The following is a 144,179-nucleotide window of genomic DNA, read 5'->3' as shown; positions in this document are numbered from 1 at the left end:
CTCATTCTTCACTTTGCTTTAGGAAAATTAAATAATGTCACAGTTTTTCCTTTGAGAGGTTAGCAAGCTATTACACAGCCTCCATGGTGTTCTATTGGAATTAATTGTGCTTAGATGTTATGAAAATGGAGTTGTGTATCCTTAAGTCAGGTGTTTGTGTTATGTTTGCAGTAATATACAGAAATTATGTATATACTATACAGTATATATTTGATATTGTGAATTTACTCAAGTAATTTAATTTTTGTTCTGAGGGGTCATCTCCGTTTGCCAAAATACGCAAATTACGTTTTCAAAGATATTTATAATATTTTTTTAAAAATATTTGGGTAACTAGCTGCAGCCAAGTTAATCTCAGGATCAATTTATTAATTTATAGAAGAAAACACATAGACATTCAATTTACTAATTTTTTTATCTGCCAGAGAGTTCTTGACATTAAATAAAAATCTAATATTTTCTGTTTGCGTCTGAACATAAAATTACCTATAATTACATGCAAACCTTAACATATATGAAAATTAAGTGGAAGAATTCGGTGCTCATTGCTTAAGTTTTCCATCTGTGACATCATGCATGTGTATCATGATAATCCTTAAATATACAATCACTTTTTTAGTGCAAGATCCTTCACTTGGAGATGGAAACTTCTCACTGAATTAAAAAAATAGAAAAGTTATTTCTCTGTATCTGATGTTAAGTGTTTATCTGCATACCCTTTTTTTTTTTTTTTTTGCTTTTCCTGCAGGCTTTTCTAGAGTAATCATTAGGAGAGTATCTGAATGCTCATACTAATGAGTACCCAAAATTCTGAACTAGTAGCATTATCATCACTATATTGCTAAGAAAGCTAAGGCATAGAGGGATTCAATAAAAGAATGGCTGCTAAATTGGGTTGGTTTTCATTTAATCAAAGCACAGTTTCACTGAATATAATGTACAGGTTATTTGAGGGTAGAGGTTGTTCAGCAGTAGGAGTGCTAGCCATAATTTTAGAGCTGTGTTAAATTCAGCGATAGGCTTTTTGTTGAATTTGTGGGTACATGCTGTGGTCCTATCTGCATTATTGGGGCTTTTCCTGGTGCAGCATTATTGGGATGCTCTGTTCCTCAGAGCATTTGCAGTGCTGAGAAAGCTGTATGCCTACGGTAGATTCTCCTTGATATTTCTGCATTTATTTTCCAGCGACTTGAATATAGAGCTCAGAAAACGAGAAGCACTTCGTTAGAGGCCTCCAGTTCGATACAAGAAACTCGCTGCTCTGTAAATCCCTGATAAAGCCAGAAATAGAAGTGGTGTGTACCCAACAGGATGCATTTGCAGTAGCTTCCCAACATCCCCTATCCCTCCCTCCCTCCCCCCGAGGCAGCTGCTGGCTTTTGGTGGGGCCTGGGTGCCAGAAGAGGGAGCACGGAACACAGCAGAGCCCCAGCCTGAATGTCCCTGCTACTGCCTTAGGTAGGAGGAACTCTGAAAGGACCAACCTGCAGCATTACTGATACCACAGGTTTTTCAGAAAACCCAGCTTCTAGCTTTTAATATATTTTTCATTATTACTATTTTTACTGTACATGTACAGCTTGAGATTTAAGAGCTTTTAGCTTTATCACATTGTTCAATAGGAAAACTGCCCAAAAGGCATATTTCTGATTCAAAGGCTACCCTCCCACTAAATTTCAAATTCTCTCTTAAAAGTAAAGGCCTTTTCAGGTACATTATGAGGTTTTTTTTATGTACTTGAGTAAAAATGGGAGTTTTTTTCCTTCCTCAGTTTTACACCTGGATTTTGTTAAAACGTTCTTTTGAAAACATCAGCTTGAGGCAGACACGTGACCTGGAAAATTTAAACTCAGGTAGTATTAAAGTCAAAAAAACAGCATATTTTCAATTGTTTCTTCTAATAATGTGTCTTAAAACCTGAAGCTCTATTGAATTTCAACCCCAAAAACATATCCTAGTAGCTGTTTGGCTGTGTTTGCATTTATAGTCATATACAATGTCGTTGCAAAATACCTGTACTGAGCTCAAATATAGAAAGCCAGCTATCCTTTAATATACTTAGCTTATTCCAGTATAATGCATATGACTCAGAATAACACTGTCCTCCAGTACAGAGACATTACATGAGAGGAAGGTAGCAAGTCCTGTACTTCTAATCTAAGTAGTAAAAAATACTCTTTGCAGTGGTAATTCTTGGTTCTGGCTTCCTCCAATGAGTTTAGGTCTCTGGGTAGCTGAAGCAGTTATATTAGGTACACAGACTGAGTCTTCAGGAGTTTTCAGACTGTATCCCTTTACTGTGCAGAGCTGTGATTGCCACATCCAGTTCTAACTTGTTACAGGACCACAGTCAAAGAATGGAACAGTTTTATTAACTAGCCAAATGGCATGGGAGAATTCCCAGAAGGTTACTTAGTTTGCTAATCTCTGCTTAAGAGGTTCTGGTGGCTCCATTGCTAGCAAAGGCTTAGCCTTGTAAGTACTGTCTGCCTTTTTAATTTCTATTTATTTGTTTAAGTTTTAAGGAAGGACTGACTGATGAATGGCTAGCGTTTGTTTTGTTCTCACTTTGCTACTACTGGCTTCAGTTAAGTCTGAGAATGATAGATGAGCTTTACACAGCTGTTTGCTTTATTTCTCCTTACCCCCTCCACATCTCATTGTCACAAAATGTTCGAGACGTGTCTTGTGATTAGAACACCAAAGGCTACTCCATGGTCACATACCTCTTTCTTGAGGAGTGGCAACACAAAAAAAGCCCCGAAAAACCCCAGCCAAACAAGAAACCAACCAAACCCAAAAAGCACAAAAAAATCCCAAAACAAAAAAAAAAAAAACAAAAAACAAAACACCCCAAACCTATAGTTGTGGAAAGGGAAGAGTTTCCAATTCCAGTATACGATCTTCATATGCACAATTACTGTAGAATAAAGAGGTTTATGGCTTGAATTCAATAATACTGTTATGTAAAAAATCTTTTCATTGAATACTCCACTGGGTATTTGGATGGTATTCTCAACATCTGGTTCCAGGGAAGAGGCAGAAAGAAGGACTTGCTTTTTGTTTTTTCTTCCTGGTTTCAATGACCGGTTGTGGTTCCTAAGTATAGAGGTCAGTGAAGCTGACTTCTATATGCCTGCAACTGGTTCAGCACTGGCTGGAGGGAATCAGGCACTTCTCAAACAAATCGTTGAAGCAGCTTCAATATTCTTCACCATCTTTTCATGGAAAGTGTGGGGATGCGATGTTAGCAAATTTCTGAAGGAAAAATTGGCAGACAGGATTCTAAATGGCCTTTTGGTAGCTCAGCACATCTCCCCCTGCCTTAGTATGACCAAACTCCACCACAAAACATATGCTGTGCAGTTGCCAGCATTTTATAAAGCTGTCATGCACATTGAAACACCACAGCTTTCTAGGTGTTTTGAAAGTGGTGTCCTGTTTGATGGAGTTTTGTCCATTGCCACACCATAGTACTGTGCACTGGATGTTATGAACAAATTTTAAAATAGCTAAAACAAAGCCACTGATCACCTAATTGGTTTGTTACTACCTTCGTAAAGCTTGCTGATCTTTAATATGGAGTAGCTGTAAATATTAACACCCACAGCTTTGTAAATGCAAATAAAGTTAGGGGAAGTTTAACATTTGGAAAGGAAGTTGTAAATAGGCATGTGCAGGAGCCTGGGTGTGTCAGCGGTAGAGGCCACTGCAGGCTAGCTATCTTGGGTGGCACATTTGGAGCACAAACTATCAAACGCAGCACTGTACCAGCCTGCTTGTGCACTGTTCTTCATGCTGGTGCCCCCACCTATCAGCCAGAGAACAGGAGCTCTTTAAGTCACAGCTCCCAGCATTACTTCCAAGACATGAACTCACTTACCTAAAAGAGGTTTGTATATACATGTATATCTGTTGGAACTGGAGTCCAGGAGTTGAGCATCGTTTCTCAAAAAACGCTGGATCATCTCTTAAAACTGGAGTACTAGTGTTCTGTGTAATGTCTTATGGATGTTTAAAAGTAGTGAGGATTTAAGTACTGATTAAGCAGTTCACTTTATCATCCTTCATTCATGTCAAAATTAATTGGACAGAACTGCTGCCAATTCACTACTCAAAGATGGTAAGTAAAGATACTTGCAAAGAAGCTCACTAGTTGAGCTCATGTTCTGCAGCAATGTTGCCAATTAACTTTTACTAAGAGTTTACAACTTTAAAGTACTTCATATATATCTTGATCTCTAAAAAATGAGTTTTAAGCATTTTTGTAAAGATGGAAGAGAAAAATAGATTGTTAACATTTTTGGTCTGAATATAAGATAGAAGCGCAGTTTGAATGTATATACATTTGTAGTGTTTGATCCCAGAGTTTTGCCATACTAAGGTCCTTCTCATATACTCCATGATGAACCACTTGGACAAGAAATAAGAGTGCGTGAAGAGGAGATGGCAGTACTGCAAGCAAACAGTTGTTATGTTACTCCTTTGCACGTCAGTCACTTCTGAAAGTACAATGTAATTTCAGTAGAACTTACCAGTGTTTTGCACATTGTTATATTGGTTTAAAAACATTTTATACTTTTCAGTTGTTATTTAACTTACAGACACGAGCAATAAAGTTTTGTTGTTTGAACTTCTGCCTAATTGTAATGAAAGAAGAAGTACAAACTCTGCAAACAGATTTTATAGAAGTATGAAAACAGTGCCAGCAGTTTACACAATCTACAGAAATGACATGTCATTACCACAAACTAGCTAGTACAGGAAGTAACTCTTGAGTTATGTGCCAGATTATGTATTAACTTGAGACTCTGCATACATAAAATTATTTGGGAACAAATATTCCATGCTCTTTAAGAGACCCTTAAACCTCTGGGGAAGAAAAATCTTAGCAGACAACTCCTAACTCTTTTATTGGACAATTTTTGATACAAAAGATCACATCTGCTCAAAATATGGAATGTAATGTAACTAAGGAGGCAGTTGTTTAATGGGATCACCTCTGAGACATGAAAATATGTGTGCACAGTATCCACAGGTCCTCTTGACCAACACGGGTCTCTCATGGTGCTGTTTCCTTATAGGAACAACTGAGATTTGGGGTAAATCCCTGATGCTGAAAACCTGCAGATAAATAATTTAGATAATGATGTTGCTAACCTAATGCAGCAGTTGACTTGCCAAACTAGTAGTTTATGAATTTGTAGCCTTTGTAGTCTTGGTAGCTAGCTTCTGAATATTAGTGATAGCTTTGCCCTCCAGCAAAATGGCTTTCTACAGTTATGCACTAAATACTCAAAACTGATGGCAAGATCTTAGTAGTTAGGTAACAACAAGTTGTTCCACAATTTCTTAATAGCCTAAACTAAGTGCTGCCTCCAAAAAGAAGCACATCATGCATCTTTGTCCTCCGTTCCTTCCTCCTGGCATTAGCATTTCACACACCTGTACTGCAACATAGATAAAGATTAATTCAGCTGAAAATTTACAGGAAAAAAATGTCTTTTAAATGGACTTGCTACCACTGTGTAAAGGGCAGCATCAGTGCAAGAGAATGTAGAAATAAGAATCAGAGAAAGACAGGACTCCTTCTTCCTCTAGTCCTCCTTCAAAGGCTCCAGCATCCACACTAATAAGATAACAACAGGACAGAATGCTGTCTCCCTTGTTAATACTGGTGAAAGAGTAGAAGAAATCTGAAGTCAAGGCACTTAGGTGCTGCTAGCACTTCCTTGTTGCTCTTTAAAAGGATGATAGAGTGATTACTCTTTTGGTAAATATTTCCTCTAGTTTGCTTAGCCCAGTTGTCACAGGCATTTTGAAAGGAGTGCACCTGGCTGAATTGTTAACTGTGCTCTTATTTCTTTTTCAGGGGGGTTGGGGTACAACTGTCATCTTGTGGTGTTTTTAAGAAAACAGAAATAGAAAACTAACTTTCATTTTATATGTAGCATGTCCGTGTGGGATGGACACAGATGATACAACAATGAGTTAGGAAAGGCTTTTTGGCTGATAACAACAGTGTTATATTTTCCTTCTGTTGCCAGCTTTGAGTCTGTTTGCCCCCAAACTTTGTGCTGCATCCAAAGACCTAAAATTTGGAGTCTGCAGGCCTTGGAGATGGAGAGAAGTTGAGCATAAAGAGAGCCTGATGAGCATTTTCAAGACTGAGATTTGGAAAGAAGTTTCTCTCCTCCACTTATGAAGAATCTAATATAGGACCTTTTGGAACATGGCTCATCTATATTTAGATTTTCCTTACCTATATCCTTTTTTCCCCCCTTTATTTTTATATGGACAAGTTTTAAAATAAATGCATATATGAAATAAATTCCACATCTAAAGTCTTGCAAATAAGGGATGTTGTAGGAGTGGTTTGCTTTCTACATGTTTTCATATAAATGGGAGGGACAGAGGACATGATATCACAGGCTTTATTTTGGTAAGATTAGTGTTTTCAGTCAATATTAAACTTGAATAATGAAGTACCAAAACACTGCCTTGTCTACTGCTGCCCTCCCATGGACCCCTCAGTTTTAACTCTTGGTAATTCTCATCCATTTTAGACTTCTTTCCATCTTCCACTTCCTTGGCCTCTTCTCAGTAGCACTTTGCCACTGGAGCTACAGAATATCTGTCTGGAGATTCATGACACCCCCGTAAGTGTGGAGGGGAGAATGAAATTGCAGTTTATCCCAGATTTAATTTTATGTTGCAAACAGTAAAGTTAAGCAACTGAAAAAGAAGTACAGACTTTTAACTGTTGATTTTAAATTCCCCATGCAATTATATCAAATCCATGCTGTGCTTTAGGAAAATGGGGAGAGGTAGCTCTTCTAACAGCTCACAGTGGAATTTTTACCATTCCAGTGATGCAGAAGGGTTTGTCTGGAGCCCAGAATAGTGCAGCATCATCATCCTCACACCTCCTCTGTCCTTCACAGCTAATGGCTAAGTTTCTGCAGAATAGTGCAATGGCTAATCCTGTGTAAGAGTCCCAGTACATGCATGACTTTAAATTTCTTGAAAGCCTTGGAAGGCTCCAGAAGGACAAGTCACATGCTTCTGCATATGAATGAAAAGATGTGTGCAGTGTAGACCTTGAGACAAGCTCAGAGTAGTCACTTAATATTATTCAGTGAAAAATCATAAGACATTATAAAAAAGAATCTGCATCTATTATGCGAGTAAAGCAGAGGATATGGGAAGTCAGGAATGGAAATGAAGAAACAGGATAACTTATATTTCCCTCTTTTTAAAAGCAGAAATGTCATATTTTAGGTAAAAGTCCATACTTTTCTAGCCCAGCTGTTGTGCTTCACATGAAACTGAGAAATACTATATAAAGCACTTGCTGTTATGATAGAATTTCTCTCTTGCTTTACTGTAGTTCCCTTCTAAACCAGGCCCTAGTTCTGCAATTCATCTATAATAAAAGGAGCCAGGTGCTTCAGAACTGCCAAGACTGAATTGGGAGGGCAGCATCACAATTTTTCTTTAACTGTAGTCATTGGTGTTTCACATACAGTTAACAGCCACTAAAGTTTTTAATTTCACTGAAGATCCTTCAAATAATTTTTATCTTTTTTTTTTCCAAATAGCAATTTGAAGTTTTATTTGTCTTAAGTGGTAGAAGAAAAATCAAGACCTGCTAATTACTAAAAATGGAGATACTAAACATGACTCTTCAACTGATACCAAACTCAGTTTTCACACAGCGTATTTTCCTATTTCAAGAGAACTTTCCTGTAATCTAAAAAAATAACTGCATATTTGTGAAATCTTCAATAACATTATGGGATTTTTAATGTATAAAGTTGTGCATGGACGTAACTGAAAGAGCTTGGCTTAAGAATGTAAATGCTTCCTGGCAGAGACTCTGTTAGCTTCAGGACCAACAATTTCCCATTACTCAAGCTCAGAGACTTTTCCCTTTTTTGTGTAGGATATGATTTAAGGAGCGCCCCACACAAGTTTCTCTTGGTGACAGTCCTGAGGTGAATATCAGACAGGGAGAGAGTTGTTTTCTGTTTATTAGACATTCAAGATACGGATGTGCCTCTACAAGTTTTCTCCAAAGGCAACTTTTCACTCAACCCGGCTAAAAAAGACTGGGTCCTGCCATCTCCTGTGCAAACCAAGAGCCTTAACTGCTCAGAAGGTCATGTATTTATGATAAATGTTTAGTTCATCATCATTTTAGAACAAGAAGAGTTCAGGAGCTTGAACAGCAGAAGTACAGACTTGGAAAGTTATGTAGACATCATTAAATTCAGAATTCTATGGTCACATTAAATAGCAGGAGCTGTGAACTAACAAAACTCTTTATTGCAGCATCAATATAGGGCCATTCTCCCAAGGTGTCTTCCCTCAAGGAAGCAGCTCTAATTTTCACTATGTCAAGACTTCTTGGGCACGTGAAATTGTAAAGGAAGCTCATTGGCAAGTGAAATATGCCAACAGGGAGTCATGTCCAGTGCTGCTGCATCTGGTCAAAGCCAACGTGAAGTGACTGCAAACATGCCAGCCTTGGCACTGGTGAGTCTTGGTGTGCTGTGTGTTCCACTTCCATGCTGGTGAGTGGATAGGACTCAGTATGAGTAAGGCTGCTATGCTCATCTCCAGAGCTAGCACCAACAAGCTGAGAATGTCCCCTTAGTCTCCTTGTCCACTCCTAGCCTCAGTAGAGGTGATGAAGGTAGCACCTGTCACAAGAGGCCTTGGCACCATGTTTCTAACCTCCTTATCACATTTATCCTTGGGATATGTTACTAGCCCTTTGCATCAGAGCCACACTATTCCTCAGCACTACAGCTGTGGGAAAGTAGCCTTCTCCCCAAGATTCCCTGTGGCAGGTGATAAGGATATTCAGTTTTTGGAGGTGAAGTGAGATCTCTGCTGTCAAAACAGTGAAAGTACAACTCCTTATTCTATGGAACACCAGGTTCCAAAGATGTCAGCACTTGAAACATGGTTTAAATGCAGAAAATTCAATGACAATTTCCTGACATAGGTGATTTGTGAAGTAAGTAGAGGAGATGCCCTGGCTGGAATTACTTATTACTCATGAACAATCTGTCTGAGAGTGTAGAGGTTGAAGGCAGCTTTGGCTGCAACTCTGAGTTTTTATAGTTTAAAATCCTGAGATAAACAAGAAAACTAATAAAATTGCCAGTCTTGACTTCCAAAGGGCAAATTTCAGCTTGTTTGGGAATCTGTTGGACAGGGTCACATGAGAAGTAATCAGGTGCCCTGGCACGGCTAGTTGAACTTCAAGAACAACCTTCTCAAAACACAGAACCGGTCCTTTCCAAGTCAAGAAAGGTAAGCAAAGGTGGTGCAAGGCTGGTATGGATGAACAGAGCACTCTAGACTGACTACAAATACTAAATCTCGCCAATGGCAGCGTGAGTGTGCTACCCATCTACTTCACTGTGGTGAGTGGAGAGGTCCATGATGGTCAGAAGAGGCAAATGTCATACCCATCTTCAATAAGGCCGAGAAAGAGGATCCAGGGAACTACAGGCTAAGAACTCTAACCTCAGTCTCCTGGAAGATATTTCCTCCTGGAAACCATTTCTGAGCTCATGAACTGCAAGAAGGTGATTAAAAATAGGCAGCATGAATTTACCATGGGCAAATTGCCACTGATGAACCTGATTGATTGATGATTGTGAAGTGGACTGATTCCATGGATGAGGGAAGAGTCATGAATGTTGTTTACCTTGTCTTTTGCAGAGCTTTTCCCAAGGTCTTTGATAGTATCCTCCCAGTCAAAATATGGACAGGATAAGCAGATTATAAAGTGGATGGAAAACTGGTTGAAATTCCAGGCCAGACAGGTTGTGAGTGGCAGTATAAAGTCCATCCCACAGCTGGTTGCTAGTGGCAGTCCTCCTCAGAGACAGATTCTGGGGTAAATGCAGTTCGGTGTCTTCACTGCTAATGATCTGATCTAATGGGAGAGCTTGCACTATCAGCAGATTCATGGATCATACCAGCCTTCAGGGAGGGAGTTGATATGCCAGAGGGCAGGGCTGTTGCTTAGAGGGACCAAGACAAGCTGGAGGAATGCATTTCCAGGAGTCTCACCAAGCTCAGCAAAGACAGGTGAGAAGTCTTCCACATGCTGGAGATGAACTGACTGAAGAGCAGCTTTGTAGAAAGGGAACTGTGGTACTGGTGGACACGATGAGCACAAGTTGGCAGTCGGGGCAAACAAGGTCAGCCTCATCCCACATTGTATTAGCAAGCTGTAACCAGCAGGTTTAGGGAAGTAATTGTTCCCTCTCTCTGGTGCTTGTGAGTCTGCTTCTGGAATACTGTTTTTGCTGCCCAGCACAAGAGACTGACGCATGGTTTTGAATGCAGCAGAGTCACTAGGATCACACAGGCTGAAGCACATGCATATGAGCCGGGTGTGGTAGGGTGAATAGAGGAAAGAGATCCAAACTTATCTTGGAGGTGTATAGTGACAGGAGAAGAGCTCATGGACACAAGTTGCAATACAGGAAATTCTGCCTGTAAGGAAAAACATTTTCACTGTTAATATAATCAAATGCTGGAATGGACTTTAAGTCAATATAGTGGAATCTCAGACCTTGAAGAAATTCAAAACCTGACTGAGCAAGTTGCTTTAGTAGGAGATGCTTTGAATGGGAAGTTGAACTAGCAGACCTCCAGGGATCACTTTCAACTTGTCCATCAGAGAAGAGGAGCAAAAACCAGAAAATGGCAGTAATTTACCACTGCAGACCTGCTCCAACCCTTATTGTCAGAGAGCTCTAGTGCCAAAGATGAGGCACCTACACATTTCAACACTTAAACATGGCAGCTGAGTTTTCCTTTGAGAACTGCAAGTTTCAATGAAGAGCCCTAAGGTCTGAATATCTTTTTGAATCTGGTTCTTAATAGTCAACTTAAAAAAGAATGGATCTGTTTTCAAAGAGTGCAGGCTTCTCTCCTGAAGACATGAAAGACATAAGAGGATGATTGATCAGGATTGCTTTGAGGGATGTTTTCTTTCCTGTTGTCCTAAGATGAGATTGGAGGTTGTAGGAAGTGGCAGATGTTTTGGAGAGGCCCTATTGTTTTCAGGACTTTAAATTGTTGTTTTCCTTTGTGAGTTTCCTATCTGATAATAGCGAATGCATACTTGTAGCTAGTGTACATGGTTACATTTGGCCCCTTTTTGGAGTTAGGTGATAGTTGTTTTCTAATTGGTGCTAATTTCCATTTTCAGACACTCTGCTTAACTTCAGCATTAGCAAAACTATATGAGAAGGTGATGTTGCTATACTCTGTGCTGTGCAGGGCAGTAAATATAGGTATGCATTGCAAGAATAATTGTATAGGCTGAAAGGCTAATATATTTTAGTACTTTGTTAAAAAGTATGCACATTCAAAAGTATACACTTTTTTTCACAAGCACACATAGTGCTTGGGAAAAAAAGTCATTATCTCTTCATGACTGATCAAATTCTATACATTTTATGAGAAAACTTTTTGTCACTAAAAATTAATAAACATGATACATATTTAATGGAATATATTTTTCCTTCTTCTAGTGTAATGATTCACAGTTTTGTAGCGGCTTCCACAGGTGTAGGTAACAGGATAAGTGAGTGGATAATCGTAATCCTTATATTTAAGAAAAAAATCCTCCTTATTTTTAATGTTTGGTACTTGAAGATATTTCTTGTATTTTGTCTTAAATACAGCATTTCATCATTAGTTTGATGCCTCTTTCTCTATGATAAAACAGTTAGAATATAGACCTTCTTCCTTTCCTCAGTGGTTTGTTAACAAATCAACATGCTGGCTTATATTTTATTAGAATTGTGGGGAAGGGGAAATGAGATTTGCCAAATGGGGAAGGAAAAATATTTATCAGATTTCAACCCTTGGATTAAATTAGATCATGGTCTGTAAGAAAAATTGTGTGGCTCTTCAGTTTTGTTTTAGCCGAGGATCTATGATCCAAAAACCATGCTATATTCAGTGCATATACTAAAAGCATCACTCACATGCTGGTCGCAAGAATATGCTTCTATTAAAAAAGTTGTCACTTATAAGTCTTTTTCCCTGTAGTTCAGAAAATAATTTCTATTTGAATAGCTTTGAAATTTCAAGATCAGAATATTTTTATAAGCAATAGTTTAAAGCCTGTGATATAATCTGAAAACTATCAAACATATGATCTTCCTAATGTGCCAGCACTTTGATTACATTAAAATACTTTGTTGATTCTTAGTGAATATTCATGAATGGTGTATATATGGTTGGTATGCATATGCACAGTATAAAACAACATTGTAAAAACCACATCTTTATACTTATGGAAAATTTTAAAAATAAATCATTCATTTCTACCTCATTTTTCCCCCTCATTTTTAATTAATGCCTACTTAATGACTATCTATATTATCTCAGTATAATTTCTGCTCTGGTGATGTCTCTGTAGAATCATTGATATTTCCTCTAAAACGAGACTGGAAAACAGTCTATATTAGCTGCTAGTTTACTTGATCATGTCCTGGAATATCCCTAGCCTTCAGGAAAACTCATTGAATTTCTCTCCTGTTTTAGAGTGTGTAGAGGCAGCTGATAGGCTTGAAGTCATGGTCAATGGGGATATAGTCAAAACAGTCAATATTATCCATAAAGTGAGTCAACTCATTTTAAAACAGGCATCTACTTTTAGTCAGTTGAATCACTCTCTAAACTTCATTGATGTAGATATGTCAAGGTGGATGAGATGGATCCCACCCTCACATTCCCTTGATATTTCTCCTCACTTGTTTGAGAGTGAATTGAAGCACTTAAAAAGAATTTTGCAGTGCAGTTTGCATTGCATTTGCAATTGGGACAACAACTCTCAGCCTTGCTGAGTTAACTGTAAGTTACCAGCTTGGCAATGCCAGCTGTGTATGGGGACTCTACTGCGTATGAACTGGTCATGGTCGATATGTGAGTCAGTGGTGCATTCAGCATTTAAATGCAATAAGTGCCTTTGGTGTTCTTATTGAAAAATGGCTCTAGTGAGAGCCATATTTACACTTTAGCAAGCTTGCTTTCAAATAGCTTCAGAACTTTTAGATTGAGTTGGCTGACAGATTCTAAACAATTTTCCAAGTGTTGTACCAAATCCATATTGGGTACATATTCTGACTGCATGTTATTATATAATGCATGCTAAGTTCCGTCTGTGAATTTGTTTACTGGCATGTGAACGGAGGAACAACCTCATCTTCTTATTCTGGACCTCCTAGCACTATGCTCCTTCTCAGGAACAGAGAGGAACTTGAAAAGATTGGGTTGAAGCTGCAAACATACATTAGATAAAGGAGAGAGAAGAAAGATAGTTCTGATGAATCAAAAGGTACAAGAAAGGGGAGAATGCTCCTGAACTTCTAAGCCGTGTTGTTTTCTCCAAACATTGTGCTATTTTCTCTGTCCCTCATATCAGTTAGGTTGTTTGTAAAATGCCCAATTCCACATTTCCTTTAGCATGTTGTTGGCAGGTAGGTGAAAATGACAAAAGAGTGGATGGCCCAAAGCTGTGGTGAGCAGTTGTAGGTCTTTACAGCAACCACTAGCACCATGTTTTGGCACAGAAGGAATGGCCCTTGAAGGCTTTATCTTGCAGATGAAGATTAGAGAATAAATTAGCAGAGGCATTAAATGTAATTAATTGATATCCTGTTTGGTTGTCTGGTTTTTTTTTTAATCATCTGAAGTAGCATGAATTGGGATGGGAGCTACTCTTTCCTCTGGAGTTGTGTCAACAGGCAGGTCATGATAGGAATGCTTCCACCCCCACTTTATGGCTGAAATGCTGGAGACCGGTTATTTGTTCCTCTGCTCTGCATCACACTGCGTAATTCTGGATGCCCTTTGCCTGGAGGAAGTCACAGCCCAGCTCAAGGTTCAGAGGCTTCCTTAGCAGTGTGGGAGGAGAAGTGGGAGTGGATTCCACAGAAACCTCTGATCAGGAAGCTGCCCAAGCCAGCTAGTGGGGAATGGCTGCATTCCAGGGGAGTTTCCTACTTGCTGTGCCACTGGGGCATGCTGAGGAGCATATCTGGCCTGTGCCAAGTGCTCTTGTCTTCAGCTGCCTTTTTCCAAGCTCTCAATGGAGAGGTTGTGCAGCCTGCAGGTGAGGCAGAGTGGGAGCTTCCTGTAATGGGAATCTCATTTAGGCTTAAGAGGTGAGCTAGCAGATTTGAAGGGCTGTCAAGATAATAAGGCTAAGATTCCTTGCCTTGTGGCAAAAGAAATGCATTCATAGAAATGCAAGTAGCTACCAACAAGTGTCTCCCTTGTTGGAGATGGTGAAGCTCTGCAGTACCTTTGAACCTTCCAAGAACTGGTGCCAAGTAACAAAAATCTCTTGTATCTCTGCTTCCTCCAAATCCGCAGGTTAAAGCAGGTTGTCCACTTGCAGGAATATTTTTTCCGCTGCCTGAATTCAGTAGGCTAGTTTTGCACCTGTAAGAAGCTGGTGTGCTCCTTGCCTTTTCCCTGGTCTTTAACTAATTGCAATTTGAAAAACATTGTTTTATGGTGTCCTTAACATGGGCTTTATAGTAAGTAAACATTACATCCTGTTTACATGGTCACATCCAGTAAAACTCAAATATTGAAATTTCTGCAAATTCATCCCACATTTTATTTAGTTACATTATATGCATTCAATGTATTTAAAGATTAAACAATGTTAAAACAATTTGTTACAGTGGTTTAAGCAAAACTTTATGGGTTCTTTGTCCACAAACTTGTCTACTTTAGAAATTTGCCCCATTCATTCTTAGGAAGAGATGTGAAAGAAGGAAAAAAATGGTAGAAAATGTGATCTTGCTTCTTTATTGTTGGTGTGTAAATATCTTTATGGAATTAATATTATAAAGACAGAAATTTACTTACACCAGATAATTTTATGGGTAGAACAGAACTGTTACATGCATAGGGAAAAAAGTCATACAAAGTGCCAGTGTTTCAAAAGTAAAGTGAAATTCAGATAGGAATGGTGTGGATTTTTTAAATAGTGTAACTACCAATCCTTTATCCATCTTCAAATAAGAACTCAAACATAAATATTGAAGTCATTACTGAAAGAGAGTCTGTAGTGTAGTCTGTTTGTTTAGATGTGAGACCAAAGTAAGTAGCTTAGCAGCTTTATCTACCTCTAGAAACTTTGACTATATGTCCAGTTGAGACCTACTAAAAGGAGAAAATTTTCATAGTGACCAAGTTCTGTTTTGCTATGCTGTATGTGAAGACACCACACATCTGGTAGCTGGATATGATGGAATAGCTCATAAGTAGTCTACTCCTCTCATGTGGCCAGCTTCGGTGGTGATGAAGCTTGCATTTTCTAACAATGAATAAATCTTGAGGCTGAGACACTTTTCTGTCTTTTTCTACTGCTATGTATTTGTCTGCCACTGTCCCCTCAACTTCTGTCACTCTGCTCTAATACCTGTCCTTCAGTCTTACTCCAATTCTCCTAATTTAGTTGATAAGGTTCTTCATCTGGGCTTCTGTTTAACACCTTTTTATTTAGTAAGACCTTGATCTAGGAGCTCGAGGCTCCAGTCATTTTGCCAATCACTTCCAGTTCCTCCAGTCCTTATCTCTGTTCTTTCATAGCCAAGACAAGCTGATTTTGTCTCTCACTATCATATATATCTCTTTCTGCCTGCTCTATTCTTCAGCCTGTTTTAGCAGCTTTGTCTCTGGTCTTGCTCTGATTTATTTGTCAGGTCAGTCACTGCTTGCTCTGTAGAAAATCTTTTCATGAGATTTTACACCTCTCCCATTTGGTCTCCTGGTTCCCATCCTTCACTGATCACATTATGTACTGTATTTTAAGTATCTTAACTCTGGCAAAGAAAAAAAGGGAGGCCATGTTAAGTACCTAATGTTGGATAGTTGGTGGCAGGAATAACCTCCAAAGTTCCTCTATAATCACTAGGAAAGAAGGTAGATGCTTTTGAAGAGGTGGTTCATAATAGCAAGACAGCTTCTTGAAAGTAACAGTGTGTGTAGTCCTTAGTATCAAAGTTACTGGAGTAACTATAAGCAAATGTGACAATTCCTCAATAGGTTGAAGCAGTTTCTTAAGGCTGATGTACTGTTCAAGTTTCATGGCATTGTTCCTGAAATCCCCAGTATTCAATGTAACCTGAAATATCAAACACATTTAAAAATAGTGATTATATAAAATGTTGTCTGCTACAGAAGTTTTTCAAATTAAAGCAAATAGAAATACCACTACCCTCTTACTTATATATGACCAAAATCCCAGAGTCACAATCATAACTCTTTAACAGTGGAATTGATATCATCATTGGTGACACAAGTATTCATTCCTTAGTCCTGCAGGAATGAATAAATAGGCTGACCTTTTGTCTCAGATAATGAATATCTTATGTAATACTTGAGTGGATCCACCTATATACAACAAGATTTATTACTTAAACTACTGCAAAAACAGAATAAAGGACAGCATGTTGAATGCAGGATCCTGCTCTCAAAAGCACGTATATTTTTCTCTTGAGAGAAGAGTAAAGCAATTAAATGAGGGAGGACAGATAAGAAGAAAGAAAGGGAATAGTTGTTCTCACATTCATGTCTCATTTAAAACTTTAAAATGCAACAGGAGATCTAAAATCTCTACACCAAGATAGGGTGTAATAAGGCATTGTTTATAGAGCTCACAACTGTTGCAAGGAAACCATGCAGTCGCTTTGAGAAGAAGGGCTTAGGAAATCATGCTGTTGTTCAGAATAGCTGATGAGGTGGGCTTATGGTAGGGGCTGTTTTGTCAGAGTCAACAGAACTAGTAAAATCACAGCCTAATCCTGAATCAGCCATTAAAACCTGCACCAGCTGTTTATGGTCCAGTTGCTGTCACCTCCTGCTCCTTCTTCCCCCATCTACTCCAGCTGTCATCCCTGAGCCTCATATCTGCGAAGCTTCCCTGTTTGTTTTTTCATGAATCTGGAAATATGCTCTTACAGGCAGATAAACAGCACTGAGGGAAAGACTCCATAGGAGTTTCACTTAGTGAAACCAGAAAGCTCATAGAAATAGTGTGATGCAAACAAACTTGAATCAGAGTTTATGTTTTCTTAGATGTTTGGTCAGTCAGGCTTAAGACACAAATCCAAAAGGAAAACAAGCTTCCTTAGATTGATTTTCAATGAATTGTGCTTTAATTAATCTAACTTTCGACTTTGGTTTCCAGCAGGACAATTACTAGAATGAGAGCTTTGGTATCCTTCTCCTGGCAGATGATTAGCTTCATTATTTAAATAATTAGATGAAATCTGGTACTAACAAATCTTAATTTCATACTGAATTTTAACACCATGTCCAGTTTTAGACACCATACTTAAGGAAAGAAGACAATCAACTGGAAACAGTCCAAAGGAGAATGACAAAAAAGAAGTGTAGAAATTATAACATAAAAGGAAAAAAAAAAGATATAAATTATGTTCGTTTAGTCTGACAGAGAAGATAGAATGAAGACACTATAATACAAGAGGTTGCTCCAAGGAGGAAAAGAACAATCTATTTCCTTTGCCTGTTGGATAGAACAAGAAGTAATAGGCTAAATTACAGCAGAGAAGATTTATTTTTAAAATTACAGAAAACTTTAATGGTGAGGCTAGGGAATAGATTGCTTGGCAAGCCTTTGGAGTTTCCATCTCAATTGGAGATCTGTGAGATCAGAGTATTTGAAAAACTGCTTCCTGCAGGCAGGAGGATGTATTAGGTGTCATCTGGAGGTCCCTTCTAGTTCTTCTGTATATTTTATTCTTGTAGTAAAACTTTAGTTTAAAGGATAGGATTCATGTACACTTCTTACACTATCTTCTTCATGTCTTCAAGCAGTGATAAAATCCTTCTGTAGAAAGGAGAGTAAACAATGCTGTTACTCCAGTGATCTTGTAATAAAAATAGAAATACATCTTGGAACAAAGTACTTTTTGATATACCTTCTTTTAGATAATTGCACAGGAGTACTTGGAAAGGTGGCTGTAATAGGGAAAAAACAGGTAATGTGATAAAATTCATTTGTTTAAAATTACTTTTTTGGCACCTGTTACTGTTGTACTGAATGATATCACCGTAGATCACTCATGTGGGAACTTCAGAAATCAATTGAATGTCCTAATTGCATTCAGAATGCTAAGTATAATTTTAGATTTTTATTTTATCATTCCTTCTATTTTAAAGATTTCATTTAACTGGAAATGTTAGAAGTAGCACTTCAGTTCTCAAAAATTGTACATATCATGTGAAATCCATTAAAAATCTAAAAGGATAAAGTGTAGATACTTCAGAGATAACTTTAAAAGTTCTTTTTACTGTATTAGTTGTATTTGCAGTTGAGTCTTCCAGAATAAAATGGTTGGGCCAGGGCAGCTGACTAACCAGTTGTAAATCACAACTCTCAAACACATACTTTGGACACAAAGTTTAGAATTTATTTATTTGTTTTATTCTGGGCATTCTTTATTTTTCAGATTATAACTTGAATGCAGTTTCTTTACATTGCCTGTAATATGACTGGGACATAGCACTTCTACTGCAGAATGTCACAGAAATTTGACTTGACTATTCTGTTTCTTTCTCCTTCAGCTGCTTAGACCTCAGCAGATCTTGATCCTGAAGAAGGGCACCATCGACCATCAGGGCTAAGCAACAAACAGCACATTGTGCCACTGGAACCATACTCATCTGGATCTTGGGTCCTGGCTCATGGGAAACACTGCCTGCCCTTCCTTGGGTTTTTCAGTTGTACACCCTAGGAGACCACTGTCCCTACAGGTTCCAGATTCATGGATCTGAATGTGGCTGGCTGGACTCTTCACCTCACCCAGGCTTATGTCAAACCTCATTCCTCCCTTCATCTTTCTCATTGGAGACAAGGGGAACAGATACATACAATTGATATTTTTATTTGTCATTGAAATAGCTATGTTTGGGTCCAGTGATATGTGAATTTAGGTGACTTTGCAAGCTGCAACAGTAGAGATTGATGCACTGTAAAGGTATAGGCACTTACTCAATGAGTGGGGAAAAGAGAAAAAATTTTGGAGGCTTCACTGGAGTGTAAATTCTAGACTTGGATACCTATGCTCCTGCATATATACATGCCCTGTAGATTTCAACATAGGGTAGGGATATCTGAAGTTAGCTTTAAATAAAATTGGTCAGTTATTGGAAGGGATCTGGCCTCAGTAACAGGCCACTCTGTCCATAGAAGATAATGGCAAGATGCTCTGCCTTCTCAAAATCATGTAGCTTCTATTTTTTGGAGTCAATTGCTTAAAGCAAGACCAATAGGACTGGTATTTTTCAGACTGTGAATCACAGCAAAGTCCTGGAACATATTACAACACTGAGTTGTAAGCCAAAAACTCATTGTTTTCTGTAAAAAAAGATAAACAGTGGCCCAGCCCACTGAAAACTGCACCATCCAGCAACCTGTTGATGTACCTAAATTTTCCATGGCTGTAGCTCTTTAGAATGTGTTTATATGAAAAACACAGTAAAATTAAAATAGGTTTGGTAAACAATCAATCTTTTTTTTTTTTAACTGAGAAGCTTGAAAGGAAATAGTTGCAAGAAGCAAAAAACTTCACAGATTTTTGTTATAGTTTTAAAATCAGGACCTCTATTCTGGCCATTCATGTTCTCTAATGAAGCTCAGGCACATGTTCAGAGTGGTTTTACAGGTACATTTCCTTACATTCAATAGACACAATAGATTTTAAACAGTTTCATAGCAACAGATGGTTCATTATGACCATTAACCTAGATAAGTGAGTATCAGTTTGGCACAGCCTTAATGGTCTATAGTGGTCTGTGGGTAAAAAATTATTTCTCTTCATCTGAGTACCTTCCTGAGAGGTACTTTTTTCAGTTTTGGTTTTGGCTCTGCTTTTTTTCCCCTTTTTTTTTTTTTTTTTTACAAAGCATGTTCATGTGAATTCTTGCATTCAGGAAAAAAAATTGAACCCAAGAGCTTTGTGGTAAGAACATTTGCCACAAAAAATATTTGTTTCTCTGAAATGTAGTAGCCATAGTATATCCTATCAGGTAATCAGAAGTTTTAAATTTTGAATATGTACCTTGACAGCAGCTAAACAGACATTCCTAAATAGCAGAGATTTTTAAATGATTGTTGCTACACCCACTGGAATTTAGAAAGCCGGTTTCATTTGCTGGTTTTATTATTAAATCCTTCTATGCTGCTGGGACATGTCATAGCTCTTCTGTGGGACAAAATACTATTAATGGCATGGTGGAGGAGGAACCCACTGCAATACCTGAGGATGGAGATGACACAGAGCCTTGGGAAGAGCAGAACCCAAGCATTCTGGGAAGTGCAGAGCTGGGATGTAAGGATCAGAGCTGGTTTGCTGTGTTCCCCAGAGCCACAGATATCTTGGAACCAGACCAGTTGTGTCAGCAGAGGCTGCTGATGGCGGCATGGTGCTGTCTGTTGGAGGAAGACAGCACATCTTGGAGGGAAGGACACCACCTCTCTGAGTAGCATAAGTTTGGCATAAATAGCTCTTAGAGAGCATGGTGTGTAATCTAGGGCTCATGATTTACTTACTCCACACATTTGCCTTCAGTGATGTAGCTATGTAGGAAGACTTGCAGCACACATGTGGGCTTATTTCCATCCCTGAGATTCAGCTAGGGTTTACTATATAGTAACAGAAACCCGTGTTTCAAAAATAGTGTTTTAATATATTGTGGCACCCTACATTATATTTCAGACTGATTCTATGGTGATGCATATTTGCGTGAACCTTAATGAGATCCCCTCTCTGTTGTCTCTTCTTCAAGCTAACCAGGCCCAACTCACTTAGCCTATCCTCATAAGAGGATAGTATCACTCCTGAATAATGCTCCATTTCCCTTGTCACCTTTATTGCCCTCTGCTGGACCCTCTCTAGTAGTTCCTTGTCTTTTTGTTATCCTTGTCTTTCTTGATTTGACATCAATTATCTTCTTTCACATAGGTTTATCTGCTTCTTTGGAGATGCACATGTGTATGTGTGTTTTTGTGTGTGTGTGTGTCCATGTGTGGCTGAGGTTAATTAATTTTTTCTTGTTTCTACTTGGTCACCATCCACACCTATTCATACCACACACCAGGTTTTAAGAGTGGCTGCCATGTAGCTGAAAATGAACTGGGTTTTTAAGGACCCTGCCTGTACTAGACACTGTTGGCTACTAGGGGATAGTGAGGGATTGTCTTGGCCGAGCAAAAGGTATTTGTATTTGTTAGATGGAAAAAAGACAGTAAAACCTTCTAAAAGTTAATGTGTTGGATTTATGTAACTATAGAAGATCATGGGAAAGCTTTGGTCATAAACACAAAGGAACTTTTAATGAGACTTTTTAAAGTTAGTTTGGACTACAATTTTAATATCCTTAGTGAAGCCATCATGTTTTTAAAATAATTAAAAAAGTTTACCATGACCATAACACATTACTAAAATAGCATTATGTAAAAATAAATGAATTTATGTTGGACTGATGAAATAAGATATTTTAGAAGAGCAGTGGAATACACAAGTATATAAGCAAAACTGTTTCAGTATGTTTAAGAAATAATTCTTCAGACTTTTTCCCAAGATGACACCTTTGCTTTCTGTGGATCAACTTGTCCTGTCAGTGTAAAGATGCCGTGTCTTTAAACCATCATTGGTCTTGTGGTCTAGGAATAGCATTTCCCAGTTTAGTGTTCTCACTGAAACACTCTAAACCATGTGCCACTCACTCATTTCCCTGTTTCCCTCTCCCTCCCCTGTTGTGGGATGGAGAGGAGAATTGGAAGAACAAAAGGTAAACATCACAGACTGAGAAAAGAACAATTTACTGGAAACAGCAATGAAATTTAAAAAAAAAACCACCTCTACAATGAACTGTAACAGTAAAATTATCAAACATGAATGCTCACCATGCAGAACCCCAGCAACACCCAACCACTCCCTCCACCATACCAGGTGACCCAGAAGGGACCCCTTTCCCCTGGGAAATCATGTGAGGTGGTACAGAATAACCTCTGGGTCCTGCCCATGTCCCTCTTGGTTACTGCAACAACTAACCCTGTCCTTGCCAGAACCAGGACAAATGGGGGTGAGAAACCTCTTGCAATGCCCTACTTCCAGTCTACTTCTGGAGTTAGTTTTAGTGATCAGGGACAGGTGCAACTAGCAAATATATCAAGTGTCCATTAAACTTCATACAATCTCAGTTGGATCTGGTGATCTAAAGTCCTTAACATCTCTATGACTTCCACTGTTGTTCTAGATTCGGTTCAAATTGTCCAAGAGGTTGAAAAATTACCAGGGAAATTGGGGTAATAGTTGAGTGAATAGATAATGTGCCTGCAGAAGCCTCATTTCCTTAGGACATTATACAACAAAATGAAAAATCTGCTGGATGGGGACATCTTCAGTATTTAGCAGTATAGATGTTTTGTTTCAGTTGGTAATCTTACTGCTAGTTTGTGGAGAGAAGTTAAGTTTTCTTAACAGGAAATATAGCTAATCAGTCTTCATCATGCTTGGCTTTTTCTTTGGAAAACAAATGATTTAAACTGAAAATACTCTGTCTCGACTTATCTGTAGTTAGCATTTCTGATCAGAACATCCAGTTCTTTCTTCTCTCTTTCCTTTTAAAATTATGTTTTTATTTCAACCACTTTCTACCAGCAGGCAAAGCTGCTGTTACACTGTACCCAGCTGTGAAATCAATATGATTTTCATTACAAAGATAACAGAAACTCTCTTAGAAAGACTGTGAATTGCCAAAGGTCAAATAACAGTGGCACAGCTTAGAATTTAGATGCACTAATTAAAAAATTCTGTGGTATAAATATATTAATGAAATGCACCCTGAGAAACGTTTGCATTTAAGATGGCAACAATTTTAAGATATTACATTGTTTCTTTAATTACTGTAGTTCATGTAAGTCACATCAAACTGTGATGGGTTCTTTCTCTGGTTGATGATAATTTCATATAAAAATAGGTATTAGCTCTTGTTTCCTCTCTTAATTCACAAATATTTGAGCTTGATTAGACTAGAAAGTGTAACTGGCACAGAAGACAGAACATATATAGTATGATTTTTGTCATATTGAACTCTAAAAATTACACATACTCCAAATGAATGGGTGCATCAGTTATTTCTGAGATATATGACTTCATTAGGAACAAGAGGAAGTGCACCATCAAACTGAAAGCAGTACTTGAGTCTTTCAGCGGAAGCAGCCTGTTCTATTAAATTAAAATCAGGATTTTAAAATAAATGTTATTACTCTTTCCAAGATCACCCTTGATCTCTTCTTTTAAACCTCAATTTTTTCAGCAGTTAAGTTACATTTGCCTTATTACAAATGAAAATATCAGGAAATAAATTCTTTTACAACTTGAATTTCTTTGCTATTCCTCTCTCACATCTCTCTATTTTTATTTAAATTCTGTCTTTTCCATGCCATGTGCTAAAAGAGCAAACTCAGATTGCTAGTTATTGTGGGTTTTAATAGAAAATTTCCTCACCTTACAGCTGAGGATTTTTTGCGTTACTGTGCTCCCTCTGCTGGATAGTGCCTGTTAATTTTTCGTTCCCTGAGCTGTACTAGTATCCATGTTCTGTAAACAAGCAATCACACTGCCTTAAAGAAAGAGGTATAAAAAGTGGGAATGCGTCATGTTGATCTCAGATAACATGGAAGGTGACATCTGTAGGCCAGGAAAAATCCTATTGTTGGGCAGCTCAAAAAGCCTTCAGCAGACATTTGAGCAATAATAATTTACTGTCTCTTGAGCAAAACCAGATGGACACTGAATAACCTTCTTTCATTTGTATAACTTAGAGAGGGTGACGTTGCTTCTCCTACTTTGGTAAGTACAACAGTATCCTCAAATGTCCCTGTAATGTTATTAGTGTCTCAGTCTTAGTGGCATGGTTCTCATAACTTGCTCCATCCCTTGGCAAATCTTACAGAGTCACTGCTGGGCCAGTGTTTGCTCAGTGGAAAAAGCAAACACGCTCTCATGCTCAGTGCCAACCTCACAGCAAGGTGGTAAGAATACAATCCTTTCCTGTCCCCACTTCAGTGGGGCAAAAAGGAGGAGGAGCAATACTTTAGTTTTGTTTCTAGAGTGATTTTGGTCTTGGAGGCCTTTGACTTCATGAGGTGCTTTGGGCTTGTTCTCATGCTCAACTTTCTCCTGCTGCTGTCACACAGTGACCTGGCTTTGTCTGTCCTTCCTGCTTTCCTTCCTTCCTGCCTGCCTTCCCTCCTTCCTCCCTTCCCAGTGGGATGTAGCTAAATAATAAAAGCTTTTGCTGTTGAATAGGTTTTTTTCCTTAATTTTGCAAGGCCTAAATAAAATCAGCATTACCATTTGCAGGACAACTTGTCCTAAGGTCAACTGATGGCAGTTTTGCTGATGGTGGGGCTCGGCTTAGGAGGCTGGGAAGGACTTCTGCAAAAGGAACCCTTTATGCAGAAGCTCCCAGGATGAGGTTGGAAATCTTTTGCCTCAGATGTCCATTGAGTTATAGCAACTAAAACACTTGACAGTGCTTGTCTCAGCAAGAGCATACACCATATGCTCTGGGACTATTCCCAAACAGAATTATTATCCTCCTAGTGCCACAGCAAGCTCATTAATACCCCAGTTACCCATTCAGTGGGACTAATCCAGAAGCCCATGAAGTCAGTGAGGAGATTCAAGTTATCTTTAGGATACTTGAATAAAACCTTAGACAGAGTTTGCATAATTTAAGTCACACCTCAGGAATTATTTTCCAAAGTTTTAAATGCTTGCTAATTTGTCAGTTTCTTTATTCCAAGCTACTTGATTTCCTCCATTTTATGAGGAGCAGTGATATGAACTGGAAAAAGGAATACATTTGTGTATTTGTACATTTCTGCTATTTTCCTAAGTTTTTCCAAAGAACTACTAGAATGAGCTTGCAATGGAACTGTAACTCAAATGCAAATACATATGTTGAACAAGTTTGGTTATTTTTGCCAAATATGTGACCAGTTCATTGAAGAACTGTGGAAATTTCATAGTTGATGTGGATAAAGAAAGTGCCAGTTTAAGCTGCTGTAGTTCTCAGGCAATTCCAGTCATTCTTTATTGCTCTATGGCCACACAATTATTTAATTGAAAACTAATCTTTTGTATGGTATCTTATTATATGTAAGAGAAGAAGAACTGGTATTTGCCAAAAAGAACCCCCCTTCAGGTCCCAATATGTTTCCAGACTATGTTTCTTCATACGTTGGAAAATTTTCTTTTCAATCCTATGCATTTTAACAGCAGTTTTGAGGATTTTTTGATGGAAAGAAAAGATAATTAGGTATGTGGGAAGTGAGAAAGAATGAACCTACAAGCTATACAGACAAAAGATACTATTTCACGTAAGTATATTTATGGTAGTGGGAGGGAAACTTAGATCAAACTTAGATCAAGAAAAAAAGACTGTAGAGGATCTACTCCAGATTCCACTGATGTGATAACAACTGCTATTACAGTACCCAGCTTTTTGAATTAAATATTGATAGAAATAAGTGAATAAAAGTCTGAGTAAACTGAAATGTGTGTTCTGTCTTTGTAAAGTGCACATTTTTCAGCATCTGGAGTACCAGAATCAACACCCTTTTATCCAATTAATAGTACTAAATAAGGACATCAGCTGACAGGAAATAAGAAAGTTCCTATGGCAACTAAAAATAAGCACAGGAGGAAAAATGCATCAAATGCTGTCAGCAGACAGTGTAAAAAGTGGCTGCGTGTTGATAATACAATACAAGCAGAATTAAACCCTACTTGTAAACATGCACATTTTAATTGCTTTTAGTGGTATATTTTTTTCTTTTGTTTTTTCCCCCCAAATAGGACTGTGATACCTTGGTTACAGAGTCTATTTGCCAATATCTCAGATTGGTTGCTGGCATAGGATCCTGGTTTTAAAGCCTATGAAAAACAGGGACAGAGCCCTGCATCTTCAGGAGAGCAGCTGTATTCCCTCAGATTTGGACACTGATCTAAGAAAGCCTTTCGGTGCTTTAAGTCTCATGCACCTCTGGCAGTTTCTTTCCACATTACTCCTTGGTTCCTACACACAAAATGTTTGAGAAAAAAAATTGGGTAGAAGCAGAATGTCTGGTAGAGCTGTGCCTTGTGGAAGGAATAGAATTGTGTACCTCATGTAGATACTACTCATTCATTTAAAGTTGCACCGAGCCCGAAAAGCTGTAGATGATAAAATCCCTGGTGGAGGGGAAACCTGGGTATGCAGCTGCACAGCTGAGGCCACGTGCAAACTGCTCCTTTCATCTCAGCGGGAGAATTAGTTTTAAGGACAGTTTAACTCTTGAAATTCCTGAGTTATCTGTTTTTCCTTTCTATCTGATCGTCCTACCTTCACCTCTCTCATAAAAAACAAACCCAAACCCCCTTCCACCCCTACCAGACGTGTGCATGGCAGAGAATGCTGCATTGCTTCCTCTTTGCTCTCTGAAGTTGTTGCTGCCCTTGCAGACACATCCAGGCTCCCCCTTCTGATGCGCAGATGTGCTTTTCTTAGTAGAAGTCTTCTGCTGAGCAGCCCAGGACCCTGCCAGAGTGCTTCTGTTCACCACAGTTTCTTGGCTAGCTCAGGAAACTTGGTTTCTGAGACAGAATATTCAGCCTTGCAGGTAGCAATGGGATTGTATTTCTCCCCAGTTATTTCTATCCTGTTAAGCGATAAAAATGTGAGAGGATGCCAAAGCAAGGCCAAAACTAAAAACTGGAAGAAATATGGTCAGACTGTGTTAATGCCAATGAAGATCCTTATATTTACTCAGGACTTCTGTAATTTCTGGTTTTTTATATGTCCATCCTGATTGCTACCCAAATTTCAAATTCAGTACTCAAATTGTAAAAGGAATTCCATTGTTCCAAAGACAACTTCGTTTTCACTTTTAATGTTATACAACTCAGAGGACCTTCTGGGGTGGGAAGCCCACTCCTCATCTATGGTGAGCAGCTATGTCATATAATTGCTTCCATAAAACCATTTTGGGTGTGTTGCTGTATATATACTTAAATATGCTTCCCAATCCTGTTCTGTGCTTATATGATAGTGTTTGTCAGATGTAGCCCATCATTATGTGACTCAGGCTGCAAGTCGACACATGTAACCACAGGCATGTGGAATATGAATAGATACCAGGCACTGATACTATTATAGCTTACTCTGCAGTTTGGGTACGTACAGGCTGCTGTGAACAATACCCAGCCCTCTGTGGACTATACTTGCACTGCCTGCATGTCACCGCATGCACAACTCCAGAGAAATTTAGGAACAGATCATTAGGTAGTCCACAAACAAAACATCACAAACTAGGTGATAGAGTCACTCAAAGGGAATCACTTTCTCAAACTGGCTGACAAGAACAAGCATAAACATGTTGTGTTTTGCTCTGGCACAATTAGCACAGCAAAGAAATTAGCTGTCTTCTGATTGAGTAAAGATGGATACTACACGTAAATACTCCAGCAAACAAAATGCTTCTGAAATTATCTGAACCACGATGTCACTGCAAAGGGAAATTACACATTATATTGTAACAGAAATTCAGGGGATGGCAGCTGGGTGTTGGCAATTACCTCTAGATTCATAACAAACTCATTGTTATTCGTGTCGTGGCTACTGGGGCAGAGCAGCCTATGTCCGTGGGAGCTGCATGCCTTGTGACAGGAAACATTTGGTCTCTGAGCCACCCATTCCTGGTAGCAGTGTCAGGCAGGTACAGCCTAAAGCAGGAGTGCAACCTGTTCTGTCCTTCCCTCCTGTTTGTGAGTACACTGTGCTCTTCAACAGCTAGAGGAACTTATTGACCACTTCCCTGGTGCTGCTACAGAGCTGGGTAATTGCAGTGATTAAAGTGATCAGATTACAGTGCAGTTTTTCCTACTGTGCTTGTGAAATGCTGCAGCTCATCCCACCTTTTATTCATGGCAGATGGTAGATCTGCTGAGTGTATGAATGGGTGCTGCAGGACTAATCCTATTTCCCTCACCCTGCCATAGCTAGGTTATATTGTTCACCTTGTGTGAACTAGCAGGGCAGTAAAACAGACAGCATGTCTACTTTGTGCAAGTCAGACTTGACATTCAGTTTATCCTCTCATGTTCAACAACTCTCTGCTGAGTTGAAATAACAGCAACCAATGACAAGCAAAAAGAGCATCAGCAACCTCATAATTTTTGTTCTTTAGGTGAACAGATACTCTTAATTGGCTGAACCTAAAGACAAGTATTGAGAGAAATAAAAGACAAGTATTGAGAGAAATAGAAGAAACTAAACATGTAGTCTGAATATTTGCATCAAACAAGCTTTAAAGAATACATTGGGACATTGGAATGACAAAGTTTAGGTTGGGTTTTGTTTCCATTTTAGGGTTTTTAAAATACATTTTTGAGGTAGAAAATGCCACTGTATCTCTTACAAAATTAGTTTAGTTGTAACACAGAATGAACCAAGGTATTGTACTTATACCTGTAAGACCTATACTAAAGGCTGCTTCTAGAAGCTCAGAACATGATTGTTGAAATGCTGGCTGCTCAAAAAATGCCAAAATTTATGGAGGTTTAACTCTTAAAAAATCTACAAAACAAAAAACCCATTTTTCATATGAAAAATGTACTTCAAACAATTGAAGGGCTAAAAGAATTTCAGAAGTCTTATTTGTGGAAGGGCTAAGTGAAATGTCTTTTCTCTCTGCTGTGACATTTGTCATCTTTTGCTCTAGCAAAGTCCACCTCCACTGGACCTGGTGAACTTCTTGATAACATAAGTATTTGGCTTACTTAGGCTGATGCAAAAACTTCTCTTCTAGCAACAGCAACAACTCTTTTGACAAGTGCAGTCAGATTAGACTGCCCAGCACTGGCCACTGTGTACACCAGAAGATGAGAGGGAGCCTGCATTGATTATCAGTATTTCAGCAAAGTCCATTGTTGAAAATGTGTCTGGTGTCAGACAGGGAAGGCAGAGGCACTCACAGAGGATCTGAAGTTCAGGTAACTCCCACTGACCAAGAATGCAAGCAAACTCCTAAAAGAAAAACACTTTTCAGCCGGAAAGAAGTGACGATGGGGAAAAAAGGAAGAAAATGGGAATGCCTTTGCAATACTAATGTGTAATGTAATGGATTTTTCTTTATAATTACTCATGTTCTGAGAATTTCATACTAACAAATCTCATTTAGTGGATCACTTGCAGATTATGAATGGCAATTCTCTTTGTTTCGTTGATGAAAATGTCAACAAATTTTTATATAACAAAGTTATGCTAGTTATTTGTGGATATTATACTTGGAATAAAACATTTTATAGTGCCATTGTGAGCACTTGGAACAAAAACTTCTGATATAAAATTGGACAGCATACAAGAAGTCAGTCTGTGTTGTTATGGGAGATTGCCGAGAAACTGAAGGAAATTCTGAAATTGGTGGGTCAAATGTTCTCTTCACGTAGTCATCCTAGTCTGTTGGAATTAACTTTTCTTATTAAAAACAAATGTAAAATTTTGCATGAAACTGTTTTTCAGCTAATTTAGAGAAGGATCTTTCATGTGCTTATTCCTAAGAATGGCAAAACACTCTTGGCTACTACTGAAATGAAAGTCGAATTTGCTTAGTGCCTCACAGGACTGAGCTAGGAGTAATCAGAGGTGATTTCACATTCCTGGGACCTCAGGCAATGAAGTAATGTCATCTACTTAGTGCCTGCTATACTTAATAAATATAACTGTCCCAAAGGAAACTTATTGCATATGTTTAACCACAGAATAATCAGAAATATTTTATATTATTAGTAAATTAAAAACAGGAATTCATTGCATTTTCAAAACTGAGAGTACTTTTCTTTTTGAGTACATAGATTTTTTTCCTTGCTCAACATGTATCTGTTTCTTCAGGAAGTGTAATTTGGAAGAGGAAAAATACATGACTGATGCATTAAAATCAATCATGCTAGAGAATGCAATATTCAAGAAGTTCTCCAGATACTCTGGAAAAAAATCTAAGTGATGACAGAATGTAGTGCAGTGATTAGTACTCATATGCCATATTGAAGGCAGAAATATTTGGTAGTTTAATTATACTCATGATTATAAATGCTTCTTGAATTCACTGGAAAGTCCAGCTATATCACAGCTTTTGAGATAACCAGGTTATCTTGCACATGCAGCTGAAGACACATGTGGCAGAAGGGCATGTGACATGCATAAGTCACTGTCCCGAGCACAGTGGAGCACATATCATTTGCATCTCACAGAACATATTTATCATTTTATGCTAATATATGGTAAGGAAACTTTTCAAAGAATTATAGCAGGAGTGTTTGAAATCTTCTTATTGTAAATCACTGGATTAATTTATTAAGCGTGGGCTCCAAATCCCTGTGCCAAGCTCAGGCTCTACAAGGGTAGGCACACATGGGTGACGAGGGCCTGGGAATCACTTGATTGTCTGATCTTGATCACCACTGATTGATCTGTCTTGATCACCACTCTGTCCCAGGACACAGGACAGAGAGGAAGCTGCCAGAAACCTCAATTTTGTTAAAGGCTGTGATGGTAAGAAGGATGAAAACCTTTGGGGCTTGTATCCATAATCAGCCACTGATGGTTTGAGCTGAGGAATGGGAGCTCTAAGGGTGCTCGCTTCCCCAGTGCGAGGCATGAACTGGCAGAAAGGAGCTAGGAAACCTTTAGCCCCTGTTAGCAGTCTGGTCCCTCAGATGGCACAGGGTCCTTGGACTACCCCTGCACTGCTAAACACAGTGAGACCACAGAAGATGCTCGACCTTTTGACCACTGGGCATAGGCTGCCCATGTCCACCCTACACTTGGCTCTACATCTCTTCCAGCTGCCCCGTGGCTTTCCCATGACCCCAGCTCACAGCTGCTGTCTGAAGTGATGCTGTTGCCTTGCTGTGAAGCAGAACTTTGGCTTCCCAAGGGCCATGGCATGGTACAGGGAGGCTGTCCAACAGTAGCCAGTCTTCTGGGACAGTAGTGGAGGCCATGTTTGGTGGAGGTAGTGCTGGAGGATACTGGAAACATAAAATAGTATGGGTGACCTCCAGCCTGGAACCTAGGACCTCTTATTTACTAGGTAAGAGACTCTAAACCAAAGTCTTAGGTTTAGCCTGACTTTTTTTTGAGCTGTCACCTTGTGTTCATGGAAAGCCTGCTGTTTAAGAGGACTGCTTTGTGAAATTGCATCAAGGAGAGATTTTTACTGTTTGTCATTGGATTGTATTTCAGTACTAAATCACATCAACTCCAGAAAGACCTCAGGAAAAATGGAAAAAGTTGCTGCTGTCATCCCAAATTTTGTTTGCAGTTCTTTACATTAAAGTTCTGATTCTGCAAGAATTTTGAAGTTGATCTTGTTCTTATCTGTTCTAGGTTTCAGGAATATATTGTTAGGTACTAAATCATATCTTGGTTTTGCATGTAGGATGTTTATGTATTGTAAAATTATCTGGTCTAAATGGTGTTCCTAGGGAAGCATATCAGCACTTCAAAAAATAAGATTATAATTTTCACTGTAGCCATTCTGCATTTTGTTGCTATTTGCATGTGTTAACATTATGTATTTAAAAATGTTTAAAGGACACAAAGTTTAGAAAATCAAGTAAAACATAATTTCTTTCTGGCAGTAATCTGTGCAATTTTAACTAGCTTCCTTTGGATTTAGGCACTGTGATCAGTCTTTAATTAAAAGAACACACACATTTTTTGTTCTTGTCAATGAACTTCTTCTACTGGAACTCTTTCAAGTCAGACCCCTGGCATGGAAGCATGTTTCACATAGATGATCCATTAATGAACTCAGTATTTGATGTTACCCTTGTCTTCAAGGAGCATCCAATACTGATTCATTTCACGTTGTGCAGGACTGATGTAATGCAGAATTATTTGTTTCCTTACGACCACTTATTTAATGTTCATCATTAGTGTACTCAGCTGTTTCACAAGGAGTGATGAACTTCTTGCCATACTTGTTTGTTGCAATGAAGAGTATTATTAGTCCCACTTTTCAGATAATAAACTGAAGCAGACAAATATGAATAATAACTTTAGCTACAAATTTTGGTCACTGAGTAAAAAAACAATAGACAAGTATTCTTCAGAGTTTATTAGTTCACAGTACAGCCCTCCCTGATGTCAGGTGTGGGTGTGAAAAACCCACACTTCTGCAAGACCACCAGAGTCTTCTGCTCAAGCTGATGCCCAGCTAAGGGGCTGAGGAAGGATGCTTTGGGGAATGGCTTTGTGAGGTTAGCTAGCCATAAGGTCTAGAAAAGAGACCCATGCCTTTCCTTTACCAACCACAGGGAGTGATCCCATTGATGCAACCACATTGTGTAAAATCTATCTTAGTTTGGTGTCTGTCTTCTGGCACAGCACAGCTGGGAAAGGCAATTGTAGAGACAGTCTGGGCCTAGCATCCTTTATCCTGGGGTCAGAAAGAAAATAGGCTTAGCATGGACAGAATCCTTGGAAATGCTATTTATCAACTGCTACTCAGCATATGCAATCAGATATTTTCTCATTTATTTATAACTTGTCTATATTTGTGCATTATGCCCATCCATACACATAGATGCACAACAAAAGACTTACACATCACACAAAGACTATTCAAGGCTAAATTCATTTCCTTGCCTCAAGACATCATACTGCCAGAAATTATTTACAAAACTGTTGAAGTAATCACTGGTAAATAGCATGATTGGCAAATAATATATTTTCTGCTGATTTTATTATTGAAAACAACTGGACAATTCATGCTAACACTCTTTTGGAAATCAGACTTGGAACATTTCAGCCCTAACAGTTAAATTCTGGAAGAGTTTTTAACAACTGAAATGAAGGGTTTCTACTGGGAAGAGTTTAACAGCATTAACTCCAAAGAGCCTTCACCATTCAGTCTGTGATTGCTTCTCCCAAATTGTGAGTTGCAAATCACCTCCACCCCTAATTCTGGCCAGAGTTACAGTCCCTGGGAAGAAGGGAACCCAGAAGTTTTAATTTTTTTACTTGGATCACGGGGGTAGAGAGGTTGAGTAGCTCTAGCATATAGAATTTGTATGAAGAGGTTGAGTAGCTCTAGTATATAGTATTTGTATGAAGACCCCACTGCAAAAAGCATTTATGGAAGTATTTGAGGACAAATGAGGAAGCAGAAATTATTTGTATGTATAAGGTACACAATGCCTGTAATGAAATTTTTTAGTTTATTAATCTTTCTGGAAAGAGTAGGAATAGTGTTATCTGTTATTTGCATAGCTGATAACTTCCAGCTGTAGAATCAGTGTGTTTACAGTTTTGGTTTGATTTGGTTTTAGGAATATGAATTTAATGTGAGAAAGACACAGACTTATGTTAATCTGAGTCCTGTCACAAATAAAAAAACCCAGTGTGTACTTGTCAGGGCAAATAAGTTATAAAGACTGTATACAAAGGAGTATGTATCATTGTGATACAAATGGTTTCGGGGTTTTTTTTACTTTGCTCATAGAAATACCAGGTGCAACAATGCACTTTTTTAATAATGGCATAACCTTTTAATAAGGTTATCATTCTGGTAGTCTGGGCTTAAAAAGAAAACCAAAGGGCCTCACCTTTGAAAGTGTTTCTTTAGCTTCAGGTAAAGGCAATACTTTGTAGAATCCATGCAGGAACTATTTTAACAGCATGGGGTTAAAATGGGCTTATTTTTTCCATCTTTGGGAATTGTCAGTCATTTTCTACCTGTTTTATTTCACAGTCACATTCCAGTTACAACAGGTCCATAAAAGCTGGAAAATGCAGCATGGAAGACATTATTGAGGTATGTATTAGAATATTTGGTGTGTGTATTTGGGAGGGGGTGAGGAAGAGCATCATCAAGGAAATGTTTTCCTTACACTTGCAGGACATGAGCCAGTGAACTTCTTGTGAATGGGAGGTTTATACCAGTACATTGCAGAGAACAGATTTTCACTATGAGCACAGTCATCCCCCAACTGCAGGTGTCAGGGGACAATAGAAAAGCCAGAGTTTTGTGATTGATTATGCAAAATTGATTGGACATATCATAAGAGTCAACATCCTGAGTCATGTTTTACCAGTGTGGTGGTAAAATTACTGATATTTAAGAGTATTTATAGTTGAGAGTTCTGGCTAAGAAGTTCATCCTAAGTAAAAGAAGAGTCCTTTCAACTAGGAGCTTGCAGTCTGTTTGTTTCCCCTCCCCACTGCTAATTGAAGGCAATACAGGGTATACCTGATGGTATCAGCTCCACGTCCTTACCTTATTTACTGTGTGAGTCCTTCTTGGAGCCATGGCAGCCAGCAAGCTACTGAAGAAGTCTGTCCTTCTGCTGGAGATGGATACCTGAATTTGTTAACACCACAATGACCTTTTTTCTCAACTCTTTTATTTATTTATTTTTGTTATTCCGTGACACAGCCTCTATTAGAATGATTACAGGCTGCAATCACTGAGCAGAGCCTATGGGAACAGTGAGGGTGATACTGTCCACATGTTATCTCACTGTGATCACAGTTAATAAAGCTCCTGTCTGACCTGTTACAAACTGTACTTGTGTTATTACACACTTGGATTGTCCAATCTCCCACTCCAACCTGTAGCCCCAAACTTTGATTGTAAAAATTTTTTTTTTATGATAGAAAAATAAGAAAATCACTTGTATATTAAAAAGAAAAATCTGCTTTGTTTTCCCCTTTTCTTCTCCAGTTTTAAGTCTTTTAGAGGTCTTTGCATGGCATTCCAGTAATCTTTATCTTCAAAAATTCAAGCAGCTTTTTTAGCCCAAAGGAACAACTTTTAAAGGTACTATTTTTCTTAGCAAGACCACATCTGCTCTGAACAGAAACATATTACTTGGAATTTATAATGTCATATTGTTTCTCTGAGTTATCATAATGAATCCACATTCGTTTATTATTACTTACACTCAGCCCCAACACATTATATAAATGGTGTTGGGTAGCTTGTGTATCTGAATACCAAAGTCTACCCCACTGTTTCTGTTGTCCTGTCCCGTGTTGATTAAGATATTAATTGCTGCTGCTCCTGGAGTAGTGCTGTTGTCACTCTATATGTACCTAAAATTGCACAACGTCATCTACTCAGACAGTATGGAACAGGCTACATTTAGATTTGTAGATATTATCACTTATGATTAAAATATTTGTAGTCTCAAGGTACAAGCCATAAACATAAGAGTTTATATTCATGCTTACCAACATAAAAAAGCCATCTTTGTTCTTTAAATCGAAAGGTCTTAGTTTAAAATAAGTACACTTTTCTTTAAAAATGCTATTTATATTCATGGCAAAGACAGACTGTTCTAAGGCCTAATTTTACTCTTACTATTCTCAGATGTTAATGAGTTCAAAAGTGCATTTGGCCTAATAAATCTTCACATTGTATAAGTCTCTCAGAAAAGAGGGTTTGTTTGGTGTGTTGTGGTTTGTTGGTTTTTTTAAACTTTGGAGCTTTTTCAGTTTCTGCTGCATTGGTTGAAGCTTTCCTGAATTACTTCAGTGGAATTTTTAATTGTGAGTTGCAAACACAATATTTTCTTCATTTGTGTTATTTCAGCTAAAGCTGATAGACTGAGTTAAAAAGGCAGAAAAAGGCATTTCTGTGTTACAGTTTACAAACAAACTCCCAAATGGACAAAAAATAATCAGTTGAATCTGAAAATTAAAGAATATAAAGACATATTTGTGACAATATTATTGCATGTATGGCTGCTTTTCAGAAGTGCCTCAGCATCTTAATGGGGCTGATTTTGATGGGGAAAAAGCAGCTGGTCTACTGCAGTAATTCTGAAATCCCACAAGGTAATGTACTGCTTTATTAGGCAGGAAATACCTTTAGAAGTGAGGCCCATTTTGACCAGAAGCAATATGTTATTTCACTAACTGCAATTAATATTTCTTTTGCATAATAATGTAATTTAAAATACAAAACATAGTCTAACAGCTTCATTTTTATGAAACAGCAGTAAGGGGTCATTTATTTTACCTGTAGAAGCAATTTTAACAGGCTCTTTTCATGTATTCTTAAAGTTTTAGTTCTATCTTTGATCTGAATACTGCTTACAAAAATCTTACGACAAAATAATCACCAGGAAGTGTGTCCATCACTATTACCTGACATAAATAGATACATATACATATACACATACATCTATATATGTGTACAACTAATCATCTAAATAAATGTACATGGGACAGATCAAAAATATGTAAACAGGTTAAAAATACTAAGTTCAACATAGCATAACATAATGTAACTATAACAAAAACTGAAAATGAACATGCCAACCAATGAAAATGAAACTTTGTGGTCTGCTCTGACCACAAAGCTGGAGCTGCTGTAGAATGCTGCCCAAGCAGGGCTGGAGCCCAGCTGTGCAGCCAGTGAGCCAGGACACTGCCAGTTGCATCCCCCTGGGCACAGGGAGCACAGCCTGTCATGGGGAAGGGCCTGGGTGGTCTGCATGACACACAGGCCTGTTGAACAACAAACCAATTTTCACCTTTTAGCTTCAAAAGGGACTTTCTTTTTAGTAAATCGCTCAGGGTTATTTTTAATATTTTATTCTTAGTGACATCTTTTGGGGGGCACAGAAAGGTAAAAATCAAGAGACATTTACTATTTGTACAAATACTCCATGCTTATTGCTCATAAGGAGCAATTTAAAATGATACATCATTATTCTATAAATCAGATATAGACAGACAACTTTCTGGACTCCTTCCAATGTACAGTGAGACATGCACCAAAATATCAGAGTGTAATTACTTTCATTATGTATTCCAATTAATCTGAAAACAACTGAGTCTGTAAAGATTGCATCCTGCTAATTTTTTCTCACATAAACCCCAATATTATTTATAGAATTGGTTGTCCTCTGTTTACTTAATTAAAATATGGACTAATCAGGCACTGCTTTTCCAGAAATAGTTCTTGACTATGATAATTTGCTATCTTCTGAAATTTTCTTTATTTAGCCAAAACACAAGTGCATATTTTACTTCATGTCAATACTTTAAACTTATGTCTGCCTTGGAACCAATGATTTAACTAAAAAAACCTAAACAAGAAAGCCATTTTAATATGTATCTGAAGGTATATTCTTTTGTGTGAACCCCTGTTGTGATATTCCACAGATGTTTTCTTGTTTGAGCACAGTTCTTTTCCAATAAGCGTTATCAATTTTTTTTATTTTGAAGATTATTTTATAATGACTTCATCTTCACCTTTGACATTGCTTTAATCAGAAAAAGGATATGTGGCTGTTGCAGGCATATAACTGTTTCTGACCCTGTATTGTCAATGATTTAGACATTCTTCTTTGTCTTTCAAAAGCAATGACTTTTCTGTCTTTATTACTTGTTTCAAAACCTGCTTCCTTCTTCCTTTAAAATGGAGATTCATTTTTGCCTATTTGGAGTTCTCCATAAAGGGGAAAGAAATTACATGAATCTTAAAATGTTGTAAGATATTAAAATGTTAGCTAAGAATATACTATTAATGTAGCATATTTTAATAAAAAGCCTTTAGCTCTCATAAAGGATTGGAAAGTTAAAGGAAGAAGCTCGATTGCACTTCCCTGTATAATATGTTGTAAGTGATGGAAGAGAAGTGTATAGCAAAACCTGAGCTCTGGGATGATCAGATCAGGCCAGGAACTTTCTCCACCCTTGGGGCAGTTGAGAAGGTGAGGTACAGACTTGATGACAGCTGGTGCAGAGTGCAGGCTTGAGCCAGCCCTGCTTTGGTACGTGGGCTCTTCCTGGGCAAGTGGTACCTGCATGGACAAGATCACTGAAAATGTGGATGTACCATTGCCTTGGTAGCCAATGTGCCACAGGCCATAGAGCTCTTCTGTGGAGGGAGGAAGGATACAGCTTTTGCCTACTCCTAACCCCCCAGCTTCCCAAACACTGAATTAATTAATTATGCCTGTAATCCTCTCCTCCTCTGTCAGTTTCAGTCTTTTCTTCTGACCTTGTTCCTCCCTCTTGGCCCCTTCTTCACTGGCACCATGCTTCATTCAGTGCTTAATTATTCCACTGCACTTTATGTTCCCTAGTTTGAAGCCCCTGTTCTTTGTTTTGTCATATTCTGGTAATGCAAATAATCCTCTTCCTTTGAAGGTATTTGTATTCTGTGATCCTGTCTCCCCTGAGCCTTCTCTTTGGCAGACTGCAGAAACAGAGTTTTGTCTGTCTAACCCAAGTCACTTGATACCTTTGAATGATGTTTTTTCTCTATGTGTTTTCTGTACTTTCATGGCACTTCCAAGCTGTGGGGAGCAGAATATACCCAAAAGAAGGTCCCAGCACACTTACCTACATAAAGCATGCAATATCCCGTATTATTTTTACAAAAGAACAGTGTACAATCACTCATCCCTCCTGAACTTTTACTGCAACTCTTCATGTGAAGCAAAGTAAGAAGGAAAAGGGGCATCCATTAACCTATCAGCAATTTGTCAGTTTAAAATCTCTGCCCAGTCTAAAATCTGTAAGTCTGTGATTCACCATGCAAGGTGTTACTGTTTAGAGATCTTTCGGCTGTGCCTTGTCTGAACTGCACTGGCTGAACACATTGATTCTAATGAAGTTATTTGTGGCTTGCATTGACTGATTTAGAGTCTTTGTCTTTCCTAAATCTTTTCTTACAGGTGTAAAGTTGATAGAGAGTTGTGATTCGTGGCAGTAAGGATACGTTGGAGAAGATAGCAACCAGAAGTTGTAAGGCTCCTTCATGTCCTGGATCCTTGTCAGCAAGGCACAGTGTAATAATGTACAGAATGAGTTAATTGAAGAAGCTATGGAAGTACAGTGATCAGAAAATGTGCAATGGTCTCTGATGTACAAAGGTACTGTCTGCAAGCACTGATGCCTCAGCTGGTTTTCCTCCATTATCTTGTCTGCTATTTATTTTTGACCCTGATGATTTAATCAGTGCCACGTGGATTGAATGCTTCAGGTACCTGGAACTTATGGAGGGCTACAACACCAGGTGCAAGAGGCTCATGGTAATGACTGCCATTCAGCTCTGTGCAATCTGGTTTTATTGGAAATTATTTGTTGCAGATAGATATCTCGAATCATTAATCATTTTAAATCCCTTTTGTCCAAGGTATCTTGCATCCACTAGTAACGATTCCAAAAGTTAAGAATAAAACCTATGCCAAAAAATACTTTTTTTTCTGCATGTCTCATTGTTTAGTGATTATTTCTAGAAAAAATAAAAGTAAACTTAGGACAATGCTTTTCTAGAATACTTGTTTATCTCAGTACCTCCTCTTTTTGCTTTAAGGTCATAAGTGATAATTGCACCCCTAGGTTACATCTTGGCTGATATCTAGACCACATCTAAAACTGTTTTAATTTTACTATGAAAAATTGTTTGAAATGAGGCTACGGATGCTTTAATACCAGGGCCACAAAATGAGCTATCAATAAACTTCTATCATTTAAAAAAGCCAAGTGATGCTGAGATTTATTAAATACCAAATATAATTTCACTGCTACTGAATACCATAGCCCCATTCTGTTGCATTAAAAACAAAGGAGAAAATATTAAAAAAAAATTGCTTTATGCATTCAGAAATCTCTGAGCCCAAATAATAACTCTGGTCTTTACTTGGTAGTACACAAAAGATCTACCTTGTGCCACAAGATTTCCCAAAAACTTCCTGCTACTAATAATGTTTAATGGCTTCAGTGGAAAGAAAGTTACTTTCTCCTGCTGTTTTTGCAAAGTCCAAACCAAAGAACTTCATCAAAACTATGTTGTGCTTTCCAGCAAAAATGATGATATTTTGTAGGCTTCTCCATAAGAGGTAATCAGCATGGATGGATCTTTCCAAGTCCTTGCAGGAAAGACAACTTGAGAATCCAACAATGTGCAGTAGGCATAGTACAATAAGTTGTGATTAATCATCTGACAAGGAATGCCAACAGGCAAATACACTGGAAGAGATCATTGGGCTGTAACACAAGTCCTCGGGGGACAGGTAGGGAAAAAATGAAGGGAGTGCAACAGGTAAATTCATATTTGTGAAACGAACCTCTTCCAAGCCTTGGTCTTGTGTCATAAAGCAGTTCAGGATGTCCACAATTGCCTCACAAGCTTTGTGCAGGCTCTGCCCAGGAATGTGCTCAGTGTGAAGAAGATACTCTAAAATATAAATACTAATAATTATTCTCAGTCCCTCTCTTCTAAAATTATAGGTGTTTCTAACTGAATAGAGTTGAAACAGTCTTTACATGCTGGTCTAAATAAATTCAGGTTTACTATGGAAAAATATGAAGTCACTTTTCCTTATGTACAAGACTTCATGGATTCCAAGACAATGGTATGAAATTCCACATTCTGTTCCAAATTCCATTCTTCTAATTTCAACACATTAATTTATTAGAACATGTTGCAATCATTTTTCTTTACTATCCTCCCCCTGGAGGAGGGGGCCAAATAAGAAAACTCATGCAACCAAAGTTTGTGGTTAAAAGTATTTTTTTTTTGACATGACATTTATTAATGATTTTCCCCCAGTCCTTTACTTTGAAGATATTTTTTTCCTTAAGAATTCTGACAAGAGGTAAATGCAAAAGGTGGCTGAGCAGAGTTACTCCCCAGGATCTGGAAGCTGTAGACTGCCTTTCCTGCTAGAGCTGAGCCCAGGGCTAGCACACTGCCAGTCAATTGGGTGCTGTCTGGTACCACACTGCAATCCCAGATCAGGGTGTCCATGGAGAGAAAGCACTTCTGCTTTTTGTGCTTTTTGGGGTTTTCTCTTTTTTTGCTACACGGTCCAAAACCATTACATAAAAAAAAAAATTCCAAAAACACATTTAAAATTTTCTATCTTTAAACATTAGGTTTTGGTGAGCTGAATTACCAGAAATTTTGTGGATTTTTTCAACCCATTTCATATGCAAGAAGATAGAAACTTGCATCTGATGTCAGCCTTTAACAGGTTGCTTGGTGCAACAGGAAAACTTTGAAAATGTCTCTAGTCACAAATCTCAAGAATGCAAAAGACAATCCCATCAACCTGCATCTGTGATGTAACAGTCCACTCTTATTTGCTAAATAATAATATGTTTTATAGAAGCTAATCCAATGCACACAACAATAAGACCATGAAAGGAAAGAAGCAAAAGAAGTATGGTATGAAATGTGTGCTGGGCAGTCTTCTGAGCAGTGGGAAAATGTGAAAAGAAAGTACAATTTTATATTCTGTGCATTCCAGTTCTTAAAAGCAATCTGAGAAAAACGTCTACTATTAGCTGCCCTATAAAGACGAATGGGAAATGGGTGGGTAAAATATGTGAAAGGAACAATAGTCTAAAAGCTAATTGCTCTTATTTCCATATAATTCAAAAATATAAAAAATTGCCTGAGCAAAATTACTGAAGTGATTTATTCCTAGCCCGTGAATAACTTAAGGCTTACTTGTTTCCCTATTCTGAAAATGCTTGGGTAGGAAAGTTGAAACAGGAAGCTCCTGTATGCTTTTCTCTCCAGGGTGAGGTTTGCCATTCAAAGATGGTAGGTAGCTCTCAAGCCTGAGCAGGGACAGGTTATATCTGGAGATGCATCCTTCCTTGCACAGGCCTCAGACCCCCACCACAGCTTAAAAGTCAGCACCCCCTCTTTATACGAGGAAGAACTACTGCTGTCCCCAAAACATCCTGGAGAGGGTCTTTGTGCCAGAATACATGCTGTACTGTCTCGCCCACAGCAGGGGTGTTTGGGGTGACTGAGAAGCCAAAGGTTCATGGTGCCACAGCTTCCCTCAGTGCTGGTCCATCAACCTGATTTGCTGGATCTCTGCTTTGTCTCATCAGAGCAGAGGACAGCATCTCCTGCCTTAGCAGGAGACTCCAGTAGCAAGAAACAGTGCTTTAAGTGAAAGTAGCAATTAAACTCAATAATGGCAGTGCTACATAGCAGGACATCAAGTTTAATAGCTCAAAAGTTAGGACAGTAAGCATCACTCACAAAAAAAGCACGCATCAAATGCATTTCTTGGAAAAACTGAAGCAATTAATCTAAAATTACCAGGATAGAAAAAATTAATTAAATCTATAGTACTGAGTGAAAGGCAGTATTGTCACTACTGTCATAGTATCATAGGCTCATTGCATAATTCAGGGTGAAAAGGATCTCAGAAGGTCACCAGGCCAGCCCCCTGCTCAAAGCAGAGTCACCTTGAGCCCAGACCAGGTTGCTCAGGTATATACCCATTTGGCTCCTGAAGACCTCCAGAGATGGAGACTGTGCAGCCTCTCTCGGCAGCCTCTTCCACAGTGTGCTGGGGAAAACATGATCCCTTCAACTAACCTGAGTGTCTCTTATTTCAAATTATATCCCTTGTCTCTTGCTCTCCTGCCATGTACAACTATGAGGAACCCAGACCTCTCCTCTTGCTAAGAACACCCCCAGAGGTGCTGGGGGGCTGCTCCTGCGTCCTCCCATAGCTTTGTCTCTTCCAGGCTTGAAGCAGTCCAGCTGGAGAAGGATTGTCATTCTCAGAGCTCCTGGCTGGCTATCCAGCACTGCTAGCAGTATGGGGGCACTATCCCAATCTCCGTGGTTCAGGACAGCACCTGAGGCAAACGCTCTGTGCTATGACAGCAGCGTGATCTTGTGGTAGGACGTGGCTTGGCTTGTGGCTACAGTCAGCAGAAAAAGAGAGCGCTCTCCAGCTGTGGTGAATCGAGATTTATTGGGGCCGAAAGGGAAAGCGACAACCAAAGAGTATGAGGGAGGGGTTGCAGCAGCTTATAAGGAGGGAGGGAGACAGGGGAGGAGTCAGTCCTTGGATGAATAGGGTTTCAGAGGGGAGTGGGATACAAAAGATTGACTCAGGGAGAACACTAATGGGGATAACTTGGGGGTGGGGCCCCAGCCCCTGAACCAATCACTCGATGCTCTGGCTGGAAGTTTCCAGAGAGAAGGGTGGGAGCGCCGAGTGACGGACAGGGCACTGGGGAGGGATTTGAGAAAGGGTACATTAGTCTCCAAGGCAACTGGGGAGGAGTTGGGATGACTGGCAGCACAAGGGAGGGAGGGGAGAACCAGGGCAGAACCATTGCATGATAGGGGGAACAGATACAGACACAACACAACACAGGCTGACCAAGCTGGTTCTTTCATTCTGTCATCAAAGGGAAAATGGTCCACCCCCCACCCAGCCTAGGGGCCTCTGCTGAACTCAATCCAGTTTGCCCATGTTCTTCTTTATTCAGTATCTAGAAAATCCCTTCCCTCAACCTACTGATTAATGCAGCCCAGGAGAGTTCACAGTCACCTTCTCCTTCAGAGAAGTGCAGAAGTGCACTCCAAGAGGACTCACTGAATGATTTCCTGAGGAAACAATAGTAGGCTGAGCAGTCTGCAGTTCCCTGGGTAGGTTTTTGTGCCCTTTTGAAGAGGAATGAAACACTTTATGTCAAAGGAAGAGAGTAGAGGGAATAAAATAGAAGATTGGACCATTTTAAGCTCTGTCTTACAGCTTTTCAGCTTACAGATTTTCAGCTAGGTCAGAAAGAATCAGAAAGAACCCTGAAAGATCTATGAATTGTCTTCTGGAATGTGAGAAGGACTAATTAGGTCAAATTATGACTCTGCTACAAAATGCTAAATCTTTAGTGATCAGTGTAGGATGCCTAGGGTTTGGGTATTAGAAAGAATATAAATGAAGGGTTCTCCTGTGTAGAACACCATCTGGTACCCCAGGACACCATCTCATCTTCAGCAGTCATTGAGTTTGGACTGCTGGGCTCTCAATTCCACCTAAACCACTCTGGTAAACAGTCCTGGTAATCCCATTGTTTACAAACTCACTAAATTCCTTTATAGCTCATTATAACTTTGGTAGCAATAAATCGCATCATTAAATTCTCTGTTATGTTGGAAAAAATGTTTCCTTGTGTTTGACTTAAGCATAGAGTTGAGGCTGTCCCCTAGCTCTTGTGTACCAGGAAACAATGGGAAATATACAATTCCCCGTTCACCTTCTTTCCACGGTGTACAGTTCTCTTAGATCCCATCAAAGCTGCTCTTGAGCATTTTCTTTCCTGATGAACTTCCTTTGGGATACATTTCATATGTCCATCTGTCTCTCATCCCCTTCCCATGTGTCTCTCCCACAAACACCAGTTTGAGAACTGTTTACAAAACAGTCCACAGATCTCCTGGCAGACTCTTAAGCAAAACACAGCCTCTAGCCAAAGTCTGTGTTTTGGAAACTGTTTTTCTTAAGTAAGTATAGTTTCATTTTTATTTTATTATCTCCATTTGCTAAATGTGGTTAGCTGGCATTTTACAACAGCTATATTTCATCAGCTGGAAAGAGAGGAGAGACTCTTGTGCTGTATTTGGAAATAGGAGTGAAACATGTCAGGAATGGCCTTCACCAAGGTCTTTCAAGTTTTTTGTATTCAGAGGGCTCCCCACATCCCATGTCAAGGCGACTGCCCCATGGAGGCCATTGCTGCCACTCAGGAATTCAGGTGGGAGGCTTTGGAGGAGAACTTGGAGATTGGAAATGAGAGGCAGGACAAGGATGTTGGGGTGTGAGTGCCTGCACACAGCGCCTGCTGGCATCTGCCCTCTGGGCATCCTGCCAGAGCGGTGCCTGCTCACAGTCCTGGCTGCCTCATTCCCTCAGGAACTGGAATAATGCTTTTCACACCAGCACCTTTACCTTTGCCTGGGGCTGGGTGCAGCACCTTTGCTGTGCCAGCACTGGGTGCAACACTTCCTCTGTATCAGTGCTCCTGCAGAGCACAAGACAGTCTTAAAATATTACTCTTGGTGCAGTCAGTATTGTGGTTTTAGTGACCTTAGAATTAATAGTGATATAAAACAGTGCTGGAAAATTATTTCTTGCTGTGAAGGGAGAGTTTCAGCACACTGAGGTGATGAAGCAGCTTGTCCTGGACTCACTGTACGCACAACTCCATGCACTGTTCTATGAGGCTTTAGTATCCATCACGTGGCAGAGAACCTCCTTTCCATTGTTTTTATCATATGGAACTGTAAAGTTGCATTTTATCCTTTTATTAGCAAGCCAGGTCCACCAATAATTTTAATTCTGCGGGGAGAACTTACTTTAGGGGTAACTTTTCTAGTCATTCAGTTCAGAGTTGCACATGTTGTCCCTACAAAGCAAACTCCTTTCTCTGTGTCTCATCCTGTCTCTGATAAACACAAAACCCACCAACTGGAGACATTATTCTAAACAGAGCTGGGAAAGGCCAATGTATTGTTTTTTCCTTACAGTGACCAATAATGGTTATCAAGTATAAAAAAGAATAACAAGGCAAAGCTACTGATTCTGTCCTGGGTGAAATTTGGTTTTAGTCTAGGCTATGGAAAACGTAGAGCATTTTCTTTAAGTTTACTGTATTTTATGTGTATCTAACTTATTTCTCAGGTTTGAGTTTGAGCAGAAGTGTGGGCCTTCAAGACATGTTTGTAGTTTGTGGGTGGAATATGGGGAACTTCCTCAGATAAAGCCTCTGAATTTTCTGTTTCAGGAGTCTTTAACATTTCCTTATTAGGTAGTTTAGTGCAGTAAGGGTGGGGCTGCTCAGCCTGGAGAAGAGAAGGTTGTGGGGAGACCTCATCTCAACCTCCCAGTATCTGAAGGGGGCCTGCAGGGAAGCTGGAGAAGAGCACATCATCAGGAACTGCAGTGACAGGACAAGGGAGTAAAGGGGACAAATTGAAAGACATTAGGTTTAGATCAGATGTTAGAAAGAAACTCTTTACTGTGAGGGTGGTGAGACACTGGAACAGGTTGTCCAGAGAAGCTGTGGATGTCCCATCCCTGGAAGTGTTCAGGGACATGTTGGATGGGCTTTGAGCAGTCTGGTCTAGTAGGAAGTGCCGGGCCCACTGTGGTGGAGTTCAAACAAGATAATTATTGAGGTCCCTTCCAACTCAAACCATTCCAAGATTCTATGATTCTATATCAATGCTCCAGCCCTTATGTTTTCTCTTCCACAAATAAAGCCTTTTGTTTTCTAGCAGCTCCATTGCCATGACAAGCCACACAGATAGTGTCTGGATCTAGAAAACTGATATTTTTCTATTTTCCTGTCACAGTAAAAAGAGCCAGCTGAAGGTACTGAATAAAGTCGATGTGCATTTTGTTTGGCAGTAGTGTCAATACTTTGAAGATCTTTCACTTTTTTTTTTTAATTCAGCCATTTAGTACATTGTATAAGTTTTCTTTAATAGCATTATGTGCTAGAACTTTTCTTCTTTTCTTATCCAGACTTCTCTTCTAATGGCCGCAAGCCTTAATTGTGTAAAGAGAAGAGAAGGCCATAACGCATTTGTTTAGCCAGTGCAGATAGCATGCAGAAGATAAGAGCATTTACCTATGGCTTACTCCAGTGCAATCTCTTAACAGACTGTGCTGAAAATATGCAGACAGGCAATCTGCATAAGGTTTCTGTGTGTGCTCTGGACAATATTTCTGACTAGATCCTCAGCTAATTTAGATCAGCATGCATATGCTGACTTTAAAATTATTTCAGTTATGTGCAGTGAACATGTTTATCTCAAATTTAAACAAAGTTTAAAGATAGCCAAACATCACAAGCTCTATTAACCAAGAACCCATTTATTCCTACTTGAGTGACAGAAATTTTAAAGCTGGTTAAAACTGTTATGCAGCCAAATGGTTTTCATTGGGCAAACTTAAAAACCTGATTCAGAAAAGCTTCCAGTATATATTCAGTCTCTTTGCTACTCAGTAAAAAGAATTAATGCAGTACAGAAAAGTTCCACAAGTTTTAAGAAAAAAAAATCCATATTAACTCCACAGAATTCATATGGGGGAAAAAGAAAAAAGTAGAATTTGATTTAAAATAAATTTTCATGTGACCCATAAAATTGCAAACCTACCAGTGAAAGAAACAGACAAATATTTAAAATGCGCTTCCTGCAGGCAGTGTTTCAGATTATGATACTTTGTTTCAAAATTTATCAGTTTGAAGTTACAATTCCTATGCACTCTTACTCTTTGAAGTAGTTCTATTTTGATACATTATGATGAACACTAATAGGATTACCATGGGTATTTTGAAAAATGTTCTCTATAGATGTCTGTATTCCATTGTGTGTATTGTTACATCAGGTTAAATTCTGTTAAATCCTATCTCATAACTCTACAGGTGATCTTATTTTCATTTATGATTAAAAATTATTGATGGTTTCTATTTTCAAAATTTTTCAAGAGATAAATTTATAAACCTTAGTTCATATACATATTCATCTCTAGTACTAGGGTTATAATTCATTAACTAGAAATAAATAATATACACATTTATTTTGTATACTGTCTAATTACACTTACTTTATACAATCTAAATTACTTATGCTAATTTTTTTTCTCTGAGATATACATAACATTTATTTTCCAGTTTGGTTAGTTTTATTTAGCAAGTAACTATGACAGATTTTATTTATTCACACCTCTGTTTTTCAGTGAGGGTATTTTCCTCTCAAAACTACACTTAGACATTTTTTCATGTGTAGCTGTAGATGTACTTGTATTGCTGGACAAATCAGAAAAGTTGAGGTATTGTCCTTCATCAATGTTCTTGGTGGGCATACTTTATTTTTAAAGGACTTGTGGAAAATGTGGATATAATTTAAGGAAAGAGTCAGTTTAGGACTTAGACTTTGTTAGACATTGAAAAGAGTTTGAGGAAACTACAGTACTTAATCAAAGTGCTTGAAGATCCTATTTCCTAAAGTATGAGAAAAGAAAGAAATCAATATTTTATTAAATAAGCTGTTAACCACAAAGGTTTACATCATCAAGCATGAGTTTCTGAACAAGGGAAAGGTTAAAAAAAAAAGCAGAAATTCCCCTGCTTTACGTCCCCATGGAGGACCTGGGCGAATTCCTGCCTCCATGGTGAACATTTCAGTGTCCCCTGTGCCATGGTGGGAACTGGAGGAAGCAGAGCCCCCACAGCCAGTGCCACTGACATTGCTGTGCCACTGCCACAGTCCCTCTGCCCTGTCCTCCTGCCCCTGCCTGGCTTTTGCTCTCTCTTCTGCTCTGGGAGCAAGTTAATAGAGGGTCCATAAAGAAAACTGAGCTTGTGCCTCTCTCCAGTAAGGATTATCTCTGTATTTTTCCAGTCTCTGAAAAGGTTGAAGTTGAAACATTGTGTTTAAGCCCACATGAGTACAGGACAGTTGAATATTTAGCTGGCTCTATTTTATTTCAAGAAGGACAGAATAGAATCTGATGCATTTCTAAGTGATTGCAGTATCTGGAAATACATCTTTCTTTCCTGCATGGAGCTGTTGTATACCCATTCTGAAGTACATGGAAGAAGATTTCTGCTTCTTTTTAATTCTTCTTCTGACATTTTTCATAGTCTTACTGTTTCTGGAAAGTCTCCAATATGGAAACTGCTAATTCACAAATTTTTGTTGTGTGTTGTTAAATTTTTAGTTTTTGGCAGTTCTGAAGAATCAATCTTCAATCAACAGCCTAGACATTTTCCCCAATGCCTATATTCAGACTGTTAAAATATTCTATATTTATATATAAATATATATTTATATCACATATGCTATTATCAAACATAATTCAGTTCTGCAGGGTCTTTCTGAGGTCATCTGCTGTGGAAAGTTCACAGTTCTGATCAATCTGTTAGATCTACAAGTCTTTCAGTGTTTTCTACCCTTTGTCATAGTTTTCTGTTTCACAGTGAGTTATTAGGACCTTTTAAGCCTTGCCCCTTAAGCAATGCCCTAGGCTCCCTGTCCTTGTGCTAAAGCTAACTCTGGATGCTTAACCTCAGCAAGGGCACATGCTTCCTTGAGATTCACACACAACAGGCCAGCAAGAATGCTCTCTTTCTACTTTGACACCATGCTGTTAGAGGGTTAAGAAACTATTTATTTGACTTATCTTCCATTACACACAGGGATTCTCCAAGATCCATATATCTCTCAGCTCTCTGTTTGAATCCTTCACTCTGCACAGCCTTCCCGGCAGTTCCCTGCCTCTCCAGTCACATGTTGTATGGTTTTAGCTCCTTTTAGTTTTCTGTTTGTTCTCTCAATCTCTAGTTTCCCCTAAAGGTTGGAACACCTTTATGATGTTCCCACCCACACCCTGCTCCTGGGATCTGGCTGCAGTGTCTCAGTGTTCCATGGTTAAAACTCCCCCAGGTACCCCATGATGCTTTTGTCCACATGCCTGTGACGACAAGCCAGTTCTGACATTGATAGAATTGCAAAAATGAATAACCAGCAACTTCTCCACACCACGCCTCATTTCATTCCCCTTAAATATCTTTTTGCACATAATGAGTTCTGCTGGTTTAATATTTCCCCGTTTGGAAGATATTCCCACTTCTGGACCATCCCCACTGTGTTTCTCCTACACCTGTACCATTTCTGTGATGATTTTTTAAATAGCTGGACCTGAACTGTCACCAGTAAGGGTAATTTCACCTCATCTACATAACACATAATTTCTGGTTTTACTGTTATTCCTTTCTTACATATTGACACAGTCAATAGGCTGGCTCTCTGCAATCACTTGGCAGAGCACAGGGGAGCAGAGAGACCAATGCCGTCCAAATGTTTGTTCCCTGTGTTCATGGTTAATAAAGCTACCCTCTGACCTGTCCTACGTTATACTTATGTTATGAAGCACTTGGTATCCCCAGATATGACACTTGACAAAACTATGTGTCTTTCTGATTGCTATTAACAGTGAACTGAGTGCTTCCTACAGACCTACCAGCAGTGACTCCTATTTCCTTCTTCTGTATGGTGATAGACAGTTTAAAATCCATTAATTTATATATGCCTAGTTAAAAGTGTTTGCCTCCATATTCATTATTTTACATTTATTGCCATTGAATTTTTGTCTGTTATTTTACAGCCTGTATATCCAGAGCCTGTTCATCAGACTAAATGAAGGAAAACATCATCTGAGCCAGGTACCATGTGATCCCATTATAGGCAGCAGAGAGAAAGAGGCATCTCCAGGGCCATGATTCCTCCAAGTCTAATGTATATATCCCAAACAGACCAGGGGAATCCAGCCCGTTTCTCTCCACTGAGTACAAAATGAGCCTCAGGTGGTTCTTTGTTTCTCTAACAGCTATGCTGTGCTTAGGTAAAATAAATCCCACCTGTTGTGAGCTGTCTCTTTCACATTGTAGGCAGCCTTTGTTTATATTGCCCTAAACTATTTTGTATCATCTACAAACACTGCCATGCTGCTATTCGCTTTTCTCAGATGATTTTTGTGTGAATGGGACAGGCACACAGGTCCACAGATGCTGGTGGGACTGCTCTGGAAATGTCCCTTTAAAAAAACCCAAGAAAGCCCCCATGACAATTTGTTCCTACCCTTTCTTTCCAACTGTAAGAGCTTTATCTATTTAACATTCTTTTGGGAAGGATGTTCTCAAAACCGCTTCAGAAACACAAACATGCTTCTTTAACAGCACCACCATAATCTTGCTCTCACTAACTATGTCCAAGGAGCTCAGTGGATTTATGATGTAAGATTTACTCCCTATGGAAGTTCTAGGCTTTATTGTAAGTTTTCCTAAGTCGGTGTTCCTAGGTCAGCATTACACATCTATAGGTGTTTGGACCTTTTCTAATTTTCTTTTCAAAACTGAGTTCACATCTACCTGTTAAGGGGAGGGCTGAGCAGTTTTAGCTGTTCTTTTACAACTCTGGGGAAATACCTTAGGGTTCTGCTGATTCATTACTACCTATTTTATTGTTCTGTCCTAAGTAGTCCCGTACTATATTTGAGCTGCTCCTATTTGCTGTCATTAGGAAAGCCTATGCAGTGGGACTGTCCCTCAGTTCTTCTTTATGGTCACAATCCCACCTAGCTTTCCTCTTTCTGGAAACCCCATTGGCCCTATTGATTCCCTGATTGCCCACAGCAAGTTTGAGAGAGATTTCACTACATCTTTTGGTTCTTTTCACAAATTGTCTTCAAAATGTTTTTCAGACCTGACTCCTTATGACCTTACCTTTTGCTTACCAGAACACAATCTACACCTACTTCCTGGAGATTTTTCTTTGATGTTGTTAATATTGATAAATTTTTTTTGTTCTGTTTTGTAGAGAAAAACAGTATTCCAATAATAGTGGATTAGATTAAGTGAAGCTATGACCTATATTAGGCACATATCTGATTATTATGGTGAAGATGTAGTTTGCCTATTTCTGCTCATGGTTGGTAGTTTTGGTAACAAGAAAGAGAGTACATCCCATTAGTCTGGGATGGCCCAAGGTGGGCAGCAGAGGTATTTGTTCTTTGGTGCCCATCCTTTTCATGGCATTTTTAGAATGCTCTCTGCTTCATTAGAAAAAGAAGAAACACCTTCCATTTTAAAATTAATTGAGTTAATATTGTTTTCACGAGAGAGGAGATTCCTCAGAGGAAGGTCAATAACATAATTAGCAAAATATAATTAAGACGGGGGTGCTGAAGAACAAGAATCAAGTCATTGGCCAGATGCTTCCCTTAGTACAACTGGTAGGTTGCTTCTGTCCTTTGGCTAGGCTTGTGAAAAAGACAGAATTTAACAAGAAAAAAAAAGCTCTTGGGTCTGAATATCTGGCCCTTGAAAGTCAGCATGTACTACGATTTGCAACTCAATTTTTTGCAACTTTGCATCATGAGCAAGAAAAAAGGCATCTTTTATGTTCTTAATTTCAAAAGTTAATTTTATGTCACATATTAATTTGTAATATTCCGTGGTTTCCATTTGCCGTTTCATGTATATTTGCAGACATGTGCCTGACTGAAGCCTAAAACAAGGCCACTAGTATGGCCTACCAATGCAGTCCATACTCTCAATTATGTTATCTTAATGAATACTCTGGGACATTTTATAGAATCTCTGGGACATTTTATAGAAATAAAAACTAATTTTAAATAATAGCCATATTTGAAAGTTTGAACTTTTGTTTGTGACAGTTTGTAAAGAGGAGAATCAAGAATTATCCAGTAAATTACTGGCAATGAGTTATTGTTCTTCCTCCGTTGATAATCATGGGAACAGAAGAATTTCTGTAGTTTAGCAGACGTCTACTGCGATGAGTCTGTTACCAGTTCTTGCACAGAGATCAATTCCTTATGTTTCAAAGGCATATTATGTAGTAACCCACACAAAGGAACAGTTTTTAATCTCTGGAAACTACTGCCTGATTTAGAGCCTGAAACATGGCAGTGAAAGTCCCAAGTGTTTCAACTCATCTTTTCTTAAAATTACTCCTGTGAATACCTGAAATGCCAAGACCTGGTTCTACCTGCACATGGTAGGTTTGGTTCTGTTCTTAGTTTTTAAAGAAGAGTTAATGGGATTTCATGTGTTTACTTGGCATCTTTAGAAAAAAATGCATCTTTATTTATCTCTTTGACAGATCCTGGAAAGGCAGGAGTTTCCCCACACAGCTTTATGGGGGCAAAGTAACCACAGCATTAACAGAGGGAATGAAATCTGTCTTACCTCCTCATTTTTGTTTTTCAAACTCCAGACTTTTTTCCATGAGAGCACAAGGTGCAGCTGGCTTCTCATTGCTGCTAACTGGATTAAGACTAATTTTACATACAGGAATGCAATTTTCCAATTGCTAAGCACTATTATCTTTCAGCAGGTTTGTTTTTATTAACAAGGGGAAATCTATGTGTATTTTTTATTGTTTGTAACCCTTTTTCTTTGTATGATCCAATTCTCACCTGGGTATATAATTCCAGAAAGACTGTAAACTCCAGTAATTCAGTCACCCAGAGTGCATCTTTAGGTGTTTAAATGCTCTAAATATGCTTTCCTGAAGTTCATTGATTAACACAGGGCTCCCGATTTTATTTAGTGGCCAGTGATTGTTTCTATAAATATATTTTTGGTCATGGCTTTAATTCTTTTGGAAACCTTACTTAGGCATAGATGATGGATGGACCATTACAAGTCATTCACTGTGGCGAAGGTTAATCAGACAAATCTTCTCATTAACCTGAATCTGATTCTCTTCTTTATTATTGAAAGAAAATTTACATTTTCACAGTGAGGTTAAGGAATGAGTTATTATGTTATAAAATATGTCTATTTATTTAGCATGTGTGCAGTTTATATGAGAGTTTGTAGAATAAGGAATATATTGTGCAAAAGCATTTTGTAGTGCTATTCAATCAGAAAAAAACCCACAGTACACTTAAATGAATAGAAGACTGTTCTTTTCCAGTGTACAAGTGCATAAAAATGACCTTGATAGCTCTTTTCTTTTTTTTCTATTTCTGTGTTCCTATGTTCCTATATTGTCTTTTTTTTTCATTCTGCCAATACTTTTTTCATTGTTTTATATTGATGTTTCATTTTCATTGGGCTGCTTATTTGCTTAAATGCATGATTTTCCACTCCCTTCAGTGGTGATCTCCATATTACTTTGTCTAGCCTTTTCCCATTCTTGCACATAGCCCTAGGAACCTTATAGGTGGCACAATGTTGTCTCCAAGTAGTATGTTCACATTTTTGAAACAGATCTAAACATCGTGAGCTTTATTTCTCAGACTAATGGGTAAACCCCTATTTATTTATCTTATTTGGCAAACATGCTATGCCAATATGCCATGAGGAGTGGTATGTAGACTGCAGGCCAACTCATTCCTTCTGTCATTCAGAAATGACATACTTATTTATACAATTTTGGATTATGTATGGCAGTGTGCTACATGTGTGCCTCCATCTATATGTGGGAGAGGGAAAGACACTGAGTCCTCTTTTTTTGCAGTCACTGGACTTTCCCTTAAGATTCACATTGAGAAATCTGGAAGCAGTAGGATTTCCTAACACATCCTACACACTTATAGGGATGCTAAACCACAATTAAATACTTAAAATCTTGTTTCTGTTGCTAGCTAACCCTGGCAGAATCATAAGTCTCTAGGCATCTACATTTCTGCCAGAAAAATCCTTAATTTTTTGAATGGTATGTTGGGAACATGACCAACACCATCTCGTTGCTGAGAGTCACTAGGTGTTCTCATATATCAACTAAACATAGTAATTTCTTCTGTTAGATCAATGTTTTGATTTCTTCTCCAATCAATGTTTTATATCAAAAAACTGAAAAATCTTGAGAGCAGAAACTGTAATGACAGAGTCTTCCATGCTTTCTCCAAGTGACTAGATTAGAGTAATTCTCTGACTTGCTAGCTCAACAGACGTGCAATCATTTAAGTAAAACTGGAAAATTAACCTGAAGAAACTGGAGAATGACATACAGTTATATGTTTCTGGCCACAACAAGATTTAGGTTAAAACTGCCTTGGCAGAGGTGAATGGGCAAGGCTCCCACAGACCTGGATGGTTGTCCTCATTGCTCCTAGAAAGCAAGGAAACCAAGAAGGTTGCATCAGCAACTTCCTGGGGCTGAGGGAGAAAAGGTTTTCCCCCACAGCTCAGTGCTAGCTAGATGAGAGAGTTCTGTATTCCTTCTGGTGGCTTTCCCAGATCCTGCTCAGAGACATGTGGATGTCCCCACATACACAACAGGGAGCCTAGGTATATAACTCAGGGCTGGATGTTTCTATGTGGGATAAGATATTGGATTCATCGCATTTAAGAGTCAGCCTGAATTATTGCTCGGAATTCTCCGTTAACTTCAGAGGAGCTCTGTAAGGCCTTTCTTTCTGGCTAAGGTTCCCAAAGTTAGCGGGATGAAGCTGGCTGAAAGTGTCAGAAGTTCAGAATTGCGACACTTGATATTGCAACTTCTAAAGGCTTTTGTGGAATGACCTGGTGGGGAAATTTTTGGTTAGGTAAATGCAGTGATATTTTACGATTGACTTTAATAGCTCTGGAAGTAATTTAAAGAATTTTGTAAAATAGCTAATGCCACTACTCTAGAAGTAGGTATTAACTGCCTTTGGTCCAATAATATTGAGGGATCAAAGCCGTTCCTCCTAGGTCTTGCTGTAATGAAAGATGGGGTTTTAACCATTCTTTAAAAGCATTGAATCGTTTCAATTCTTTCTCTCCTGAAAGCTCTTTCTATCAAATGTATTTTGATAGAGATAGAATCATGTCCCTGTTTTCTTACTAAATGTTCCTATTTATATGTTAAAAAAGCTGGCAGGTTTGCAAGTACTGAAAAAAAACCTCAAGGGGACAGCATTTTTTAAATGGAATGGTATTCAAAGTGAGAATTCATGAATATGCCTTTGGCTGGCTATGACTGCAATTCTTAGAGAGATCTGTGACACTCTCATTCAGCAGAGTCCAGCTGGGAACTGGCATGTTGTGTCTGTGTAGCCCTTTGCTCTCTGCATCCGTAGAGAAGGAGGTCAGTCCCAAGCCCCGCGGAGGGGGAGGACATGGGAGCTCTGGTGCAGCTTGGGGAGGGGCTGTGGTTATAGCTGGAGAGTAGATCTCTGCAGGGGGTCATGAAACCTGGATCCTGGGCTACTGTCAGCCTTTTATTTGGTTCTTGATGAAGAAACTGCGGACTGGGGAAACCTTCCTGAGCTCAGTACTAACACACACATCACTAGAAATCTGTTTTGGCATTTGCTGGTTTCCTCTCTTTGACCACTGACTCTACAGAATAGAAATTACATATTGTGCTGTGCATCCTTAATACAGAAAGCAATTATAGTCACTGCCAAGTCAAAAACATCTGCCTGAGGGAAGATCTTGCTTCCAGGCCATGAAGCTGTTGCTGTGAGGTTATTCCAGCAATAACCATTTATGGTTATTCCAGCACTGTTCTGTTATGTGGCTCAGTTCACTTCTTCTGATGGTGCTTCCATCTCACTCTTTTTCTACATTCCCATAAACTTTGGGATGAAAAAGGCCTTAGGAGCTGAGAGGGTCTGGAAGAACTACTGTCAGCTGCCACAGATAAAGTGCTGTGAGGGCTAGAGGGAGGTAGGAAAGATGGCACCAATCAAGATACTGGTCTAAATTCTTTTGCCTGATTGAAAGTCACTAAAGCCTAACAACATACACAAAGATAAGTCATTATTGTACTTAATGGGCAGTTAGTTGTATTGCATCAGGTTTCCTTTATGTTACAGAGTAGTTGCACAAAGCAGAGTCTTGCCATACCAACAGGCATCGTCTAAAAGCCAGGAAATATTTCTGTATATAGAGATGGAGGGACCACAGCTGCTTGATTCAGAGAACGAATTAAAAAAGTAAATGTATGAATAGAGTCAATATGGAATGGAAGATGCACAAAAAAATAAATGTTTAGAAAATCAAGGTCTCCTATTTATTCTTGAGCATAATGCCAAAACAAGGTAATTTGAAAGGGAAGTGAAAAGCAGCATATCCTGAGTGGTATTTTATTAATTTATGGCATTGATTGGCTCATCAAAATGAAGGATTTAGTAAAAATAAAAGCAAGGAGAAATCTCTGTATGGATAATGAGACAATCTGAAACCTGTTAGACAGCACTGGATGACACAAGCCATGGGAACAAAAGGCAGGGCCTTAATTAATTGGCAGTAGATTTCTTGTCCCTTCATTTTGGCAGCAATCTAAACAGGAGTTTCAGATGGCCAGATCATTTCTCTGGTCACGTGTTGCCATGCTGTACAGTCAAGCTTAGACACGATTTTGCTAAAATGCTCAGAAAGGCTTTTGTGTATCCACATTTCCAGCTAAAAGATGTTTAACATTACTTCAATTGCATGTGCCATGGACAGCCTGGTGTCAGCCACAGTTGCTTTTCACAGCCTAAGCAGCATTAAGAACGTGAATTTGACAAGAAACAGCTGAAGAGGAGTACACTCATTCCTAAGGTAACTCCACTGACCTTGCTAGAGCTGATCCAAAGTTCAGTTTAGCCTTGACCTCTTTTGCTGTAGTTTGCAAGTTGTGTGCCTGGAGAGCTGCATCTACTTCTGCTCTTCTATCCATCTTTGTTCAAGGTGATAACAAAAGAAGTAAAAAAGGTTCAGGGAATGGTGACAAACATAATTGGAGCACAGGAAAACTCTCATATGAAGGGAGGTTAATAAGATTGGAGGGGTTTCTCTTAGAGATAAGACAAATCAAAAGGAGGCCAACAAAAAGAAATCTAGAAGGACTCATCCATGTACCCCTTGTGACCCACTAAAAGCCCTTTAGAGGTCTACAGCTGTGGAATTGAACTAAACTGCTGCTACCTGCTGCTCCCTGCCAGCTGGATGTGAAGTTGGGCTCTCTGCCTTGTGTCTTTTGGGGTATAAAAGCTAAAAATCATCCATACGATATAGGGAAGGAACAGTTGTTGTGCCTGTTTCCCACACAACAGAAAATAGGGGGAGTCACAGAAAATCTGGGAGTATTCCAAATAAAAGGAAAGGAAGATACCTTTCAATGTGGTACATAAATATCCATGGAACCAGGCAATTAATAGTGTTTGAACTTATTGTGGTTTGTAACAAGACTTTTCTGGCTTATAAGTGATCCTGGTGAAGCTGAGTGCAACTGTGCAGCCTAGGGGATGCTGCATGCTCCATGGGTGGAAAGGGGATACACAAAGACTGGCAGCGAGCATGCTTCCCAGGAAAAGGCAAGGCTGAGCTGTCTGAGGCTTCAGCCACCCTGGGGAGTCAGCTGCCTGAGTCCAGTCATTATCCTGCATCATCTGAGCCAAGAGAGTCAGCCCAGCTTGTGAATGTAGCCTGTGGTCAGTGTGGACAGCAGCATTCACAGAGGGATGAAACTGGGTCAGAGCAAGCACAGTTTCTCACGCATTTGCAGTAGACAGGCAGCAGAAACAAGCAATCAGTTACCATGGTTCAGCTGGTGTTTACTAACTCGGGGGTGATGGTGAAATATCACAAGACCAAGTCCTAAAAACATGCCACCTCGTACCTCTGTATTTCACAGGCAGCAACCATTGTAACCATCTCTGAGGAGTCACCAAACAAGTTCCCTAAGCAGCTGATGATAGTGCTGTACTTTCTCAGCAAATTCAATTTCATGGCAGTGTACTTTATTTGATGAGTATTTCTTTTTTTGCTTCAGGGCTTCAGCAGCAGTGTGGATGGAGACTGCCATGCCCTTGCTTCCTACCATGTGGTTCACTCACAGCACACCTGGGTTTGTACACCAGCAAGTCCCAGAAATTGTATAAATGCATCTTTTGTGCCTGGGCTGGGTACTCTGGCATGTTCCTCACTGCCCAACAAAGACCTACAGACTTGGCTGTCATTTGGGAACTGGGAGGGATCAAGGCAGTTCCTGGGACATTGCGGGACCAAGCGCCAGAGATGACAGCGGATCCCTGCTCCCGAGCCTGGTGAGAGATCTGAGTCTCTGGGGCTCTTCTTTCTAACTTCTCCATCTTCCTTAGAGAGTCTTTCAATTCCAGTTTATTCTTCACTTGATATGAAGGGATTTACACTGATCACTCTTGTTAATAACTGTTAATGGGAATTTTATTCTTGAATCTCCTGTGTTTGGAAGTATAATTTTGTTTTCAGAGCAAATTTAAATTTGTAAGTGTTCATGGGAAGAAAAAGTTATCAGACCACCTTCTGCACTTCCTAGCTGATGTTATACAGCCTTGTCTGATTAGCTTTTAAAAACTATTTTTAGCTTAAATATGTAGCATAGAGACCTAGACACAAAGCTTGATGGTGCTTATCACTTCAAATACACTATCAACAACCTCCTCCCAAAAGGAACAGATTGTAGGTGTGTAAGGGACTCCCTTTTTTCCTCCTGCAGAGAGTCTTCACTTTTGATATCAAAAAGCTTGGCTGCAGTGAGTCCCCCAGCTGCTTCAGCCTGACTCCAGAGATGGCTGAGGCTGCAGGTGAGCTCCCTGCAAAAACTGGGGCAACCCCAAGTTCAAAGTGAAGCAGCTGGAGCTGGATGGGATGCATTCCACAGACACTTCTCCAGTTTTAAAAATTCCCTTTGCTCTATTATATTATAATATTTCTCTTTTACTTCTCATTTTTTCTGACCCAATTAATGTCTTTGCACTTGAAATGGTTTATACAATTGTTAGGATTTGAGGAGAGATAGCAGAGTAATGCTGTAAAAGCTGGGAGGTTTTATCCTGTAGCCCTCTGTAAGTGCCCCTCTTTGTACTCTCAGAGGCCTTTGGACATGGTAACTTTACTTAGGGGAGTTTATCTAAGGAACTGAGGTTGTCATACAGATCTTAGTTTGTGGGGATGGTTGGGTGGATTTGGGATGCTTATGTGAAATTGAGTATATATATGAGGGTAAAAATAATAGTAGAATAAAAGAATATGTAAAGTAATAGCATTTCAGTTGCCCAGGCAAAAGTAACAGGTTTGTGTGTCCTAAAGCACATAGGATGAGCTTTCTGGTGACTAGGTGTAGGAATGCTTACTTATGCCTTAAATACCACATTGCATTTTGCTTTTTCTTTCTTTTTTTTTTTTAATGCATGTGAAAATAATTTGAGAAGTCAGCTCTAAAAATAATAGTGCTGTGCAGCAACTGCAGTATTTTTTCAGGTGAGGTTTGAAATCTAGTGTTTGTGTATATAGTTAAGAACATATAAGTTCTTCCATCCCAGTCTCTCACATCTGTTGAGCTGATGTCTTGTATATTTGCTCTTTTCTAGGATAAAATGACTTGCTTTTAGGTTGAGCAAAAGTTTCTCAAGGACCTCAAGTAGAAAATGGTAGGAAATATGGCATAATCATCTTTTTTTCTTGTGAAATTTTCCCAATTTGAGAGGTTCCGAAGCTACTCTTCAGAATATGGATGCAAAGGTTAAATTATAAAGGTTTCTGGCAAATTATTTTTATAATGGATTTAGAAAACTGCCCTGCATTGCTGCAAGTGAGGATGGATAGGTATTTACCATTTCTGCCATAGCAGCCAATCTCTAGAAATGGGTCTGGCCATTTCGTCTTCCTTATTCTGATAGAAGAAGGAAGACAAGTGTAACAATCTGTATTTCATTAACATTCAAAGTTGGTTGAGTTTTCATGGTAATAGGCTTTTAATGATTTTGCATGGGAGAATGTTTAATGAAAGCGGAAACAGCTGTTAAGTTCAAACATAGGAAAAATAATTTAATATAACTCATGTAGCATGGCAGCATATTGAAATTTTTATTGTAACTTGTGCTGCCTCAGTTGTGAAGTGCCCTCATCTTTATTCCATTCCATATACAGTTTAGTACTCAGCTGAAAGACTGTTAGTGACTGTTTATTTTTAAAACCTTCACTAACAGCATTATTTTGCAGCCCATTTTCAAACTAGGATGCATTTTAGGAATAGACCCTTTTTTAGGTCGCATCATATAGGTCTCTATTCCAGAGGGCAAAAATAAGATGCTTAAATGACTTAATTTTTGCCTCAGTGGATGCTTGTACAGGCCACTCTGAGCCATCAGCTGATGGGTGTGGATGCTGTGGTGGGCAGGTGGTTGTGTCTGCTCCCTCTGAGCAGCCTCCATGGAGACTCTGCTGGGGAGGGATTTCTCACACACCCCTGCAGCCACCAGCAACAGCTGCCCCACTGTCCTTAGCTCTGCATCACTGGGGAACACATTGATGGATGACAGCACATTTTCCTCTGATCTAGAGACATTTCTGAACCTTACTAAAGCTGCCTTTTGCTTCAGCCAAGGGACAACTAAATTCACTTAAAAGGAAGAACCTAAAATCAGAAGTGCTATAGATAAATGAGTACAGAAAAAAATAATTCAGTTGCTGCCTTGCTCTTGTTCACCCGGTCTTTTGAAATTGTAGTGAAACTCCACACCACTTTCAGGTGAAGAGCAGAGCTGTCTGTGACTTACAGGCTTTACTTTACACAAGGAGGGATTGCTCTCCTAATCCATCAGCCAGCTGAACTGCATTGCATTTTGCCAGTAAAAGGTGGATATTGGAGGAAAGAGCCAATTAAATTACCATTACCTAGGCCTAGAGAGATATTCCTGAAGAAACAGATCACAAAGGTGTGAAAGAGCAACCAAGTCTCTCCTCAGCTCCTAGTTTTTTGGGTTTGAAAACAGACAGCAGTGGTGCCTATGTCTGGGTGAGTCATGCAGCTTAGAGCAAGGACTTTTAAAATCTTCTTATCCATTGGAGAGAGACACGTGTGCTACACCTGCTGTGTGTTACGTGCGAGCTGTAAATCAGATGCTGTAGAGGCCTTTTCCACAACTGAACCCCCAAAAGGCCTCCTGATAGGCAGGGTCAGACCCAAGGGCAGAGGAGAGGCAGCCTCTGCCCTGGGACAGCCTGCAGCAAGTGGCTCTCCCCTCAGCCACCCCTTCCCCAGACCTGGCAGTAAATGGGCTTGGCCACTCTCCGGTGCTGGTTTTGGTTTTGTGTGATTCCCACGCCGTGCAGGCCGGGTGAGGCAGGGGCTGCTGCACAGCTCAGTGAGGCTCTGGGTGGGAGAGCAGGAGCCAGGCTGGGCATGGGCTGGCAGTGCCTTCCCACCTCACCAAGTTTTGGTCCTGGGATCCCCTGGGATCCCCCTGGTCTGAGCCCTCAGACCTGCTCAGCCTCACCTGGCTCCCCTCAGGGATCCTTTAGCTCATTACCCTAGCAGAAGATGAATAAAGCAGTTGTATTGCCTTCTTTTTTATCTGCAGGAAAAAAAAAAAAGAAAAAAACTAGCCAAAAACTTAATTTGAATTCTGGTTTGGGGACTGGCTTTACAATGAAGAAAATGGGTTTTAATATAAATCCAGCCTTTGCAAAGCAATGCAAACCAGTACTTCATTTCATGCAGTATCTGTACATCTCCTTTTATTTGTAAGCTAAACTATCATTCACAAGTGGAAGCTAAAGATCAGAAAATATTGCATACATTTGTAAATGGTGTAAATAACCAAGTGACTTTTTTTTTTCAAATTACAAGATTCCTTGTGAATTGTCCTTTTCCCTAATTTAAAATCCTGGAAATTTGTTCAGCTAAATTTGGTATGTTCCTAAGATCCAGATCCAAAAATGCTCAGATGTCTTAGCTGAAAATTCCTCTAACACTTAAATTGACAATGATGAATCTTAAAATCCAGCTAGCATCTATGTAGCTTTTTTTACTAATCAATTCAAAAGTGATGGAACTTTACCACCCTTCTACAAGTTACACTACACATACAAGGCACTGCTCAGGTTTTCATCAAGCCTCCCAGCAAGGATAAAACACACTTCTTGACAGCTACAGACCACTGAAAATCAGCCTTAAAGTGAAATGGAAACAATAATAAAATTGACTTTTTTGACAACTAAAATTTTTAGTCCTAGCCAGGATCAGCTTTTGGATTGCAAATGGTCTCAAAACATATATCAGTGTCGCTAAGTGGACAGGGTCACATAAAAACTTGATTCTTTAAAAATTTCCATCAAATTGCATGACAAAACTAGGAAAAGTTAGGTCTCAGCTGTTATCTGCTCTATGTTGTGGACTTAGATGTGTCTTAGCAGCAATATTTATAAAATGTTAATTTTCACACTGTGAGATCTATAGGTTAGTACGGCTTTTTTCACATTGACACACTTTCTAAGGAGTTAATCACTTTAACTTTTTTTTTTCTCTTAAACCTATTATTCTAAATTGAAGCTGTTAAGAAAAAATATTCATTTTCTTATGAACACACAGAAATCCTTACAGAAAGGCTCCTGACTAAAGTGAGGTGTTTCTGGTCCAAGCTAGGAGGAAGAGTGAGGAGAGGAGGAGGGGAAAGAGGAGAGCAGGAGGGAACGTTTCTCTTCTTTCTTTCACTGTTGGGGAATGTCCCAGGCCCCTCCCTGGGATTCTGAAATCTTTGACTGAAGTCAAGCTTCCCTGGTTTCAAACTTGGCAGGAGTGTGCCCAGATGCTGGATGGTAGCTGGAATAAGAATTAACTGGGAAGGACTCACTGAGTTACTTCTAATGAAATAATTTTGTACCATAATTTTAGATAATTAGACATTGGCATAGAACCTCAGTCTACTTTCCCCAAAGCCCTGGTGGAAAAGCTTTACTCCAGCCTTTTCCAGACTTTTAAATATGTTTGTGGAAAGCTTCCCAAGGTCTTGGGTTTTCCTTTGGTTGCAAAATATGTAAGTTTGGACTCTTAGAAACTATCTGGGGAGGAAAAATATTTCCTATTCAGCTCTTGTAACAAAACAAAAGAAAAAAGAAAAAAAGACCTTTTTCTTTTTTACTTAATTATAAAGGTTGCTAAGAGATAGATACTTCATTCCTTAAAATTGCTTTTTCATGGAACAGTACAAATGTTAGCAGACAAAGCAAGCTGGTCTTGCTGTATTGTAAGGTGTTGCAGAGAACAGGCCAATAAATAGATTGAAAAGCAAAAATGGTGGGCAATGCTTGCTATGAAATTAATTAGATATTTAAATAGGAGGAGCTGATTTCTGTAAAAGCAAGAGGATTTCTGTAAAACCAAGAGTGCCTTTTAATCTTTCATAGTGGTTCAGAGATTCAGTCCTTGAGTGAAGAAATCCTAAAGGACAGCTCTAATGTGTTGGCAAGCAAAAAACATGGAGCAGTGAATAAGAAGGCAGTATCTGCTTTATAAATACATAGAGACAGCTTCACCTCTATAATGTATTCATCATGAAGCATTAAAAGCACTTTGGCCCCATGTCTTGAGGAACATTAAAGTGTTACTGTTACTGCAGTACATTGCCTGTCCTGCTTAATGTTACTGCACACTCAGGGTATCTTTTGGGCTTGTAATGGTGGTATGTTGCAGGGTATTTCTTTCTATTTAAATAATCATGGCCCTAATTTTCAGAGAGTGTCAATATGTCTGGCTGAAATGGAATCAATGGTACCAAACTCCTTTATACTACCTAAGGAGCTTGGTCCTGTGTGCTTAAAAATAACCTAATGAGGGAAGGACCTACTTCCCTCATAAAATAACCTACTGAGAGTTTTCGTGACCTACTTCTGCAGCTCTCCTGCTCTTCTGGGAAAGATCTGCTGGGCTTCTGGTTCTTCATCTCCTTGGTCTCCCCCAAATCACTCACAAAAGCAAATTCCACGAGAGAGAGAGAGAAAGAGAGAGAGAGAGAGAGAGAAAGAGAGACAGCTGCTTCTTCATATATGAATAATACAAAGCCCTATAAATGATTAATAAAAGCTAGCAGTGACTTTGAATGATGGTGTAGTAATTCACACTAAGCTGTTTAGATGGTTCCCAGCCTTCATCCTGGCAGTGCACGAGGCACCTGGGATGAATGATTATCCTGTCATGCAGACTGTTGTTTCCAGTTGCTTAAATTGAACTCTGCACATATTGGACAGCATCATGCAGCCGATTATGGCTGGCCCACCACATGGATGGTCATAGTCAGAATTATTAACTTTTTAAATTGCTCAAAGATGCATCTGTGGGAATGGTGTCAGCCACAGACTGTGAGAGCTTCATCCTTTGACATGCTGGAACCTAGAGCTGGACGAAACAAACATCTAAACTTGATCATATTTCATGTAATCACATGTGCAGATAGTCTGGTGAATCCTGTGGAGTGCCTAGTACAGAGCAAAGTCCTGTTGCTCCTCTGGTGGTGGATATGTTCATGTTATCATTCTCCAGCAGTTCACTCCATGGGAAGTCATTGCACTCTCTGCTGTGCCTCTCTGAGCTCTCCATGGTGATTACGTTTGTGTGAGATCTATCCCTAAAAAGGGGATAACAATTTTTTAAAAAGCCTTGCAAAAATGAAATTGTATTTAAAACTAACAAACAAAAAACCCAAAAGTGAGAAGCTGGGTGTTAACTGAGTAGCTGGGAGCTGAGTAAGAGAAGCTGTCCATGGGAGATAGAGAAGAGGAGCAGAAATCCAACCCTGTCACCTGCAGACAACTCAGCTTACATCCACCACATCCCAATGTCAATCAAAATGGATCAGAAAGATGACACGTGAGAGGTGCCAATTTTTCTCTGTTAATTACAAAGGGATCCTGAGGTGGCTTGGTAAAGTATAGATGTCTACCCTCCAGAGCCCTAAAACTCAAGGAGGTGAGGCTTATCTTTTAAATCCCTGTATTCCCTGTTCTCTGCAGTGTTCTGTTAGGCTGCCAGTACACAGAAGAGTAAAAGGCCACAGCTTAACTAACAACCTGTTGATCAAATAAATGTGCTAAAATGCTGTAGTGGAGAAGTGACTGCTGATGCAGAGTTTGTAGGGGTGTAAAATCTCCACAGACACCTTGTCTCTGACTATGGCCTGCAAAGGGGAGGTGGAAAACCTGGTTGGATTATCCCAGATAGAAGGAAAAACACCAAAGTATTTAGATCAACAAGTGAGGCCTCCCTCCTCTTCAGGGGAAAAAACAGGGCCCCAGAAGGAGTTTGGTGCCTTTGTGCTGGTTTCTGAGTGAAGCAAACCTTTGAGGGGAAACAATGCTAATAGAGTCATCGCTTTGGCACATGAGCCCTGCTAGAAAGGAAGCCTGTTAATCCCCTCTATAGCCTCTCTATTTATACCCTCAGGCTGCACATAAACTGGCCAAGTACAGGAACAAAAGCTGACTAGAAAAATCACTCCTGTGATTGTTACTCTCATGAGCTATTATCCCCTTTATTAAGGACCAGGCTCAGAACAACCTCTCTTAAGGACAATATTTGTGTAGAAATGTGATTATTATGCTGATTTAGGTGAAACTTGGCCCTCTAGCAGGCCTCTCCCTCTGCCCCCCCTGCCCATTTTCCTTATTGTGCTCTTAAGTGGTGGTGCCATCCCCAGGCTGGAGGAATGCCCGGACCCCAGCCCTGCCCCTTGCCTCTTCCGGAGATCGGTACCAAACTACAAGGTAAGTTTGTCTTCCCAGCCATTACTTAAAGACATTTGGTTATAGAAGTTTTGCAGTAAAAAGAAAAAAAAAGGATTACGAATTTGTGTGTAATTTTAGAGGTGGGATCTTCTATAGAAGGACAAGGTGTGGAACTGTTCACCAGATTACTGGTGTCCTTTCTGATGTTTTTTTACTTATGATAATATAGAAATCAGTGTTTGTAATATTTAGTTTTTTTCTTTAGTATATCTGAAACTCGTTAATATTTGGGATTATCCTCTCTGCAGTTTTTACTTAAGAATAAAAATCCTCCCCAATTTTTCAGTCACATGTTTCACTGTGACTGAATGGAGATGCATCTTCTCAAAGCTGGGCGGCAATAGAGCGCAGGTTTGTTTGTGTCAGTCAAATTACAAGAAGAAAAAGATGGCTCTTCTGATCTTTCTGCAAAGAACATTTCCAGAGGCTTTTGAAGAAACTCATCCTTCATTGAAATGCACTTGACTGAGAAGATACATTGAAAATATAGAGTGCCAACAACTCCTCCAGTGGTTTTGTTGGAGGAAAGGGAGCAGGAGGGATTCATCATACTTGGCTATACTGAGCATGGAACGTCTTCTTTGGAAAACTGTCTGCATCAAGAATAGCTGTGTTGCAGCTTATATTCCTGCAATGAAAATTGTTAAAAAGATCAGGTTAGACTTATCTGTGAAAATTTTACAAATTTTGACTAAATGTAACATTTCCATTAATGTATTGCCAGCATGATTGAGGATAATTCATTAGGTTAACATGGACTTAAGGGGCCTATGAAGTGAATAATGGAGATTCTTGAAGTAGAGTAGTAAATATATTTTTCAGACTACGTGCTTACAGTTTGCTAGCCCTTCCAGTGTTGGGCAATCAAAAATTTTATCTGCAGGATACCCTGACTTTTGAAGTCACAATCCTATTTAAGGCCAGACAACAGGAATAAATGAAATCAATGTAAAGAGCCATACATTATTTTGTGGGATTGTTTGTACGCTATAAGCTATTTGTGAAATGAAATTAAGTTACTCTAATAATGGTTTAATTAGGTAGTCCAGATGAGACTGTTGGTATTTAAAGACAAGGAATGGGTATATTTAAAGAGATGAAACTCCTGTCACACTGGAAAGATAAAGAAAAAATAAAAGGATGATAAGATAGAGTGGTGTTTAGGCTTATGTCTGAGGCTGACTGGAGCTAGATGTTGGATTTAGATGTGGTGGTTTCTGGATTCTTATGAGCTTTCTGCTGCTGAGGGTGCACCAGAGTGGGGCAGAGAAGTTCCCTCATGTTGTTGTGACCATAAGCTGCAAAGTACAAGTATAGTCAGTCCTCCTTCTTTTGAAGACCAAGTGAAAACCAGAAGCAACAAGAGAAATCAAAGGTTTGGGAAATTTTGCACAAATGTGACTCATTATGGGATATGTAAGTGGTCAAATTGGGTGTCTCTAATTTTTGCAAAAGCCAGACAAATAAGAGGATGTTTATTAGGTCATATGTACAAATCAGTCACTTCTGCAGCTGGAGGGAAGGAAAACCTTTCTGGTTCAGAACTGAGGCTTGGGCACACTTATATCTTATTCCTGGGTGAAGAAGAGGGAACTGGGAGACCTTTTGGCCAGCATGCTGAATACACATGGGCTTGGCTGTCTGAACCTGCAGATCATCTCTTGCACATTTAATCAGGAATAATCTCGGAAGGTGCTGCACAAAGCCCCCAGCACCCATGTAGGACCTCCGGTAGCAAATATGAGAGAACAACCACTGGGAATGTCCTGACTCATTATTCTAAGAATTTCTTTTTCTATTAAAATATCTATTTAAATATTTCATAAGTTTTTATTTTCATGAGAATTCAACTTTAATTGAAGAAGGATATCTGAAAAATGAAGTGGTATTCCTGAGCCAGATGTTTGCCAGCATTATTAGTGACTTTTTGAGAAGCCAGTCATGTGAACAGGGCTTGCTCTGTCACAGGTCCTTCAGTATTCTCCTGGCCAAGCCTTGGTAGATGCTCATCTTCCTCAGAGGGCGTGATTTTGGTCTCCTTCCACTTTCCTTCTGGCCTCGCCAATGCATTTTGAAGATGCATATTCACAAGTTAAGACATCACACATTGCTTTCTCCTGCTCTAGCACAAACAGGATTTAATATTAATATTTTTTACTTAACAGTGTAAGTTGTGTTTAATCTAAGACATGTTAAATTTAATACTGATAAATTGAGCACTTTCTTAATGTATGTTCACATTCATTGAACATTCATACATTCAGTCACATTTATAATCTATTATATATGTGCAGTATAGATGTGATGCATTGGCTTTGTAAACAACAACAAAAAAGACAAGAATAAAAAAAGCATTTTCAAGCTAAGTAACTATTCTGTGAAATAATGGAACTCTGAGAGCTGCAGTTCATTCCATGGGCTCGGCTGATCTAAGATATCATAAACCCTGACAGGGCTTGATCCCCCAGGTTTGACTCTGTGTTCCTTCAGCTCTTGCTCTGATTCTGGTGGTGTTTGGATCTGTAATGAATCAGGTTGACTCACTTATCCAGAATAAAATTGAAGAGATAAAAATGGGGTAATTTTGACTTGGGTTAATGAGTTCAATCATCTTCACAAAGGGCCTGGGGAATGCTGTGCATAGTGAAGGTTGATGGAGAGGGAGAATGATGACTCTTTGGTAGTAGAGATCTGTTAGACCCCCTTAGCTGCCTCTTCCATCTCCCCAGCCAGAACACCAGGATCTACAAGACTTCAAAGCACTCCAAGTGGGTCTTGCTGTCCTACCCTGCTTTGCAGTGACATGGTGCCTTGCTCTTTCTGTGCACCACCAGCTGTGCCCACTGGCCCTGTGATGAGCTGGTAGAAGAATATTCAGTATTTGTATGATTTTAGTTAGGTCTCTCCCAGTTTTGCATCTTGAGCTGATTCTTCAGGATGTCAAGTAAACACAAGTGATAGTTGAAAAATGATCAGGAAAGCATGGGGACACAGGATGTGATTGAGCTCTGACAGGGGTGGTTTAGATTACTTGAAGCTGTAGGCTTCACTGCTACAACAACCTGTTTTCTGCATTTTTGTTTCCCCTTTGCTTGGGTGGATTTGAGAGGCACAGTTAAATTTTCTGAAACTGACTGATTTTTCATCTGCACAAAGCCATATGTATACAAGGGACCTAACTCTGATGTCTGGGTTGCAAAACTCTCTTTGTACCCACAAGATACTGAGAGCAGGCTACAAGAAGTTGAATCTATCTCAAGAACAAAGGTACATTAATAATTTTAATAAGATTGTACGCAGACATGACAATTTAAACCCAAATCGCCAACTCATATTTGCTCATCAAAAATATCTGCAGCTGGTCTAAAGAATTTGATGAGGTACAGAAATCAGCAAATAATTTTTCATAGACTCTGACAAGACAAAATCAGATTGCAAGAAATAGATGGACCTGTATTTCCAGGCTGATCCATGTGTCAAGTACAGTGTTATGGAAAAGTTCCAGCTCTGTTCCCATATGTACCATAGATCTTCCTTTCACTGCTTGCTACTTTGGGCACACCTCATGTAGTCAGGTCTCTGTACTTGACTGAGTTTGTGGTGTGGGTGTGAACTATGCACACCTTCTGTGTGCCTGGGACTGCTAAAGGCCATTGGAGAACTAGAGCAGACATTGTCTGTGATTTAGCAGTAAAACCTGTTTTCATTACTAGGTCTCAGGTACTGAAGACAGCCCAAATCCTCCAGTACTGGAGCTTTCAATAAGACATTGTTTGTTCTGCTGCACTGTCAATAAGATGTCATTACTTCAACTGCAAGATAAGAAAGGATTTGTTAATGGCTCCTCTTGGGGGATGGTGACATTTTTTTCCCCTCATAGATCACTGGGGAAAAAATACAGGAGCAGGCTGACAAGGAAAGAAAATCAGTTTAGCACTTTTTTATTTTCTTTTGTTTTTCAATTAAAAAAAAATTATTTATGCTTCTCAGTAAAAGCTGTAAGTTATGAAAAACACAAATTCAGCCTTTTTCTTTTATTTGTAGTCATGTGCGAAACCAGTGATATAATGTTAAATGTTCACGTGCCTATACTTTTCAAGAGATTAAAAGAAATACTTTAGCATATTTTAAAAAGAAAGCTGCTGTGAGCTGTAACAGGTCTATAACCTTTCATTAATCTGGAGGTACAGTACTCCAGGAGAGGCAGATCAGTTTTTGCCTTTCCCAGGTCCAAGTAAGTAGTTATTAATTAACAGCAGATATGGCAAGAAGTTTTCAGTCCTTGCTTTGGCATAGCTGTCAGTGCTGTAACCCGGGGGCTGCATGGCTGGGCAGGGGGCTGCTGCTGCCCTTGCCCTGAGACCTCTGCCTCTGGCCAAGACCTCCTGCAAGTACCCTTGTCTTGTGTCACCTCTGTCCCAGGCTGCATGGCTGGCTCCTTCACGGTGCTGCATGAAATTCCCACATTGTCCTGGGGCTTTGGGAGTCCAGGTGACATTCTGGCAGTCTCTGATAGAACAATGACATATTTTTTGCAAAACCACATTTAGGACAATGATAAAGGGCCCGATCCTGTGAGTTTTTAGCCATCTGTATAGTCTTCTAAATAGTTAAAGATGCGAGCACACAGACAGCATGTCTGAACTTGGAAAATTCATTTGGCTTCAGGTGAAGCTTGAGCTCAAAGCACAGTAGCTCCACCTGAATAGGGATATTCAGAGGACACAGAGCAGGTGCCAAGACCAGACCTGCTTGTTTGCAGCTGCGCAGGGGATTCTTAAAGGCACAAGCCTGCCCATTCATCTGTGTAACCAGCTCAGGCAGGCAGGCAGGTCCCTCTTTTTTAAACTCATTAAAATAACTATGGGATGAGGAGCCCATTTGGCTGTGCTTTGGTAGAGTTTTTGAGCCAGAGGCTGCCCTGCAACTGGGCTACCTCTCCCACCATCTCATCTCTGCTTCCCACCCTGTGTGACCCCCTGTGGCCACAGCCACGCATGCCAGCACAGCCACCGTGTCAGCACAGCCACTGTGCCAGCACAACCATCCATGCAGCCGCACTCCCCTGCCCAGTGCACAGCTGCACAAACACGGGGCTTGGCAGGAGGCAGCTCCAGGGCAGCAGGGAGAAGGCAGAGCCCCTGCCTCCTTATGCTGGCATGGCTGCCAAAATATTTTCACAGGACAAGTAATCTTAACCCCTGTCAGCCTGGGTACTCTGAGCTCCATAAAACTCAAGAACACAACAAACCCCAAGCACCCTCAGTCCTCAGTGGAGGGGATGGATATTGAGGGCTGAATGCCAGGCTGGGGGTGTCAGTCACAATTTCCATTGGCTTTCCTGGCTCCAGCAAGCGAAGATCTGCAGTGCCCATCCAGAGAGGCTCACAAGTTACTGCTCACTCGGAGCAGCCAGACCGGTTTAGAGCATGACTGCATGACTGAGCACAGTATGGCTGTAACAGGACACCAAGTGGGATCCCAGAGAATGGGAGGTAAGGCAACAGCTGCAGGGGGCTGTGGATCCCAGCACGGCTTACTTAGGCACTTGTGGGCATCATAGTTTCTCAAAAAGCTGAGAAATTATGTGAGAGACTTACACAGATACTATACAAATACCTAACATCCCCTGCCCTGATATTATGTTAATGCTATAAGAGTTGGTTGTAATTTCTCTTGTGTAGCACAATTTAAGATATGATTTTCTCCCCCACCTTGTTCTCCCCCCAGCTCCCTCTTCATATGCTAGAGGTGGCTTTTTGGTGTCCTGGCCTGTGCATGCTGCACTGTGGAATGCAGTGGGATTTTCTCCTTGGTCTGTGTTGTGTACTTTTTCTTCTTTTTCTTTCTCTTCAGCATTTAGGATATTACCATAGCCTACATATTTTTAGAGAAGAGTATATCTTGATACAATTGATACAATTCCTGATTCATTAACTATAAGGTTAATCTCAGCAATTAGCATGGTTTTTACAGGATGTATCAGAGAATGCAGCAGAAATTGTAGAAAGCAATTTTAAAAGACTCTTGTTTTGAGGCACTTCCAGCTTGTAAATAAAACCCACTTTCTTCAACTTTCCTAAAAATAATTTTTTACTATTATCAGGCTATTAAAACACATTATTTTCTTATGAGGAAAATACTGCTCCAAGCTGTGTTGAGATTATTTATTACTAACTACATCCATATCTTTTCAGTGTTTTGCATACCTGCTGCTGATCCATGCTTCAGGTCCACAAAAATGCAAATAAAATAAAACTTGCAGCTGCCATCACTTGCTCCCCTGTATTGGAAAAGCAGCCTTATGTAACAGACTGGAAATGACAGGTAGGCATACCAGAGAGAAATCTAGACTTGGTGTGAATTGCTCATACCTTTGCTGACATCTCTGGTGATGTGCAGGCAGAGCACAATAACAGGGTTGGGTGTTCCAGGTGGGGCAGAACACAGTGTGCTTTCATCTGGTATAGACTGACTATCCAAAATCAGTGCACTTCATCTTTTCTATGACAGAAAGAATTACATTCTAACATTACCAGAAATAAAATCCTATGCTTTGACTATTTATATTAAGTAGAAAAATAAGTAAAGGCTGTTGCTTGAACAATTTAAAATGTGTAAATCAATTCAAAACTGCACAATCCTCACATGGATTTGGGCTATGATGATACTTTATCTTTCTGCTTGTAGGACAATAATCCTTTTATGCTTTATTCTAAAGTTTCTGCTGTTCTTACTCTGACAAAGCCACATTGAAGCAAGAATGGCAGGGCAATGTGGGTACTGGCATGGGTAAGACACATAGCCCTTAGTCAGCAGAAACCAGGTTGGAAGTCGTGGTACTTCTGCTTCTACAACTGTCATAAAGCTGCTGGAAGCAGATCCTGAGAATCTCTGTGTGAAATAAAACCAACACACTGCAGTGCAAAGAAGATATCAATTTAAAATTACCCTCTAACCTTTCTGTTCTCTACATCTTAGGAAAGGATTTCCCAGAAGCAGAGAGCAGGACCCAGAGCAGAAGAGAACTGATGGCTGGATGGCAGGGAGAGAGAGACAGAGTGGGTTGCCTAGAGGTGGGAGCATCTCAGAATTGATCCAGATGAAGAAATAAATGATGACTCTGAAACATAACACAAGGTTTATCATGACAGGAGTGAAAGGTTATAAAACCTAAACTGTTTATTTGTATGAGAACATTATGGTTCTTGTCATTGATATGGTGTTGGAAGGAATGACTTCCATCTAGGGGATGCAGAAAAACCCAGAAGATAAATTTTAGCACTAGTAACACTTTAATGGAATAAGATTGAAAAGGAGGATGAATATGGAAATTAAGACAGGGATGACACTGTAAAAATTTAAGTGTAGCATTTGGCAGCAGCAGTATCATTCAAGGAAAAACAAACAACACTAATCAACATCAGATGTATTGATATTTTAAAATAGACTTTATTTAATGACAATAAATATAAAGAAATCTTAATATTCAGAAACTAATTGCAAACATTCTTAGAAAAAATAAAAAATACACTCTTACATTCTGAATTTTATTGACATACACAGAGTCTAAAACAGTGGTGATAGTCTGTAATTTATGTTGCTCGGTAAGGCAATGAAATGGTCACTGGTTCAAATTCACCCTGACTTCAATAGATCTGTACAAAGTAGGAGTCTGGTCTACGTATCAAGTGTAGAAAAAAGGTAAAATGGATTCAGTTTAAAACAAATGCTGATTTTTCCTTCAAGCAGATCTTTAATTAAAGACAAAGGCTAGGAAAAAAAAATACAAATACTCATATGCTGGCAACTGGCCCCCAGCATTTTTTTCCTTAAGCCTCTGCAGAGCTACCGGCATGCAAGCAGAGCACATTTCAGCAGCTGGAGGTAGAGGCTTCAGAAACTGCATAGCTTAAATCAAACTATTAAAATGCAATTATTAGGCACCTGTGGTTTCCCTCTTCTTTCTCTGATTCAGAACTCTGCTGTGAATAACACTGAGCACATAGCAAACTGAACTGAGCTCCTGATGTAATGTCTTCTGAAATGAAATGTTACAGCTACATTAGCAAGGAGCATGGCATTTCAGAAGCAAATCACTCAAGCAAAAAGTTAATGTTGGCTAGGTGATGCCCATGCAGAGCTCACCACTCTCTTCAGCCCAGCTCTGGTTTCAGCAGACTAAGGGCCTGTCAGTGACCATTAAGTGCATATCTAAAAGCTGCCTTCTGGGTCAGTTTGAACCAAAAGGAACCCAGTCCATGTGTGCCCAGACTAATCTGTGATGCCTCCCAGAAAATGGAGACAAGTGGATGACTGGTTTCCAAAGCACATTTGTCATTTGAACAAAAAAGGTTACATAGAAACACACTCAGGGCTGATTAGGATTTTATTATGGGAGGAGCCCAAGCCACTGGCACATAGGCTTTGCTGATGTAGCAGGTTTTTTAATTGTTATTTTAAAGGCAGGAACATAAACTCTTTATGACACTGAGAGCTAACTCTCCCTTTAGGAAATGATGACAAATGATGTAGGAAGAAACAACTTGGAGACTCCCCAGGTATCAAACAGGGAGCATAAGTCTAGGCACTTCTGAAAATCAGCCTTAAGCTCTGCCACTGCTCAGAGTATGACAATTAGTTTGTTTCCTAGTCTCTTTAACTCTCAAAGAGCTTCCTTAAGACCAAATAATTACCTGAAATGGTCCATTTTGTGCTGCATTTCCCCCCCCTTTATCACAGGATGCCTCCTTACCTGCCCTCTAACACCACATCTGGAAAGGTATTTTAGGCACACTGATACTATGATCACTGATGAGGGAATAAAAATGGCATCTCTCATCTGAACACAACTGCAAATGAGAAAGGTCCAGTTGAAAGCGAAAATCAAAAGCTCCAAGTATGAAAGGAGCTGACTGTCCTTTCTAAACCAACTCATTTTACACAGGGAAATCCTGACTACTTCACTAAAATTGTTCCTTGAATAAAGTTTTCAGACAAAACTTTGTTTTAACTGAAAGTTTGGTATATTATGCAGTGACAGGACAAGAGGCAGAAACTGAAACACTTTTTCACTCTGAGGATGACTGAGCAGTGGAACAGGTGGCCCAGAGAGGTTGTAGAGTCTCCATCCCTGGAAATATTCAAAAGAAGAGAAGACCAGCCTGGCTGAACAGGGAGCTTTGGCTGGAACTCAGGTAAAAAAGGAAGAGTTGATGACCTTTGGAAGAATGGCCAGGCAGCACAGGAAGACTAATGCTATGAGGTTTTGCAGGAAGAAAATTAGAAAGGACAAAGCCCCACTAGAACTTAATCTAGCTACTGCTACAAAAGACAATATAATGTTTCTATAAACATATTAACAACAAAAGGAGGGCTAAGGAGACTCTCAATCCTTTATTGGATGTGGTGGAAAACACACAGACAAAAATGAGGAAAAGGCTGACGTACTCAAGGCCGTTTTTGCCTCAGTCTTTAGTAGTAAGACCAGTTGTTCTCTGAGAGCCCAGCCCCCTGGGATGGGGGGAGACAGGGGCAGGGAACAGAATGAAGCCCTCATGATCCACGGGGGAAACATTCAGTGACCTACTACACCACTTAGACAGACACAAGTCCCTTGTGCTGAATGGGTGCTGATCTGCTCACAGCTTGGGCAGACCTACTGCTGGCTAGATAAAAACCTGGCTGGATGGCTGGGCTCAGAGAGTGGTATTTAAAAGACATGTAGATGTGGCACTCAGGGACATGGTTTGGTTGTGGACATGGCAGTGTCAGGTTAATGGTTAGGCTTGATAATATTAAAGGTCTTTTCCAGTCTGAATGATCTTATGATTCTATAGGGTTTGCTTCAAAAGACAGGCTTGAGTTACATGGCACTGAGTATTTGGAGATTTTGCTGCAAAGTTCATAGGTTTAATTCCTTCTGATTATTGACTGGATAAAATGCATCTTCCAAATGCTATTTAATTTCTGTAAATGGACTTCATACTTAAAAAGTTATATGAATGATCTGCCTGAAAATTCTGCATATCTATTGCATTTAAGAAGAGTACAAAATTACAAACATAATCACCTGGTCTATAGAGCACAGGCATATTTTTCTTTTTTTAAAAGGTTTTGGTTTTCATGATTTATATCAATTTGTTCATTAAAACTGTTAAAAGAGAAAGCAAGTTAATAATCTGCAATATCACTTCTTCAGGCACAAAATAACCTTCCACATATGTGCCTAATCTGTAATTCTCTAATTCCCAGTTTGCAGCTGGAGCCAAAATAAGCGGGGAGATCGGCAGCCTGATTTGAAGATGACTGATGGCTGTAGCACATGCCTCCACACCCCTGACATCCTTCCATATTATTCAAAGCTTCACAGCATGGTTAAGGCCTATAAAATGGTTTATTCCAATCTCCAATTCCAACAGATTCATAGTCTTGTCAGAATTCACTTTATCACGCAATGTTGTATCAAAATGTTCAGCTGCACATTCGTCCTATGTCAAAACCTCAGGGAAGAGCACGTTCTGGCGTGACAGAAATGCAAAAGACAGCCCTCCACAAATATTGATTTAGTATGTGAAAAGACTTTTAACACTTATTGCTTTTACAGGTAGGAGACCTTCAGGGCTATGAGCATTTAGCTCAGAATGGGCGAGTGAACTAATGAAAGTACATTGACTGGGGAAAGATAAAATGCCTGAGTTTTCTACTCACTTGGCGTGCTATAAGGTCAGTTTGTATGCATTGATTTCAAAGGCAATTCTCCTGTTTACACAGAGATTGATGAACAGGATGGGCTTACAGTCCTGTTGCTTCTTGTGATCCAAATCCATGATTAATTGAAATATCTTGTTATCCATTTAAGTCTCAGTATGCATAGCTAATTCAGAGTAGCAAACAACCATGCTTAGTATGTCAACTCCAATGGCTTAACAGTGGGATTTTGACTTGTATTTTCTTTCTTTTTCCTTCATGTTTTGGCTTTTCCTCTTCATTTTATAGCCAAGGTCTGTATTAGCAAGCAATCAAAACTCCTTCATTGGATGCGATGATATTCTTATAGCAAATCATTCTTGTTCTTAAGGTTTATTCAAGTTAGACTAGTTATCTAATAGCTGATGCCTAAGAAAAGTAGAAAGCAGCCTAGGTGTTTGGGAATTAATCTGCATCTTCTTAAGAGGATAAATAATTTTCACTTTTTTCTTTTTTTTTTCTTTTTTTAATATGTTCTAAAAACCTGTTAAAAAATGATAACTCTTATCTGCATTGCAGCGGTTGCATTTGTCCAAGGGAAACTGGTAAATGAGCATGTAAGAGTTGCAAGAAAGAATGTTTAGTAAATCCAAAGTGCTTGATAGCTTTTGGTAATATCTGGACAAATATTAGCTGTCCAAGTACTGTTATTCCATATGAAAAAGTACTTATTCATCTTTAGGTTGGAAAGTGCTGTCTGCTCCTTTGATGATTTTGTCAGCTATTTTGCCCATGGTTTTTTTCACACCTTTGAGATCATTCTCGTGTAATAGTTTCTGTGTGAGGTACTTCTCTCGTTTGACCTTGCTCTTGGTCTTCTCCGATACATCCGGAATTACATATGAAATAATAAACTTCACAAAGTATATGACATGCTGGGAAAGGTGAAAATGAAAAAATGTCAGTCAGGCTGAACAGGACATTATTATCATTCTAAATGAAATGTCACTTTTTGTCTTAAGACACTGAGCCGATTCAGTGCCAGTATCTAACACTGTAGAAAAAGATTTTAAAAAGACATGACTAATAAGGTAGAATAATTATCTGATAAACAAGAATTTCTGATTTTCCAATCCTGATTTGGGCAAGGACTTCTGTGCTTGCTTTGGGGAAACCCTGGTACACAGCGCTTCCCTCCTGCATGGAAGCACTTTTTACCGTTTCCTATAAGATGTTTTATCTTTGTTCAAATGACTCTGGGGCAATTACTTTTCTGTGATACAGGAAATCTGCTCTAACCAGTTTCTGATGACTTCAGTAGTCCCTGTATCAGGACCTAAACACATTTTATAATTAAATAATACTCAATATTTCTCTCTCTTCATCTTGGACTGATTTCCATCTTTCATAAGCCCAGGCTGTAGCTGCAGAGGAAGGAGCAATTGTTTTTTGATGATCATCTAGAGATGATCACTTCTTACAGGGACTGTCTTATAGACTTCACTCTGCCATGTATTGTACCTGCATTATGTACATGCATTACAAACAGGTATCGTGCACATGCATTCAGGACGCCGTGTGCAAACTTCCTCTGAGTACATGTATTCTATTTCTGCCACTAAAAATTATTCTACAGTTCTTGAGAAAAGAAGCTGCAGCTCTGTGGGGCAATCTTCAGCTGATGTCATGATTTCAGAGAATTATTTTTCCAGTGCTGCTACTCTTAATTTACATCTCCCAAGTTCTTGCACAGATCACAGCTCTGATAGCTGTGCCTGGACCGAAAGCCTCTGAAGGATTTTCCACAGGGAGGAAGAGACTAAATAGCAATGCTCAAACCCCCATACACCGACCTCCATGACGATGATGAAAGCCAGCTTGGCTGCAATGACATGCCAGTAGTAGATGTTGTGCTCGTATTGGTGCTGATGACCAGGAGGGTAGCGGAGATCCCGGTATCTGAAAGCAAACAGGAAAGTCAGGAGCTGGTCTCTGGCATCTCTGCAGTACGGCGCTGCGGCCAGAGGATGGAGCACCACATGGCCCTGCTTAATGTGTCCTGGAACAGTCAGCTCGGGGAACTACTGTGATGAGTAAAACCATATCTGCAAGATAAGCTATATTTGGCTGAAACGTCGGGTTTTTTGCCATTTTATTAAGAATTACTGATAAAAATTGTAAGGTGCTTTTTTGGAAAACTATCAGCTAGGAGAAAGCCAAATTAAAAAAAAAGAATTTTCTGAGTAGCACTTATGGGTGAATACTTCCATTCCATTCTGCCATTCAAAATAAGCTGGGTTTTCCTGCGTTTTAATGTTTCTTAAGGGATATTGTTTGCTGAATTAGATGGCTCAGATATAAAACCCACTATTTTTGCAATTGGAAAATGACAAATACTTATTTGACACTTGCCTGCATGTTGTTTGTTTCCCAAGCCAAGGGGAAGAAGGCTTGCTTTCATTCTTGAAGTCTGATATATTGAAGACAGAAAGTGTGCTGTTTATATACCCCTCCATAGTGTGAGTGCTGTGGCTCCCGTAAGGAGGGACCGAAAAGGACCAGTAATAAACCAGACGAGGAATCATGTCAGATGTAAAAGCAATGATCAAAGCCTGCATTTCAGACAGAGAAGACAAAAGAGCAGAGCAGCATTAAAGAAATAAGCTTTAAAATGCATTCCTTTGCCATATACTTATTGTCTCAAAAGTTAGCATAGGAGCTAAAAATAGAAAATATGTTCTTTTCCCGTCAGTGGTTGTTCATTCTGTAAATGAGCATGTAGTCTCTCATGGGCACAAAACAATCCCTTTCTGGCATGTGTACTCTGTACAGTTCCTAAATTCTGCTAGCTCTGCTGAATGTCTTAAAACAGCTATACTATAAAACACTTCTTTCACGTGCATGCAGAGAAGATCAGCAAATGTGCTTCTTATGAGTACTAATGAGATGCTTGAAGAAATTCTGCCTGATGAAACTAATGGAAACAACAGAAGATTTTTTCAGTAATAGAGAATTAAATGTCACCAGGTTCTCCAATGTTTGAGTAAAGGAATTAAATAAATTAGATATATAACTGATCCATCTCTGATCCTAGAAACCTCCCACCCCTTCTGAGGTGCTAGCCAGCCCAAATTCATCTTGGTACTTGTTGCCTCCTACTACAGCGTAGTACGTGTGGAAACTACTCTTGATGCCAAGATAATTTTTTTTAGTAGCAGCTGCACAGTGCTGTTTTACATGACGTGACCATTTGTTTTTATCTTGCTCCCAAGAGAGTCCCTGTCCTACTCAGTCTACTAGTCACAAACTGGGTAGGAAATATGATCTGTGGGTTTGTTGTGGGAAGTCTTTTCTAAACTCATGAGCTTCCCAAAACATCCTATTCTGGAGGACAGGTTAACTATGTTTAATCCAATTTCCTCCCCTGCTACTTCAAGTTCAAAAGGTTTCCCTGTGAGGAAGACTTTCCACTGGCAAGATCTGCAGCTGAGTATTTAGCAAGAGGCTGCCCAGCCAACTCATGACAACAGGCGTCTCTGGTGCCCAGCACCTGGGAAGGAGTGACCAGCTGCACTCCAGCACCCCAAGAGAAGTGTTTTGTCCCATACCAGGATAAAAATACCCACTTGACAACATGGATGGAAAGAACCAGGCCAGAGACATGGAAGAGAAAGATGTGAAGTAGGGATCTGATGAGATCAGGTGGAAGGAGTTTTAGGCACAGATGTATAAAAGAGGCAGAAAAAACTACAGGAAAATCATAGGACAGAGTTAGGAGCAAAGTCAAGCAATAATGGGTAACAGAGGAGCACAAAAACTGGTTCATATCTGTTTCCTATTCCCCTTCATGCCAGTCTGTAATCAATGAGATCTGTATTTCCTTATTTTGACGACATGGGACAAAAAAAAAAATCCATTTTTGTGCAGCATTTCCAGCCAGACAATCCCAGACTGAGGAGGTATTTGTAACAGTTGCAGAAAAAGGGAAGGGGAGAGAGGAGAAAGGGTGAAAAATAAAAGTGGATAACTCTTCTACAGTTCCTCGGACAATGTTTTGGTGGCAGTGCTAGCTAAATCAACATCCTGCATCTGCCTCTTGCAGTTGACTTGTGCTCTGTGCTGGCTTGGGCAGTCCTGGCCCCATTCAGCAGATCAGATGAAGATGCTGATCTGACTGGGAATCACCACTGAATCCTTTCCCTGGTCTGATTCATCATGTGTTTATACAGCACTGGTGCCAGCACAATGCAAGAGGCAGGACCAAGGGGGAAAGACAGCAAAGGGAAAGAGCAGGGAATTGAAAAGGGGGCAAGACCCACCCTATCTCAAGTAACACCACTGCCAAATGATGAATAATATCCCAGTGTCTGACCTTTTGAGTTGGCTTACTTTGAAGAACCTGAGAAGCTAAACTGTAGTTAAGATAAAAGTTGCAGAAACAATCTTTCTGAGACTGTGGCCTAAGATCTGTATTTAGTTCTCCAGAATATTGTTACAAGTGAATTCAGCTGAGAGAAAGTTTGGCTGATAAGAAATAAAATAAGGCATCCTAGGTCTAAAACTCATTGAAAATTTTCAACGATAAGGTGTTTTTCTTGTACTGCACTTTGGCTTAAATCAAATGTAGTTGGCATGCACTTTTAAAAACTGTTTTTAAGCATTACATGCCAGTGTGAAATGAAGTGAAAATTATGTGTTGTTTATATTTACATGCTGAGTAGGAGTTTTTGACTGACAAGAAGTATATATTACTGTGTCTTGCAGCTGCAGGGAGACGACCTCACAGCTAAATTACTCTGTTTTTAACTCTGAAGTAGAGTTAAAAGTAGAGTACAAGTAGAGTATTTGTAGTCTGAATTACAAGCATAGAAAATTTTTGTTAAATAAACTTTGTTTCTGTTCATTAGCTCATCTAGTCAGACCATAAATGAATTAATATCAACTTAACAGTAAGGCAAAAAAATTTCTTCTCCCTTTGGACCAAATGAGTTTGATGCTGCTTCTTTGTATCAGAAAGACGCTGGAATATGGTATTTACAGAGCTTAATATTTGATCTTACTGAATCTTTTTTGCAAGGCCCCAGGTCTCTCATCATCCTAAATCTGAGCCTTGTCTCACTCTCCTCCCTCTCTCAGAATGATCTCCAGATGTGCTCCGGAGAGCTTCAAGGACAGAAATACGAGAACTAATCCTACGGCATCGTCTCAAAGGAAAAACTTTTTTCCTCTTGAATTATGGGCTGCATTTCAGACTATTGCACTGGAGAACTACAAACAAACAGCACATTCTTTGCTTCCCAAGTCTTACTGCACACAGTTTTCCATTTATACCATAACTAATTAAAATCAGTCTTCAAATCAACAACAGATACAATAGCAAGTCCAGTGCCTCACGGCAATTCTCAAAACTGGTAGCTTTGTGCAAAAGCTGATTGCAAGCACTAGCAGTTGCTACAAAGGTAACATGCATGAGGGAGAAGATGCACCAAGGGGAAGATGTTACACTACCCAAGTATAATTAGCTGTAACAAGTCATGTAGAAGAGAAGAAACACGTTCTGCGTACTAAGGTAAAATCAAGGCAGGGTTGTTAAAGACTGGTGACTTGGCTCAGTTCCTGGATGTCAAACAAGGAAAGAAACACACTTAAAGGAGGAAAACAGCTTCTAGCATTTGCTCAAGCACATGGCTTCATGGCCCACACTTCATTAGCAATAAATACCAATCTCTTGAGGTCCTCACAACATGTGCAGCAGGGCTGTTGGAACGTGACAGTCTCTGGAGCTGAGCCCCTCGCACGCGACAGGCCCCGGAGGTGAGCAGCTGATGCCCTGCTTGCACACTGACATCACCTGCAGAAAGCATTCCTGACAGAATTCCTGACACATTCCTGACAGAAGCCTACACATGGCCAAGTCAACATGAGGTCACCAAAGCCACTGTAACTCTGCCCTGAATACCATGAGAACTGTGATAAGGCACAATATTTTAAAGTAATCTTAAGATAGATGTTCAATTTCTGGTTTCATATTGGTATTACAAGATCCAGCTGGATTGACTAGGAAATACAGTTATCCAGTAGCATAACATATTTGGATCTCTCTGAAAACAGAAGAAAACAGCGACCTTGTTGAGAAAGGCTATTCCCCATGGATAGTCTGAGGTGTTAATTGTGCCTGCAGAAGAAACCAGTGGTCATTATTCCTTTAAAAAAGGCCAACAGGAAGAATTTTCTGTAAGTTAATACATGCTAGGTCCTGTTTAGTATCCCACAAATAGTCCACAGTGATAAATAATAATGGCTTATTTTTCTTCCCACAACGCAGCCTACAAATAAAATATTGGTGAATTGGTACAAAAACCATGAAATGTCTAAATTTCATTGTTATAAGTATATTAATCAAAATTTTTTCTTAATAATTTCAAGAAACTCTTGAAAAACTCCCTTAAAATTCAGTTTATTGTGTACTTAAAAAATTAAGTACAACTGAAGAACAGATTAGAGTCCAAATTCTCAGAAAATTCATTCTGATACGCAATTTTGAACACATGTGGTATTTTTAGGCACACAAGAAAGAAGCTGAATTTCTATTTTCAGAAGGTGTGCCTGAAGGATCATTCCAGTTGCACTGCCACACACTGCATTCCCACATTTGGATGTAGCACCTGCAAAGAAGGCATTTTCTCTTTTGCAGCTGCTGGCACTGTACTTACATTGGTGACCACGGCCAGAATGGCTATGCCCTGCAGGATGGGCTGCCAGGCTCCAATGTCCTGTGCCTTCTGTGGCACCATGCGCCTGAACTGCGTTGTCAGCTTCCACGCATCCAGCCGGATTTCCAGCATGTTGTTAATGAGAGCCAGAAGAGGAGCCAGGGGGAACGACGCCACAAACAGGGTGACAAAGCCAAACTGAATAACTGTGAAAGGGAGAGGTTACATGCATTGGTGAGGCTTTCATTTCCTGGAGATAAGCAAGTGCAGGCATGTATAGTTTTTGTACTCCAAATTCAGGTGGAAGAAACAAGAAAGTGTAGCTCGATTCCTCATGACTCTTTTTTGGATGAGAAAATAGTAGCACAACAGTACTGGAGAAACCTGCTAGGTGAAGGTGACAGGAAAATATTACAAATCACAACACTGTATGAGGAACTATTCTGGGTATTAGAATATCCATTTCTTTCTGACATCTTTATCATGAAGACCTGGAAATCTCATGACTATCTGTCCCCATACTGAACTGGAAGGCCCAAATCAACAATCATCATACTGGTGTCTGGGTACTGCCTTAAGCACACTGGCAATGCTGTCACAGAATGGATGATGTCAACAAACCAGCCATGGCCTGCCAGCTCCCAGATTACCATCAATGAGTCCTGGTGACTGCAGAGCTCCAGCAGAGCAGTGTGACACAGGGCTCTGCTGTGCAGCACCAGAACGTGACAGGGGTCTGCCCTCTGAATGCATTTCTCACAGGATTAGGCAAGGAAGCAGCAGTACTCCTCCTTGTACAATCACATGCTGATTCCTAGTTATAAAATGGATTAAGGCTTAGCTGCTTAATAAAAGCTTGTAAAACCATCTGTAATGGCTCAATCAAAACTTGTCTCAGAAAACATTAACGTCTCCTCTGCCCACCATATTCCACATTGCTTGTGTGAAGATTTTCTTTAGAACATGTTTGTATCCAGCAGTGGTAGTGAATCCAGACTAAACTGTTCCTTACCCATTTCAAGATACTCATAAAATAGTCCAAGTTTTCCAATGGGTTGGAGGTGGTAGTCATGCTCCCAACGGGGAACAACTTTTTCTGATCTAGCAGCTGCAGAATATCTTCCAATTAGATTCTTGACCAAACTATCAGACAGGAAGAAAAGGAACACTAACATTGGTAAAAGAACCTAAGAAGTCCAGTAAATGCAAAAAAAATTTGGCATTTCTGCTTTTACATTTCTGCTATAGATTTAAACAACAGATTTATTATTTATTTATGAATTATTCAAAACTTTCTTCCTAAGAAAGGCAACTTTTGTTGCCTTACCCTTCAAGTGGATTTTTACAAGCCATAAATGAGAGTGTAAATATACCAGAATCACAGTGATTTATATCTACTAAATGAGTTTAAATAGTAACTTATACATGACTTTTAAAATCTTGATGTATAACAACAAATCATTCCAATAAATATTAAGCAAGTCTTCAGTTTAATATTGTCATAGCTTTTACTACCTCAGTTTTGAATATTTAACCTTAAACACATCGAGTTTGATGTGCAGAGGAAGGAAGAATTTCTGATTAGAATTAAAATCAGTTAAAACAACAGAGACAGGAGCCCAGACTACCAGACCAAAAAAGACTCTGAAGACAAGTCTTATTCTTTCAGAACACAATATGCAGTTACCAAACTTAGTGACCAAATGCCTGAAGGCATCAAGCAAAACAGTATTTTTCAACTATGAAAGAGCAGATTACTTAATAGTTTGAACTTACGGAACGAGCACTTCCTGAATGTTGTTCCAGATAGCTTTCCCTCCCACTATGATGGCAAGCTGGGTTGTGAGCTCCAGGAGACATCCACCTGGATCACACTGAAGGTTGGGAGAGACAGGAAAATTTTTTTGAGGTTGGGTAACTTTTCAAGCATGCATGAAACATTTAAAATTATGCATCCCTGATTAATTATAACAACATGACTGAAAGCATTCGAAGGAGACTATCTAGGCAAACTTTTGCAGTAAGGTATTCAAAAGCAAAATCCAGGCCACATATGGTAGGTTGACAGAATACCAGTGGAAGAGTGAAATACCAGGTGAAGTCATGCAGTTCTGTGCTATCACCAGGTCAGGGTCACCCAGTAAAACAGGAATGCTTCCACTGATATCCTCTGTTTTCTGTGTGCCCAGTCACAGATTGTAGGACCATGGTAAAATACAGTTTTCTGGGTATGTGCAATACATTTCTAAGCCCAACTGGTCTTGTGCCATACTCTTTCATGCTAGGGGTTAGTAAGGAGGTAATTACCTTGTGAGGCAGTCACTTTTAAACCCTAAGGTTAAATATGTACAACTATGTTTTACTTTATACACTCCAAACTGCAGCACAATACCTGGACTAATTATCCATTCTACATTCTTACCTCTTCATTGCGATACTTTCCCAGCCAATAAACTGGGCTTCCAGGGTGACCCACAAATTTACCCTTAAAGAAGGCTATGTAGAAGCATGAAGAATAGTAGTTGACAAACTGAAACAAGAACATCTTTGTAGTCAGACTGTTTTCATAATCAGTCTGTGTCCTTGGAAGTTCTGCAATGAAAAAAAGTAAATAAATTTAAAAACCCCAACCCAATCTTCAAGTAACCTACAAACTGTTCCAGAGCCTCAGCTGCAAAGTATCTGTAAGCCTCATATTCCTTTATATGACTGAGAGCATTACCATTTAGATTGTACCTAATCCCCATGTATACTGTAACCATTATATAATTCTAAAACTGTATGGGTTGTAAAAAGAAGAGAACTTGTTCCCTGACAATAAAGAAAGAGAAGAAGCAAAAATTCTAATAACTCAGAGGAAGAAAAAGCACCCAAATCCAACGGACTCGACAAAGATGCAAATGTAACACTTTGAACTGATGAAACAGTATTAAGTGAAAACACCAAACTACTTCATGCATCTAAAGTAAAATAGCTACTTTGATGTTGATGGCTGGGATATAGAGAATAATATTTTTGTTACTGTTTATCTGTTTAAGAACATCAGAGTGGTATGCAGCTTTGGAATGGTGATCTTAGTTCAATAATTTACAAGAAAATAGCTATTTTCCCCATAAACAAAAGCTAATATAATTGAACGTGTTATGCCTTACTGATCTGTTTTCATAAAGCTTGGTTGTTGTAGTAATTTTCTTTGTTTTGCATGTTTCACAAGCACAAAACTGTAAACAATCGATCTTTCATGCTGCCTATGTAAGGACTTTTCAGGCAAAGAGCTGAATGTCATATTTCTCTGATATTGAGAAAATCTATATTGGAAAATTTCTAGGTGGTATCGTGTGATTTTGTGGGAAAATTCTGAAAGATGTGGTACAGGTGTTCATCTACTGTAATACCTACTACACACATAAATGCAATTTTTTCTAGCTATTTTACCCCATGTTTCCACCTGAGGTAGAGCAGCAGCATACCAAAGTCAGTGATCAGGATTGCCACTTTTTCGTAGACGATGTTGAGAATCATAATGACAACAAAGCTGATGAGGGAGGCGGTCACTGACGTGGCTGTCTGCGGAGTCAGGTACTTGCGGAGGGCCTCCGTTCCATTGACGTGCTGTGACAACTTTGAGGAGAACGCCAGGAAAACTGAGAGCCTGTAGACAATGATTCCAACAACTGAAGCAATAATCAAAAGGATCTGCCAAGGGAATGCAAGAAAATATGTTCATATTCAACCACTGGCGTTAGGAAAAAGTGAGTTCAAAACGCTTTTTATGATAGGCAAAAGGAAAGCAATTTTGTGCCTGTCATTCCATTGCAAGAGGATGATCAAATAAGATACAAAGCAATAAATAGAGAACCCATGAAAGAAGCATTTTTTCATGTAACATAGTAAATCTGCAGGAAAGAAAAGAGATGGTTTGTTTTATGACTAAGAACAAGGGTTTTTACTGATGTAAGCCAATATAACAAGAAGTGTAATCAAATCTTGCACCTAGAGGCATGTGATGGGAGAAAACTCTTCATATTGGACAACTGGCAGGATGGCAAATGTACTAGTGAGTCTACATTGATTATGAAGTGGGCTGCACCTTCTCTTCCACGTGATACTATTACAGACTAAAGACCCCCTCAAAGGAAAAGAAAAAATTTAAGCCAAGTCATGTAGTCTGCAGGAACTGCAGTAATGATCCAGGCACCCCATCTTGCTTGCCATCCCCTCTTTCTGTGTCTCTTCCTGCTTTTATTTTTTGCTAGTTCTCTAGCTATTGTTCAGTTTAAGGCCCACAGGCTACGTATCTTTTTTTCACTATCTCAGCAAATTGCCATGAACTACCTTCCCTGACCCAGCACACAGTAACTGTGCAGTAACACAAGCGACAAACCCAGAACAAATCTCTTCCCTGCAACACGGAGTCAGCCCTATTTAAATCCAACTGCAAATGGGTATTTCTTCCTTTGTGTTTCAAATGTGTCAATGCTGAGGCTCTCCTGGGCTGCCAGACACCACTCTATCTCCTCTCTGCATCTTTTCACTGAGAATGAGGTCTTTTCCAGCTGCTATTTGTGCTACAGATGAGGAGCATGCTAAAACACAGAGCTTTTCAAGGCGATCTCTCTAGGCCTGCTCATTGTGTTATATATTGTGTCATGGTTGACTGGACTGCTTTCAAGGTTTAGTTTTAATTAAAGTAGCAGCTCTGGAAGATTAAAGAGCTCCCAGCTTTGCTCTGTTAAGTGAAACACAAAACCTGAAAGAGGTCATGGACTGTGAGACACAATATGGAAGAACACAGCTGGAACAAATCAGACAGAAACTAGCAAGGAGTGCATATAAACCAAAGTCTTCCCCTTACTGCCCCCCTAAAAGCAAAGGCATTTATCTTAAAATAATGAAGGAAAAATCAATGGACCACCTTCACAAGCATAACTCACAAGCTACAGCTGCAGGATATTTTGATACTGTATGCTAATGACTACTGGGTGACTACAGCTACCTTCTCCATGTGGGTCCATACCTTATGGGCTTGATTTATGCATGAGATGGAAATCCAGCTGAACCTGCTCCATTCTCATTTTTTGTTCAGTTCAGGAGGACAGTTACTAGAAAAGTGAATTTATGAGGGGAAAGGATAAGAGAAGAACTTTACCCAGAAGAAGATGGCACTTGTACAAAAAGTCATCCGCACACACTTCCCACATGCAGTGTATGGCACATGTTCTTCTTGCTGTAAAAGATTAGGAAACAGATCAAGGAAGCACACAATCCTCTTTCATTTTTTTGTGTGCTCCAATTGAACTCTATTATACTGAGGGAAGAAAAAAAGGAAAAAAGTACCTTTTTTTGTTTCCTGGAAACTCAACATTTATTCACAATTTCAGAAGTCTTGCCTGATTACAGGTGTCTTTTTTGCTGCCCCTTCTAAGACAAAAATGACTTCCATAGAGTTGGAGGGTTCTCAGATCTTATTTACTTCAGCCATTACAGAGTACATACTCCTTTTGAATGGACCCATCCTTCTTGGCTGATCATGGCATCCAAAGTCATTATCTTTCAAACTTCAATGGCTAAATTTAGCAGGCACTAAAAATTTTGGTCCTTGATCTCTGTATTTCTCAGTGTATTCCATACGAACAATGGGATGGCTTCCCCAAGGAAAATGACTACCTCAATGTGGTACTGTGAAAATTCACTGAGTCTTTAATGAATCTCTGAGGATCAAAATAAAATATTTTAGCATATTCTTCACTCTTTGAACTGTCTGGAAGGAACTTTCTAGCTATGACTTTATATATTCAAGGTGGCATAGGTTTATAAGCTTTTTGATAGCACAAGATATAAAAAGAAGATCTGTATAGGATAGTTTCAACTATGGCAGTTAATTTCAAACTTTTCAAGTGCCCTCTAATAAACATTACTATAAGATGGATGGAATGTGAAAGCAGTGCAAATGATTAGACAAAAGACAGAGTAATCTATTGACAGAGAATAATAAAAAGTGAAACTGAACTTGAGTAAGCTGCCAAAGCTAAAGCTACTGAAATGTATAATAAATAGAAATCTAAACTAAGATCCTCATAAATATGAATCCTCTATCATTGAAATGAGGCTTATCCTTGTCTCTGCAAATTTGTTGTTATTAATCATAATTTCATCCATATGCACTTAGCAACAATAGCTATTTATACATGTTTCAAACAGAAACATCTTCAGTTAAAAAATATTCCTGGCATAATGTACAATAATGCATTGTTTCCCTTTATTCACCTTTTTTTTCCTGATGCATTCCTAGGTAAAGATAGCAAATTCTCTGTGATGTTGGCCTCTGGCAGCAACAATTAACAATTTCTTGGGGGATTTAATAAAGTAGACTTAGTCTTCTAAGCTGGGGATGATGCCTACTTCTGTTTATTTAAGACAGAGGAACCTCAGCAGTTCAATGTCCTCAAACAGGCAACTACTTTAAAGTGCTTTCAGTTAGATTTCAATTCCCTCTCCCTGCATCTGTACTTTATCAAGTCACTGTTTTCAGAGCAGCTTATCAATTTGAGGCACTGCTGATTTATAAAGCTCCAGTCCTGAGTCACCATTTTCACAGTGTCTGCTCACAGCATGACTACACCAGTTATCAAAATATTCCTTACCTGTGTGATTTCATTCATCACTACGTGAGTGCAGCGAGCTTCATATTCAGGGCGAACTTGCTCCTCTTGCTCTAAGTACTCAACTGTGTCCCATTCATACTCCAGCTCAGCCTGCCGTCGCTTCCAAAACTCCAAAAAAAAGGTAACTATCCAAAGGATAGACAAAATGAGCAATACCATGTGAGTACTGGATACTGTTTTCCCCCTCTGGGCTATAACACATGGCTCAGTATTCCATACAGCTTTTCACAGACACGGAATAAAACCTTTATTGGCTAATGCAATGGGTGAAAACAACTGGATCTACTCCTATATGCAATTATGATTTTGGATGTATATGTACTTTAATATGAGAAACCTGAGGTAAATGATGGTGTAACCACATGCTAAAGAATGTATATACTTTATCTATGTATTTTCTTTCTGCCTGAGGCCAAAATATGAGTACTTTGGATTTTATATTACAGACTGCTTTGAAAAAGTTCAACATGGGATACTTAAGAAACTAATTTGTTTGGATACGTGAAGACAAAATGCTGGAAAATGCAGACTTCTAGAAAAATTAAACTCAGTATGCGAAAAGTTGTCACAGGGCAGAGCTCATGCTCATTCACACTGCAATTTTTGTGTAGACAAGTTATCAATTTGCAGGCTACAAAACCAATGTTTGTTCAGGTAAAATTACTTAAATACAGCTGTCTTTCCTGCTCTGCAAGCACAAAAGTCTGTAGAGACTGCAGCTCTTTCATATGGCATGGAGCTTAGAAACTCCCTGGGCTGGGCCAGCTGTTTTCCTGGACTGTGCTCCTGCAGCTGGAAGTGCTGAGGGATCAGGTACACAGATGCCTAGTGATAACAGTTAAACATGAATCCAGCCAAACTCATGACCTTGTCCCAGGACATTACACAGGCAGATCTGGCAGCAGAGGCAATGACAAACCCAGATGGGAAGGCTGGGAGGAGCTCAGGATGCTGGGTGTCAGAACCATGCTCCCTGGCACACACCTGGATGCTTCATTCTTGAAGAGGGTGCAGTCTCAGATTAAATGAGTGGTGTGGCTCTGCAGCACTGTTTCCAGGAGGAGTAGTACCCAATCACTCCACTTTCATTACTCTCATTGTCTGTAAGTAATTAATCCTACAATTTGGGGTTTTTTTTACTAGTTTGGCCCCTCATTCTGAATGATGAAACCTCAGCGGCATGCAGTTACAAGTCCAAACATTAAAGGTTATGTCTAAAATCAGGTGTGGCTGAAAAATCCCAAACTGAAACTTTTAAAAGCCAGGAAACTCCATGGGCTGGGCTGTGAGATGACCTTGGCATCTGCAAATGCAAAACTCCAGAAAACCCCGCTCCCCTGATTCCTCAGGGGCCGCTTTCACAAGGACTTCCCCACCCCTTCATGCTTGGAAGCAGCAAGGACACTGCAAGCAGAGGACCAGAGGATCTCATCTGCTTTCTCTTGCAGAGCAAGGACATTAGTCTTCCATAAAACTTTAATTGCTGCCCAGCCCAAATCACAGGAATCTACAGGCTACACTGATTTGTTCCAGCTGCAAATTCAGCTGCTGCTGGAGAGCCCAGAAGTGCAGGGACTCTTCTGTGATGGCAGCCTTATACGTTAACTGGGACAGAAGGGCACATAACACAGGGACAACTCTCACAGCCCCCTATTAGCTGTGTTGTGTCTTTCAGAGCAGGAAAGGAGCTCCTCCTGGATTTGCCATTTTCCTTTTCTTTTTGAAGCAAGACTGTTTCAACAGTGGAAACACATGACATTTCAGAATCAGGAGATCAAAGCAGTCATTTCATGTCATTTTGAATGGTGTCCCCTATTGTGTGTTCCCCAACACTGCCCTTCAGGCTGGCCCAGGTATTCTGCCTCTGAAGCTGTGTCACCAAGGTCTGACAAGAAGTGCCTCCATTAGAGAACATTTCTGGGCTTAACTGACCTTGCTTAGGGAGGGGATCCAGGAATGGCAGCAAGTGAAGTGGAAGCTGCCTCTTGCTCATGACCTCTGCCAATCTAGTCTTACCAGCAAAGGGAGAATTGGCAGAGCATCAATGTATAAAAAGGGCTAACTCCTGAGGCCAAATTCCCTGGTGTTTTATAGTGCTTTAAGATTTTTGAAGGGAATACACACAAGAAAATATGCTCTATTAGAAGTGTATTGATGCTAATGATGCAATAATATATCTAAGAGTCTAGTATTAATTTTAATTGTTTTGGACAAGGAGGTCTAAAAAAGTAATAGAGCAAGATGAAAATTACAGCTGGAATTACACCAGGACCGTGGGTCATTTGGATGCAGTACAATTTTGGCTGAATTTCTGTAATATAATTCACCTCTTTATATAGTGGACTTACAACAAGAATACTAATAGACCTTGCAGCCATCTCTATAACCATGAAGCTTAACTTTGTAATTATTGCTTCTGGAACCATTCTTCAAAACAGGAAGCACAATTTTAATTAAAAACCAAATTGCCAATAAATTAACTCTTGACGTGATGGGAGAAGATTACATTAGTATCAAACTTCTAATAACTTTTAATTTAGTGAATTCCCTGCTGGTATTTTGACTTCAGCACATGTTTAGGAAAAAACTTCCTTTTGAAGTTATACATTTCATCTTACACTTCTTTAAAGGAAGAGTTATTTTGAAGCACTTTAGGTCATCATAGGGAAATAAAAATACAATATGTTTTACGAAGAAAGCAAATTTTGCATTCTTGTCAGCCTATATATGAATTCAAAGTATTATATGAGATACATTCTCCATAGCAACTGATATGCAGACCTAACATGGAACTTAATTTCTACAATTACTGGATAAGACACTGCAATAAAAGCCAATTAATAAAGCTGCTAATATGAACAAAATAATTTTTTTCTAGGGAAATAAACCTTGCCTAATCCCTTGAATATAGCACCAAGTGTTTTCACCTGAGGGAAACATCCTGATTTCATATATATTTTCTCTGCTAAAAGATAAATCTAGTGCTTATTACCTACTACACTTTTTACAATCAGCTTCTTAACTATAGACAGAAGGAAAAAATTCCTAGGAAATATAACAAATGACTATTTTTCAATTGCATTGTGCAGTTACACAGCTGTTAATAGCACAAGCATCTCCATAAGTCTTTGGGAAAAAACCCAGCTCCTCTGACAGATATACTTAAGCATGTGGCTGGCTCCTGCTGGACGAACATGTAGCAGTATTAACCACCTCTCTCAGACTTTTCTTCAAGTCATCAAAACAGAAAAGATACTGATGGCTCATTTTTAAGACTACAATTTTTTGTTTGTTTGTTATGAGTTCCTGTGAATGTGCTTGTTTTCTATGGAACTACCGTCTAGTGAATTCCTAAGTGCTAGCAAATGAAGTCAGTGCAAATTTATCCTTGGCTGATGCTGGAGGCTTGGCCAAAATTAGATAACAAACCACAGTTGTTGAAACTGACTTACCCCATATTCCCATAAATACTGCAAACACCAGTGTTCCATAGCTATCAAATATACAGAGTTTCTGGAAAAGTGGAAAAGAAAAAAAAAAAGTCTTAAAATATAACTGACCATTTTTTATTCTTCTACACCAACCCAGAACAGAACCCAGAAGCTGCTTACTGAAAATGTTGATTTTCAGTTTTTGTGTAGTTTCATAAACAACCCTTGTGGATAGTGTTTCCTCAATTTCTGTCCATGCACACCACTCTCCAGTAAATAAAGGAAATTAAATGCAAAGTTCAGAATTAAAAATAAAAGCCATATATGCATTATGAGTGGTAGTAAAATGGAGTGCTATCAAACTTCCTTCCATCTGGTGCTTACTAAGAGGAAAAACAGTGCTTCTGGTCTGGGAACTCATCATAGAATTATGGATTTTTAGTACAGCCACTAAGGCCATGGGCACATCTGGTTCTCATAAGCAGGATAACAAATAAGTTAGTTAGTAAAACTACACTGATGAAATACCTTTGTGGTCACTATCTCCCTTTTTTTTCCATTATAGCCTTTTCCCTGCAATCTTATTTCTTTTAGTATGTAAGTGTGCTGATGCAACACATTAAAGTTGGGCAAAATATTTTTGATGAATAGCTGAAAAATTGCAGTTTTGGGACTGAATCTACAGAGAGGAATGATGAAAGGCTAACATTAGCTTAGTGAGACAAGGTAATGGGGAAAGAAAGTGAGGTTCCTTTTGACAGGAATAAAGAGCAGACAACAGGACATGGCTGTGTGACAGCTTCTGTCATAGCCAACACCAGCCTCCCCTTGTACCCATCTTCTCCTTGGCAACACGGATCAAATTCAAGGCATAGATCCAGATAACTTCTTCATGCAGGGAGGAGGCAGAAATTAGAAATGTCAAAACAAGCTTTAAATGTTTCCTTAGAAAAATTGATTCAGAGTTACTGGATCAAAGTTTTAACTGAATCTTTCCTTCCCTCAAAAAGAAGTACCCCCAAATGAAAACAATTTTCAATTGAAATAACATTTTATTCTCCTACCAAGTATCGGCAGCAATGTGAAAAAAAAAAGACTAAATTTTTCATCTTAGATCAAGTTGGAGCAATTAATGTTGTTGTTACTTTTCGAAGTTGAGTCAGTGTATCAAAAGGAGCAACTATTTGCACATCTTTAGCAGTTCTGCAGGATGCTGATGGAGGACCAACATTGTTTTATATGTAGTACTAGGGAAAGTGCAACTAAAGACCAAAAGTGTGTCTAGAAGCTGTAAATGGAGTTACCTTGGATGATTCACAAGTGATGGTGAGGTTCCAGTAGGTACATGCTCTATCACACTGAGGGCACATTATGATATTACCTCCTATGTTGGGGTCACATACTTCTTGGCTAAAAACAAAACTAGTCAGTCACTCACCGACACTAAATAATTCTTTAGTCCTTTTTCACACATGAAGACAGTGCAATAATCTCAGGGAATTAGGGAATAATTTACCAGTGATCTCCACTGAAGAATTCCACCCCTTGCCCTGGCAACATATCCCCATTTCCATTCATAGTCCTCATCTCAAAAATGGATGACACATAAAGGAAAATCATTTCCATCCCTTGTACATGGTGATAATTCTCAAAACTGCCCACACTAAAAATAAAACTCTTAAATAAAGCTCTTAAAAGATCTAACTCTCTTCAGTAGGAAACCCACAGTTGCATGCTCAGGCTTGCTATTGTAGCAAGTCTAAAGGGAGAAGGAAGAGCAGCACTGTCTAGCAGAACAAGGAATAGCTGCAGAGCCACAAGGACTTCCTAGTCCCTGTGGTCTCCTAAACAGGATCAGACTGGAAATTGTGCAGAGGGGAGCTGCTGCAAGGATTCATGGGTTTACAGATCCATCCCCTAAGATATGGCAAAAGAGCTGCCATCTCACACACACTAACCCAGCATGGTGGAGACCGAAAGGTAATGTAATTACTTCCTACCTTACATCAGGGGGGTGAACACCAGGGAGGGAGCTGCTGCTTAAATGAATTATAATTCTGGAAAAAAGCTAAATGGGTATAAATTGGGCACAGGAGTGGAGCTGTGGAAAAGCCCTTCAGCATGGAATGTGAACACCCTTCCAGGAGGGATATACAACAGTATGGTCTGTAGGTCCTTTGACACAATGCCATCATTTTCTTTCCCCTGGGTCATTTGGCCGTGATTGAATTTTGTTGTGTTCTGATGAGAGGATCTGTGTCATGGCTATGCCTTGGCATAGATCCAAGGTATCCTAAGCAGCTGAAGGCCCCTGTGCTGTTGCTCTTCCTATATTTTCCCAAATTAAAGGAAAGAAACTTCTAACATCTTTGGGTACTTAGTGTAAGGATTACCACAGTGAAAATTATGTATTATGTCAATTCGTATTGACTTCTGATTGTCACTCTTTTCTTTGTGTTTCTACACCAGCAATGGTGAACCTCATGCAAAATAGAAATAAAATTATGAAATAGCAAACTCCCAGATGTCTATCACTGTAATGGTCCATGGATATACATTATTTATCTAATATTTTATGCCTTTGCCTTCAAATCCACCACGGCAGTTGTTCTCGGGCCCTTTAATTTTTCTTCCTTTATTAAGCAATGTCTTGCAAGCCCTGTACTGTCCCTCTGTGTACAGGACTGACCAAAATTGTATGTGATATTAAACCAGGTACCTCCATGTGCAGTTGTCCTTTGTCAGGTATCCATAGAAAAAACAGCCAACTCCTACAACTGCAGCCACAGTCAGCATATTTGTGTAAAAGCCCAGCCAAGCAAAGTAGATGCCAATTTTCTCTCCATAGTATTTCCTGTGGAGGAGAAAGGTGTTGTTTTTTTTTTTTTTTTTCCTGAAATGCAAGTAAATTTGCATTTCTGTTTCAAATGGCTCTTCATTTCACACATTTTATGCCAACCCATATTGTCATAGTCCTCTGGTTTCAAGTTTGGGATTGCAGTAGTATTGCATGCTTTTGTAAAAGGATAGAAATGGGGGGGGAAGGAAAAAGAGAAAAGATCATGGCTTGCAAAGAAAAATTTTAAGTGGTTGCCTTTTCATAAATCAGCTCATCATAAAACCAATCTCAAATTATGCTCCTGTGCATGAGCTGATCTGGGTGTATGTATCTTCCCTCAGAACTGACCTGTGTCTCTGACTTCCCCAAAACCAGGCCTATGATGTAGATTTCTCTTTCTCCCTGCATTAGTCCAGTGCCAGTTACACCAACCTGATGAAATCCAGGGGTTGCAGTTTGAAAATGTTTTTAGGATGAGCCCATTCTCTGTAGAGGAGATATCGTTCACTTGGGCAGCTGGGGTCAGTCGACAGGTGCCTAAAACTTGACTGCAAAACAGAACGAGCATGAGAAGACAGCACTAAAATCTAACCAGAGCTGCTCATCTCTCATCTCTACAGATGACTTCTATGCCACAAAGCTACAGTCTGGAGTAGCTTTTAGACAGTCTTTCTGCAAGCTAGGAAAAGGAGCAGCAGCTCTGAGAGCACACCAGGATTCAGGATAGAAGATTGCCAGAAAGGCACTGAATGCTAAAGTAAATGCTGTACATATGTGAGCTGAAAATAACAGGGACTCATCATGAACTTAATCTAAGCACATGTCAGCATCTTGGCACTTAGGAATAGAAAATAAAAAAGGATCCATTCTAATTAGAGAACAGGACTGAACTAAAATGGATTTTAAGTAGCTTTAACATCCTACACGTGCTTTGCTTCAATACTGTACTAGAATACAGGCTGGAAAGAGTGAGAGAAAAATCCAGGGCCTCTAGTCTCTGTTTTAAATTTAAAAGAGAGTCCACATGGAGATAATCTTTGTATTTCTTAGTAGGCTATTAAAAAAGCTATTCCAATAAAACCTGTTTTGTTTGAGATATTTTCCATTCTATATCTGTGATGCAACAACATGAGTAATGTTTGTAGAAATTTATCTGCTACTTTTCATTTTCAGCATTGCTGTTATGTATAATTTCAACTGTATAAGACAGTAATTTATTACTCATCATACTGAGTCCAAATTTCCCCTGCTATGATAGAAATATCCTGCAAGGAAGGTTTTAAACCTTTAAAAGGAAACCTTAAAAATGGCTAGTCACAAATTATATGAATTCTATTCTGTAAATCTTTGATTACTTACAAGAAACATGGTTTGTCTTGATTCTGCCTTAAAAATTTCTGTGAAAACCTTGGAGGCCTCCTAAATATTTTAAGCCAAGTCCATGCGGCTGAAGCAGTTATCATTCCTGACCTCCCATGTTCTCAATGTCTCCTCGACAGAACACACCTTGGACACAGAATGGTGGCTCTGAGGGGGACAAGTTGGGATGTTGCAGTTATGCAATAGATAGAATACAGAAAATCAGCCCTCAGTCTTTGCTCACTTTGCATTCACAGACTCACGTGGAGTTTTTTCTTTGTCAAATATTCTGAAATCTGATTTTTTTCTCCTTGATTTTTTTTGGTGCTATTGCTAGCCTCAGTATGCAAAACAATTTTCAGTATAACTTTCTTATTCAAATTATATAATTTGAAAAGCTTCAGAAGGTAGCTGCAAAAACTGGATTTTTTATTATTGCGAGGTGAAATTGAAAGCAGTGAAGCTTTTCTCTGCAAGATTCTGACAACACCTTGGACTGGCTAGGCAGTGTCCTCTATGGAAACCTGAGTCTCATGCATGTGTGCTGCAATGTTTGGGAACCAAGGGACTACTTCTCACTGTGCAAGACTTTCACACATCCTAAAATGAGATTTGTAGTCTCCATCTTTATTAACAATGTTGATAGGAATTTTAATATTGGAAAATTGCATACTAACGAAACATTGATTTAGGACTGATAATGCTGTGTGTCATGGGAACTATCTCTCAGTCCAGGTACTTTACTGAAATACATCTCCCAGAAAATACAAGTCTAAGAACTTTCAAGCGAAATATATTGTTTTTCATTTATAGAAACACATTTTTAACCAAAAGTGCTTTGGAAGAAAATCTCTTTAGCAAAACCACATCCTGTTCTTCTATGTAGCTATAATACCAGTCCAGGAATAAGGCAATGTATAGTGATTCTGTCCTTTGATATACCTAGAGGATATATATATCTAGATATAGTTCAGACCTCTAGATATAGTTCAGACCTCTATTTCAAAGTGTATTTTAGTTACAAGCACCAGACTTACATCATGAAGGGGAAATGCTGCTTTGTAGATTCCAGTGTCCAGTAATTTGTTAATGCCAAACTTTTTCACATTATTTTTTGTTGCATATTCCACACGGGACAGGATAAAATGAACCTGAAATTTAAAAAAAAAGTATTTTGTGTCCTTGCAACCTGAAAAAAATCATATCCAGCTATATCTGTCTCAGTATACAATCAGTATACATGTATACAAGTATACAAGTTAAGAAAGAGTAAGCAGTGTAGAGAAAATTAATTGCACAGGGTGTACAAACCATTTAAATTCAGGTGGAAGAGAAATAGGATAAATGTAACTAAAGTTTTCCTTCTGGATTGCCCAGGCTATTTAATAAATCACACAGGACTGTTGTATCCCAAACATTTTTAGGATGTTCTACTGAGATAATTACACTGATTTGATAAAAGGATTAGTTTCTTTTTCTGGGTAAATGCTAGAAATATTTTATGGACTTACAATTCGGCTTCTGGTTGCAGGATTGAAAAACGTGTCTTTGTCTTGGATGTAGAAGTTGGACAAATGTTCCTTTTGAAAAGGGGCAGTGAAAAACTCTTGCTCAGGTTTGATGATATTTTCGTCCACCCTGAAGAGTCTACTGAACCAGTTGAAAGCTGACTTTCGGGTTTTCAGGTCATTGTGTTGCAGGGGCAATTTGATGTGCATAACCTCGGCGTACGTGCAGAGCACTTCCCAAGGTGCATGCACCTTCACAAAAATAAGTTTCTCATCCAAAACCTGAGATGAAAGAATATTGAAAATAAGTATGCAAGCAAAGAACTTCTCATTTTAATAATTCCTGAGCTATCTAGATGCTATCTAGATGCTATCTAGGTGCAAAGTTGCATTCATTGTCCATCCCAATATATCATTGGCTTTTGTAAAAGCACTGACATGAGGAAACACCCATGCAAATGAAGGTATATAAAGGTATAGAAAAATGTTAAATCTTCCCTTAATGCTTAATGTTTACATCTCTGCCAAGTACTTTACACAGCAAAAGTGTAACACTTTGCCCATACAGGGTCATTAGGACTCTTTTTACTTGTTCTTTGACAGGGCAGGCATGGCTCTGGAGCTGCCAGCAACTCCCCAGCAGCTCAGTTACAACCCAATATGATGGGAGCAGGCTAGGCACCCATGGGTGCTCCTGGGCAGCAAGAATTCCAAGCTTCCTAGAGAGAATGGGAAGAGGGAAAGGGAAATTAGAAACTGCTGAAAAAGACAGCATGGGGCACATTTGCCCCCAGGGGAATGGCCAAACCAGCAGCAATATGCAGTGGGAACCCTGACAGCCACTCCTGCCTCCTGTCCACATGTGGCCTGTAGTCCTACTGCTGCCCTGCATTAGTGAGTGTCAGCCACATGAAATTTCCTTATGTAGCTCATTGGCTCAGGGGCACTGGTCAGCTATCTGATCCAGCCTGGGGAAATGTCCAGTTTCAAATGTTTTTCAGTCCTAATCACAGCAGAACTATTGAAGACTGCAACAAGTAAGTATTGCACCAGGTCTACAGCAGCCTTCCAGACAGCAAGCATTTACTTTTTTATGAATGTGAAGAACCAGGCTGCATTCTTGGACATGCAGCAGGAGCCCTCACAGCAGACAAATAAATACTGTGATGCCATAGATTCTGGGTAATTTGGGAGGAAGGGGCAAAGCGACCATTTCTGGACCTCTATAGACTACCAAACAACAACAAATTTAGACTGGAGTGATTGTCCTGGAGAGGGAGACACAGATGGAGCACTGCAGTCCTGCAGGGTAGGAAAAAAGAGAAGGCATTTGGAGGGGCTATAATCCTCTCTGCCAGAGACAGCAGCTCTGCAGCTGGTGTGCATTACCTCAGTGCTCTTGAACTGCCTGCAGGCGACATCGCGGCATTTCGAGAAGCAGGGTCATGCACTGCTCTTCTGGCAGGGGCATTCTGCCCCAGACACACACTAGCCTCCCACCTGTACTACACAGCCAGAGTATGGGAAGTACCTCTCTGCAGGGTACAGACAGTAATTTTTATCTTGCAAGCTCTGAGCAAACATGACCTATGTAATCTCCCAGATTCATGATGTAATCTTCCAGCTTCCCCTCTTTTATTTTGCAGAGGAAGGAGCCAACATAAGTTAAAAAAGATTTTGCATCAGATCTCAAAGACACTGCTAATGGAAGAAAGATGGGATTTTTTTTTTCTTGAGGGGAGAGAAATCTTACAGTGAATTAATATATCCAGTTTCCTTAATCCCACAGGGCAGCTCTGCTCTCAGAACAGCCATTCACACAGAGAATAGCACTCACCGACCTCGTCGCTTCTAGTTGCAAGCCATTGTTTATCAGGTTTGATTCATATACTTGTCTCTTCCTCTGTTAAAAGATATTGAACACTGTAAAATATCTGTTCCAAATTTCACAAAAAATGTATGCATAGAAAAATGGAATTGCCTCCCAAAACCTTCATTATGTTATCTCTATAACACTTGATAGCTACTGTGGTGATATGTACAGTCCTACCTACTAATTAATCTGGATCAGTTTTTTTGTCTGATGTGCAATATTGTCCTCAAGTGCAATTGTGGAGAACTTATCCTGTCATTTTCTGGTATATTTCAGAGGTGTAAGTATGACTCAGATTTTGAAAATTTGTAAATCTTCTCCAGAAATTTTGATCTCTTTTGCCTTTAGTCACTAAGTGAACTACATTAATCTTTCTTTAGAAAGTCTTCATCTCAAATGCTTTCCACCCCACATTCCTTCCAGAAACCTGTAACTTTATGCTTCTTTCACAGTAATCATATGAGTTCACACTGTGGTTCAAACTGTAGTATCCCAATATATTTTAGTCCATGGACTACATCCTCAAAGGAAGAAGCTGAGAGCTGTAGTACTTGTAGAGTCAGTGGTGCTATTCCAGGAGCATTTAGTGTCCCCAGAAGGACATAACAAGTTTTTCTCAGTAAAAATCAAATGTGTCGTTCATTTTAATTTCACCTCATAGTTACCAGCACTTGGCAGATAGTGAGTGACAAAAAACCTGAAACGTCTTTCCAATCTTGAATCTGCTTCTCCATACAGATGACCTCCTCCCAAGAAACACAGAAACATCCCCTTTCCCCTCAAATAAATAATGTACAACTCCATATGGGATTAACAAGAAATTTTGAAACTTTGTGTGAAGCAATCAAATTTAAAGCTATCTGCACCAACTGGGTAGTTTCTCAATGATTTATTTGATTATGTGAGTCAAGGGTAGCCAGCTCTCCCTGAACTGCAGACTGCATGTGAAAATACCAGCCTGGGTAATGGGGGGCACCTGTACGTAGCTGGGGCTGAGGCTCTTTAGTGAGCAGTTTGCTGGAAGAAGATGAATTTAATGTAAAGCTGAGAGCTTTATTCCTGTACCAGGGCTAGGGCTGAAGTGAGGAATGACTTGGGCATACTACTTTCTTACTTTCAGATTCCTTTCATGCCACTGGCCAATTTTTTGTTGATTAATATGTGCTTAAAGGAATTGGCATCTCCCACCATAGGAACTTAAAGAAGAAGGTCCCAGTGCTTTTTGTCATGTGGTTCTCTATAGCAATTCTAGCTGCCTTAAGATCTGTGCACAGGATCCAGACCTGCTGCTACCATGGATGACCAGAGTCAGTGAATGACCCTCTAGATAAAGTCTTGGGAACTTTGATAGGTACGAAGAAAGTGGTCCTCAGGGCTAGACTCAAGGCTCACCCACTCTAGGGGCAAAAACATGCTTCAGCAAATGGTAAAAATGGTAAAAATCTTCAGAAGTTCCACAGGAACAGGTCAGTTGTATACCCAAATAAGTTTCATCCAGTTCTTGAATATTTTAAGATGGTTTTAAGTCCCCAAACAAGAAAATGCTATTTTTCCAAAACTCTAGCAAGTCTTGAAATTAATAATTATAGAACTGAATAACAATATGAACAGCCTACCCCATTTATAGCTTGTTACTTCCCAGCTGCAGCAGCTGCATGTGAAAATGATCTCAATAGACTAATTTCATATTTTGGAAAAAGCATTTTTCTTATCTGTTTTGGGTTTTCTGCCTTTTTATTCCAGTGAATATCACCTTCTACTCGAGCTAGGCACAAGAAGAGCCAAATATCTCAACCTGTTTTTTTGGTTTTTTTTCTCATCAATACCTATTTGATTTTCTTTCTAAATAGCATAAAAATAGATGCAGAGCAATTCTCATTTGTAGAAGTCTAATACTATTTTTAAAAAACTTTTAATCAGATTCCTTTAATAATTGATTATGGTAATAAGTTCCCAAAATTAATTTTGCCCTCAAAATCTTAGATGAATGTTGACAATATTAAGGTTTCTAATAATGCATAAATTCAAATAGTGAGAAAAAAAAGCCTCTGGGAGGCTTTGCTAATTAGGGGCTTTGCTATTTTATATAAATGATTGAATTATGTGTATAATGATCTATGGAGGAGCTAGACTTTTACCCAGAGGAATCTATAGTTTTGCATTCACTGGGGAATACAGTATATAGATATAACAGTTTATTAGGCAGGAAGGTGGAGACCATCCAAAGTTTATTTTAGTATCTGGCATTTTGCTCAGCTACCTGCAAGCCTAAGTTGCAATAATAAAGTAATCATGGTAATGCTGCTGATCTAAATCTGACATAGGTTTTGATGATTGAATGGCTAGTCAATAGACTAAGACACCTAGGATGCATAATCATATACAGTCTTAAGAAAATGAAAGCAGAATGTAAGTAAATGCCAAGTATTACAGGCATGTCGAAGGATCAGCTTTCGTGAGCTCCATTTTCACCATGGTGCTTTCAATTTCTGGTGATTGTCTTGCCAAGCTGAGGAGATTAACAAAATTGTGGGTCTGGAAATTGGTAGCAGACCAGTAGCATCTTTCCCCCTGTGTGTTGTAAATGGTAGGGAAGACTTGCTTTGATGACAATGACAGAAGAACACCAACTCATATCTTTGCTAAGTTTCTTTTGTGCGAAGAGGAAAGTTCCCTATCACAATATCCATGGGGGTTCAGGGAAAAAATCCTAAATAAAAAAGAGAGCTTGAATAGCCTCCTCTGCCTTATCTGACAGGCAACAGATAAATCACAGTCAATAAGAGAAAGTACATGGGGCCCAAAGCCTCCCCTATGAAAAACAGCTGAAGGAAGTGAAGAGGATCATTGTAGCAATATTAGCTGCCTCACAGTTTCTTTGATGGTGTTTGGAAGCTTTCCTCACAGTCCCAGCTGTCAGCATCAGAAAACTAATTGACTGAGCAGCTTGGCTCTGTAAGCTTCTTCCCCTTATGTTTGAAGACAATCATAAAAATGAGAAGCAGGACATGCAATAGAGAATAAGCCCCCAAAAATGCAAACCCAAAGAACTCCAAATACATATTTTCTGATATACCCTTTGATTTTAAGCCAGCTTCATGGTTTTTTGCAACCTGATCCGTGACTGCACAGAACTGGTAATACTGCAGTCTAGCCCTGCCCTCAACAACAGCTTCCAGTCAGCCTGTTTGGAAAGACCCATTTCTGTCTTACAAATGTATGTAGTAACTGGAGAGTAACTCCTCCTTCTATCTGTCTTCATGTTCTTCTGTCATCCTTCCTTCCAAAGTAGTAAAATTTGGGTTTGTGGTTGCCTCAGGAGCAGAGGTTTTATTTCAGTGAGTTTCAGCTTCAAAACCATCCAGCTGAGATGCAGGCAGGTGTGGCCGCCTTCCTCCCAGCGCCAAAGGTCCCTTCCATACTTATCAGACTTCCTGAGTAGGTTGGCTGAGCACACCACAGGCATGCAGAGCCTGTCATTCCCTACTGCCTCACATCACTGCATAAAATGGCACAGAGATACCCTTTTACTGTAAACCTGAGTGCAGTTCTCTCATTGCAGGTATGACACATGCTAAGCAGTGGGATAAGTGTAATTCTTGTTTGAAAAGTTACACAAGCTTATTTTTGGTAATTTTTTTTCTTTTTGTGGTTTTACTGTTGTTGGTTATCTGAACTAGACAAGTAGAGAGGCAGGAACTGTTCATTGTTTGCTTATGAAAACAAAATTCTCCAGCTCTGATGAATTTGTCAGAAACACTGTACTTAAAAACCCAAACAAGATGTGTGTAATATTCTCCATGAGTGATAGTTTCATTCAATTTGGAAAAAAAAAAATCAATACATCTATTTCTCAGAAGCACAGATTCCTCCATGGCTGGAAATGAAGGTTTTGCCCACATTCAAATTTAAATTATTGACAGTCTTTCTGTTTATTTCTGTTGGGGGGAAATAGATGGACTAAAATGACATTCTGCATTGATTTATCTTGAATTTACCTTTCTGGCCCTGATCCTTTGACTTTCAACAGTGAGCTCCTTGAGGACCTCAATAGATGAAACTGGTATTTGGGAACATTCCTGAAGAGACTGGCGATATTTAAATTCTATTCTGATGGTAAGCTATCCTGACAAATAGGGTACATAAACTGTAGATTTAAAAGATATGCTTTGAGCAAGAATTTCAATTGCTTGCAAGGTACAGTTTCTGGAATCTTCTCCTGGCAGTCTCGTTTTTGCTAGTGCTTGCAAAATTAATTGTATACCAACTTTAAAAAGTTTGGAGTTTGAATTGAGTTGCATATTTGAAACTTACCTACTATCTTTTGCATCTATAAATTATGTTAGACACTTCCCTGAGGCTGTCATTTCATTAGTTTGACTTTGCCTACCCAAAACCAGATTTCAGAAACAGATGAAAATAAGAGAAGCCCTGTGGATCTCCAAGAGCTTCAGAATCCCATATATTTTTTTCCTTCCATCAAATCACACCCATGTTTTATTTCCTGCTGTCCTCTGAGCTATTTTCCCAAGAATATTGCTTACTACTATAAACTAATGCTGGACCTTTCCATTACATTTATCCAATTATTCAGAAAAAGAGCAGAAGTCATTCAAATCCAATACAATGATACTCCCAGGATCTGAGTCTTCACTTGCTGCAGAAGAACAAATGGATCTGTGCCCTGTTTCTCTGAATCTGGTCAATTGGATACCTAGGTTGTGGCCTGATTTTCAAATACTGTCTAAATGCAGTAAAAATTTGGGGACTCCTCCACATTCATAATGTATCATAAAAAAACCACCCACTGCAGCACACAAAACATTTCCCTTCAGAAATCTACAGGTGTCCACTAATAATTTGAATTCTGAAGTGACTTCCACATCATGCAATTGGGTGGGGTGCTGTGTGTGTTGGACAGATTTTTTCCCAGTGACAAATCTCTAGATTTCACAGACCTGTAACATTGCCCACAAACAGCAGAAAACTTGCTCCTGATTCCAGTGACTTGAGGATATCGTCCTACAAGAACAGACTTCACTGAATCTTCTATATTTTGGTAAGCTGGAGTATCCAAATCCTGTGCACAATAAAGCTCTGGATAATACCTCTATAAAACTGTCAGGGAAGTCAAAGAAAGAGTAGCACGGGCAAGGAACCTAATCATGCTTAAAGCACACTGAATTACACAAGATACTACCTATAAAATTGGGTGTTTTCAGTTCATCATTGATCAGACAGTGATGTATGCAGCATTTAAAACTGATTGTACATGGCAATACTCCTTATTTTAGTTCCATTTCATCACAAGGGTGGAAGCAATTTTTCTCAGAAAAACTTACAACCAAATCAACAACAATGTCAGTGAAGACAGGCTATAAAGTAGGTTTTATGCCAACATTGAGGAAATCTGAGTGTATCTTGGGCAGTACCAACCCCACATCATTCTGGGAACTGTGATAGGCCAAAATGTTAATTTACTTCCTGGAATTCTAAGGATGTAAAGCTGCACCATAAATGTAATCTTAATTTCAATCTCAGATATAAGGTATACGTGCACAATCCCCCTGTTGCTTCAGCTTCTACTTCTGCATGGAAATACTGGTTTTGGCTTCCTTCTGACACATCCCAGTCACCCTAGGCTCGTGTGTCACTCTCCTGGCTGTACTTCTGTCCATACAGGTTTTGTTGGCCACTTTGCTGTCAGGCTGCACAGTTGGCTCTTGTTCAGCTTGCTCTCCACAAAAACCACTGGGGCCTCTTCCACAGAACTGCTCCCCAGCCGCTCAGTGTTCCCCCTATCTGGTCACTTGTCTGATATGGTCTTGTCCTCACACGTATTGCGTGTAGGTAGATTGCTTCCTCTTCCTCAGCACACCACAGAGCCAACGTGGCTGCAGATCTTTGTGGAACTAAGACCTTGGAAAGTAAAGTTTTTATGCAAGCATCTACCCACAATCTCCTGGTCTAATTATTAATGGTTTCATTCTGGCTAATGTCTTAACATTAATGCTGCACTGAAAATACTACTCCACTGCTCACATTTAATTTCCATCACTACTTAGAAAAGATGCTCATTATATTTTTAATATATTTGGGCAATGGCCAAGTATTACAAACATAAATGTAAAATGCTAATTGATAAAAACAATTCTTTCCAAAGGGGCAGCTTTTTGTCTAATTACCTCTTTCAATTAATTTATATTGCTGATCCTGTGATCATGTGTAATACAACACCCACCCACGGCAGGACTCCCTCAAACCCTACTAACGACATTCCTTATGGCTGTCCTCCTAATGCCAACAACAACACTGTGTAATGAGTATCAACCAACTTAGCTACAGGCCTTTTTACTCCTACTCTTCTATTTCCTAACTGCAAATTATTATTTGTATACAAGCTGCTTTCAGTGATATCTTTGTTCCAGCCTCTCTCTACCAGAGGCTGCTGCTGGGACATGGATATTACTGAATCAGAGGAGGATGTGGGTGGGTGGGGGAGTGTAGATGCCAAGGGAACAATCTCATGGATGCTTATTTCTCAGACAGTTCAGTGACATGGCTGAGCTCATTTTTGTGACTCTGTGTGCCATAAAGAATGTAGTCTTCTGATGAAACTGATGAAATGATTAAAGAATAATACTTTATCTATTATTGTGCTTCATTGATAAGGAGCTATGGAGCTGTGGATGCTAAGGAGCATCACAAAGTCACTGGCTTGAGTCAGAAACTTTGCAAGGTCTCTAGCAAGGGTGAAGCTGCTGAAGTGCCAAGGGAAAGAATTATACAAGAAAAATTCTGGTGGCAGATGTGCAGCTATTTCCCTTGTTTACCTTAGCTATGTTATCAGAAGTCAGAAGAATGTCAGCAGCTGTGTTCATAACTGCGATCTGGTGCAACTGGACATCCACCTCCTTCGGGTTCCCCTGAATACTCTGATTTTATTGCCAAAGTCCATTAGGGGCCTAATTGAATCACTATAGGTACAGAAAACTTTCCCAGTGTGAAGATCTTGGTGTCTAAATCTAACCTGACACTGGCATTTTCCTGCTCACATCTTCTGAAGGGTGGCCTCCCATCCAGGAGGGTGCTCTCAGGTCCCGAAGCACACACTGACAGACACGATGTGCAGTGCTCTGCCCACCCACTCAGCAATCTAGCAGCTTGAGCCCTGTTCCCTCCCTGCTCATTTGATGGGCTTCAGTCTCCCAGCTCCCAAGAGTACTCTGAGGATAAGGCAAAGCAATTGCTGTTCTGGGTGAGGGCACTGTCCTTTCTGCCCACAGCTCTAACACCCAGTATATGAAAAATAACTCACCTTTTGCTTTTTACGATCACTCCTCCTATGAGTCATCTTTTTACTTTCATCTTCATACACCAAAACAAAGTCAATTCTTCGCTGCCCATCTTTGAAGAACAAGGAGTCAGGCTTATCATCAAAATCCACCTGAAAGGCAGGTGCCATAGGTTAATATGAAGATCTTTACTTGCTAGTTCCTTACTTGCTTCCATTTACACAGTATTTCACTGAACACAGAAATTCAACATAAATCAGCCTTGTGTAACAGGAAGCCCAAAATGACAAAGTCGCACAGAGTAAAATGAAGAAAAATAAATTATCCAGAGGAATTTGTCAGGTCTCTGCATGACATCAAATCAACAGAACCTTGACCTAACTTTCTTCTTTAAAAATGGTACATTGGCTTTTCATAATGAGAGAAGTACTGGGATGCAGCACCAGTACCAAATAATGCATCTGTCTAGTAATTTGTACACCATCATGGACATATCATTAGACAGTTTGTCTAGAAAATTGCTATTGCCTGATGGGAGTCTCAGAATTAGTGCATTCCCATCTGTTCCCTTACCTGAAAAAATGTAAGAATCTCTGCAATTACTAAAAAAAAAAAAAGCAAAAAAAAAAGAAAAAAAACAAAGCAGTTGTTTCATGCATGCTTACTTAAACCCACCACTGCCAAGAGAACAAAGAACATGGTCAGAGCAGAGATGAGATCTCCAAACAGACACATATTATGTGGATTTATTTCTCATTTTATCTGCAACAACTCAGCAAGCAAAACCACATTGTTGTGTGCCACACATCCATCATGTTATAACAGATGCCAAAATCAAAAGTTTTAATATATCCATAAGCCATTATCTAGTCCCTGGAGGAAAGTAGGATAGATTGTCATATCCACTAATAACATCTTAATGTGTTATTTCATGCGTGAAACGATACAGATACTTCTGTGACAGGGAAACCTGAACGCTTGAATAATGATTCTGTAGTTTCTTAGAATACTCTGGGGCAATATCACACATTACCACCCCCCTCCTTTCAGGTAATATACAGCTGTAACATTATCCAAGTCATGCTATGTAATGTGCACCAGCCTCTCAGGTACTTGGCCAAATCCGTCCATGCTGTTAACAGAGGTGGTGCCACTGGAGTTGATCCCGAAGGCTTGAAGTGGGACTCAGCATGGCATCAGAGACAGGAACATCTCCAAAGCTGGCAAGGCTCCCACTCAGAACTGCAGAGGAGCCTTGGCCTCCAGCTGACTGGGCATGGAGTGTTGGCTAAGCCGGGATCAGATCAGGAAAAATGACACAGAATAATCTCTTACATTTGCTGTGGATGTGGCAATGATTCCCAGATGTCCCTTCCCCTGGAATTCCCCTGTCAGTTCATACCAAATTTCGTGAGACATGCAAGGTCAGGTTTTGAAGGTCTAGGATGTCTGGTCCACAGAAAGACCACAGAAATGTGGTTATGGTGTCAGAAACCACAGCAGTGCAGCCTGAAATGGCTGTTCTTCAACTGTGAAGAACCAAGAGGAATGTCAGTCTTCAGTCAGGAACACCCAAGTTCCAGGGAGCATATAGTGTTTTAGGAACCACATGTCAGTTTTTCCAAAACAAATTTTCTCATGGTTTTTTTTGCAAAACATCTCCCTGTAGATTATTTTGTAACTGTTTATTGGCTGAACCAAAACAGGTGACCAAGATGTGTCCCCCTGTAATTATGATAAAATTTCCATATTTTAAATAAACTCGGGGGAGTTTAAACTCACAATTTTTTTATGTTGCATGTGCAAAGGCTAGGACCTGCTGCAAACAGGTTCTGTTGACTTAGTTGCTTCAAAAGTCTGAGCAGATTCTTGAATAGAACAGTTTTCTTTGAATGCCACCTGTGTGCTGGGATTTGTGACAAACCTGACAGTAAGCAGCTGCTGACACACATACACATATGGCCAGTATACACACAGTCTGCATGTTAGTTTCACAGCCTGGGATAGGATTTAGAGACTACCTAGGCAGTCACCAAATCAACATACAATTCCATACTGTGAAAAAAGTTTTAGGAAAAAAAAAGGCAATCAATTTCCAGATGACATCACCAGACCACAATGACACCAAGTATCTCTATCAGCCAAAGCAAGTCACAGGTGTGAATTTCTAAATTCTTGAGAGATGAAGTTGGCATAGTCCTATCAAGAAATCGGAACTGGCCGTGACAAGCTCTCCTCCAGCTGAGGACTAGTCACAGGTGTAAAATGCAGCCTTGCTGCTATAATTTCCAATCTCATCTAAAACATAACCACGATGATTTCACGTTGACAAGATTCACTGTTGGGAGGAAAGCACCACCAACAACCAACAGCCCCTGTTGGGACACAGCCTGGGAGGCGCCTGAGCAGCAGGCACAGAGCCCAGCCTGGGAGCTGCTGCTCTCCCCTGGGACCCCAGCTGGCTGTGGCACATCATGGGCTATGATGGCTCCTGTTGCAATGTGGAAACACAGGGCCCAGATCCTGTGAAAATGAATAACAGGGGGAAGGGTTGCCACTGCATAAAGCACGAGGTCTTTTAACTGGTCTTTTTCCTCTTTGCAACTTAGAAACATCATAATAACTTCTGTTTAAAGACACAGAGTTTAGTTGTGAAAGTCAAGCACTCAGAAGCATAAAAGTAGTAATAGCTTTAACTTTTTTTCACGGCAGCTTTTAGCACATCCTGTCCTCAAGATAAAGAAAGACATGGAAAAGAGCAAACATCAAATCAAGTTTTGATAGAAGAGGATTTGATGGTAATTTGTGTTTGCATAATTTCACTGAGTACTTTTCCTTTAAATGTAGTCTTTTAAGATTAAAAAGTAGTGATAATTGGATTATCAATAATAATTTATCATATTAAAAGCTATATATACAATAGTTATAAAAAACAATTTCTAAAATAAAATCTGCCTGTTAACCAGCATTCTGACTGATAAATTTACTTACATAAGTGTTGTCAATCACATGTGTGTATAACTGTTATTGTATGCATGCACCTTTATCTCTGTCTTTCACACACTACGCATATATAAATTGAATATAGCTGAAAGATTAATAAATATTGGACTGAATGAATCCAGATACACAGAAGCTTATACTTATGGAGCTAACTTCTTATATGTAATCTCCATTGCTTTTAATCACAAGGACATTGTTCAGCTGGCCTTTCCATGGATATATATCAATAAAATAATAAAGAATTGATTCATGAAGGCTGAATACTTAAGAGATCAAGATTTAGATCTACACAAATAGATTGTTATGTAGCTCATAATAAATTAAATATTGCTCAATTAAAATTAAGAAGTAAAACATAAAAGATAAGGTAATAGCCAAGTTTCCAACATCCACATTAACTTACATGTGTGGTGTATTTTGTAATCCCTACTGGATAGCTGGTAATGAAAAATCATATATTATTCAACATAACTACCCAGGGAAAAACAGGACTGGAAACCAAAACGATGTAGTGTACTTTGAAGTTAGCATTTCCTTTGAGACAATGTTTGTTTTGGGTTTTTTAAAATATGTAATATTATTTGACAGTTTTACAAATGTTACTATCATACCAATGCACACAAGCTTGCATGCATAGACAAATTAATGGGGCTGAAATTTCAAGACATAGTTTTTTAAAGTATCAGTAGCAGATTATAGCCCTAAATAACCAACAGGCCCATTGGCACCTCTTCTAAAACACAGGACTATTTACTGCACTATTTAATTTTCTAGCCTTGGCATAAACACGTTTTTAAGTACTGATGGAGGCAATCAGTTGTGCACTCTAATGTTTTAATAATACTCTAATGGACAGCAGGTTAATACTGATTAACACCGCTAATAAAAAAATATATATCTATATAGCTGTGAAATACTAATTATACTTAGCACACAATCTGTAGCCTTTAATAACTGTCCAGGAGCTGCACAACCAACTGCTGCCTACCAGGGAACTATCAGCTGCTTTTTTAACAGAAGGAATCTGAAGGAGAGAAGGACCTGGCCACGAATAAAGTTTTTTGTAACACTGAGGTTACACTTCTGTGGGTTATCCTAGAGGCAGCACGGCCACGTCCATGTGGCTGTACCTCTGTGTTTCAGTTTGGAGCAGGTCAGATCAGGTGAGCACCACAGGCTCTTCACTCCAGAGAATGAGACCAGAGGAGCCTGTGGCAACCAAAAGCCCAGAAATGTGTGTAAAGCACACATCACCTCCTCAGCACCAAAGCCTTCTCCACAGCCCCACTGCTGGGGCCTCACTGCCAGCAATGCACACCAGGTGGTGGGTGTGGGATCCTGCTGCAGCTGGGAAGTGCTGCACTGCTGCAGCCACACTGAAGGCGCTGGTCATAAGCAGTGCCATGCCATCAGTGCCAAGAGTGCTTTGCCATGCACTCCCCTTCCCTTACACACCTTATCTTCCTGCTCCCTGAGTGTGTTCCCCTGTGGCCACTTTGGCAAAGGAACATAGAGCTTCCTGCCCTCTGGTAATCTGCCACAAGCCATCACCAGCCAGCAGCACCAGCTCTCCCAGACCCTGGGACACAGCAGCACTTGGAAAAGGGCAAGTGGGACAGGGAGACAAGTTTGCCCCAGCATAGGAGGCTGAGGGAACTGTTTTGGCTTCAAATGCCCACACCATGGAAGGTCTCCTCAGCCCCTTGACTCAGAGTTCATCAGGAGGGAGACTTCTGCATGCCCTCCTCAGGTGTAACCAGGCTGGCTGGTGTCTAAGGGAGCTGCTGTGTGTCACTCAGAGCTGCTCCTGTAGCCATGGCTACACACGATGCCTGCAGTACATTAAAGGAGAACGTGCAGGCGGAAAGCTCCTTTCAGCAGCAGCTGCGCTCCAGGGAGGAAAAATGGTTGCACTTCCAAGAAACCTGCCTCACTTTTCCAGGCTTCTTTAGACATGATATAGTTAAATATTCAGTGGGGATAATGGTGGGATGGGCAGCACAGAGACAAGTGTGAAGAAAAATATGTGAACAGGAATTGCAGCTATTTATTGTTTACTATACCCTGAACAAGCACAGTATTGTAAGCTGGATTTTTTAAATAACAAGAGATTCTGCAGGAATGATTTATCTAACTGGAAAGATGATAGAAGTGCTTTATTTTGCCTGCAAGAGCCTTTGGTGTGACTGTCAATAGTGCCAAATGTAATCATTACGGGAGGGATAAACTACTTGTCTGCAACCTCACATAATATTCAGATATGCTTCAAAATAGCATCTTGCAGCATGCCAGTGAATAAATCAGTACTGGGAAAGAGGAGAGCAGAGCAGAGCCTGTGTAACATTGCCTCTGCTGATAGGCACCTGCAAAAAATCCTCCCACGGGCACAGAGACAGGCTCATGGGGGATCTGCAGGTTGCACTTCAGTTGTGGGTTTTATGAAGGGGAAAATTTCAGAGTGACTAATTAGGAGCACAGTTATTTCTCTCTGTCTGCTTCAGGAAACTTGAAAATAGTTTTCAAGTAAAAAACCAAGTAAATAAAAAGAAAACAATCTCTATTACCAGGGTATCAGGAAACATAATTATTTATAAATGACTTTGAGATCATCTGAAGAAAATGTTACAGAAATACAAAGTTCTTCTTACTATCACAGCCATATAAAAAGATTTTTATTGCTTTAGGTTCTGAGCAACCTATAGAGACAACTCTCTACATTAAGACCAACACAAGCATTTATTTCTGGATTATAGTGATATATATAATATATAAGATAGTACTGGAAGATGTAAGTTTATTTGGATAGTGCATAATAATGTTGGTCTGTCTCCAGAGGACCATAAAACTGCTGTGCCTTTAACATTTTCCTTTATTATTCATATTTTTAAATAACAACAGAGGACTGTTTTCATTCTCTTTTTAGCAATAATGCGAATATTAGCAAGCATTTCATCAGAAGAAGGTTTTTTTTTTTCTTTTCCTCAACACACAAAGGAATTTCAGCTATGTAACAAATTGAAATAAACTGAAACTAAAGAGAAGTAGAAAAAATATGGGGTGTCACTAGAGTCATGCATTTCTGTCAGCAGAAAGCAGCTGGTAACTGGCCAGGCATTGGGATGCCTTGTCCCCTGAGCTAAGTTTGGACCAGACACCCACTTGACTTCCTGTCAGAGCGTCAGGTTGCTGCTGCTGCAGGAGGAATTCCAGTCACTCCTGATTAGAGAGAGACTGAATGGCCTTGCTTTTAAAGAAAATGAAGAAAGTGCTCACTGAGAACCTGCTTTTCAGCAACTCCCATCTTTCATGAGATGCAAGAGGTGGGAAATTCACTCTTTTGAACTTCCCAGAAGCCTTCTTGCAAAAGAAATTGTACGTGAGGGGCAGCAGTAATAGAAAGTTTGAAGAAATTAACCTTCTCCCTGCAGATATTCACTCTCAAATTATTGTTACATGCCAATTCAAATTATCTACCTACAAAGTAGATAAGCTGCAAAATGAAACACTTCAAGGAAAACCCTTGAATTAATGCTTTCTGTGCGGTTTTGTCTTCCTTGTACATGTTGTTTATGATACATTATTAAATTGTAGCATCACGTACCATATTTCTGTGCTCCTTGTAGTAGCTATGGAATACTCCTTATTACCATCTTCATTTAATGTCTAGTGGGTTTTTTTGGTTGTTTCTGTTTGTTTGTTGGTTTTTGTTTGTTTGGGTTTTTTGTTTTTTTGGCTACACCTCATTTAAATAGCTCAAATGCTTAAAATAGGGATTTCCTTCTGACTATGCTTTTGGTATTCTCCTCATAGAATCTCAGTGTTTTGCAAATGTTGTGAAAATTTTAAAAGATCCTCCAGGACAGAAAGCAACAGTATAACTCTCATTTTAATGGTCATAAGGCATCTAAACATCTATACCAAAACCTGTTCACTGTCTCCTAAGTTTGGAGTTACAGCTTTATACAGCAGGACAGTGGCATCCTTCCAGAGAGCTCAGCAATTCTCTCTCTTCAAAGAGCAATACACTCAATTCCAGGTCCACATGTCACTCTCTTGCAAATGCCAAGGATGTTCTCCTTTGGCACTCAGGAAAATGAAAATCTGGCTGCAACTCTACAAGTCTTGCACAAAAATCCTTTAGCAGGGGTTGTCCAATTATCTAGGACTAAACTCAGTTTTTCTAGTGGTAAGAGCCTTTCATTCCTTCGCTGCAATTTCCTGCCACATTTAAAGCTTTATGAAGTACCACAAACAATATCCTCACAGATTTTTGGCTTTTTGGAGATAATTGTCCTATTCATGTGCCAAATGAGGCAGGGATCCTGTGGCAAACTTAGCTTATGATCCTGTAATTAGAGAAAGCACCATAAGAAGAACAGGACTGTTTCTATTAGCCAATAATTTACTTAGTTTTGGCTCCTCAGAAGAACTTGCAGAATCAAATCAAATTTCCAGAATACTTCTGGCTGCAACACATGATCTAAGTTTAGACAAAAGGCACAGTACTTCCCTTCTATTCAACTGTTTCGGGTCAGGCTTCCTCTTCAGTCTCTGTTTCTAGCTACAATTAGCTAGAAACAATATGCAATAATGCATTTAGCAGAGGTTCAGCAGCTGTCAATTATATCTTTCTGTCTCCTCCAACACACTGAAATTATCTAGATCAACTGTTCCAGAAGGAGCACTGCAGAAATGCTGCTAAAACTGAGAAGAAACTACAATTGCTGGTAAACATGAGTAACCAAAAATAAAAATCAATTTTGACCATCAATTTTCAGTAGAAATAAAAATAAATTCTACCAAGACTGTTCAGAGGAGACTGTTCTAACCACAAGGTATACAACATTCCAGCTGTTTTGATGCTATTTCACTTCATAAAAATACATAAAAAATCAATGAACCACAAGGAGACTCTGAGAAGGATTTTTATAACATCAAAGTCTAGGCACTCATTTGGGAAATGGAAGCTCTTGATTGCACCTCATGCTTCAAAAATGTTTAAACAGCTTCAAATGAACATGTTGCTGCAAAACACAGGGTCAGGGGAGGTGAGGATGTCCACCTCCCAGAAGGAAACTCATTTCCAGTTACTTTGGATATTGGTTTCCTATGAGATCTGAAGCAGGGGTTCTTGAGCTAGAGCCAGCAGCCTGTTAGCTGCAGAAAATCTTAGGTGAGCTGGGAACCTGGAACTTTGGACAAAGGGAATGGACACCTCCAAGTCTTTTTTTTTCATGTCAGTTCAGTGTCTGGAGTAAGGAATTTCTTAGTGTCTCCAAGCTTTCTTAGAGCTTTCTTGGGTATGCGTGTTTATATGTAGGGTGTGTTCAGAACTACTTATTCTTGTACACACATAGAGAAATCCTATGCATTTGTGAACAAAACTACATAGAGAGAGAAGGTGTATGTGTATATATCAGTTTACAGTGAGTTTATATGGGTCACTAATAACTGAGTCCAGTGCCTGTGACAACCTGTGCTTTCAGATCTGGGCCAATTACTTCAGGTACCTTTAGGGAAATGGGGATTACAGCATCGCAGATTTAAGCACAAAGATGAACTGTGTGTGATGCAAATGCAAAGGAATGCTAGCCTTCTGGACTGCTGCACACCTACAAGAGAGAATTTTACAGGTATTCACAGTTAAAGTAAACAGGTACCCACCCATTCAGGTGTGTGAAGGTTTTGCTGGTCCGGCACAGTTCCATAAGTGGGAATAATCACCTGGTTCAGTTCCAAGACTAAAATTAAACATAAAAAAATGAAAATATGTTAGCATTTTTTGTGTTATGGATTTTTATGGGTTTATAGTTTTAAAATTATTTTTATTAATGCTTTGTGAAGAAGCCAGTTTATTGCACTTATTTAGTGTTTCAGAAATGGAACAATTGTGTGTCACACTTCAGTTACAATCAGCAGGTGGCAAGAAAATGAAACACCAGGATGACAAGGTAATGCTAGAAGAACATTTTGTCAGTGATGCATCCCTACAGTGATTCAAACAGCATCCCTTTGCTAGTATTTTACTAGTTATTTAGTGTTTCAGAAACTCCATGGACAGTGTAGCAGAAGTTTATTTTTCAATGAATAAGGGCGCCAGCACTGGCTCCAGCTGTGCCAATAACCACAGCTCATACTGGCTGTACCTGTCAGGCAAGAACAAGTAACAGTAGCAAAGAATTCTTCACAAGGCTTGGAATGGGTGCTGTACAGGTGTGATGCTGTAACATTCATTCAGTGACACATAACCTAAAAACACACCTACAACTTCAGTGGGTATTGATGCCTCAGCTACTCCTCACCCATTCCATCAATACCTGTTAAAAACGAACAACCTGGAAACTGAATTGGTTTCCTGAAAATACAACACGAACTAAAAATGACTTTTTCAAATATGCTACTGCATGAAGCCATTATCAAGCACACTGGGAATACTGGCTACCAAATCAAGCCCCAGATAACACACAAATTCATCCTAATAAAGCTACTGGAAATAAGGTACAGAAGCTCTACAATTGCTGCAAGGTATTTGCAAGGTTTTGTATCTTCACAACTATTTTTGTTTCTTAAGGAGAAGTCAGATAACATCCTGAGGCTGAAGATAACATCAAGTAGCTGAAGGGAGCAGGCTGCTTCCTGCCTATGCATGGCAGGCAGATGGATCCCATCTGTTATTTTTAGATCCTTAAATCTGAGACATATCTTAGTTGTCCTGTGCTGAGGAAGGGCCATGGATAATACAGGTACTTAAATGCCAGTGTTGTCTGGAAAGGATAGCCTCAACCTACCAAAAAATACTATAATACTAAAAGAAGATCTCCAAACTCTAAAATAATTAGCCTATAGTACTTTTAGAATAGCTCAACACCCATTAGATACAAAGCCAGGAAAAACACAGCTGATATTCCTGGTTATGTTTTGGCTTAGTTTAGCTTTTTTTTTTTGTTTGGTTTTGGGGTTTTTTGGCTTAAAACCTTAATTGCTAAATGGCCACATTTTCAAGACATTTTAAGAAGCTTTTCTTTTTCACTGATGATGCTCATTTATACCAGCTGAAGATATGTCAAAACTTAGAAAAATAGTACAACAAGATTACAAATCAACAGAACTCTCACATGGCCTCCAAGCAAAAAATTCTTGTTTAAATACCCTTTCATAGAGTTTGGTAGGGACTCAGTTCCAGGTGGTGTTGTCAATTTCCAGATCTCTGCTCTGGTGATAGTAAATGCTCCAGGGAGAAGACAAAAGCAAGTCAATGAATCTTTTCTGAAATATTAGAGCCATAACCCAAAGGTCTGCCCAGTTGAATAATCAAGGTCTGTGAGCTCTCAACAACATTAAAATGTTCAGAAACATTCCCAGAATGAAACAAACAAAAAAAAAGAGATGGAAAATGTGGACTAGTGCAGCATTCAAACGTCACATGGTGAGACAATAACATTCAGACTCAGAAAACACAAGCACCTCTCAGCAGCTACTGAAAAATTGCTGAACATGTGCATCATTATGGTTTAATGGATTCAGTTTAGACTAGGGTGAGAAGGGAAATATATATTCTCAATGTCAGTGTAATGGACATCTCCCTGCATTTCCTTCATTCTTTACTCTCTGTGTGGACACAAAGATATCCAGATACAAAGTATTTCTGAAAACCCACAGGAGAAAGAATGTTTCTGCCCACATGTAATGAATGGGCAGAGGGAAGCAGAAATATAAGCATCTTGTTTTGAAATATAAACAGTTGCTCTGAAACTCTGTGTGCCATTACACAAAACATGCAGGTATGGACACAGACATGAAGACTCCCAGCCACTGAACTGCAGAATCAGGAGTTAAAGTTGCCTTTTTGCTAAGTAACCACTCCCCCATGACCAGTTCTGTCTAGAGAACCCATCAGACAAAACTGAAGCTGGGAACATGGCATTCACAAGAATTCCAACTCTCCCAAATCCTGATGGATCTGGGGCTGGTCAGAAATATCTTTGTGGAATTTGTGAGTGATTACAGTTTGTCTCTGCATCAGGGTCTCTGTCAGAGTACCTTCCTCCTGATAAGCTGAATGTCATGGAAACTTTAGAATTGGGTCTATATTTAACATCTTAACACATTTGTACTTGAAATAATGCCCAAGGGAGTCCCTGGGTCATTGTCCCTAAGGAAGACTTTATGTAAAAGGGGCCTGCCACTCTCACCTCTCATGAGACAATAGCCAAGTACTTCTCTCAAGTTAATTACAGCTTAACGTTCATGTGAATCCAAAATTACAAAGCCTTGACACTACTTGAATGGGTACTTAGATAAGATTTGTTTTGACAGTGGTTTGCAGGGGCAGCTGTGCCAATTTGTGCAGTTTTTATCTGGAAGAGACCATTCTAGTCTCTCAGAAATACAAAAACAGTACTGCAAAACTCAGCTTTGCCAGAAAAAGGTGCACCCACACAAAGTCCTTTTTATTCCCCCAAAATCACTTAATTTATTTCTCCTCTGTCCCCTCCAGCATTATGGTAAAGTCAGTTTTAAGTATGGAAGGAAAAAAAAAAATACAGCATAAAAGTCTGGTACTAGACACTAAGAAAAACTTCCTAACAGCAAGAACAGCAGAAGAGAGTGCCTGGGAAGGCAGGTGAGGTCATGTGAGGTCTTTAACATCAGAGATTATTTAGCAGAGTTGAATTAAATATCCTGGAACAATTTAGGCCGTGTTGAATCTGGCGTCACCTTTATGAGGTTGGCCTAGAGGAGCTTTCAAGGTCTCTCCCCAGACCCAGGTTCCTCTGAGTCTGGTCGTAGTGTTCTCATAGTTATGTCTAAGGGCTGCTGAGACTTTATACTAAAATAATAGTTCTTCTAACTCATATCTTCTTCAGAAATGTTATTACTCCTGTTAATATTTGAGTCACAGTACATCAAGGCTAGATGTTTGTGTTCTATCACCCAGCCAATTAAAGCAAAGGAGGTTCAAGGCAACAAAGAAATCTACTGGCTTTGTGCCAGCATACTCTGATTTTAATTGACAGATACATCAAATTCTGTCTTCAAGCAATCCAACAACATATGCTTTTGTCAGAACACTTAACCTAATTTCTTTCTATCGTAGTCATAGTTCTGAGTGCCTGCTCAATGATACCAGTTGGTCTTTGATCTAGTCCTCTCAAAAGATGCTGTTGTAAAAATTTTAGGTACTGAAAATGTGCAAGCTACTTTACAAGAACGTCTTGGTGGTATTTGAGCTGCCAATGTATCAATGGCATTTCCAGCTGCCTGGAGATTGTTCTTCAATGCAGGACACTGAAGTGAGCTGTCATCACCTCACACCTTCCCTCAAATTTGCCTATGCAGAAGTACTAAGTAGTCCATGTTAATCCCACACTACTTTTTTATAACATAAGTGTATCCCATTATTTTGGCCAGGCCATGGGAGATGAATCCTGCTGTTTATTCTACCAGTGATTTTTAAAATGAATTTTCTCTACAGCTTCGCTTTTTCATAGGTGAGCCAGAATTTCTGACTGGATTGAATAAAGACACAAAAAATTCCTTGATAGCCAACGCAAAATTTCCAGTCTTTTCATTAGTTAATTGATATTGACAGTGGATGGTTTTGTAAGTTCAGTGATTTCTCATTGCATAATTCAAATTTAAAGGCTTTAATGAACATTTCTAGTAGCAATCTCTACCTATTGCTATAGGTGAGAGGCTATGGCCTACTGATAATCATGGAAGATGATCTTCCTTTGTAAAACTATAAAGAAGAATTAAATATAAAGAAATAAATCTTTCCTTGGGGTCTGAATAGCGAAATAATGGAAGCTGTCCAAAGCACATGCAGTAGGGATGAAGGGTTTTTTTTTGCATCTGTAAATTAAAGAGGACTGAGAATGAAAAAAAGCAGCATCCAGAAGTGATAAAAGATGCTGTCCAAAAAAAATTAATGACAAGAAAACCACAAAAATGTTGGATAAACTGATGTTTGAAAAGACTACTTGGCTTGGCTTTGTAACAAGGACATTGTCAAACGTGCCTGAAGATGCCAATCTTTTTGTGACAAAGAAATTCTATGTATTTGTTATCACTGATTTCCTCTTAAATGAAAACAGTCAGAGGCGAAAAAGAGCTGCAGCACTCTTTTGGCTTGTAAATAACCTGCATGAACCCAAATTAGTAGGCACCAAGTTATTCTGAGAAGTCAAGAAGATTTCACAACACTAAACTCATAGTACTTGGTATCTAACAATCCTGTGAGACATTGTTAAGGACAAAGATCTCAGCCCTGGCACTTAACATGGCACCTCATGAGCAACCAAGAATGTAAAGCCAGGAAGTGACTTCTGGAATCCCCAGGCTTTGCTGCTTTGCTGTGGAGATCATATCACCTCTCACTTCCCAGAGAGTTTTGTGAGAGTGCTGACAGTCTCTCATAGAATTTTTAAACAGTCTAAATTCTCTTCCTAGTCTCTCACAGAATTTTTAAACAGTCTAAATTCTCTTCCTACAGAGAGACAAATAAGTTAATAGAACACTGTGCTCTCTGAAGTACAAACCCAATGTGCTCAAGGACATCTGCTCAGCCCCTCAGTGGGACTAACCTACAGCATGGAGTTCCTGTTCCCCAGGGAGGGAAGTTTACAGTGTGGTTACAGAAAATGAGATGTTGCAAAGCCAGACCACAGTGCTGGGGCACAGCAACTGGTCTGCAGTACCTGGCTGAACGCACAGAGCAGCAGGTGGGAATGCAGCAGGGCAGGAATGGGCAGCAGGCGTTTGCTGAAGGAGAACTGAGTAGATGATATATTTCAAACCCCCATTCAAGCTTCCTCAAGTCCTGTCCTCACACAGCCATGCCTGAGGCAACAACATTCACTGCACACAGAAATGTGTGAACACTATGTACACAATTAGACACGCTCAGGTCACTCAGGCCTCAAATAGATTGCAAAGAAAATCAGTATAATAACAAAATACGTCACTGACTGGAAAATATCAGGAAATATTTACATGCAATTTTTATCTGAATTGACGCATTTCCTGATACATTTGACAGCACTGTCACCACATTAGAAAAGGAAAAAAAAAGTGATTAGTAAAGTCTACGTGTTCTAATGAAAATCGAATGAAAAGATCATATCATGTTTGCCACAGCGACACTCAAATAACTGGATGGAGTCAGATTGTTCCCATCTGCTGGGATAAATAAGAAGATCCAAAGACTGTGGTCTTTGCCCAGATGCTGATTTTTCCTGACTAGTGGTTCTCTGGGCTATGATATTTTCTCCATGCACATAGGAGAGCAGACATTATAAAAGTATCACTGGTTTCTACCAAATACTATTGGCTTGCATTTAGTGGCATTCATTCTGCTAAGTGATTAGAATGCGTTTAAATTACTTTCGTTTCATATCTGTAGACCTCATTGAAGAATGATTTGATAATTTCTTAGAAAGGAATTATTCAAAAACAAATTGAAAATCATGCTACTAAACCCCACATTCTTCACTTTCAGAAAAATTACGTATTTAGAGAAATTGAATTATTTTTATATCAAACTATGCTTTATAACTTATCATTTACAGTTAATAAGAGATCTACAAGCTGCCTTCCATGTGAAAGTCTTGTTCACTTAGGGTCACCTGCAGCCTTACAGCATGTGAGAAACATGGTGACAATTAGTAATGTTAAAATGTAGTAATGCCAAAATGGCCTTCCAGCCGTCAATAAATTACATACTTTGTGCACTCATATAGAGCAGATCTGCAGGTATCATCAACCCAAAAACCTAATCTATGCCACATAATAAGGAAAACATTGATTTTCATTTCAGAAGCCTGAGGAAACCTAATAATGAAGCTATAGATGCTGCTGGAGCACAAAGGAAGTGAAATGGCTCTCTTGGAAGATGATTCTTTCTTGTCTGAAAGACTATTCTTTCCATTAAGTTATCTTCTTTTACAGCTGTGCAAACAAAGGATGGGAACATGTGGAATGACTTTAAAAAATAAAAGCTCTTTCATGGCTAACCCTAAACAGGAAAACATTCAGTTGGCTATAGAATAGAAGGCATTGCAAGTCTGAGTTGCTCTAGTTCACCAAAAATAATAAAGTAAATAGCAGGCAAGAAATTTCACTTTGTGGAAATGATTTTGCCGATAGCAATGCCTAAATATTTAAGAGACACTGAATTGAAATGTTTAGGGGGCTCAGTAATTGTAAAACATTTCTTATGTGTTCAGAACTCAAAGAGGGCCAATTGCCCAAAACCTGTGGCAAAAATCCTAAAACATTTCAGTGAGACCTGGACTAGCCCCAACTTCAGTTTCAGAAACAAAACACTGGGCTAATGATGTTTTAGTTACAATTCTGTGTTTTCAGAGTAATCTGCTGAAAAGCCAGTGTTGGCTCCTGTTTCTCACTGCTGCACTGCAGGCCAGAACCAACCTGGCTCCATCCAGTATCCACGACTGACTCCAGCTGACTGGAAATCACTGCAGAAATTCAGCTGCTAATTACAATATTCCACATGGTTTTTCTCAAGCTAAACAGTTTACTCACGTTCAGTTGAAATGGCTGTCAGAAAGAATTATTTTGGCTCTCATCTGTCAATAGGCAATTTAAAGATAAACAGCCTTTGGTTTTAGAATGTATTAGCATGTCTACCTGCTATAATTTTAAACAATATTTGATATGGTTTTCAGTTGTAAACTGATTATATGCATGGCAAACACATGGCTTGCTTTGTCAAAGTATAAAGTAATGGAATACAGTGATTAAGTCAGTAGGCACCAGACTGATTTACTTTTCAGGCATTAATATCAAGTTGGACTATGGGCTTGAATCATTTTCTCTTCTCCGCATATATCTTTTTATAATTGAGTAAGCAACTTAAATATATTAAAATGATGAAACAAACAAGCCTTCTTAAATTTTTCAATTAAGGGCTGCTTTGGTTTAATTATATATGGAATCAGGTAGAAAACTACTGTAATGTTGACTGCCAAATGAGCCTGTTTCATGATTGATTCTGTCACACTCCTACAAACTGAGGCATACTTACATGCATATATATTTCATTTCTTTCATTTTTAACAATATAATTCCTACTGTCAAAAATGTAAGTTCTTAGCTTCTAGAGCTGAGAAAAAGAATGACCTCAGTCACATTAAGAACATAAGGCATAAGGGATCAGCTGGGTCACTGAATTCAGCACCAGCTTACAGACAACTTTGACTTTTAGCTCTGTTAGAAAGTTCTGAGAGAAAAATTTCTTTACTTGGAATAATCTGTTTGAGCCTGAAAAAGGGATCAAGAAGAACTGGCTGCATTTTTTTTCCTGTTGCAGAAAATAAAATCCAGGTTGCAAAGGGTGAGATAGACAAATTTTAAGAACCCAAAGGGTATTAGGACAGATTTGCAGAACATAGTAGGCATTTAAAGTTAAAGATAAATTCTTGCTGATGTATTCCAAAATGCCCAAGATTGAGAGTTTTTAAGCCAAATTGTATCAACCATAGCATATGGCCCTTAATGACCAGAATGAATCAATTAATTTCATTAATCGATACATCAATTTCATTATTATAATGAAATGAAATTACTAATGTTTCTCTTGCTTAATAAATTATTTTAAATGTAAAATGTTTCATAAATGTACTTTTAATAAAGGTTACAGCATCTTTAAGTCAACTAATAAAAATGTTTTTCTCTATGGTATATTAACTCTACTTAACAAGATGCATCTATATACAAGTTTAGAGTAAATAGGAATTATCTAGTAGATTAGAAAGAAATTATTCAACAACAAATGGAAAATCAAAGAAAGTGTGCATTGAGCGATATACCTGCTGAAATTAATGTGTGTCTATGGAATTAAAGAAGAGATGTAGGCCCCTAAAGCAGGACTTGGGAGTAATCAAAACATTCAATTCCAGAAGTACAAACTGAAATAATGATTTTGCAACTGCTGGCTAGCAGGAATTTCCTGCCTTACTGTCAGGCACTGTGGGTAATTCCCTGGGGGTTGCCAGGAAATTGCTATACCCAGACTGGGTACAGCCCATGTGGTGCCCTCAGAAATGTCATTACACAGTAGAACACAAGGGGTTTACTGCCTTAGCTACTTTACCAATAAACAAGAAAAACTTCTTTTTCTAAGAGAGCCTTTAAAATAAAAAATCAGGTTGCTCCATATTACAACCCATGAATTAAATCAGTAATGCAATCATTCCTCTTTGGTTAATGTGGCTCTAATGGCTTTCAGGGTTCTTCTGAAAAAGAAAATTATAGAGAGATGTGGCAAGCAAGCAGATCAATAAGACTCCAAACTCAAACTCATGAACACTCAAATAGTTCTGGTTCACGACCCTTTGTCATTGCAGATCCTCATTCTAAAAACACAAAGGAAAGGACTCGATCCTGGTTTTTCTGTTTCAGAATTTTTTGTGACTACAAAAAAGGTAAAAGGTAAAGTGTAATACCACTTGATCCAGCCCAGGAGATGTAAGCAGATTTTAAGGCAAAGGAAATAATTTTTCAGTATAAATCGCAAACTTTTTTCTCCAGGACCCTACCTTCTTTTGTGTACAAGATGGGGCTGCAATGACGATGACTTCAGGTTTGGCTAAGTAAAACTTGTCTGTCTAGAACTTTGAGTAATTTTTGTAAAAGACAGAGCATATAGGGCTGTTGGAAGATTGAAAGAAGAAAGATTATCTCTTTGTCAAAGAATTTGCATACAGCCTCAGAGAAGAGGCCTGTGTCCCTGCTTCAGGATGTGATACATGTGGTGCTGAGCAAGCTGCTCAAACAAGGTTTGGCCCAGTTTTTCTCAGCAGAGTTTTCAAGCCAACTGCCCAGGGTGCTGCTTCCAGGGAGCTCAGCACTTCTATACCACAGCTGGGCGTTGGTCACTGAGAGAGACCATTTACAACAGCACGTAGTGACTAGGGGGAATGGCTTCCAACTGAAAGAGAGTATGTTTAGATCACATTCTAGAAAAAATCCTCTGCTGTGAAGGTGGTGAGGCACTGGAATAGGTTCCCCAGAGAAGATGTGGGTGTCCCATCCCTGGTTGTGTCTGAGACCAAGATGGATGGAGCTCTGAGCGACCTGGTCCAGTGGAAGATGTCACTGCCCATGGCAGAGGGGTTGGAACAAGATGATCTTTAAGGTTCTTTCCAACCCAAACTGTTCTATGGTGATTCTATGAAGAAGTGTGGTATGGCATTTGTAATAGCAAAATTGGAAAATGCTCTTGTTTCTGAAAAATGTGTCCCAAAGCTTTTGTCATTGGTGAGCATTTTTTAGACAACTTTTTAAGAAAAGCAGGGAGTTTATAAACTATAAAAGAAAAGCAGGGAGTTTATAAACTATAAACACAGAATGGGATTAAGATCTGACTGTACAAAAATGGTTAAAAATTAATTATTTTCTTGTGGCCCTCCAGAAGATGCATTCCTGCCATTGCAATTGCACTGGATTCCTGCCAGTGCAATCTGGATCTCTCTGTTCAGCATCTTGTGCTTGCACAATCCATTCAGATGTGTTTTACCTTCCCCACATCTTAGTATTCACTTCAGCATCCTACATTCCTCTTAAAAGAGCCTGGGTTCCTAAAATTCCATGATTCCCTAGAAACAGGAGTTAGGCAACCTGACACTCATATCCCTGTTGGCTATAGTGTTCAGGTGTGGCAAAAGCACCATAGAAATACAGAGGATGAAAGAAATGAAAATGTTCTGTGCAATGCTTGGATAATTTGAGTTAAACAAGATCTGGAGCCATGCTGTTTATGAGGAAGATAAAAAGAAATCTGCGATTACTACCAGTTTACTAAATGAGGCAATGGACTTAAGAGGAAAAAAAGAACAATGATTGCGTACATAAACACTGTAACTTGCATTTAAACAAATGGCAGGGAAAAGGAAGTTGTCTGGGCAATGCTAATGCTGACACTGCCTAACTTCTAAGTGCTTGACTTCATAGCCTTAATGTTAACATTTTTTAGTCATAATATATTATTAGCTGCAACCAATTAGGGATGCTACGGCTCCTGCTGGTAACTGGTAAAATTTGCATTTAAATACAGAGAAAGATTACTACTGGCTATACTGTATTATTTAATTATACAGTCAGTTTAGAAATGAAATTATATCTGAAGCATTTGAGTGATTCCCTTGAGCAGAAATTATGTAATAATTATTGCTACAATTGGCATGAGGAAACTTTGCAGAAAGTCTAGAATTTCACCTAATCAGGCAATTTGATTAGTGGTCCATATGCAGCAGCACTCTGCTGCTGCAGAGTAATCTCAAAATGCACTGCAAGAAAAGTAATCATAGTAACTATGGACACTTTTTCTCATGGATCAAATTTATAGATCAAATTTATAAAGTTTCAAAAGTCAGTTCAGAATAATGTAATTAGTGTAAATTCAGTACCATGATGGAAAAACCCACAAACAACCAGTATGGTTGTTTTAGCTTTTTACAATAACCATGAATAAAAATTCTGGTTTCTGCTGAAAATTCTATTTGTGATGCCCAGTAACTACAGCTAGTAAGGTCTGACAGCTTCGTGCCTGTCAGGTCACATACCACAGACCCTGTGGCTTTGAAGACACAGAGGTTTCTAAGTTCCTTTCTGAGAAAAGAGGCATTAACAAGAAGGATGCATGTGTGCACACAGCTTTCTAATAAAAGTAGTGTGGGCAGTCTGATGGAAAATAAGAATATGCTCCCTCTGCCTGGCATTGAAAAGTCCACTCTTCAACTAAAAATAAAAAAATAAATGCATATGAAGCTTCTAATTCAACAAATTTATACACGAATACATTCAGAAAACACGAAGGCAATAAAAGCAAGTTCTAGAGACAACACAAAAATTTTTCCCTGGACTTTGAAAACACAGAAATAGCAGGATGTAAGATCCCAACAGCCATTACAGTCCTCTAACAACACAAGGATGGAAAAAATGAAGTATATTTCTCTGAAGAGAGAATGGCATGCTGAAGATCCCAGTCATTTTAGTCACTGGTGAAGAGCCCCCAGGTTTAGGTGACTGAATGGATCGATCAACCACTGCACATTTACAGACCAAGCCTTGAGCTTAGGCAGGGTTGACAATTAGCTTTCTAAGGTGATGCCACCATCAAGCCATGCCTTTGGCTGCAATCAGCCTCTTGTTGGGATGGGTGGTCTGTCATCTGGTTTGTAAGCCCAACTGGTGGCTTGTCCTTTCTGTCAGATGATGTCACACTACTGCCTTGTGGTCATTCAGCTGCAGGGCTTAGCGCTAGTTCCTGGCCCTTGTCCTTGGGCAGAATGCCTGCTCCCAGACCCAGATTTTGTCACAGCACAGTCATTGGCCTGCATCTTGCCTTCTGTGCAGTTCTTGCTGTGCCTTTTCACCAGCCAGTGAACACTCAGGCTGTTCACTAGTTTTACACAAGGTCAGCGGTGCCCCCGAGCCCAGCCTCCTGGCCCCAAGAGAATCCAGTGGTGCTTTGGGTCAGAACCACCATTCAGGGTTCCAAAGTGTAAAATGAGGGCACAGAGGCAGGGAAGCTCCCAGTGTATAGAATCAGACAGAAGTAGTATATTTTTTTTTTAGATCATCTTAAATACTTTTGAGCCAGCAGCTGCTTCTTGCACATCTTGGCTCTGGGGTCAGTGAGGAGTAGCAGGTTTCTAATCACCTATCCATGAGGTGGTGCATTAGAAATATTCTCAGATATATTACACAGTACTGCAAGCTCTGAGGTAGATGCCAAAGATATCTGAGAAAATGTAAGAACAGTGCTGACCATAGGACAGCAAGAGCTTTTTGACTGCTTGACGTGCAACAATGTTAATAAAATAGAAGGTATCTAGCATAAGATTTGTGCTTACAAGCGACTGGTATAGAAGGATTACTCCCTGGGTAGAGTCATATCTCAGATTTCAGTATGGTCACCCACCACCATTGTGAACAAGCCTCTCAGAGTAGGAACAGCAGGACAGCTTTAGACCTAGCAGAGTAAGCACATGATGGTCTGGCATAAAGTGCCATTTCTAGATTTCTCTAGCAATTGCTGCTCCTTCACAGAAGATTAGCCATCCTAGATTGAGTAAATTATCTCTAAGAACTTATCAGGAAAGAATACTTGTTAATTTAAAAATACAAATCTCCTTTTGCTTAGCACAGAGAATAAAAATATGTGTATTTTGATAGTGTATCTCAGGAGGGAGCTAACAGAGCTCAGGACTATACTGCAATGATCCTGATGAAAAATGACTAGCATTGAATCTTAGATACTGTTCAGCTATAACAACACCAAGCAGCAAGAATAATAAGGAGGAAAAAGCCAAACCCTTCCTTTCTTCCTATCTCACCTATACCATAGTGTAATTCCATGAAATCTTTAAAAAAAGCCCACAGAAGAGGAAATGCATGCTTTGTTTTGGAAAGCAGGGAAAGACATTTTACTTTGGTGTCCGTAAACAACCCTGCTAAACTGTTTTACAATGTGATGAACGTACCAGATGGCAGTAACACAGGAACAGCCACAGGGTTTGCTCATTTTGTACAACATTACGGATCTCCATCAGAGAGACCAGTGCTGAGAGACCCAGTGATGGCCCTTGTCACAAATTCATTTCCACTGAGATTCTAATCCATTTCTTCAAAACTGTGGAAGGCAGAAAATGTAAAAAATCAGCTTTCCAATGAAATAAAACCAAAACCCAACCAGCAGCATCTAGAAAGTTGTTTTTCATTTAAGCTGAGTTTAGAATGCTTACGCATCTTGTTACCACAGTAGGGAAAATGCAAGTGTGATGGGCTGTTAGGAGGTTAGTCATTATCCCTTGATATCAGTATGCTGATATTTGTTCTGTTTTTGAAGAGGCTTTACTGCAGATTCCATATTTTGTGTCAAAGGTAAGAAAAATGACCTTTTAAAATGTGTGGATCCAGCTCCTAGATAGTAAGACTAAAAGGTTCTAGTCATCCAGTGATCCCTGCAAGGTCATCCAGTATGATCCCTGAACACAAACCAGAGGATTTTACTTCCAGATTTTAATTTAGTTTATTATCAGCAAACTGGAGAAAAACAGAAACATGAAATCATGGAATGACTCCTCTATCCCTGCTTGCTCCAGGCTGGCACTTCAGCTGTGCAGTTTGGACCTGAAGGGCACCCTATGCCACTTGTAAGTGACATTTCTCTTCTGCATGAGCCAGATCTGTTCATATGGACTCAAACCTGTCATTCTGAATGCCAAGAGACTGACTGGCCCTAAAGGTGGCACAAGAAAACGGCGTAGAAGATAGTGATGGATATGGAGAAGAACAGAAAGACTCATCATGAAAGCAAACAGGATTTCTCTAATGTTTATTTTTGCATGCAAGGTGTTTCTAAGGAACATTCTGATGAGACAAATGGTTAATGTGTTTGGTTGGTGAGCTATACACACTGAGAGATGCAGAAGCTCTTCTGATGGGCACATTTGATCTTAGAGCACTGGGTAAACATCTATCCCCAATGCATTTAATTAAACTCTCCTCCATTCTGAATAAACAAATTCAAATAAAGCAAACACATCACAAATGATAAATGGAATATTATTATTATTTATGCTATGCTTTCATAATGAAAAATTTTGGAAAATAAACAACTGAAAAAAAACCCACACTGAAAAATACCTACTGAACAACTACCCCCAGGCTCTGGGGACCAAGACTGCAATATTTACACACTTAGATAACTACATAGACACTGCTGGATTCACTCATCTCAAAAGAATCCTTTTCATGTTTGGCTTGTAATCCTTCCCTACATGGACTGGAACATAGAAAGGAGCAGCAGCCTGCTACCTCAGGAGTTTACGCTGTTGTGTGAGAACTACAGGAGCAGGCTGCAGGTAATCCTGTAAAAATCAGTATTCCTACCACAGCCTGAGACAAGTACATGGAACGGTGGCAGTGTAACAGCTATCAAAAGTTTGAGTCCAAACTTGAGCCCAAACTCCATAAAATATTATTGGTTTTATGTTTTCTTTCCCTGAGTAATTCCAGAGGAGTTAGTGAGATCTTACCTAAAGCAGCTGCTAAAACACAGTATTGCTGATACTTTAAGAAGTAGAAAGGAGGAAACCAAGAAGCAGCACAAGCTGTTTACTATTTCTGTGTGAACACTCTCCCTCCCCTAGGTCTCATGCATGCCCAGAACCATGATACACATGCTTATACTCTGGAGGCTGACTTGCTGTAGGACTGTGATGGAACGCTTTGGAGAGGTCTGTCGAGTTTGGCCTCTGGTCAAAAGTCTCATAAGCTGTTTTTATACCTCCTGCAGTGCTGAGGGTCCCCAAGGGCCTTCTTGAATCAGAAGGTGTTTTCTTCATTGCTTAAAATAATGTGATTTGGTTTTGTTTGCTTGTTTTTATCCCAGATCAACTAAAACAAAACAGCTGTCCTAAAGCAGAAAATATAAAGAAGACAAGCTACTTCTGCTTTTGTCATGAGACAAATTTGCCAAGATCAACCTCAACCATAGTGTCAAAAATACAACCCCTTTACAGAGGGAACTAGCATACCCTGCCTTCCTTGTGTTTTCCAGGAGGGCAGCCCTCCCACAGCAGTTGCCTGGAGCTCCAAACATAGCAGCCAAGCTATGGTTTTTTAGCAGCCAAGCTGAGTCCTTGGTGTTCCTCACCAATGCTAAATCTCCAGGCAGCAGCTATGGAGCCTTTTCACTGGGAGCTGACATGATTAACACAATTGTAATTGCAGATGGCTGTTTGGTCAGCCTTCAATGCCTGTGGATCAATGAACTATCTAATTAGAAATCTTGAGATAGATTTATAAAATTATACCCACTGCTATTAAATTTACATGTCTCAAAGGAGATATATTTGAATTTCTGTAACGAGATTCTCAGCATGTTTGCTTTAAAGTATTTCCCACACTCTGATGTTAGACAGTGTGTCTATAGGAGGGTCCCAAAAAGATACTTTTAATTACTTTAAAAACAGTGAAAATATTAAGTCAAAACCTAGATGTACTTTTTAACTTGTGTGTAGGTGCAAAGACTCTGCCTGCAAGCATTCTTGGTGCTGGACCCAGAGTTTAGAAACAAACTGTACTTTTGTTTCCTAATCAGGAAATTGTAGTTTTAGAAATTAAAGGACTGCTTAGATTTTACTGTGGTGACCAGTGACAGGACCCAAGGGAATGGCCTGAAGTTGTGCCAGGGGAGGTTTCGGCTGGATATTAGAAAAGGGTTCTTCACCCAGAGGGTGGTTGGGCACTGGAACAGTCTCTGCAGGGAAGTGGTCCAGCACCAAGGCTGGCAGGGTCCATTTCAACCACGCTCTCAGGCACATGGTGTGATTCTTGGGGCTGTCCTGCATGGAGCTAAGAGCTGGACTCACTAATACTTGTGGATCCCTTCCAAATCAGCTTATTCTGTGATTCTGTGAAAGACGAACTTTGCTTTTCTTGTAAACTCCAATAAACTTACAAAAACATCTGGAGCTCTCCTTGGCTGGACTGCATTGCCCTTGAAGCTTTCTCTCTCCTTACTTGCTTATCAGCAAGTAAGTTAAAAAATATATTCCAGCATTAACTCTTCTATTCTTCAGGTCATTAAAAAAAAAATTTATTACATGTTTAAGTCTTACCAAATATTGTAGGAGCAATTTCTGTGCTGTGTCTTAAGTACTACCATCATTTTATAGATTAAATTGTGCTTTAGTGCAAAATTCTTTCTTGTATTTTATAGACAGCAGAATGATTAAATGAATTTAATTATTTTTCCTAGAATAAATCAGCATATATGGAGATGATGAAACATTTAACAGAGATATTACCTCGATTAGGCAATAATTCTGCTTTTGCAACATTGTTTACAAAAATGATGCTATTCCCACTCTAGTCAAAGGGACTGCTCGCAAGGGTAAAGTGTGCCTTGCTTGACCTCATCCTTATTCATTAATGCCTGTAAAAACTCCATTAGACTACTTACAGAAAAAACACAGAAAAAGAACACCAATAATCTTACTAATATTGCACACAAACTAATAAAACTCTCTGGCACTGCTAGAGCCCTCTGGATTATCATCTCAGCCTTCTTATTATCTCTAACTGCAGTGCCAAACCTGCAGCAGTGGAAATTTTTTTGCAAATAACTAAGAGTACAAAGATAGCAATTTTTTTCCTGCTGGATAAATTACCAATGAACACTTTTCAATTTTTGCTATATATTAAAAAATATATGAAAATGGCACAGGTTAATTATTTCGATTCACTGCACTCATAGCTATATTATCTTAGTCTTTTCTGCAGTTTATTTTCCTGATGAGCTCAACTGGAAGAATCTTTATGCCACTGCTTAATGAGTTCCTGACCAGATAAATAGGTGAATATAATTACAGAATCATAGAATCATAGAATGGCTTGGGTTGGAAGGAACCCTTAAGGCCATCTAGTTCCCAATTCCCCTGCCATGGACAGGGACACATTCCACTAGACAGGTTGCTCAAAGTTCCATCCAGCCTGGCCCTGCTCACTTCCAGGCATATGGCATTCACAGCTCCTCTGGGGAACTCGTTCCAGTGCCTCACTACCCACAGCAAACAATTGCTTCTTAACAGCTGCACTGGCCAGCCCTCCCCAGTTAATACTGTCAAGAGTTCTTCCTCTTTCACTTTCAACTGCTTTCTTTCTTAGTCTGTACCCAGAATTCACATGTTTTGCCTTCACTTCCATTCCCATACTCTTTTCATGATTTGAACACTTTTTATTTTTTGAGAACCTTCAGGTAAGACCCTGGTTTGTGCTACGTGAGTCTCTCCACTGATCTAAGCTCAAGTCTGGTGCTTTTCTCAGGCTTCCTTGAATTACAGTAACAGACCACAGCTTCTCCACAGGCTGTTTGGTCATGGCTCTTAACTCCTCCACTGTGTTAGCACACCCTTGGATTACTAATATCAGTTGCCAGCATCTTTAGCAGAGTTGCTACACCACCAATATTTTACAATCACTTCTCATTCTTTCCAACCTGATCTGCAGCCCAGATGACATTTTTGAGTTACTATTCCTCCCACAAAGGAAGGAAAGAATCCACGATATTTCACCCCCTGAAAAGTCACAAATCTCATCCCCTTCTCCTGACACAAGTCCATTAGTATCACCACACCATAGGAGGTGCAGGGTATCTCAAAGAAAGCTCTTCTTGCTCCCACTCTTCCTAGACAGTGGAGATTCCTTAACCGACTGTAATTTCCCAAAATAGTAGAGGGACAGGTCACTGGTCTCTGCTGCAGCCATGGAAAAAGAACCAAGAGCTTTCAGGCTGAAGAGAAGGCTCTGGGGAAACCTTATTGTGTCATTTTAGGACAAACTGGGGGCCTATAAGCAAGATGGGGACAGATTTTTTAACAGGGCCTTTAGAGACAGGACGAGGGGTGATGGTTTTAGGCTAATAGAGGGTAGACTCAGTATACTTATAAGGAACAAGTTTTTTAACAATGAGGTTTGTGACACACTGGAACAGGTTGCCCAGAGGTGGCTGATGTCCCATCCCTGCAAACATTGAAGGCCAGACTGGATGGGGCCCTGAGCAACCAGATCTGGTTGAAGATGGGGCTCACGGCAGTGGGGCTGGACTAGATGAGCTTTAAAGGTCCTTCCAACCCAAACCATTCTGTGGTTCTGTGATCTATCTCCACCCATGCTGGAAGCCTGCAGGACAGACACACACCAGGGGAACTCAAGTTTTTCAGGCATTTAACCTGCTGCACCAGCTGGTCTCAAACAGCACTGAACACAGAAGAAGTAGTAGCTGTTTCCTACAGCAGAACACTGCTGCTCAGCTCATTCTGATGACTGTAATGAAAGCAGTCTCCTATGCAAATATTTAATGTCCGATAATAAATCATATCTAAAAAATGCTGGAGAACCTGACTAACCAGATTAATGGGGCCAGATGAATTCCATCTACAAAAAAAAAAAGAAAGGAAGGGAAACAGTAAAAGCAAAGAAAAATCTGCTGTTGGTGGCAGTTCCTACAAAACTTTAATTTTCAGTTGTGTCAAAATGATGTTGATGAATAGTGGTTTAGATGGAAATTATTTTAATTGTATTTAATGTAAAAACTAAATTGAAGTGCCTTTACACAACATTCTGAAACTAAGCTGCTGTTTCTACCACATGAGTCACAAAAACAATGAAAGGAATGTTTATGGTCCAGCAGACTTGTAACTACACTTCTTAAAGTTCAGTTTGCAGTTTAATATATTTTATTAATTTTCCAATTTGAATCTGGCACTCATTAAGGATGCCTCAGAAGCTCACTTCTCAAGTCCCTGCAGGGAACCATGCCTATATGTCTACTGCTGTTATCAAATACTTGAGCATGGGGCAGGTAAGAAGAGAGTGATTCCACTGATTTAAGCAAAAATATATTTCAGATGTCTGTGTATTCCCTTGGGATACAATCAGGGAAATTGATCATCTGTCTTCTGTCACAAAGCCTTCAGAGAGATGTGGGATGCCTGAGTAAATTGTGAGGGGTGGAAAAGACAATAGATCTATGCTTAGATATTTGCATTCTTAGACTGACAACCAAAACCAATCCATTGTTTGGTGGCAGTGCACATGACTGCCAGTTTTCATTTGCCACAGACAGCAGCAATAAGAAGATAAAGTGTGCAGTGTCCTTCTCTGCAGCTTTGCATTCCTACCACACTGGCACTGAGACTCCCCAGTGAAAGACAGGACTAGAATGCCAAGGAAACCTAGGCTGCTGCTGTGGGCTGGCTGTGGGTGGGAATACTTTTGTAGCCAAACCAGTTTGTGCTGCTTCACTTGTTTGCGACATTACAGCCTCCAGTTTTCACTTCAGCTTCCAGATCCATCAGACTGGAACCAGACAGCAGCAATGTCCGAGGAGTCTCTCCTCACAGCCAATGCAGCAGATGAACTCACTCTCTTCAGCGTAAGACTGTTCCACCTACACTCACACTAAGACTGAGTTTGAAACAGAAAACCCTAAAAATTGCAAGTGATATTAGGCCCATTGAATATTTGGCCCCTAGTGAATATTTTTAAAAATTTCATATTAAAACATATATACCAAATATCAGCTTAATAATATGTATTTTGTACAGCAATATTTCAGACTGTTAGAAGGACCATGTCAAAGACATGCACTCTAGCAGTACTGACAGTCCACTAAAAATAATATGATTTTTTCTATTCATCAGGATAGAAAAGCACTTGCATAATATTTCTTCCTTCACCTTTGTTTCCTCAATATGAGAACAGCACATAAACCAACCCATGACACCTTCTTCAGAGCTGTCCTCCTTGACATTCACCCTCTGTTAAATAAATTATCTTGTTAAACACGCAACTGCAGCAGTTCCATATGCTTAAGGCCTCAAGCACCTTTTCTAAAGGTTTTCTCATGTCAAGCAGACAATATTTAGTTTTATTATTTGTGCATTAAGTAAAAAGCACAGCAGTCAGTAACTCCTTTTCCTGGATACACCAGTTAATCCCAAACTTAGGCTAATGCTACTTTATTTGACTTTTTTAAGGGGTACAAGACTATTTAATTTATGCCATGTAACAAAAGCAAACAAAAACACCCTGTGTTTGGTTCCTTTTTTTTTTTTTTGTAATCACAGCAGAAAACACCCATTTTAGTGTCAGATTCCCCTTGAGGTTTGCCACATGTCTAGTGGCAAACTATATCTTAAGTGCACAGCATGCCACCCATCATTTCCAAGGAATTGGCAGGTATGAGGAAATAGTATGATGAGGTGATTTCAGTGATAACTTTATTGAATGGCATAAATTATAACAACTTTATGGACAACAGAAAGCTGGAAGGCGTGGCTCACACCCCAGAGGTCTGTGCAGCCCTGCAGAAGGACCTCAAGAGGTTGGAGAGATGGGGAGAGAAGAAGTGTCTGAAATACAGCAAAGGCAAATACAGGATCCTGCACCTGGGGAAAAATAACCCTCTGCACCAGGACAGCCTTGGGGCCCTCCTACAGGGAAGCAGCTCCGTGGAGAAGGACCCAGTGGATGCTGGTGGACACCAAGCTGCCCATGAGCCGGCAGTGCCCTTGTGGCCAGAGGGCCAATGGAACCCTGGGCTGCATTAGGAAGAGCACTGCCAGCAGGTCCAGGGAGGTGATCCTGCCCCTCCACTCAGCCCTGCTGAGGCACATCTGGAGTGCTGTGCCCAGTTCTGGGCTCCTCAGTGCAAGAGAGACATGGAGCTCCTGGAGTGGGTCCCACAGAGGGTGACAAAGATGATCAGGGGAAGGGAGCATCTCTCTTATGAGGAAAGGCTGAGGGAGCTGTGCCTGTTCAGCCTCAAGAAGAAATGACTGAGAGGGGACTTTGTCAATGTCCATCAGTATCTGAAGGGAGGGTGTCCAGAGGATGTTTCCAGGCTCTTCTTGGTGGTGCTGAGCAATAGGACAAGAGGCAACAGGGAGAAACTGATGCACAGGGAGTTCTACCTGAATATGAGGAAGAACTTTACTGTGCAGGTGACCAAGCTCTGGAACAGATTGTTCAGAGAGATTGTGGAGTCTACCTCACTGGAGATATTCAAGAACAATCTGGACACAATCCTGTGCAATGTGTTCTAGGATGACCCTGCTTGAGCAGGGAGGTTGGATCAGTGACCCACTGTGGTCCTTTCCAATCTTACCCATTCTGTGATTCTAAGAAGTTCCCAGGCATTTTGTAACAGATCTTATTACTAATTCTTCTCTAATTACTCTTGAAAGGTCCTTTTGTGTGGAAAGACATCTGTTATGGCATGTGTACATCTTCCCTTCCAAGTCTCTGGTCTCTTCAAATTTGAGTTCTCTATCTGCATTTTCATATTCTGCCTAAAGCACAAATCAACTGATATTAGGACTGTTTTTTGTGAGCTTTTGATTGTATTACTTTTAATAACTGTAACATTATAGAACTGCTGGAGTTCTGTACCACATAACAAAATTCTGGCTTTTCCCTACATATTGAATTTAATGAGATTTCTTTTTTAGAAATGGTAATGCTTGAAAAGTAGTTTTAAAAAATCTTAAGTTGTTGAGCATAACAGTGTAGAGTATTCCTCCTCTTAAAGGCTTGTGTAAATAGAGGAAAATATTCAGGGAATGACTTGTGATAAATATCCACCATAAAATTTATTACTTAATAATTAGGAAAAGAAACAAAACTATTACTATTAAAGTTGTGCAATTTGCACAACCTAATACACTGGCAAATAAGTCCTCCTACAGTTTGTAGACTTACCTGTAAAATGCACTCTTATGTTCAGTACAGCTAAATTTAAAATACAGGAAGAAAGAATATTTTCACAGTATGATAAGTTTTTATTGGACAACTTTGAATTCAGGTATGGTAAAAACCCTTTAAAAATAGATTTAAATTTGGTATATGTATGAAGGTTGTATAAATTTCCTTAATTCCCGCCTGATTCTCTGATCTCCTCCAGAATTTATGAATTATAAATAGCTGCAAACTGGTAATTATATTGCAATTAAAGATTTATATTCTCAGCATTTGGTTTTTAGGAGTTTTGCAGAAAAATAATTAAATCAGCCTTAAAAAGTGAGGGTTAACAGCAGTGTACTTTCAAATGGAACCACACTTGGTGACAAGGTCGATGTCATTGCATGGCTTGGATTGTATACTCATCTGTGGCCTGGATTCTACAAAGGGGAAGTGGCCGAATTTTGGGAGAGAAAAGTGCAGAAGCATGAAGAGACAAAAAAAAAAAAAAGTAGGTAAACCATCTGTGTAACAGATATAAGAGAAAGGACATAAAGGCATGAAAAGTGGTTTAGATGTTGGCCAGTGTAACACAACAGCGTTTCCTGAACCTGTGCAAGTCCCAGCTCACCAGGAGGAGTTTCTCACTGCCCCAAGAGTAACTCCAATAGTAATTTAAAAGAATAACTGAGACCATGTGTCTACATTCCTGCTTGTTTCTGCAGGAACATACACGCACAAGATGTACGCACACAAGAGCAGTGTCCCAAACAGAGTGCAGGGAGGAGAAATTCTTGATTCTCAGCTCATCAGACAGTTTATTGCCATCTTCAGGAGAATGGAGAACTGCAATGTGCCCCAATCATTTTTAAGTTGATTGCAAGTATGAGAAGCAAAAGAGAAGAAAATCAGGTGTGAAATGACACAACTGGGGCAGTTTTACTCACTACTACTGTAGGTAGACTGAAAAGGAAGAAAGTGTCCATTCAGAAACAAAACTACTTTTTTAAAAGAATCTGCTTATAAAGTTTTGTGTTTAAAGAAAATATAAGATCTGGCCCCTTTGAAATTTTCCAAAGGTGGGGATTATACTTAATAAATTGCAGGACAAAGCCATACTTCTGAGAAAAAGTATTTAAATGTTCAGGCTTTCCATTGCTTTAGAAGACTTCTGTAGAGAACTGCCCATTCCAGAGAATCATGAAGGCAAAATGGAGTAATTTGGAGGACACTGTGGGTATGTTGTATTTTCATATTGGAGTACAGTATATGATATCAACAATATTTGTAGGGTCATACAAGGAACATCATGTTACTGGAACTATTGAAATGGAAAAAATAAAAGCTCTGGGCAGGCAGCATGACTAAATGCAGTATATGCCACGAAGAAACAAGAGAACATAACAGTGAGCAAAAGTAAGGAGGTGAAGAATAGCTATGCCTACTCTACACCATTTGGATTACAACATCACCCCTCAGGGCTCCAGCTGTACAATGGGCTGAACAAAACTGGTTGTCTTAGGCTGTGACTCCACAATTTATGTTGCTTGAATAAACCACTACTTTTGTACATTTTTATTGTGGTTGCTAAAAGTGTGTCCTGAACAACAGCATGAAAGTCTTCTTACAAAGAACAGCCAAAATTCTCCCTGAATCCTCATCAGCACATTGTGTGAGAAGAAAAACTCTGACATACGAACATCCTTTTCTTGGTCATCTATAAAGAACGGTCTGGTCATTATTGCAGCAGTGTCAAAAGATGACAAGATGTAGCCTCAAGGCTCAAGAAGCAAATAGGATATATATTTGAGTAAAACCAAGACCACAAAGAGTAAGCAAGTGGCTAACATATCCCTATGAAGACAAAAGCATTTCTTGTTGTATAGGTAATCAGGATGGATGACCCTGGATATTGTCTGCACAAGTTAATTTTTCTGGAAACCATACTCAAATATTCTGTAAATCCTCAAATACAAGCAAACCAATTTGGATACGGTGTGAGGTTTGCAGCAGGGAAAGAATAAATTATGGGAGGGAAAAAAATGCCACTGATGTAAAAATCCTCTTGAAAACAGCCTGAGTCCAAATGAAAAAGTTGTCCATCTTGTTTAAGCATTGGAAAGAAAAAGCTTCAACTTGCCAAAAAGTCTAACCTTAGGACAAGACTTTCTTCCCTAAGCACAACTCTGATCCAAACAATTAGTGTCAAAGCTCTGTGCAACAGGCAGAGCAGCTCTGGTACCTCCCTGTGGACTGGGCCTTGAGTATAGCTCTTTCTCTGGATGCCTGCCCAACACTGTTTCTGACATGAGTGGCTTGCTGGTCATCAGCATGGATAACCAAAACCAACTGTATGCCAAAATGAGACAGCTTGCTACCTTTATGTGCCATGACTGCAAACTTTGACATTCCATAATAATGCTTTTCTGATGAGATATAAACACTTTGGATTAACCTTGAATAGAACTGGAAAGAGTTCAGAAATCCTGCTTACTTCCTGAACCAGGGATGGTGTCCTTGGGAAAAATGCAGATGCAAGTGGCAAAATAAAACTGGAGGTAAATAGATGATGAACATATTTGTTAGATTAATAAAATAGTTCTCCTGCTATATTATTATATTACACCTAATATAAAAACCTTAAGACAGTTACACATGTATTTTGCAAGGCAGAGTAGCAAATGTGACAAAGCCAGGTGCTGTGTAACAGGCTCTGTGTAACAACTCATGAAATCATCACTGCACAATTTTTAGGCAATTTTGCCACATAGCATGAGTTGCTCCCAACTGTTGTATACAGTATATGAAGCTCATGATTTGCTGGCTCTGAGAGCTGAACAATCCCCAAGTTGGATAAAGAGTTATGAGTAGGAAAAAGTTCAGTTGTTCTCTGGGGTGAAGAATGGAAAAGACAGCTGTTGATTAATACACTGCAGTGCTGATCCACCCTTTAAATTCAGGGAATGGAGTCAAACAATACCTTTGCTGCACTTCATATGGAAAACTGGATTTGTCTTTGGACTATTACTGTAAGTCAAGGGATACTCCCATCTGAAACAAAGGCTAATAATGTTGGAGGAAAGACATTCCCTAATTTCCACAGACATTGGGTGAGGCTCAAACTTTATGCACTTCTGGAGTGAGCTAACTGAACAAATGTGGCAGGCTGTATTTACCATTATTAAGAATTAATATTTGGAGGCAATTAAAAAGAGAGAGTTAATGTCACTAAAATTTTCTACAAATGCAGAAATTCAGACCAAATATTAAAAAATCATCAAAAATATGTGCTTTTCAGCAAAAACATTCACAGCCTTTTGAAAAATAATGAGCAGAAACCCTTTTTATTTGTTAAAATTTATATAAACAGATCTAGCTTCTACTTACTTGTCTGACTTTTGTCTGCATTCTTTATTTGTTAGATTTATTTTAACAAGTGAACTAGAAATAAAAGGCTTTAGAATATCTTGGCTACTGCAGCTGAAAAACAGCTTCTGAACTGAAGAAAATCTGTGTCTCTTCAGTGAAATGAACAGACCCCTTCAGTCTGAACCAGCTGAGAAACAACCCCTTTTGGGCTGTTTTCTGGAAATGCTCTAATAGAATTAATTCCCACAGTAAATACAATGTCATTGTCCTGGGATACTGGCATTGGAACAAGACTAACATACACTTTGAATTTAAAACTCTCTGACCATTTTAATGTCTGCTTTTCTGGCAGACACAATATGCCTTTTTTTTCCCCCCAGCAAAATCCCTATCTTTCTTTTCTTTGCCAATTTTCCCCTTACATTTTACTTTGTTTTGTTGGGTGCTTTGCTCTGTGGGGAGGGAGTGGTGTCACTGAAGGAGGGTAGGTTTAGATTAGATATTAGGAAAAAGTTCTTTACTGTGAGGATGGTGAGGCACTGGAAGAGGCTGCCCAGAGAAGTTGTGGATGCCCTTCCCTGATTGTGTTTGAGGCCAGCTAGGATGGAGCTATGAGCAACCCGGTCTGCTGGAAGGTGTCCCTGCCTATAGCAGCTGTGCTGGAACTGGATGATCTTCGAGCTCTCTCCATCCCAAGCCATTCTGTGATTACCCTTCTCCTTAGTTCGGTGTGAAGCCAAGGCACGCCAGTCGGGCAGCGCGGGGAGCAAAGGGATGCTGTGAGCGCCGGGCGGCCGGAGCGATGGCACGTTTGTGTCTTCCCAAGGACCGAGGCACCGGGATGGCACGTTTGTGTCTTCCCAAGGACCGAGGCACCGGGATGGCACGTTTGTGTTTTCCTAAGGACCGAGGCACCGGGATGGCACGTTTGTGTCTTCCCAAGGACCGAGGCACCGGGATGGCACGTTTGCGTTTTCCTAAGGACCGAGGCACCGGGATGGCACGTTTGTGTCTTCCCAAGGACCGAGGCACCGGGACACGGACTGTGCCCGTGCTGGGAGATCACTGCCGCACCAAAGGTCTCCGGCATCGCGCTCCCTGCAAAGCTTCTGCCCCCTCTCACGGGTTTCCCTCAGCCCACAGGGAAAGGAACAGGCAAAGTTTTCGCCCACTGAGCCGTGCCGATGCTACGGAAGCAGGACCATCGGCACGGCGCTCCGTAAGGCAACCACACCTGGCGCACACCCGCCAGCAGGGACAAAGACATCCCGTATTTTCCGCGGAAAAAGGCTCAGTAGTTTTAGCGGAAGGAGGCGAGCGGCGGGGCGGGCTCGCTGTCTGCCGGTGGCTCCCGGCCCCGGCCGGCCCCAGCCCGGGCGCGGCGCCGCCAGGTGCGCTCCCCGCCCGCGGCACCGGCCCCGGCCCCGGCCCCGGCAGGGACTGCCCGAGGCTGGAGCCCCGCCGAGCCACACCGCCCGCGATGAGCCCGCTGTCCAGGGGGACCCTCCCCGCACCAGTCCCCGACTCACCGATCTCCCCATCATCGTTATCATCATCTTCCTCCTCCTCCTCCTCCTCCTCCCCCTCCAGATCCAGCAGCACATCCTGGTTCTCCACGTTCATCTTGCCGAAGTTGCGGTGCCCCGTGCCCGCTCCCTGCCGCCGGGAGCGAGCCCGCCCCGAGCCCGGGCAGCGCCGGGGGCGGAGCGGCGGCGGGGGGCGGGCGGCGGGGCGGCCACCGGCACCTTCCCGGCAGGAGCAGCCGCCCCCGCCCCGCCGGGCACGGCCCGGCCCCGCTCCAGCCGGAGCCCTCTGAAGCCCTGGGTCTTTTAAAAACGTGCCAAAATATGCACCCAAGCACTGAAGGACTCACCACTGCTAAATACTGCCGGAAATGTGAAGCCTACGGATGGAAAAAGCTCCAAAGCAACAAGCAGAGTTATTTGGAAAAAGTAATGGAAATTGAAGGGGAAATGCTGAAGGACTGAATAACAAGCCCATCTCTAGAGCTCTAGTAATGTTTTAAACTCGTTGGTTATTATTTCCGAGGTAAGAGATTGTCCTCATCTCCATCTGAGCCTCCAGACACAACCTAGGAGAATTTTGTAGCACAGAGAATGAAGAATCGTCACTATACAGGAATACTGTGGGGCAGAAGTACTTATAAAAAGGGA

The 144,179-nt window shown here is 39.7% G+C and overlaps 1 protein-coding gene across 1 annotated transcript; it reads right to left on the bottom strand.

Annotated features, from left to right (window-relative positions):
• Nucleotides 1-73,415: 73,415 nt before the first annotated feature.
• ANO6 (anoctamin 6) lies at nucleotides 73,416-143,638 on the bottom strand. The gene is made up of 20 exons (XM_036400725.2): nucleotides 143,535-143,638; nucleotides 117,025-117,101; nucleotides 108,381-108,509; nucleotides 101,027-101,092; nucleotides 99,193-99,471; nucleotides 98,719-98,832; nucleotides 96,755-96,870; nucleotides 96,203-96,337; nucleotides 94,788-94,893; nucleotides 93,505-93,565; nucleotides 90,032-90,177; nucleotides 88,537-88,614; nucleotides 86,858-87,083; nucleotides 85,810-85,979; nucleotides 85,164-85,261; nucleotides 84,400-84,530; nucleotides 83,388-83,593; nucleotides 79,087-79,286; nucleotides 78,528-78,633; nucleotides 73,416-77,609 (listed from the first exon to the last, which is right to left on the bottom strand). The coding sequence occupies exons 1-20, from the start codon at nucleotides 143,626-143,628 to the stop codon at nucleotides 77,403-77,405; spliced, it is 2,745 nt and encodes a 914-aa protein (XP_036256618.1). The 5' UTR covers nucleotides 143,629-143,638; the 3' UTR covers nucleotides 73,416-77,402.
• Nucleotides 143,639-144,179: the final 541 nt, after the last annotated feature.

This window comes from Molothrus ater, chromosome 5 (genome assembly GCF_012460135.2).
Source record: "Molothrus ater isolate BHLD 08-10-18 breed brown headed cowbird chromosome 5, BPBGC_Mater_1.1, whole genome shotgun sequence".
NCBI classification, from domain to species: domain Eukaryota; kingdom Metazoa; phylum Chordata; class Aves; order Passeriformes; family Icteridae; genus Molothrus; species Molothrus ater.
This window is presented reverse-complemented; position numbering and strand designations above follow the sequence as displayed.

What these genes read in the sequence shown, in the direction of transcription:
- ANO6 (XM_036400725.2), bottom strand. Translation starts at nt 143,628, where the DNA reads ATGAACGTGGAGAACCAGGATGTGCTGCTGGATCTGGAGGGGGAGGAG. An exon ending in CAACCCCTGGATTTCATCAG is followed by an intron (nt 96,338 to 96,754) that starts GTTGGTGTAACT and finishes TCTCCTCCACAG; the next exon opens with GAAATACTATGGAGAGAAAA. An exon ending in TTCTGGCCGTGGTCACCAAT is followed by an intron (nt 79,287 to 83,387) that starts GTAAGTACAGTG and finishes TCTGAAATGCAG; the next exon opens with GCTTTGATCATTGCTTTTAC.